This window comes from Malania oleifera, chromosome 1 (genome assembly GCF_029873635.1).
Source record: "Malania oleifera isolate guangnan ecotype guangnan chromosome 1, ASM2987363v1, whole genome shotgun sequence".
Lineage (NCBI taxonomy): Eukaryota > Viridiplantae > Streptophyta > Magnoliopsida > Santalales > Ximeniaceae > Malania > Malania oleifera.
The window spans coordinates 9254628-9398806 of record NC_080417.1 but is presented as its reverse complement, the minus strand read 5'-3'; the positions used below and the strand labels follow the sequence as shown (position 1 = coordinate 9398806).

Here is a 144179-nt window from a genome sequence, read left to right as displayed (position 1 = left end):
ATTTTTTTTTTTTTTGAAATCAATCCACTAATCTTTTATATCTCTTTTTGGGGTTTTTACAGAAGGAAACTCATTTTTTGTTATATTTTTCTTTTACATCAAACACTAGTGAAAATAAAAATTTATTATAATATAATTAAAAGTTAAAAATAAATAAATAAATTTTAGTGGTGTGTAAAATCAAGTTTCTGTTCATTGATTTGATGTATTTTATATTTCCTTTTTCACTTTTCTTGATAATCAAACATGAGAAATTGAATCACTTATGTTTCCCTCTCCTTTCTCTCATATTTTTCAAGTTCCAAACAGGACTTGAGAAAATTGGAATCTAAAATGTAAGTTATTTATGGTTAGACCATTTACTAGCTTTGACACCTAAAAGTATTTGTCCAAATACTCTCGACCATGGTTGAGTAATTTGCGAATGAAGTGTATGATCGAACTCTGGGTCAAAGTAGTGCAAGAAATATGTTATGCGCATGAGAAGATTTTAGGGCAAATAGATAGCAAGAAACCCTAGAGATTAACGAAACTTAGGCCTAGCATAGGATCATTAAAGACCATTGATATTGGCGAGGCTATTATCGATCAATCAATTTGGGCCAACTCATTGACTGATATAAGACTTTTTAGTTGGATAAATTTATTGGAAGTTGTTGTACTTGAATATCAAAATAGAATATTAATTTGATTTTCTCTTGTGACAAGGTAGCATCATATATCTTGCATGCCCTTAATTCTACTTTCCTATTTATATATGCTTTGTCAAATAAAGAAATTAATTTTTTCTCTGCAACTCTCCAACCCTTTTTCTTGTTTTCATTTGCTCTCTTGTAGTCAAACAAAACATAAATAATGATGAATCGATCCCTCACAATTTTTCTAAAAATATTTTAAAATTTAAAGAAGAGTTAGTACGCTTTATGACTTGCATTTGTCTCGATCTTCGTTTATAGATAATATCATAAAATACACGTTTAATAATTAGAATCCCTCAATTATTAACATAGACATTAATTATTAAAGTACCCAATAAGACACTTTGTACTTATTATAGATCCTCACCACATTAATTTTTTACCATTTAAAATACATTTTCAAGTACCATAATATCTTTTGTTTTGGTTAAGCAGTCTGCTTCAATAACTTACAAGTTAGAAGCATCACACTTTAAATGTTGCTTGGAAAAACAAAATCGAAAAGAGCTGGCAATGGCAATGGACCAGCGGCAGATGCATAGCCCACCATTTATTTGTATCTCCTAATTCATTATAGAACAAATCCAAAATATGGATAAGGATGCATCAATGCTATATGCTATGGCTGATCAAGAAAGATTTGATGTTCTTTAGATAAATAAAATTATGTTGAATTTCATTTAGTTATATATATATTAATTTATTATGTCATAAAATATTTAAATTTACAAAATAAATTTGAATGAAAAATCAATATGATTTTAAGTTTTATTTTTTGCTCAAATTTACATTATATTTTAAAATAAAAATAAGAACTCGGAATAGTAATCTTTCAAAAAATTTATTTAAAATAGTCTTACACCTGTTAACCCACCTTTTGTTTTTTCAGTACATAATACTCAAATTAGAATTTGAAACTTTTACGCAAAGAGTACGCAAAAGGGTATGAAATGAGAGACATATTACTTTCATTCTGTAACTCAACTCATTGAAACTCAACAATCAAAGGTAATCTATCTCATGAAAAACTTACGAATCGTTTAGTTCGGAGGAATACTTATTCCTTAAAATAAGATGACATATAGTTTAAATTGTGGAAATTAAGGAATAGTGATTCTTTCTATCTATCTAATTATTTCATTCATGTAATAAAAAAGGAATAGACATCCCATAATAAAATTTAGAAATAGTTATTTCTTATCTATTTCTTATAATTTTGGACTCATGTTTTACATTATTATTTGCTTTACAAAAAGGGCAACACGATGCACAAAGCTCCCGCATATGCGAAAGGGCAGACCACAATGGATCTATAGTACACAATCTTACCTTCCATTTTTGCAAGAGACTGTTTCTACGCCTTGAACCCGTGACCTCCAAGTTGGGAAAAAATTATATACGAACAATTCCCACAAATAAATCAATGGCGTAATGCAAATAAAAAATAAAATGAGACACAAAATTTAGCGTGGTTTCCTCAAATATTGAGGTACGTCCACGGGGCGCAGCGGTCCAAACTCACTATCACAAAAATTTGTACAAAGTAGGTACAAAAGACACAAGCCTTACAAATACACAAAAATATGTATAACAAATGTAGTAAGATGAAATAAGCCTCACCAAATATTGTGAACAAAACTCCAAATAACTAACCAAAATAGCACAACCAAAGAAATACCAATATGCTGTTAATAACACTTAGCCAAAGTCTAGGAGTGGCTGTAACTTGCTGGAGAAAAGCCACAATTGTTGGAGAAGAAGACAGGTAGCCTTGCGGGCATGAGGAGCTACTGCAAAAGACAATCGGTGCTGGCGTGGGCGTGAGGAGCTGGTGAGGTTCTACTGTGAGAGGAAAAAAAACATAATGGAGAAAAATAATGAAGGGCCGGCTTCTTGATGTACGTATGGAAAAACAAAGAGTGAGATCAAAAAAATTGGGGGCGGCCACTAGCTGCTATTCTGTGTGCATGATGTGTCGCTTGGGAGAAGCCCACTCAGAAAAATGGGCATCCTTCTTGAGAAGCCAAAACACACCTTGAAAAAATTTCTCATATTCAATGCATGTCCCCCACAAAAGGAGGGACACCCGACAAATCTCCCCTTCCCAACTTATGGGGACGACTCTACCAATTCGGCCAAAAATCGACATTTCACATGCTTACTCTAGACAATGCTTTTGTCATCATATCCGAACCATTATCGTCGGTGTGAATTTTGTCAAGCTGCAATAATTTTTTATCAGACACATCCCAAATCCAATGATTTCTAACATCAATATGTTTTGACTTTGAATAGAAGATAGAATTCTTACTTAAATGAATCGCACTTTGACTATCACAAAAAATAACATATCTTTCTTATTCCATGCCCAACTCTTTCAAGAATCTCTTCAACCAAAGCAATTCTTTGCAAGCTTCCTTAATGATAATAAACTCAGCTTCCGTAATAGATAGAGCAACACATTTCTATAATTTTGATTGCTAGCTCCCCCCCTGTAAAAGTCATCAAATAACCCAAAGTAGATTTTATAGAATCAACATCACCGGCTGTTGGGCTTTTGTGGAGCATAGTTGTGTTTTAATTTGGATGCCGACCCGACCCCTATTTAATTAGAGATTTCTATCCTAAAGCTTAGTCCATGGAGCGAAGGCTTGGGCCGTTCGGAACGGAACCCTAGGCGCAACATATAAAAAGAATTGCTTTCAGGTGATTAGGGTTCGTGTGGTTGTACTTTCGAGAGAGCGAGAGGGAGAGCATTGTATCGCCGCACTCTCTGTGTTTTCTTCCTGATAATATTGAAATCCCTGCAACTCCGTGGACGTAGGCAAAATTGCCGAACCACGTAAATATTGTCTTGTGCGTGTGATTGATTTTTATTTGGCGTTATTTTTCTCTATTTTGTTTCTTACAGGTTTCGGGAATTTGTTCTTTATTCCCAACACCGGCCACGTCGGCATTCGTGAATCCATAGAGCATAGATTTACCATTTTCAAAGTACAAACACACCTTTGAAGTGCCTCTAAGGTATCGAAGAATCTATTTTACTGTTGATTAATGTTCCTTTCCCGGATTAGAGAGAAACCGACTAACAACTCCAACGACATAAGTTAAATCCGGTCTTGTGTAAACCATTGTATACATTAAAGAACCAACGGTTGAAGCATAAGGAATTTTCTTCATCTCTTCCTTGTCTTTCTCACTTATAGGATTTTGTTTTGTACTAAACTTGAAGTGACTAGCAAGTGAACAATGAACGGGTTTTTCTTTATCCATATTGAACCTCTCAAATACTTTTTCAATGTACCTTTTTTAAGACAACCAAATTTGCCCTTTTTTTCACGATACCAGTGTTGGGTGGTCTTGACTCTCCCAAATGTTAGCTCATGGGGTGAGACTTTGGCTCACACTTAATAACTGACCACCAAACCCCTTCCACAATCGATGTGGGACAAACCCCTACAATCTCCCCCCTCACACATCAGACTCCAAACTCCTCACAAATTGGGATCGAGTTCCAAACTTCTCACGAATTGGGCTCACCAAATTGGCAGCACCACATGCTCAGCATCTCAGAGAGAAACCATAGACTTTGATACCTGTTTTTGGGAAAAATTATTTCCATTACGTCATAGATTTACTTGTGAGAATCGTTCATATATAATTTTTTTCCCAACACAAGTCACACAGCAATAATCTTACCGTTGCGACCAACCTCCCCTTCATTATTATTTACTTTACAGTGATAATATTATTTTTTCTATAACTAATTATAATTAATTTGTTAAAACTAATCTATTCTTATGAATGAACATTTTACAAACCAAACGTGTACTAACACTTTTTCATTGAATGAAATTGAAAACACAAATCTTGGATTCGTAAATATTTGTCTACTTACTTTTCATATTATACACTCTTAAAAGATCAAATTTATAACTTATAACAATAAAATGTTAAATTTTACAATGTAGTATATCTTAAAAACGCATTAATACATTACAAAAGCAGTGTACTGTAACCACATTTTCAACGAAAAGCTGTAGCATTGGTCGGTCCATTACATTGACTGGGACCCTTGGCATAAAGTTCCCATTAGTTTTCTCAAAAATGACAGGTGTCTGCTTGTGATTGGAACACTGCGTGACAAATTCAGGACAGGGATGTCCAGCTCACCCACACCCTATAACCACACACCACTTCTTATTTATCGGTGACCCACTTGGTCTCACTGGCCAACCGCATCGCGCCACGTACGCAGGAAGAGAATCTGGTACTTCTTTTGGGGCACGGAAATTGAAGGAAAACGTGGCAGGTTGGCCATTTTTTGCTTCAAGTGCCACGTGGCGCCATATGATTGGTATCTCGGAGTACGGTTACTTTCCAACCTCTTCCCTGTAACCCACATAAAAAGGGTTCTGTTTGGCTTTAGCTATCAGTTTCCCTACTGAGTAAGGGCCCGTTTGGTGGACCTCCCGCCCTTCCAAATCATTCATCTGTAAGCTACATTATTATTATTGACACAGTGGTCGCATCGCATTTCAGTGTTTGGCTGAAATTATTTTGAAGATTATCCTCTTTAATAATATTTGCTTTTTACTCTTCACAAAAAAAATATATTGTTAAAACTAAATTTAATATTATGACTAAATTTTTAATATTAAATATTATTTAATATATACTATTGAATTTTATTTATCGATTTATTATTGTTTTATTTTCTTTTCATTTTATCGATAACTGAAAACTATTTTTCTAATATATGTAATGTTATTTTTATTTCGGCTTTACTATTGTTTTGATAATCTTATTAAAATAACATGAAAATAATTATGTCAATCATCTAATATTTTGAAAATTTTAATAAGAAAATAAATAAAAAATATTCATCTGAGATGGTACCAATTTTTCCAGTACTACAAGATACTTAGGAAAATGAAATTTTTATACTGCGTTTGGGAGGGGTGTATAATTTCAATTTAGTGTTTTTTTCTTATGATTTCATTGATACCACTAAGTTTAATTCATGGGAAAAATATAATTATATGGATTAATTACTTGAATTGATAATTCGAATTTTGATTTTAATTTTTATGTATTTTATATCATAAAATATAAAATTATGTTGAAATTTATTTAAATTTACATAAATTTAAATTTAATACTTCAAATTTATCTCTCCAAACAAGCCTTAATAATATAAAATTTTAATTATGTTAATTAAAAGTATGAAAATAAAAGTATACACTTGATAATAATAGGAACTAATTTATGATTTTTTTGCCCTTTATGACTATAATTTTCTAACTTCTAAGTGAAATCGTGATTGGCCCTGATCTTGCCACGCGTCTGATGCGTAGGTCCGGACGACGCTCCTATCCAGAGCCAGAAGCGCAAAACCATGGGCCCACAGAGTCCAAGTCGGCCAAGAATTCAGAAATAGCATATTAATGGGCCCACTGTGGATGGCCCCACTTATCGTCGCAACTGGCTATGGGCAGGGCTGATATCAATTGCAGTCTGATGGGCTGGCCACAGGTAGAAGTAACAACGACAATTGCATATTGCGGTTCATACATCGCTTTTACTCTAAGCCAGCCGCTTGACCGGCACCGCTGCGATTAGCTCCTCCCCTGCTTTAAATTAATTGACCAAATCTATCATCGTTGACATCATCATAAGAAATAATTGAAGTTTGAAAATTTTATGTTATTAATTTTAGATTCGAATGTTAAGATTGATTGGTAAAAATGAGTAATGGGTGGAAGACGAGATACCCTTTTAATGCGGTCCAAATTCAATGGGTCTCAATAAAAAAAATTGTTAAAATATAATAAACATATTTTATTTTTGACAAGTTTAAGATTTAAGAATTTGGCTTTGATATGACATCTCTATTTATGTCTTAGATGATTTTTTTTTTTAATATAGACTGTTTGGAAGTTAGCAGATCGGTCAAATAACAACAAATTAATCAATATGACAAAAATTTTGAAGAATAGACAGCCAATATATGTGAATCAGTTTGAAACTAGAGGTATATTCGAATCGAGATAAGTCGACATAGTAAAATACTTGAATTCGAACTTGACGGGACTCAAAAATATCAATTTCAAAATTTAACTTGAATTCGATAAACTCAAATTTGACTTGATTACAAGTTCATAAAATTCAAACTTGACTCAATTATGAATTTGTATTTTATATATATATATAATGTACTTTTAGGATTAAATATATTTATATAATATATATTGTATAACATATATAATATAAAAATAACAAAATTAAAAAGTTTGATTGGCTTGAAACTTGATTCGAATATTATTATTGAGCTCAAATTCAACTCGTTAAAATATTCGACTCGAATTTAAGTAGTATTGAATTGAGTCGAGTTAGCGGATGAATCGAGTTTAAGTAGTTCACGAGTAAGTTTGACTCACTTACAGCTACTCGAGACAGAAAATAATATATTGCTTAAGAACATATGACAAGATGTCAGTGTGAATAAATTGTTGTTTAATCGCGAAACATAAAGAATCAAGGTTGCAATTCATTGTGGCCAATGATGAAGGCAACAACATTATTCAAAACACTTATCCTCTACTTGACATGATATGGTTGTTCATCGAGAATAAACTGCATATCTTTCAAGATCTAGTTGTTAATCGAATTTTACATAATCAAAGGCTAGAAAACCGAAGTAAGAGCCTTTTTAAAATATGTTGGGAGCAACCAAATATGGAGGCCTAATTATTGCCCGCAATAACTTTTCCTGATACGGATTTAGATTCAAAATTAATTTTAAACTATAAATTGACAAGTAATAACCATAATGGTCGGTGTTGCGAGGTTTACCCACGCTTATGACACTGATTTTCATTTGGTTAAGCCGATATCTAACAATTAAGTTCGATGATCTATTATCTTGCAAGTGTAGGAACAATCACATAAGCCAAATAGTTTACATGAGCAATACCTAGCGCTCCCAACCTTGAACTTTATTCAAGATGAGGAAAATACACTCAAATACATGTAGGAACACCATCCATGAGTTCTCTAGTGTTCCATGCATACAACATGTCAAATTATATAGTTGATACTCTTTAATTTTCAATAATCAAACCCTCATATTACACAAATTTCCCCACAATCTTACATATCCAACACATGAGCACTAATCACATGACATTTGAATGCTTGACATATGTTCAATTTAACCCTCAGACAACATAATATGAAACCAGATACTATAACAATGTTGTTAAAGATTATAACCAAACTTTGCCTATTTAAATTATGTGGAGTATCTTCATAAACATGTCAACTACTTTGTTCCCTCCTTCACAACATAGCATGTCAATCATCTACATGATGTAAAATAACCTATAACTGGTCATTCTTAGATATTGTCTTGGCCAATAACTTAATGGAAGCGCAAGCCTCGGCATTGTTGAGTGATAAAGGGGCTTACAGTAAGCCAAGGCTTGCAATATAAGTCAAAAATAATTAAAACTTTTGGTCTACTATGCAAGAACAGAATGGAATGAAGTTGATTCTTAACTTTTTATACCTTTACACTTTTTTTTTTAAAAGAAGGGCAGCACCTCCATTTATTTATTTATAAATCCTCACTTTTGGCGGAGGAATACCGTGATTACAAGACAATCAATGAGAGAAACAAAAGACAAAACATTAAAGACCTCTCAAAAAACAATATTAACATCCAGCCAAAAAACAGGGTTACAAGTCCAAGTAAAATAAAATAAAACAAAACAAAGACCTACAAAACAAATCTCACTCAACAAAATAAACAAAAGATAAACAACATAAAGTATAAACCAAAAACCAACAGGAAATTAATTAAACATACTTCATATAAGCCGTACACATCTTCTCCAATTTATACAACTCATTGATAACTCTAGGGAGTTGACTACTATTTATAAACAAACTATTCTTCCCCATAACACCTTGTCGAGTCAAAACATCTGTCACTTTGTTCCCTTCTCTATACCAATGCTTTATTGAAAAGTCTACTCCATCCAATAAACCAATAAGCTGCTCCAAAAAATCCCACAAATACCACAAGGAGCACCTACTAAATCTTATCCAATTTACTATAATATTCGAATCACATTCAATATCAATACTAATATGGTCCAAATGTTTGCAAATCTTTATTCCCTCCAACATAACTCTCAATTCAACTTCATTATTTGAACAAAAATCAAAATATTTTGAAAAATCAAAAACAAAAGAACATGTATGGTCTTTAAGGATGCCACCACCACCCGTCGGCCCTGAATTCCCCAAGCTGCTCCCGTCCAAATTTAGTTTTAACCTCCCTTACCTCGGTTTTAGCCATCTCACACATTCGCCACATAATTCATCATTCCCTTTCATTGTAGTGCACCAAATATTGTGCTAGAGCATTATTTTCCTTACAAACAAAATAATAACAATAGCAACACAAATGCATTAAAATGTGATATATCATATATCACTTAAATTATTAGAAAAAGTAATTTTATATTGAGAAATTACTTTTAATTACAAATTATTCCAAAGGGTACCTAATCAATTTTATAATACCTTAGGGTTATATATATATATATATATATATATATATATATATATTACAACATGAAAATAATGTGCACTTTGGCCTTATCTATCTATCTATGTAAGGCCTAAGCAATATCACGTCAACTAAAATCATTATGCATTTCCCACGACCTTCCCCATTTACCATTATCTTTTTAGGGATGCCATGCCCAAACCAAACCAAAACAAGGATGGATTTACATTTACATATTCAATTCCTCACACCCTCCAACTACACTTCATAGTTAAGGCACTTTCCCTTCATACCTAGTCATAAATATTGTACGCAGCAGTAAACACACACACACACACACTCCCTGAGAGAGAGACTAATTCACGCAAGAAAAACAAAAGTGAAGAGAGGGAAGGGAAGGGAGGGGAGGGGCCGAGACGACGGCTTGGCAATAGCTGTATGAAAGCGCAAGCAGTGGTGGCACTTTCCATTAATTTGGAATACAGAAGCAGCTAGCAGCAGTCGGCCCCCTCCCTTTCCCCACACCCCACTCTGTATATAAACCCCCTCTCACTCATTCGCATTCCCATTCCCCTAAATCATCCATTCTAATTCTCACATAAAAGTATTTAACACAAACTGCTTGGTAGCTAGCTCGATCTGCACACGCAGCCCCCATGGCCCTGCTTCCCCCTTTGAGGCCCAACATGGCTCTCTGTTTGTTTTATTGCTGTGTGTTCGCAGCAGGCTGTCTCTGCGTCTTGGGGCGACCAGCCACATTCCTTCAGGACTTCCGGGTCACCTGGTCCGACTCCCATATCAGGCAAATCGATGGCGGCAGGGCCATTCAACTCGTCCTCGACCAAAATTCAGGTCACCCCTCAACTCGTGGGGTCCTTTAATTCCATATAGACTTCTCTTTAAAAAAAAAAAAAAAATTGTGTTAAGAGTTTGACTACGTCTACATGTATATAAAAATATTTCAATCTACAGGATGCGGGTTTGCTTCCAAGAACCAGTACCTGTTTGGCCGTGTCAGCATGAAGATCAAGCTCATCCCCGGCGACTCCGCCGGCACAGTCACCGCATTCTATGTCCGTTCATCGTCATCATCATCATCATCTTTTCCAGTACTACTTAATCATCAACTCTATATATCTGGTTTTTCTTAATTTAACCGTTTAAATCATGTATGCACAGATGAATTCGAACACTGATGCGATACGGGACGAGCTGGACTTCGAGTTCTTGGGGAACCGGACCGGCCAGCCTTACACGGTGCAGACCAACGTCTACGCCCACGGCAAAGGCGACCGGGAGCAGAGGGTCAACCTCTGGTTCGACCCGGCCGCTGATTTCCACGTTTACTCTATCCTCTGGAACCATCACCATGTCGTGTAAGTCATTTAACAACAAAATTTATCACTTGATTTTTTTTTATGCTGTCTATTCATTTAAAATTGACCGGCATGATGTGTAACATTAATACAAGTATTGCACAGTTTTTATGTAGACGAAGTGCCCATCAGAGTTTACAAGAACAACGAGGCAAGGGGAGTCCCATACCCAAAGATGCAACCCATGGGAGTGTACTCCACCCTGTGGGAGGCCGACGACTGGGCGACACGAGGCGGGCTCGAGAAGATCGACTGGAGCAAGGCCCCTTTCCTTGCCTACTACAAGGACTTCGACATCGAGGGGTGCTCGGTCCCGGGACCCGCTGCCTGCTCCTCCAACTCCCGCAACTGGTGGGAGGGGGCGGCATTCCAGGCACTAAACGCCGTCGAGGCCCGACGGTACCGCTGGGTTCGCATGAACCACTTGACCTACGACTACTGTGTCGACAGATCACGGTACTCTGTTCTCCCTCCAGAGTGTGGGGCGGGCATCTAGCGTCGCATAGACAAACATACATGCATACACCTACACATCTATCGGTTGAATGGGCGGGCATGCACGTTGTGGAAATTTACATACTTAAAATCGAAGGTACGTAGCACTATGCATAGAGAAATGAAACTGGGAGAGAGGTAGGGAGGCCAATTAAGGAGAGTGTGGTGGTGGGTTGGGGTAATAAAGAGGTTGTGTGTTCGTATGTGGATGAAATGGAAGCTTGGGGGATGATCCTTTCAGAGCAACGTCAATGTCAATAAGTAGTCAATTTGTAGCAAATTAAACTACTGCAATATATGTGTGTGTGTGGATATATTAAACTCTGTATTGTATAATATGATGGTGCCAATAAATTAATCTCCTTGTAAAACCTATATTCCAATGATATGTGCGTGGGCTTAAATTACATTACGCGTTGATAGAAATTACCATATTCGTATTATTCATCATGCATCCTTTTTTCTTAATTTCTATTTGAGAAAAAAAAAATTTTAGAATATATCAATTATAAGAGGTATTGTTAATTAGCACTTCAACTCATAAAGGTGAATGGTATAACTTGATTTCGATCCCAATAATATAAATCTTAGTAGGCCCATTAATATGCACTCGGAACAAGTCTAAGGTGCTGAATTAGTTTTCCTAAATTGTTAAGTTTGTTTCGTTTTCATTTATTTGGATTTTAGCCTTCTACTTGGCCTGTTTTTGAAAAAGAAAAAAGAATGTTAGTTTTTGGCGACAAGACTTGCAAGATTTGAATCTCGTTCATCTAACAGTAAATATTTTTTTTTAAAAGATTCTGTGTGGATTGAATATTTAATTTGTAAAAAAGAAATACAAAAGAAATTTATAAAAATTCATTTTAATATAAATTAAAATTAATAATAACAGGAAAAATTCATATTTTTTCATTAGTTTACTATATATTTCACCTTCTTCCTCACTTTCACTTAGTAATGAAACATAAAAAAGCAAAGAATAACATAAAATTATATTTAATTTTATACAAATCTAGACTAATCTAAATTTAAACTCTATGTTCCGGCTCGATATAATATATCTACACGCCCAGTTTTATCTAAATTTATATAAATTTAAGTTTAAATTTTTGGCATAACACAAAATTAAAACAAAAATTAGTATAGCAACCAGTCCAAACTGTTTGGGCCAAACAGCAAGGAAGAAATTTGTAGCAGGGCAAATTAATGGAGTGGGACATGTGTCGGCAATAGCACAGAGGTCAACCATCTGTTTCTGTGATAAGGGCTACATTATTGTAGCTGTACTATGTACCTCATCACATTGCTTCCCACTTTGCAAGAAATAGAAATCTATTGGGACTAATCCTGGCTAAAGTGAATTTGATAAAATGAATTTACAATTTCTCAACTACCATGCTTACAAAGGTGATGACACTTCAAAAAAATAAATCAATTTTAGCTTTGCCAGAAGGATCTGTTGAAATAAAAATAAGACTAAAATAAGATATAATAATATTTATAATTAATATCAATTCTTATTTGTGAGGTTGGCCTTGGATTAACGGTAAGATTACTCCTTTGTGATTGATTGGATATTAGTTTGAGTCCAATGAAACAACCTCTTTACATAAAAGTAGGGGTAAGAGTGCGTATACCGTTACGACCCACCTATTATCCTCACAAAGCGGGGAGCCTTGTAACTTGAAGAGGCCCTTTATCAATTTTCAGTTGTATCTTTGGTAATATTGTCCTAGTGGAATTGACTTTTGGTCAAACTTTTTATTGTTTTTCAATGGTTTTATTGACAAATCAACACAAAATTTTTTTTTTTAAAGTTAACTTGATTATCTTAGTTATTGAGTAAATTGGGTTAATTCAACCTTCTTTTTCCTTTAAGCAATGTCTCTTGCTTATAAGCAATTGCTGGAAACTTTGTATATCAACGATGCACCCTACATCTTATTGTTTTTACAATTTAATAAAAAAAATAGTCATAAATTATTGCCACATCTTTATTTTTTGCATGCAAAGGGTGCACAAGTGACAATGCCTTTTAAAAAATCCAAGGTCCATTGATGGGCAACATCTCCTCCATGTTTTTTCAAGTTCTTCTTTTATTGTTTGTAGCTTTCTCAAAAATTCCCCCTTTTATCCATTCTCTCGTCATGTTTCTTTTTAATTTTGTTTACACAAATTGGTGCAGAACAAGATGGTACACCTTAGTTGTTTATGCTCAGATGATGTAGGGCGGGAGAGAGTGACCTAGTCCTACTTGTGTTCAACCCTAAATCAACACACACATGATAAATACTTTAAAATCAGAATTTAATCAACCAACATAAACAAAATAAATCATGTTTTATCATGCGGTCCAAGGATTTAAAAAAGATATATAATTAGATTCAAATTCAGTCTCAGGTGGTTCTTTCACAAGATAATCAAGTTATATGCCATGAACATGCTCTTCAATCATTCAAGAAAATAATTCTAAGCTACCACAATCATATTCCCATGGTAAACATTCAAATATATGTTTAAATTGAGAAATTTGGGGAATCCTGAGAGTAGCTAATAGATTTTCAGCCATAAATACCTTTCGGTATTTGGAGCATAATTTTCGCTACAGAACTTCGAATAATGTGATCTTGGTGTCAAAAGAAAGCTAAGCAAATTTTACATAACTTTTGTGTTTAAGGTTTTTGAAGATGGTAAGATTTTGATAGTGAAAATCGCACATCAAGTCGGAAGACGGACATTGTTAGGCGACTGTGCAGCGAAGGGTCAGCTTTAAAATGGGATTTTTATGGGGTTTTGCGAAACGAGGGCTTATGGGATCTTAAACAAAGATGGTAAAAAAAGTTATAGATGGGTTGGGATGAGTTTTACTGTCTGGATCCTCTGAATAACTTATCAATGATCACGAACGTGAATCAAACCAAGAAATCCGTCAAGATCACGATAAACCGGTGCAAAGGTTGTTGCTTCTTGTTCGTCATGTGCGAATGGTGTGAGATGATCTGAGATGGTGTAGATGTGATGGATGGATTGTGATAGATAGATGTTGGATAGGTTGTTGTTCTCACACCAACTGATTTCCGAGGAGAACGTCGTAGCCTCTCGTCACTCAATTGCAAGGATCAGAACAAAAGGTCAAAGCTTTCTCAAAAGAAGAACCTTTCTTTTCATTCAATAATCAAACTTGACTACTTCTTCCAGCGTTTACAATAGAATATATATATGGAAAAAAAAGACCTAATAATAAAATGACCTAAACGTCCCCATATAGGCATGGAGGATGACTCACTTTAATGTTCACAATTAAAACTTATTAATCACTCAATCCTCATAAAATAAATACCTAACAACTCATAATGCAATTAATTAAATAAAATAAAGTCAAAAGGGAGGCCCAAACTATGTGGGGCCTAGAGTAGCTGTGTGGGGCCCAATAGGTCTGTATGGGGCCCATAAAGGTCTTGAGCTTGAAATTACAAAAATCACAACTCGGGTTTCTTCATTCTAAAAAGTCTTCAAGTATCAGAATTCTTTATTTTGAAATTCTTCAAGTATCTCCATGAGTTCCTTCAATGGCTAGCAAGTATTGTGGACATCCGGGGGTTGTCCAAGTGTCACCATGTCGGCGAACGAAAGGTGGTCATCATGTTGATGAAGTACGTAGATATCTGGAGGTCGTCCACTTGTAAGAACATTTGCAAAAGGAATGGGTAACTCATGCCTATCCCCATCATCTCTTTCGGGCCTAAAAGAATTCTTCTCCGAAGAATTAAAGACGAAGTGTTGGGAGTAACATTCCAGGTTGAGACAAATTAAATCTTCCTTCAAAATCGAGTTGCGATCTAAAATTGGCTTATCTCTCCACTTGACCCATAATTTTTTATAGGATCCAGTTCGTGTGATCATGGTTTTGTCATCCAAGATTTCCTCAATGTCGTCATGGTTCTTGGATATTGGTGGTGATGGTGGTAAAGGCAATTTTTGTGGTTCGGGTGCATGATGAATAGAGAACGGAGTGAGATTACCTGCAGGGTTTGAAATAGAAGGCTCTATGAAAGTAGATGCTATAAGAAATGGGGTTAAGTTTTCAACATTAAATACATTACAAATGTCAGGTTCAATGGGAATATCAATCAGATAAGCATTAGAATTGATTTCCTTTAAACTCTTGAAAGGACCCATTTTCTTAACATATAACTTTCTTACCTTTCCTACCGGAATTTGTTTGGGACGAATACAGATCATGACCATATTACCCTCTGAAAATTCTTGTTACCTACAATGAATATCAGCAATAGATTTATAATGTTCATTGTTCAGATTGATCTTTATTCTACTTTCAGAGTGTAGCTCATGTATGTGTTTTGCAAAGGCATTGGTCGGCTCACTCACTCTAGACTTAAGTGGTAGTGGAATAAGATCTATAGGCTTCCTATTCACTACTTCAACTTGCCAATTGGTTTTTAGGTGATAAGCACTAGGACATTTAAGTTTGGTGCCCAAACACGGTCCTCCAGGATTTCAAGAAGTAACTTATGTGCTTCACATCTCTATCAGAAACAATGATTTTTGGAAACTTATTCTTGATGTCAATTTTTTTGGTCACCCTACGATTGATGTATGTGATCAAAGTTTTAGCTTTCTTGGGATTAGGGATAGTAGGGCAGGTAAGTGGAACTAAATTCTTATAAACAAAGTCAAGTTCCTTCAATTCTTTCACTTGTATATTCAACTCCTTATTTTCTATCCGGTTCACACTATGAGGTGATAAATGAGGCAAAGGTGAATAAGAAACAAGGTCTGTGACATACGAAATCTTTCCCACAGGAGGTAGCTCACTGGGTGGTTCATGAATGACATTATCAAACTCAAAAGGTATGTATGATACTTCTAAGGGTGTTTCTTTCTCAGGAAGGGGTATTTCAGTCTCCTTAGGAACATCCACCGATACTACCTTGGTATCTTGACTCTCCTGCTCACACAGCTTTTTATTTATGGTGTTCAAGGATTCACCACTAGCTTCTTTCTTCTCGTATTATCTTTCTCGCCATCTTCCCTTTCAAGCGCTAAGTTCATGGGTTCTTGTCCTTTGTCCATAGATTGTTGGACTGGGGAATTGCTTTCTCGAGCGGTGACAAGACTATTTTGCATTGGTCGGGAGTTATCATAACTCTGAATCTTGTGAGAGTATGATTCATTGGAAGATGTATCAAACCATTTTCCCATGGACCCTTTAGTCATTTGCTCAAATTCATAAGCTAAACTATAGGTCTCGTCAAGGGATTCAATGTGATGTGGGAATAGTTTTCTCCTCAATTTAGGCTTTAATCCTAGGTAGAATCAGGAGGTTTGTTGACTATTAGTCTCATAGACACCACATCTTACAGTCAGCTTATCGAATTGATTTATATATTCTGCAACAGTCATGCTACCTTGACGCAAGTTGTAAAATTGATCTATAAGGTGCTCTCTATATCTAAGGGGTGCATACTTCTCCCTTATTCTATCCTTCATTAGATCCCAATGCTCAATGGGTCTATGGTTTAACCTCGCTTCTTGCCTCTTAACATTTATCCAATGGAGTTTGACTTGCCCCATTAATTTCATTTTTGCAAACATAACCCGATGAGGGTCAGTCATCTTACACCAATCCAAATAGGCATTCATCCCACTCAACCAATCTTGGAAGACTTTAGGATCCATTTGCCCATCATAGGTGGGGGCTTCTATCCTCATTACATCCTTGTAAGGATCACAACAGTCCCTACGGTAAGGACTCCTAACATGAAGGTCATCAACGTCATAGTCCCCATTATCCCAATGTTGGACATAGGGCTCATGATGTGATGGTCTCCTAGCAAGATCATCTTGACGATTCACTCGCCTTTGTGGAAGGAGGGGAGGTCTTTCTCTAGGAGGCATAGGAAGTTCTCTTTCATAAAAAATCCTATGACCTAGGTAACAGTTACCAGCTCTAGTACCCATTAAATCATAACAACAAGGGCGACTTCTCACAACAGCAACTTGGGGAGGTCAATTCAACCAAAGGATGATGAGGTTTGAGGGTTCAGCCTATTCTAACCTAGGCTCTAACCTAGGCTTTAATACCAAGATGGTGCGGACGAGATGGTATACCCTAGTTGGTATGCTCAGATGATGTAGGGCAGGGTAGGGTGGCCTAGTCGTACTTGTGTTAAACCCTCAAATAACGCATACATGATAAACATTTTAAAATCAGAATTTAATCAACCAACATAAACAAACATGTAGTCCAAGGATTTTAAAAAGGTATATAATTAGATTCAAATTCAGTCATAGGTGGTTCTTTCACAAGATAATCAAGTTATATGCCATGAACATGCTCTTCAATCATTCAAGAAGATAATTCTAAGCTACCACAATCATATTGCCATGGTTGACATTCAAATATATGTTTAAACTGAGAAATTTGGGGAATCCCGAGAGTAGCTAATGAATTTTCAGCCGCGAACATCTTTCGGTATTTGAGACATAACTTTCTCTATGATCTTGGTGTCAAAAGAAAGCTAAGCCAGTTTCGCACAATTTTTTTGTTTAAGGCTTTTGAAGTTGGGAAGGTTTTGACAGTAAAAATTGCACATCAAGTCGGAAGACGGACACTGTTAGGCGACTGTGCAGCGAAGGGTCGGCTTAAAAATGAGATTTTTATGGGGTTTTGCGAAACGGGGGCTTATGAGATCTTAAACAAAGATGGTAAACAAAGTTATGGATGGGTAGGGATGAGTTTTACCTTGTGGATCTTATGAATAACTAACCAATGATCAACGAATATGAATCACACCAAGGAATCCGTCAAGATCACAGTGAACCAGTGTAAAGGTTGTTGCTCGTTGTTCGTCGTGTGCGGATGATGTGAGATGATCTGAGATGGTGTAGATGTGATGGATGGATTGTGATAGATAGAAGTTGGATAGGTTGTCGATCTCACACCAATTGATCTCTGAGGAGAACATCGTAGCCTCTCACCACTCAATCGCAAGGATCGGAACAAAGCTTCAAGTGCTTCACAAAGGAAGAACCTTTTTCATTCAATAATAATACTTGGCTGCTTCTTCCAGCGTTTACAATAGAATATATATATAGGGGAAATAACGACCTAATAATAAAATGACCTAAATGTTCCCACACAGGCATGGGGGATGACTCACTTTAATGTTCACAATTAAAACTTATTAATCTCTCAATCCTCTCATAAAATAAATACCTAACAACTCATAATGCAATTAATTAAATAAAATATAGGCAAAAGGGAGGCCCAAGCTATATGGGGCCTAGAGTAGCCGTGTGGGGCCCAATAGGTCAGTGAGGGGCCCACAAGGGTCTTGAGCTCGAAATTGCAAAAATCACAACTTGAGCTTCTTTATTCTGAAAAGTCTTCAAGTATCGGACTTCTTTATTCTGAAAATTCTTCAAGTATCTCCATGAGTTCCTTCAATGGCTAGCAAGCATTGTGGACATCCGGGGGTTGTCCACGTGTCACCATGTCGACGAACGAAAGGTGGTCATCATGTCGGAGAAGAATGTAATTATCTGGAGGTCGTCCACATGTCAGAACATCTGCAAAAGGAAGGGGTAGCACATGCCTATCCCCATAAAAAATGAACCATATACAATGGTTAAAAGAGTGAACTAGCATTTCATTCCAGTGGCCAACGAGATAATGAAAAAGATAGAGATGGAAATTCACCTACCAAAAGCTAGGTCATAATCCATGCCCGCTCCCCAAAAGTATATGGGGTTAGTGGATGATGTATTTGACCTATCAACTTAAAAGTGGGATGAAAACCTACTAAACCAAGGATAATTTTCTTCTTCTTTTTTTTGCCCCCCTCTTAACGATAGTTCCATACTTGGTTAGGCATCAATGGTCTTGCTCTAAGCATGTTTGAGAAGCTTATTCCACACAACCAAAAAGAGATCCCACTAACCATATGAATCAAATCTATCCATGAAGAACTTTAAGGGACCATAAAATATTATGTAGTAGTGTACAAGATTTGTTAGCTTTACTGTAATCCCAAAAAGGGGGGGGGGGGTGAATTGGTATTTTAAAAAATTTGTTCCCTAAGTCAATCCACTTACAACAGTATTACATAAGCCTAAGGTCAATTTAGTGCATATAAAACAAATCAATATAAATAATCAAGAAAAATTAAATTGTACAATTGATTTAACTAAGCATGCACAATAAAGCAGTAACTGGAGACGACACCAAAAATGTTATCAAGGTTCGGAAAATTGCCTACGTCCTCGCCTTGGCTAACAAGCACAAGGATTACACTATAGGCTCACTTAATGGGTGGAGCGACACCTAAAACAACCAGGTCAATTAGCACAGGGATGACCTCAACCTTTACAAACAATCTTTCCCGGACTGGATTACTGCCCCCTCAGGCCACGCCTGAAATACAACAAATTTCTCAATAAATTTACGTACAAACTATATGCTTCTCAATTAAACAAATTTTGTACCAATATAATCAGCACACTACCGAATGATAAGATATGATAAACTCAATGTAATTTTAATATCTACTCTTAATAAGATGCAAAAATAACAATCAATACGTGATAGTGCATATATGAGAATTTTTGTGTCAAGATAATGGAATCAATCACAATACAGCAACAAAGATTTCAAGCACACTTTAAATATTTTTAATAAATATTTTTCTCAAAATAAATCACAGTAGATATTTGAAATCGGTTTGCAAAATAATATTTCACAAACAAAACGCAGTACGAACTCTTTGAGTATTGCAATAAAGATGCAAAACTCACAAGTTCAAAGAAGTTTTCCTACGGAAGACTTACTAACAAAGTTTTCTAGAAAAACTTGAAGTTTGCTCTCTAATAAAATTTATCTCAATCAACAAGAACAAGAAAGAGCCCAAGCTTAATAAGAAAGTCACAATAACACTCTTACTAAATGATTTTTGGCAATAGAAATGAGTAAGAATGTGTATAGGGAGCTTGAAAATGAGTGTAGGGATTTTTGAAATTCAGAGAGTATTTTCTAATTAAGATTACTAATCAAGTTCTAATTTTTGCAAATAAGGGGGTATATATAGATTTCACCAAAATTATAACCGTTTAGGACATAGATGTCATTTTTGTAAAAGTTTAAGTGAGATTAATAATATTTAACAGTGTTTTAACTTTAGTAAATTTCGGACAACCCAAGAGGCCCAATTGACCATCTTGAGAGTTCGGTTGACCGAAGTACTAAGTTTGGTCGACCAGGGAAAATTTGAACTAAGTGTTCGTTTGGCCATTCATAAGGCGATTCTTGAACCTCCACAATTCGGTCGACCGTATTGGGTTCGGTTGACCACACTGTACGAGCTTCGGTCGACCAACATGAAAATGAACTATATTGGTCAGTCGACGGTGGCATTGAGATTTTCCACATGGGGGTTCGGTCGACCAGGGCATTGCCTTATATTTTTGGTTGGTCGACCAAAGGGTCAAAATGTTGACTTGGAGGAAGTTCGGTCGACCAAAGGTCCCTATGCATTATAGTTCGGTCGACCGAACATGCCCTTCAAGGGTATTTCGGTCCAATTTTATTTATAATATTGTCCCTATACATATGATGATTAATATTAAAATGATAGGGCATATTTTTATGCAAATATGAGGGTCCTAAGGTCAATCTAAGTCCTTTGAGCTTATCTACCCCATCATGCATGTAATGCATTGATTATTACAGTCCTTTGAGTTTTAATTATTACAGACCCGAATAAAAGCTGAATTAAAATACAACAAAAGAATATCTTCAGGGTCTTTAGACTTTACTTCATGTGCCATCAATTTGATCTGCTAATATATGCCTGCACATAAACTAGATAGCCATCAAATACTTAAGTATTTGTTATTATCAAAACCGATTATAATCTATGAGGTCAACAAAATTTCTAAGGGAATATTAGCTACATTCGAGGATCTTTGGAAGGAATAGAACATCTACACTATACCTCAATATTCAAGGGTAGAGCTCTCACCAAATCTCTCGCTCCTTACCATAATGAATATCTTTTGGGCAATGAGTGCTAATGTATTCCTTATAAAATTCAATCCCATTACCCCCTTAGCCAATTCAACTTGGTTATATTATTTAGTTTTCAGTTACATGAGGCTATCTCATAGTAGCCAAGTTCCCTTCCTTTGACATAAGGAATTTGTCATACTTTGCCTTCACAAAAACGCACATGGGTGAGGCTAGTTTTATGGTTACTTAGGACATGCACAAAGCCTTCCTTCTAAACTATTCACGCAACTTTTTTTTAAGCACTCTATCTATTAAGTTGGCGAAGGCATATATGAAAGCTGCCACCTCTTTAGTCAAGCAAGCAAAGCTAGTGCGTGGTCCTAAGTTTTTGCACATTTGGGTAATAAGGCTTGGTGTGCCCTATTGATTTTTGATAGAATCTTTGAGAATATGCTTGATCTACTCTGAATGTTGAGAATATATTCTCTTCTACACTACCACCCCTCATCTATTGTACTCCCAAGTTCTCTACCATAAGGGACAATTAGTCAAAGTCATTCCCTTTAGAGCATCGAATTATAAACTTCATTTCCTTTTTCCTCCTAGCTTTAAACAACCCCAGGTCCTTGCATTATGAAGATTTGGATGTGTTGATGAACATAATGATCAAAACATTCATCCACAACCAAGGCATAATTCAGAGCAAAAGATGACATGTGGGGTTGAGGTTTACAATACTAATATTTGTGCATGCTAGTTCATATTTTTTCAATTAATGCCACTTCTTTATGTTTTAACCTTCAATAAATGTACGATTAAGCAAGCAACTTTCCTTGATGCATTTAAAATAGGACTGGTTGTAAAGATATTCAAAAAGTGGAATGCTAGCTTTTAATTTTTAAATAATTGGCTATTAATTAGGAGTACCCTTAATTTGTCGGCTTTTAGAATGTAATGTGCTTGTTGCGGCTCTCTTACTTCTATTCAACCATACCAATGTATAATGCGTGTGTGATCCCCACTCCCTCACCCAACTTAGCATAAAACAAGTATTCTTTTAAAATCGTAATAGAAGAGCTGCATCAAGAAGAATCTACCTAGCTCCTTTCATGAGTTATTCAATTGAGTTATATAAAGTGGAACCAACTAAAAGAGATTAAGTCGAAGATTTCTAGGAAACCCCACCCATAAACACACCATTTGCTCTAAAGCCATGCGCAATAGTTTTATTGATCTTACTCCTATAGATGGCAAACAAAAAATCATTGAAGGAGATACATTTCTATCACTCTTTCTATTCATCCTTCATCATCACATATGACCATTGATAAAGGAGTTATATGAAGGACATTAGGAAGAAGCCCTCAAGCAGCTAAAGGAGAAGCACGATGACAATCGTCAAAAGAAATTTACCTAATAACCCAATTTTCACTTAAACACCCAATTTACCTTATAATAGTACATTTTAAAACTGAGTTCCCTTTTACTCTTTTATGCTAGTTTTTGATTGCTCAAGAAATTAATACCAACATTAGAGCTAAAACCGACCATTTTGGATTGGGAATTGAGCATAAGATCTTGGTAGTTTTTAGGAAGCTATTTATATATTTGGTGAACCCCTCCCAATCTTGGAAGTAACTTTTGCTACTTATCACACTTAATTTCCTAGTTTATTAACTTCTTCCCTTAGCACTTATAAGGTGGTGGGATCACATAAAGAAAAAGGCTAAAAACAAAAAAAGAAGAAAGAACTATACAACCACTTGAACTCTACACCTTCAACTATCACTCTAGTATATGTAATAGTCTCAAAGCACACAATTGTTGTAATCCATCGTCTCGTCAACCATGCCATAAAGGCACCTATTATCCCTTTAGATGATATTGTACTAGTGTCTGCCCAAGTAGAACATGCTAGTGAGGAGCCATCAATCACTAATCATGACATCCTATTATTTAAAACAAGCCTACAAACAATGGCAATTGATTCTTCTTAGTATATAAGTCCCAAAGTGTAAAGAGGGTAGCAGTGAAACAACACACCAAATGCAAAACCATAATTGACTTGGACAAAGAATTTAATTCATTAAAAGTCATTAGGCATTTGGGCCACTTGGCTAGTCCTCCTCTGGCCACTTTTACCTATGTTGTCTAGGTCTCCACATTGCCAATTCTTATCAAAATAATGTTCGTTTCTCTGTCTCTTGTGCTTTCTATATTTTTTCCCCATAATTGCTAACCATATTAGTTCTTTTTAAAAGGTCAAGATTAATGAGATAGGTGCCTTTGCGACATTCTATTGTTAGAATCTTCTTCCTACCAAAGCTCCCTAGTTTTGTGGATGCACCAAAAGAATTCGATTCATTGGCACCCAAAGGTGTTAGTTTGTTACTTTTTTTTTTTATTATTATTTTAGCTCTTAGTGCATAATAGATGACTTGGTGCAAGGAAAGGGGTTGTATTACAAAATTAGATCATTTTTAATTGATTCTTTCATCACATTGTGATATTTTATCACAAAATTATCAAAGAATGGCATTTCTTATTGGCCGGCTCTAAATTCTTTTTTTCATTTTATACAAACTCAATATTCAAAATTCCTTTCAATTGATTAGTGCTCAAGCTCGAAAAACTCACTTTTGACAGAAAAAAAAACTCCTCTCTTTTCTTCTCTTTCATTCATATGATTCTTGCTTTTTATATCACAATATGGGCTTTTCTTTGCCTAAAAATTAGAACTTTGGATACTGCTAGAATAAACACTGACCCAACCACTCCACCCTCTTCCCGGTGGTGCTTATATGCAAATAATTTTTTTATTGTTTATTTTTATGAAAATTTACTATTTCGCAGCCACGGTCTATTTGGATCAAGAATTTTATATGGAAAAAGAAAAAGAAGGGAAAATGAGTTTCTTTCTCTATTAAATGTTATAAAAAATGAAAGTTTGTTTTAATATGACTAAAAATTTTAAAAAATATATTAATGATGTGTAAAATCAAATTTTTAGTTAAAAATTTGATATATATATATATATATATATATATATATATATTTCTTTCTCATTTCGTTTGATAACTAAATAAAAAAATGAGGATTCATTTATATTTTTCTTTCTTTTTCATAATATTTTTTGAGTTCCAAACAATACCTTTGGAAAGATGGTACAGGATTCTTGACATTTTTCTTATACAATCAGTCTTTCATAAATTTAAGCATTCTAGTTTTTCTAAATACTGAATTTAATCAATAATGTTGGAGGACAAAGTTGGCACTACAAATGGTATGCAACTAGACTTTATAGCTAAGCTTGTCATGAGCCGAGCTTGTTTAGGGCATTATGCTTGCTTGTGATCGCTTGTTTTGTGCGTTGGAGATGAGTTTCCATTATGTAAATACTAGTGTAGGTTTATTTTCTAGTAATAGTTTCTCCATATGCCAAATAAGACAGTATGATTCCTCGATCACTTTGATGTTTCCTAGTGGTAGGGTGAGAATTGCATGTAAAGAATTGATGTTCATCAATCTTGTAAAAGTCTCTAGCTATTGTCAACGTGTTTAGCCTACTTGCCTCCCTCACTAAACACATAATGTTAACGAAAGTGTTGCTAATGAATTATGTTACTTCAATGTTTATTGCTCGCTTGCCACTGCTTTCATAATTGCTTACTACTTACATTGATATTTGATTGAATGATAATGAAAGTGTTTCATGGATGAATTATGGTAAATGATATGCTATCTAGTTAAGCAAGAGTGCTCTAACTAGCGTCGCACGGTCCTTTCACAAAGGTGTGAAATAGTCGGCACGTGACACCTAATATCAGAGCTCGGTTAGTCATTATGTGAATTTCGTTGCCTTCGTTGTGGGATTAGGAAAGCTTTGGTAAATGACCATAGCACCAACCAATGATGAAAGAATCAGTGTGCTAGAAGCACAAACTGAGATAATAGCTAACAATGTGGCCATAGATGTGGCCCAACTAAGGGAACGTGTTGATGAAGTGATGAAATCAAAAAAGTATCAAGCAAGTTTGACAGGTGAAATGTCAGAGGACTTTCACCATACTGTGGAAACTTTACAATCTCAGATAGCTGATTTGGATGCAAAGATGAATCTGATGGTTCTTGCTATGGAAAATTCTAATACTTCGGTATTTAGCAAGACCAAGGAACCAGAACCCAAGACATATGGGGGTGCCCGTGATGCCAAGGAGTTAGAAAACTTCTTGTTTGATATTGAGTAGTACTTTCAAGCTATGAGGACGACCTTAGAACAAGTGAAAGTGGACACTACGACCATGTATTTGGTTGGTGACGCAAAACTGTGGTGGCATACCACATACAATGAAATTGAAAATGGACGATGTGTAGTGGATAGTTAAGCATACTTGAAAAGAGAGCTCAAGGCCCAATTATTTCCTGAGAATGTTAAGTATAATGCTAGAAAAAAGCTGAGAGATTTCAAACATACTGAGTCAATAAGGGAATAAGTGAAAATTAACAATTTTTTGCTTTGATGTTGGATATCAGGAACATGCTGGAAAAGGACGAGCTGTTCTATTTTCTTGAGGGGTTGAAACTATGGGCAAGAATAGAACTTCATAGGCAAAGAGTTCAAGACTTGTCTATTGCACAAGTTGTCGCATAATCCTTGACTGACTACGCTGGTGACACTACCACTTCGTCCAAAGAGTTTCGTGTAGGAGGGAACAATGGAAAGTCTTTCAAGAAGGGCAAACCCAAAAGTAGGGGAGCCGACTATAAGGCCTCAACTTCAAAAGAAGCTTCATCGGCTCGAGGGTTCAACATACCCAATGAAAAGGGTAAAATTTCATGCTACTTGTGTCAATGCCCTCACAGAGTTATTGAGTGACCACACAAGCGATCACTCAATGCCTTACAAGCTTCCACTTTGGGACAAGTGGCGCAAAGTGATAGGGAAGATGAGGATGCCTTGAGGATTAGTTCAATGCGGCTGGTGAGCACATTGGAAAAGTAGGTGAAAGCTCCAAAAGTTACATAAGCAAAAGGACAGATGTTTGTGGACTTGAGGATCAATGGAAAGAGTACCCATGCTATGGTGGATATCAGGGCTACTCATAATTTTATTTCACAGCTAGAAGCATGGAGACTCAACTTATCCTTGGAGAAGGATACATGATGCATGAAAGTAGTGAATTCTATAACCCAGCCTACTTTAGCAGTAGCCAAGCAAGTGATGGTGAAGTTTGGACAGTGGGAAGGTCATGTGAATTTCACAACGGTGCCACTGGATGACTTTCTAGTCCTTTTAGGATGGAATTTCTAAGGGGGACGAAGGTAGTGTTGATGCCTTTTGCTGGTTCATTGTGTCTGATGGGAGATCACCCGCGCATGGTGCAAGTCATTGCAACGAAAGGAGACAATGGGAAGTTCCTTTCAGCCATGCAACCCAAGAAGGGGTTAAGAAAAGGGTGAACAAACATATATAACCACGGTAGTGGTAGATGAAGAAGTAGGCCAAGAGTTGGTACCTATGACCATCCAAGTGATGTTGGATGAGTACAAGGAGGTGATGCCGAATAAGCTTCCTCACAACTTGCCTTCACGACGGAGTGTGGAACATGAGATCAAGTTGTCGTCAGGAGTGAAACCACCTACTAAGGGGCCATATCAGATGGCGCCTTTAGAGCTAGTAGAGTTGAGGAAACAACTTGATGAATTGTTGGAAGCGGGATATGTTCACCCTTCCAAAGCACCGTTTGGAGCACCGGTGTTGTTTCAAAAGAAACATGATGGGAGCATGCGGATGTGTGTAGATTACCATGTGCTCAGCAAGGTGACAGTGCACAAAAAGTATCCTATTTCGTTGATTGCTAATTTGTTGGATTAGTTGATTCATGGCAAGTACTTCACTAAACTTGAATTAAGGTTAGGCTACTATCAGGTAAGGATTGCTGGTGGGAATGAGCCAAAGGCTACTTGGGTGAGGCGGTATGAGGCATATGAATTCTTGGTGATGTCATTCGAGTTGACGAATGCGCATACAACATTCTGTACTTTGATGAACCAGGTATTTCGTGAATACCTCGACAAGTTTGTCGTGGTTTACCTGGATGATATTGTTATCTATAGTTCCACTCTAGAGGAACATGAAAAGCATCCATGGAAGGTGTTTGACATGCTGAGGGGAACAGTCTGTATGTGAAGAAAGAGAAGTGCTTTTTCGCTCAACAGAGCATCAAATTCCTTTGTCATGTGATTGAAAAAGGTCATATCTGGATGGATATGGAGAAGGTAAGGGCGATTCAAGAATGGAAGATCCTAACTACAATAAAGGAGTTGCATTCCTTTTTTGGCCTTGCCAACTATTATAGGAAGTTCGTAGAGGGGTATTCGCAAAGAATGACTCTAATGACAAAACTACTAAAGAAGGGTCATTGGTGGAATTGGACTGAGAAGTGCTAGGGAGCCTTTGATGACTTGAAGGATGCCATGATGAGAAATCTGATACTTGCTCTTCCGGATGTCATGAAACCCTTTGAGGTACAAACATATGCATCAGACTTTGCCATTGGAGGAGTCTTGTTATAGCAGGGACATCCTGTTGCGTACGAGAGTCGTAAGCTTAGTGAAGCAGAGTGGAAGTAAATAGCTCAAGAGATGGAGATGCTAGCGGCGATACTTTGTCTCAGCGTATGGAGGCATTACTTACTTGGGTCAAGGTTTGTGGTGAAAATAGATAACTGGGGAGTTAGCCACTTCTTCACACAGCCAAAGTAGACACCCAAGTAGGGCCGATGGCAAGAATTCTAGACAGAATTTGATTTCTCCTTTGAGCACAACACGGGGCACTTGAAACAAGTCACGGATGCACCAAGTAAGAAGGCTGAGCTGGCGGCTTTGCAGATTGTAGCACACTTTACTGTGAGTATTGTTACCACGACGATGCGGGAGCGTATCAAAGAGAACATAGCCAAAGATTCAATTGCGCAAAACCTAATTAAGCTTACCGAAGAGAGGAAAGCACATTAGTTCTAGAAGGAAGACGGATCTATGATGACCCATGGTAGCCAACTCTTTGTGCCATAAGCTGGTGAACTGAGGAAAACACTTTTGAGAGAGTGTCATGATACCATGTGGGTCAAACATTCAGGATGGCAGCGCACTTTGGCGTTAATGAAGTAGACATATTATTGGCTGCACATGCATGATGATGTGGTTGACTATACCCAAACTTGTCTCACTTGCCAACAAGACAAGATGGACCGAAGGAAGATTGCAGGGCTGCTGGAGCCCCTATCAGTACCATCCAAATAAAGGGAAAGTGTCTCACCGGACTTCATAACCAACCTACTAAGAGTGGGAGATGTAGGGTCTATACTTGTGGTTATAGACAGGTTTTCAAAGTATGGTACGTTTATTCCTGCACCAAAGTATTGTTTGGCAAAGGAGACGACACAATTATTCTTTAAAAATATTGTGAAATATTGGGGTATTCCCCAAGAAATTGTTGATGACCGAGACTCAAGATTCACCAGCAACTTTTGGACAGAACTTTTAAGAATCCTTGGTTCACAACCTAAAATCTCTTCAAGTTATCATCCACAGACAGACGAATAGATGGAGAGATTTAATGGGCTACTGGAATAGTATTTGCGCATTTCATCAACGCCACCAAGAAGAATTGGGTACAACTATTTGATGTGGTTCAATTATGTTTCAATGCCCAAAAGAGCTTAACAACCAACAAGAGCCCTTTTGAGCTTGTTACAGGTCAGCAGCCGCAATTACCTCACATAGTGGATGAGTTATACAGAGGAAAGAGTTCCAGGGCATACATCTTCACTAGCAAATGGAGACAAAATGCAGAGATTGCCCGAGCCTACTTGGAGAAAGTTGCGGATGAAGAAGTGGGCAAATCAAGGGAGAAGACCGCAGTACTTCAACGTAGGTGACTTGGTGTTTATTAAGCTCAATCCTGAATAGATCAGGTCACTATAAGGATGAGATAAGAGACTACTTCGCAAATATGAAGGACTAGTCCCCATCTTGGCCAAAGTCAGGAAGGCCACATACGGAATCGACCCTCCGAATTGGATGAAAGTGCATCTTGTGTTTCACGTCAACTGCCTCAAGCTTTTCAACACCAAAACTGACGATCCGAGCAGAGTTGAAGATAGTGCAACCTAACAAACATGAAGTTGAAGATATCCTTGCAGACAAAGAGTTCATATCCTTAAGGAAGAAGCAGCGGGATTTCTTAGTGAAGTGGAGAGGCCTTAGTGATGAAGAAATCAACTAGATTTCTACGGAAAATATGCAATCGTTCGTGGACAAAGTAGAAGTGTACCTAGCGTTAAAGTCTACGAGGACGTCTACCACATAAGTGGGGGAGCATCACGAGTCGAGCTTGTTCAGGCCATTATGCTTGCCTGTGACTGCTTGTATCGTGCGTTGGGGATGAGTTTCCATCATATAAATACTAGTGTAGGTTTATTTTCTAGTAGTAGTTTCTCCCTATGCCAAATAAGACAACATGACTCCTTGATCACTTTGATGTTTCCTAATGGTAGGGTGAGAATTGCATATAAAGCTCTTTAGGGGAGCGTGAGTGTTCATCAATCTTGTAAACTCACTAGCTATTGTCAACGTTTTTAGCCTACTTGCCTCCCTCACTAAACACACAATGTTAACGGAGGTGGTGTTAATGAATTATGTTGCTTCAATATTTACTGCTTACTTGCCACTGTTTTCATAATTGCTTGCTGCTTCTACTGATATTTGATTAAATGATAATGAAAGTGTTTCGTGAATGAATTATGGTAAACGAATAGACTGGTTTTTTAAGCAACAATGCTTTAGCTAGCATTGCACGATCCTTTCACGAAAGTGTGAAATAGTTAGCCCGTGACACTTTTACCCTACACAACTCTCTCTGTTTAATAGTTTCTATAAAATAAAATTTTAATCAGCTTTGTAATTATATCAAATTTTACATATTCAATTTAACCATGTAACTATTAGTAATTTTCATGGAACATTGTAGTTTTATGGTAGTTTGGTGAAGTAGAACAAATAAAATCACTTATAATTACACTATTTTGGATCAATTTTCTAAAATTTTGACATCTTTAGGCCAATGACAAGGGTTTGCTTTGGGCCAAAGATTTCTATAGAAAAAAGAAAAGGAAAATAAAAAAGAAACTCATTTTTAATTGTATTTTTCTATGTATCAAATACTATTAAAAATAAAAGTTTATTATAATAGAATTTAAAATTAATAAAAATTAAATATTAAGTGTATAAAATTAAAATTTTGATTCATTGATTTGATTTTTAAAATTTTTTTTTTTTTCACTTTTCTTGATAACAAAAATTGGATTCCCTTGTCTTTTCCTTTCTCTTATATTTGCCAAGGCCTAATAGTTTCTTAAACGGAAAAAAAAAAAAGAAAAAAAAGAATTGTATATAAAATTATCTACATGAATTTGGTTGCAAGCTTTTTCTAGATTGACACATTCCACAGCAGCATATTTCACCATTTTTATTCAACCTAAGCACATAATCGGGATATCCAGTTCAGCATCTTATATTCATTCACATCCCCATCCCAAACTTTTTTGCCTAAAACTTTTCAACTTTGATGGTTCACCCAGGGAGCAGTGAACTTCAAATTTAGAGGTCACCCAGAAGAAGTTCCAAACTGAAATAAATTCTTATTCATCGGCAGAGAGAACTAGAGTAGCATGGCCACTGACAACTGCGTATGTGCGCCAGCGCGCGAGCGGAGAGAGAGAATAGACTAAAAATGCTCTGTATGTTACAGAGCCCATTAAGCATGGGGCCTCCATTGCACCAAATTTACTAAGCCACTGCAATTCTCATGTTGTCTAAGTGTGCAAGTGCACATCCCCCTATTGTTGAGAAATTAATACAATCGGTTCCAGACAAGTAATAAAGTCATGGACTCGTGAGTAATTTCAACACAAAGTATGGGTGACTTGCTTGAAATGGATAATCACCAAGATAAGTAGATACAATCAATTAGACAAAAAATGGGTGAGGAATGGCATGTTATCAGATCAGAGGTAAGTTGGTGAGTGAGAGCTTACATAGGATGGCTTCCAAAAATCCATGTCATCCTCATGATTGTATCAGCCAAAAAAGGCTTTGAACAGGCAAAAATGCCAGTGGAAAACAATGAACAGTTTAAGGGGGCTAGGTAATCTCATCTCCAGTAACAAATTCATAATCCAAGACATTATTTGTATGGTGTGCTTGTGTTTTGTGCAGAGCATTCACTGCAGCCTGCTTCTGCGACTATGCCACATGAAATGAGTGCAACAAGGATTCACCTGTGAGTGCTGATTTTGACAGCAACTGGCTCTGAACAATATGGACAATTCCCAAACAGAACATTAAATGACCTGCAACACAAGCATGCACGGGAATCAGAAACCAAGTAACAGGGCAAACAGAAAATGCAAGCGTGCACATATTTTTCACTCCAGTCCAAATAATCTCACAATTATATTGTTCCAATGAACTGATGGACTAATCGCAACAATTTTTGGAATGTTGAAGCAACTTTTTTTAGGAGAAAAAGAACCAATGATCAATTCAAAATAGTCTTGCTAAGAGTGGGAATAAAACAGCAAAAATGTTGCACTTCTAGTAACTAGTGCCACCAACTCACAGCATTAGAAATTGAATTTCTCTACGTAGTGTTCATATAAGCACTACCAAGTAAAAAATCCATCAAGTATGGGGTCATTATATCATCACAAATGATAAGATAAAAATGCAAAAATAATAGCAGACTATAAAAATGGTTTTAATTCAGATTTCTGACACTGACCCAACATCAATTATGGTTAGGGTCCATGTTTTTTAATCTACACACTTATACCTTAAGAGTTTCATTTGGTTCCACAGGCTAAGCTACGCTAAGAAATCTTAGCCCATGTTTGGTGCAACTCAAGAGTTGGGGGATAGGACTGGCCAAGGAAGGGGCCTTATCCATTTTATGTGAGATAGGGCTGGCTGATTTCCCTCCATAGCCAAAAAAAAATGGATGAAGAATGTGCCTCCCCAAACACCCCGCACCACCCGATTGCCTATCACTTGTGTGTTGATTCTAAGCAGCAAACCAAACAAGAAAGGACAAGGCACTGGCAGCTACCTATGCAACTACGTCTATGGTGAAGCTGCATGAAGGCACTCTAGGTGCCATAACATGTAGAATAAAATCTATAGGGAGTTTTTACTTTTTACTAAATACCTGAGAACAGATCTTACTCATAGCAACATTTGCAAGGTTTTTGGCCATGGTGGAGGCTGGAGGGTTGCCACATGTGCAGTCCTTCATGGGATATGAAAAAAAAAAAAAAAAAAATTCAAAGATAAGGTTGCATTAAGCAACTAAGCTTGAGCATGTCCACGAAGCTCAGGTTTTATCACAAAGTCTTGAACCCTAACCCTTCCAGCTGTATGTGCAACATATTCTAAGATAAGACACACAGATAAAGACAATGCTTCAATCTTTACTAGCCAGAATCTTGTTAGAATGTGGTTAAAAAAAAATCAATCGGTACTAATTAATAATGCAAATACGAATCCATAAAGACCCAAAAGATCAACATACTGCCTTGTCGTTGTGATAGAACGCAACCAATCCCCTAGACAAATGCTGTGGAAATTCCTTCTGCAATTGATATTATCACATGTGTAGTCTGTTCCACTTCCACTCTTGGCTCCTAGCTCATCATCTGGCATTAGCACAACAAAGTCAGCAAATGAATTAAAAGTTTGGAGTCTTCTAAGCAAGCAAATGCATAATTACCAAATGGGAGATGTTGAGCATAACAAATTCCACATTCAACTTGCAGATGATTATTATTCTGGACATGTTGAGGTCGTGGCAGTTGGATCTCCAATACATTCACAAGATTTTCTGAAGGTAGTTTTTCATTTATCCTAAGTGATTAAGACAAGTGCTTAAAATAAATGTTACTGATGGGAAAACATCAAAATAACAACAACAATATAGAAATGCATTTATAAATAAGCATCTCTTGTAAAATATAAGCAATGCCAAATCCTTCTAGAGACCAAATCTCCATTTCTCCTACCTGTTGCCCCCTTGCTTAGCCCTTCCTCCAAGGGGACCAATTGAGACATCTGAATAATGCAGTATAACTGATTTTGGATGGCTATAGTGATGATGACGAGGTTGGAAGTCTGATGCTGGTGGAATCACTAAAATCTTTTCAAATAGCTACATATGTTGGTTTATTTATTTATTTAGGGTGGAGAGAGGGGAACACTTCTAAAAGGATGGATTCTTATGTTCGAGGGAGTGAAAAAGATGGTTGAAATGAGCAAATAGCCAGTCTTTAAATTATTAGAGGATTTGAAGGGCTTCTTTTTCAAGAAAAGGAAACAAAAAAATGAAAAACTTGAAACAGTGCTAAAATAATCTTGAAGTAAGCAGTTAGCATGCGTATGCATGTGCATGTGTGGTTAGTGGTGTTACAAGTATTCGTTTGAAGTCAATAATCTAGCTAGACCTGTTAGTTGTTACCAGATAAGATGTTAAAATGATGATACAATTGAAGACATGAATACCATCGTTTGCTATTTCTCCTCCACATCTTCCGCAATGAGTTTACCATGAAATCTGAACCCATAAAACGACACCTGCCACAACTTAAAATCCCATTACAGGATTATAAATGATACAATAAGTAGAAGAAAAGTCCAACAATATAACACCAATAAATAACTGAATGAATTCTTACTCTGGTAAAGATCTTGGATCTTTTGTATTTATAGATAATGTGATAAAGCAATCATTTCCTAGAAAAATGAACTTAAAAAGGATTAAAACCAATGGAAAGATAAGAAACAAAGAACCCTTGGCACTTGGGCAATCAACAGAGGAGCTCACCAATATTGATTAGTCGATGCGATGCTGCATGAGATGGCTGTGTTTGATCAACAACCCAAAGAGACTTGTCTATATCATCCAAGGTAGACCAAAATTCCTGAAGCTTATCCAGATGCTGGATGCAGTAATACAAAGTCAATAAAAATTACCCCACTTAACACAAACCACTGACGAGATAGAATATGTCTACTAGTGACTGAAAGGAACCAATTGAAAGATTCATATGATTGCTTAAGAAACTCGCAGCAGTTACCTCTTGGAACAGTTGCACTACATCCTTCAATCTTGAGTTCACTGACCATTTTAAATTAAAAAGATAAGGCAGGTCCTGAGGAAGAAATTCATATATTACTGAGAGCTTAAGGGAAAAATTTTAAATCAAAGAGATAAGAATGATACGAACCGCCGAAATTGAAGGTGGACATTTGGGATAGGTCTCATCCAAATGAATTTCCAAAACATGCACTCGTCCCTCCTTATCTCTAGCACTCAAAATTAATTTGAAAAAAAAAAAACTCAAATTCCTAATTAAAAGAGAAATTACACTTGAATGATGGAATAAAATATAACATGAGACATTAACTGAAAAATGTCAACTAAAACTAATTAACAGACAATTTATGAAAACTTATAAAAGTATGTGCTTTTTGTTAGTAACAAATTATCTGGAAATGAGTAACCAACTAATAAGTGTGTACTTAACCAACTAATAAGGCTTGTTCAATTACTTCGTAGTAAAATATTTATACAAGAACCAAATCCTTCATTTAAAATTTGATAGTTGACAACTGTGTGGCAAACTTTGGGGTTGAGGTCTTGGGAACTTTATCAAGCCATATTTGTGACTGATTGAAGGGCAGATGAATTAGCAGGAGGCATAGAGGAAGAAAACAAACAAAATCAATAACTAACAAGAAGAAACAGGTTAAGCGGTACTTATAAGGAGGGATAGCAGCAAGCCAAACCAGAACACTACAACCCAAGCCACCCCTCTCCTCTTCTTCATCCTCAACTCCTCCTCTCATTATGATACACAACAATTTTATTGCCAGTGAGACGGAGCCAGTAGCCATCACTCTTCATAGCACTGTGTCCAGTAGCCATGGCCACCTGAATCCACCTTCTCCCCCCCCCCCCCCCCCCCTTTTTTTCAACCAGGATTTGAGGAGAGAAAAGAATATTTATGCGTAAGTTGTTTGAAGAGATACATAATGTGATCAGTAGAATGATTTCAGCTTCCCCACATTCAGTCTCCACATGCTCAGTATCTCTTCAAGCTCCCTTCTTGTCTCTCCCTTCCCAATCTTTTGTCTGCCTCATTTATTATTATTAATGCAACAAAAGGGGCTGGGCCATGAAGAAGGAGCTATCTCCTTTGTTTGCGTATTGTCCCCTTCTTCACTGGGGCCCTTTTTGTTGCATATGTGTGCATTTTTTTTTTCTTTTTGATTATTAAAAAAGTATATTAGATAGGGAAAAAGGATGGCACAACGTGAGGACAAGGAGTTCGCCAAAACAAAAAAAAAAACAAAAAAGAAAGAAAAAAAAAAACAAAGGTTACACCATGAAACTAGATAAAACTAACAAAGAAAACCCCTTCCAAAGCATTTCCATCATAATTTACTAAACTCTTCAAATTCATTAATTCTCATTGACCCTTCAATTACGACTTTTGCCACCATCCATGGGAACCTCATTTCCTCCCATATCACTCAACTTTTAAGCCAACTTAACCAAAAGATTTTGAGCTTCTAAATCCTCCTTGGGAATTTCCTCCATGGGAGTAGGCAATATTCTATCCCTATGCTATAAATTGTTGACCAAACCATCATTTCAAAAAATACACTCCCTCCAAATTGAAGCATTGAAGCATACTGACTTGTTCTGGGTTGTGCTTCCAAGTGCAGAAGTGTCAAATTGTATCAAGGATGAGTCCAGGATCGTATTCCACAGGGACCACTGAGTATCAAAGTATTTATGAAAGTTTAGTGAAATCCTGTTGCTGAAAAATGGGGTTTGAAACTCTTTTTGATCTTTTTATGATTTTGAAAACAGTAAACAAAGTGGGAGATGCTCAAGTAAACTATCAAAATGAGACTAAAGTTTTATCAATTTTCCAAAAATGTAAACCTACTAACGCAAACAAACTATACAGATTAACTAAAGCAATTTACCAAACACTCGGATTACGGGTTTAATGTCTGTTTGCTTCCACCGTTTACTAATTCCCTAGGCCTTACTCCTCTTCTTGTTAATCCAATCAAGGCATTAATAAGATGAAATTTTATTACTAAGCTCAAGTAAATTTGCCACATCCAAACGGAAGAAAATATAAACTCTCATTAAGCATCAACCTAATGTCATGTAAATTAGTTGATGAAAATCCTAGATTAAATCAAGGTTTTGATGTGCCTAACGTCAACAACAAAACAAGAGATAAGAGCCAGCGATTTATCAGCGATGCCTTAAATTTTCAGTTTCAACCAAATAAAAGTTTATCAATAATTTCTTAGGAGAACTAATAAACCATGGAAAGCAAACGACATCGACCCATAACCCGAGTTACCGAACTTAGCCACTCATGCTTGCAATAGCAGAGAAAACGGAAACCCTACGTCTAATCAGGCAAGCATCCAAACACGCGTTAACAAAAGACGGTAATTTTAAACACATAACTAAAACAAGCACGAACGAAAAATCAATCAAACACATACGTAGATAATAAAAAACGGACCTTTAAAATAATTAAATACCACAAATAAAATTCACTGCTAAACTACTTGAGAATTCAAATAATTAATTGAAATATAATAATGCTAAAACAAATTAAATAATCACTCAAAATCCAATTTTTTTCGATTAGCTTCAATCAGTAAAACAATAATAATAATAACCAACTTAATAAAGAAAGAAAAAGAAAAGAAAGAAGAGGGAGAGAGAGAACAGAGGGAAGAAGAGGGAGTGGCAGCCGGCTGTGAAGCAGCAACAGCAGGTAATTGGGTCTCCTCGGCTGTGGATGGCTGTGGCCGTGGGCTTCTGTAAACCGTGGCTGGAGAGCTGGAGCGTGGAGACTCCTCGGCTGTGCAGCAGTGAGAGTGAGAGAGAGCCTATGGGAGACACTCGGCTGCAGCTGTGGAGAGCTACTGGAGGAGGAGTTGCAGGATACTCCGGCTGGCAGCCGAGCAGCGGCAGAGCTGGGGTGCAGCAGCTGGTGGCAGAGGACTCCAGCAGTGGCTTCTGGCAGAGGTAGCTTCTGCTGGAAAGGTGGAGCCTCGGGTGATCTATGTGGCTGGAACAGACTGCACTGCAGAGGGGAGTCGTGGCCGCTGGCTCACGGCCGGTTGGCTGGGAAAAAAATAAAACAGAAGGGAAAGGTAGGGGAGAAAAGGGGAAGAGCAGAGGGTGCGCAGAGGCACACCGAAAAGGAGGAGGAAAAGAAAGTTAAATAGAGAGTGGGGGGGTTGCTGCCCTACACGAGACCCAGGTGGAGAAGGACCCGACCCAGTCATGCATGGCTGGGTCAAATCAAGTGTTTTAATATATATATATATATATATATATATATATATTTCATTTTCTTTCATTTTTAATCTCTGCAAACACGGTTTGTTTTGACCCTCTTGGAGCCCATTTCTCACGAAACTCAAAACACGAAAGTTGTAGATAATCCTTTCCTCTTTCTCCAAAAATTTGAATCGTCTCAATCGGAGCTTGGACAGAAAAGTTATAAACAAATTACGAAAAGGTTCCGGTTTTGATTCCTGAGAATTTTTTTGCAATAAAAAATTGCCAAAAATTCATAAATTGTGCAATAAAACTCAAGAATGATAAATTTGGCACTTTATTAAAATATTGGATGTAATTGGGCATTTAATTAGAAATATAAGCCGTAAAGCTCGGATTAGAACGCCTAATTACGCAGTTTTAGCGCGTAATCACATACCCAAATTATTTTCAAATTTCATCTAACAATAACCCCCCACCACAGTCAAACTCACTCAGATCATCACTTTTTGAATCCAAAAATCTCATTTCTTAACCTCCTTGTCTTTCCTTTCCCCATTGCTACACCCAACCTCCTCCTCTGCAAGAGAGTCTTCCACTATGGTAAGTTCTCTGCTTGAGTCTCTCCTTAAAAGCTTTGTCCTTGTTGCACCAGAATTTTCTCTCATCAAACACCTTCCTCATATCGGTGTCCATACAAACTAACGTGAAGTCCAACTTCCTCCTTCCTAGTGCTCGTTTCCTGTGGTTTAAGGACTGAAATCTAGTCCTTCTATTCTTGAAATCCGACTCTGACTAATCTGATTCCCTGTTTCCCCGTCCAACATCTTAACTTCTGCCATTTACCTTCTGAATAGAACCCATGGAATGAGGATCATCCTTAGATTCCTCACTAGAGCCCAACTTAGATAAATCAAAGTCTTGGGCTTGCTCAAGTAAATGGCCCAGTTTATATAGAAAAAAAAAAAAAACCCTCTTATCAATTAGCTAGGTCAGGGCCAAAACTAGAAACAAACCTCCTGACCCATGTCTCTTCGCAACCTCCCCCTAGAGTGCAGCCCTAGCAACATTTGAGATGAGCAACTCCATTGGAACCCTAACTACCTTATTAGGCAAATACGACTGGTTGGCGAAGATTACAACCTTTGAAAGCTACTGACTACTTGGGAACTAGTTGACGATGGTTGGTTTCAGCTAATTAACAGCAACTGCTACTATCTTCGGAAGCTTAGCCTTGTTCATCTGAACCACACTGCCACACCTACAACACCTATCTTCCCAATCGGCCACCATAACTTGATCTCCAAAGAGGGCTTGATGATCACAACTAATGTTTTAAAAGGCTCAATCGAGGCTCACCTTAAGGCTTGCCTCAAGGCACAACATGCCTAAAATGCCTTGAGGCTCAATTTAAAATACCAAATTCCAAAAAGGCTAACGCATTTTTACAAAAGGCATTGCACCTTTTTGGTTGAGGCTTACGCATTTTGGGTATATGATTCTTAGGTAAAAAATTGGTTAAAAAATTTTAACTTCATGTTTGTGTAAAAGGAATCGCATAATAAGAGTTGATTTCTAGAACTCTTGAACCTCAATCTTTCCAAAATAATAGAGTTGTATCTTAGATCATGAAAATAGTTTGGACTATGTCAGAGTATAGCCATCTCTTGTCATGATTTATGTCATGTGTTCAAGTTAGCAATTTTTGAACAGCCGACAAGTAGTTTGCAAAGTATTTACAATTTTTCTTTCTTACATTATATTTATGATTTTCTTAATTTTTCTTTATCTTAAAAATATATAAAATTTGTTTACATTTTTTTAATCTTGAAAATAAATTCTTAAAAGGCTTACGCCTCGCCTTACACCTTCACTTTTTAAAACATTGATCGCAACCCTCACCTACATCTTTATTACCTTTTAGCACGACCTGCCCCCACGATCTGAAACATGGATGACCATCTGCAACTATATCACCCAAGTATTTTGGCAACTTCTTTGCCAAGTCACAAAAAACACACAAAACTTTGCCATCCCTCACCTTTTGCGCCACCAAAAATGAATATAGAAAACCTTCTACATTTCCAACCTAACCCTAACTCCAAGAACTTTCCCACCTTTGTCCACCTAATCAACAGCCAATAGTTTGTAATACCCTTGCGAAAACTCTGAAAAGCCCTCTCTATCTGACCAAAAATTGACAACCCTTCATTGAACCACGAAACAACCTCTTCTGATAACCTAACCCATCTATTACAAACGACATTCTTCTAGACCACAAGCAAAGATGAACTTCCCTCTCTTGTCCAAATGTAGAGCAAAGGATTTTCCTTCGATCTAAATAGCTCGGTCATCATAACCTAAACCAATCTTCATTGCAATGAACGCAAAAGAAGAAGAGATGAATTTTAATCCGACGGTGAGAGAGAACAAGACTGAGAGAGATGGATAGGGCCATCTGCTATCCTTGTTTTATTTTTTTGATCCTTTGTAATTACAGATTTTAGCATCTCTGTTATATGTGTATATATATAGTGCATTTTTCAAACTTTCTATTACACTGCTTACCTTTTAGTGAATCATGATTGTATTTTAGTTGCCCTCCCCATAGATGCTACTCAAGGTCTATATGACAGAGTTAAAAGGCCTAAATATAGCAAGCCAACTACAAAGTCAAGTACATAGTTCAAGTAATCTGATGTGCTTGAATCATGATTGTATTTTAGTTGCCCTCCCCATAGATGCTACTCAAGGTCTATATGACGGAGTTAAAAGGCCTAAATATAGCAAGCCAACTACAAAGTCAAGTACATAGTTCAAGTAATCTGATGTGCTTGAGCTTCTCCAACTAGCTCACTATAATGCAGTGGTTTAGAAGGCGTTTCCAAGGCGCTTCTCAAGGATGTTTAAGGGCCAAAGCGCATCAAGGCACTTTTCTGAAGGCGCATGCCTAAGAGAAAAAAAACGTTTTTGACGACTTGCCAAAGAAGGCGTACACATAATGGGAACACAAATTTATATATTTTCTTATCAAAAATAAAGAAGCAAAAGAATGGATTAGGGCTCGAAGGAACCTCATTCAATCATTGCAAAGTAGGAATTCATATCACTCTGCACCTTTGATCCACATTTTTTTTTAGCCCAACCTCTTCACTCTTTGGTTGATGGTCGCAAAATAGGAAGCTTCTTCGACAACCTCCCTAGACCTTCCTATCTCTCTGAAGAATTTCTATGATCAGCTATTGACCATCTCTCAACTGTATCGGCACTCGAAAATTTCTTTTTGTGCTCGATTCTTTCTAGGATGATGTGTGTGAGAAGCACAAAGGGCTTAACTATTAGATTTTAGGTTGCGAAATGTCACTGGATCTCTTTGGCGCTCTCAAGCAATGTGCTTTATCCTTATTGGCTGGGAGAGAACCCAATAGGAATGTTTTTCCTTGGAAAGGCACGTGGTTGTATGGCAAAGCCATAACCAGTAGGAATTATATGAAACTGAAGTCTTAAAATTTTATATAATTGATTTTATAATTTATTTAATAAAAATTTATTATTTACAATATATAAAATTATTTCTATAAATTTTTTAAAAAAAAATTAAAATCCCAAAAGGCTTATGCCACACCTCATCCGCGGTAAGACGCATCCCTTATGCCTTTGCCTTTTCACTTGCATAATGTGTTCCACACAAAGTTCCAAATGAGTCTCATTAGAGCATTCATAACAAGTTTGACAAAGGTGAAGATCTCCTCACTCAACTTTGAATGTCGATACTGAACTCACTAGTATGGAAACTATGGAATCAACCTTGGGTTTTGGAACATAAACTTAAGAGAAATAAATGGGACTTTGGAGCTTAGATCTTTCGTGCGCTTTACCTATTCCCAAAATGAATCCTCATTAAGGGTGCAAGATATGACCTATAGCAAGGGCCCTTGCCCATTCAATATGGGAGCCCATGGTTTCCCCAAGAAGTAAAGGAGGCATAACTAACCCCATGGGTATCAAGAAAGGGGTAAAGACCCCTCATAAGGGATAACCATAAACTTCCTACTAAGCTGGTGGATTAAGCTTACAGAAACGGAGAACTTAGGAGAGGTAAGGCACAATCACTTTCTATTGTTGTTGCAAACTTCCACATTTTTACTTTGCCATTTCTAACACTCAAACTAATTGAATTTGACTGCATATTGGCACACAAGTAGGATGAGGAAGAGAGAGATTCACTTGATATTTGGAAGGAGTATAATGGATTATGGTAAGTTTCCAAGATTACCTAATGTAATGGGAGGAGTTCAACACTTTTTTCCATGAAAGGATTGTGAGATTTCTGGTGGGTGAAATTTGGAGGTATGTTTCTCTTGTGTAATATTTCACGCATTGTTCATGATTTTCGCATATTTTTGAGAATTATTTGGATGCTCTTTGAATGATCTTCGCTCTCATAACCTCATAGCTATTTGGTTCAATTTTACCCAAGCCAAATATTTGTTTCTTTGTGTAACTCCTTTAATTTTCTTGCCTTTATTTTGGTTTATAATCTTGTGGATCTTCAAAACAAAGTTTCCATCCAATAAGAGTCTCATGCCACCTTTGTGAGTGTTGAGGTAGACGTGCCTCCAAGGAGCCTTTCTTAGGGCTATGCTTTCCCTTTCACCTTTTTTTTTTCCCTGTAATGTATTCAAGTTCTTTAAAATCTATGTAGGTAAAATAACCCTAAATTCATGACTAATTTTAGTTTGAGTTTGCTTCACTACTTTTGATGTGGCCACCAACCTATGCACAAGTTATCAAGGCTTGCTTTTAGCTAAGGAATCATCCCAGCTGGGTGGTGGTACTTCACCTACCATCCTAAATGCAAGCTATTTTCCACAGGACCTTCTTCCATTCAAGGATGACAAAGTAGATAATTCTTCACTTCTAGGCAGCTAGGTCCGAGTGGGCCTCTGGCCCTCTGGGATGGTCTGCCCCTCTTCAAGGTGACATACCTTTCTAATCTCTTCAGAGTCCTTTTTTTACTAGTAATCTTCGCTCTAATCCTTTTTCATCTCCACAACCTAATACAGGAACCTCTTAAGCAAAAGTTATCGAGCTTAAGAACCTAGCAGTTCGCCAAGGGTCTTGCATCTTGAGGAGCTCATCTGTGAATCCAACCTTATCAACTGTGGGCTTTGCCCCGTCATCAAAAGTTTGCCCCCATTTCTTCTTCTTTTTTTGTTTTATTGCATATGTACTTCATACATACACTATTACCTTTGAACTTCTTATGTCAACATGTATGTCAAGCAAGGTGGATTTTGATGGTATTTGTGAAGCAGGCTCAGCATCAAGGATATGCAGTCATTAAAGAGATTAGAAGAAATTGAAGAGAGCAAGGAAGGCAGAGAGAGGAGATACAAGGGGAAAACTTGTGTTCACTTCAATTCAAATTCAACAATTGCTTACAACATGGTTTTCACACACTATTTACAAGAAAGCCTCTAAACACATGAAACTACTCACATAACTCGAAATACACATAATACTATACTAAATAAACTAAACACATAATAAACTACTAACTAAACCCAACAATCCTCGATCCTATTCTTCTTAAGTATTCTCAAACAAGGATCTTCCCAAGGCCTTACTTCTTCTCTTACATGACTTCGCCTTCTTCCCCAACAAAAGAAGAGTGGCAAAAAGTCTTAAAAAAAGAGGGGAAGCTAACTCATCCTCTTGCTCTGGATGCTCACTTGCCCCACTCTAAGGAATTGGTGGTAAGGACGCGAGCATTCCTCCACCTTCCTAGGCCTCCTTATTTGCGTTGCATGATTCCACATTCCTCTAACGTGCTACGTTGATATGTACACCTAGAGGACCTAGGAAAAGCTAAACATGATTGTACTAGAAGTCTAGTAGTTCGAAGCTCTTCCCTCAAGCATTAGGCATATTGGGTCAAACCTAGTTGCACTATACTTCCCTTTCCCTCATCAATGCAACTCTTTGCTTATATCTTTTCACTTTTTCCACTTCGCACTATGAATCAAGGTCGTGAGATGTTCTAAGTATGAGATGCAAAGGAAAAGCATAGAAGATGTTACTAGGATCAATGCAAGATGAAAACTCTTATGTAAAGTATCATATTGGATCAATGGCGACCAAACTTTTGAAAGTAACACAACTTTGGGATGAGAATTCAAGGCCACCTAGAAACACAGAAGGCATTGAACAAGTATGCCCAATTCAAGCATAGGTATCCTAACATCTATAGTTCTAGGATTAGGTCAATGGGTATGGTGGAAAAAAGACAATGAAGAGGAAAAGGAGGAGGTCACTGGTGAGGACTTGGATGTTAAAGAGTAGATGTTTTTAGCTCACCCTTTTTTCTTTTCATTTTTTATTTTATTTTCCCTTTTTATTTTGGCCAAGGGATTCGTTTTGTACTGTCTTCCTTATGGACCTCTAGTTGATCTTGACTTTTCAATTCTATGATTCATATAACTAGTTGATAACCCCCCCCCCCCCTTTTTTTTTTTGAAATGACGGTGCCCAAAACCCTTTGGACACTTGACTAATCGACCAAGATAATGAGTCCACCCCTCAACTCTTCCCCATTTAAATACCAAGATATTATCTCAAATGGAAAGTCGCAGCCCCCAATACTCGAACCCTACCATTTTAACTAAGAGAGCCTCAAGTTTACCACTTGAGCCACCCTTGGAGGTTGCTAGTTGATATTCACTTTTAAGGGTGCAATAGTGTATTTCTTGAAAAAGTGCAGTGTACTTGGCCCATTTTACCTTTAACTCAATTTGACGCATACATGATATGAAAAAAATGATAAACAACTCTTTTATTTAGTCTATTTAGGATAGAAGAGCATCCTTAACGGATCTCGAAACATTTTCTATTGATAGTTACATAGTACTTCTTTAAAACTCCTATTAGTCTCTTTGGTTATTTGATAAGATCCCTCCTAGTTGGAAGAGACTTTCTTGACCCCTAGCTCACTGAGTAGCTGACCCACCTTCTTTAGCACTAGCTCCCCAAGTTTAAAGGTTTTGGTTTTCACCCTTGCATTGTAATACTTGGCAACCTTTGTTGATATGTAGTCAAGCTGATCCCTGCTAATTCCTTGAGCTCTTCCAGGAGCTCTAACTCCATTTTGAGTTTCTCCTTATCACTATTCTTGCCATAATGTCGAATCCTCAAGGCTTCCCCCTAAGCATATAATGGCCTCCACCCCAAAGGCGAGCTTGAAGGGTGTCTAGCCAATGGGCTATGGCTGCCCCACTAGTAGCACGGTATATCACAAGACAATTGGTAGCTCTTCCATCCATCGTCCTTGAGCAATCTCTAGGCAAGCCCCTAAGCCTATGATAGTTTGATTCATATTCTCCACTTACCCATTGCTTTGGGGATATCATATTGAAAAGAGAACCTAAAGTCAACCTCAAGTTCTGCACAAAGCCTTTTGAAAACCAAGTGTTATCAAATTGTTTCCCATGATGTGGAACCACACATGCGGGCTCCATAAGTAGAGAAGTCCAAAAAAGGTAGATGTCTACTTCTCTATTATTCAACATAAAGCTTAAATTTCAGTTTGCTTTGTGAAATAGTCGATGGCTACCGCAAGATACTATTCAACTGCCTTTGCCATTGACCCTAATATATTAGGGAAAGCATATGAGCTCAAGGATTAAATTATGCAGCTAATAGGTGCAGGATGTTGGCACACCTGTGGCATTTATAGAATTTTGTAACCAACTCCTTAGCATCTTGTTGTAGGCCACTAATACCCCAATTGTGTAGCTTTCTATGCCAATGCAATGCCGCCAAAATTATTATCAAGACTAAGCCCAACAAGGATGGCCTCATATTCTGCATCATTGTTGGCAACTAGAAACACTAATCTCAAAGCATACCGTGACTTCTACGGCATCAAATGGCTTTAGAATCATCCTATTCCTCCACTTGCAGCATTGGATGAAGCATCCATATCTAGTGTCCAAGGGTTTATTGGTTCTTTCATCATATTAGGTAACATATGCTCAACCATGAAGCCCACTAATACTTGGGCCTTGATAGTCCATTAAGGTTGATAGCATATGTTAAACTCCTCCAACTCAATCAACCAGTTGATTAATCTCCTGGACACCTCCAGTCTCTACAAGGCTAAATTATCAAGACTATGATTCAGTGGTCTTAGAAGTAAGGCCTTAGCCTTCTATGCTAATGAGGCCGTATGCTACTTTTTCTGCCAGAGGTTAATTTAAAGCCACACCCCTCAAAAATCCTGCTCATTATATTATATAGGATTGTGAATTTTCCCTTCTTCTCGAACCTGTACGAAGCTTACCACTATTCCATATAGGAAAAAATCCTTCCTAGCTTTAGTAAATAACAAGAGTGAACCAAGATATCTCTTCAACTCTACAAACACTTTCTCTTCCTATTCTTCCTACCTAAATTCCATTTGTGAAGAATTTCGAAGAAAGGCAAACATTTGTCAGCAGAGCAAGAAACAAAACTGCTTAATGCTGACATTCTCCATGTCAAGACCTGGACCTCTTTCTGGCTCTAGAATCTCATGACCACCAATGCGCTACTTTATCTAGATTGGCCTTAATTCCTTTCTATGTCACCATGAAGCCCAAATACTTACCCAAACTCTAAAGGCACACTTCATCGGGTTCAATTTTTTAGCAAATTATTTGGATCTCAAATGCATCTCTCAAGCCAGCTGGGCAATCCGTGGCATTCTTCTTCTCATTGACGAAGGCAAAGGTTCAAAGAAATGAACAATGACATGGATTAGGATGGGAGGCGAAGGCTCAGACAGACTCTGACCATGGCTGGATCTGCAGCATGAAGGAAGAAGATCAAGTTTTGGTCTTCATCTTCTCTGCTGTTTGCTTAGCACCAACAATTTCTTTTTTCCTTTCTTTTCAAGATCCTTCTCCAGTTGCTTCCAATTATACTCAACAGAGATAAACCTCTTTTTTTTTTTCCCTTCTTGGCATCTTATATTTTCGCCCACAAGGCAGGCTTCTGAAGTTGTTGGGGATTAGGCATTCTACGTAGTTCTTTGGAGAAGAAGGATTAGGGTTTTGATGTGTTAAATCATCGACAAAGATAGGGCTGTGTTCAGAAGGTTGTCAGTGGAAATCTAGTTGATTGGTAAAGGGCCAAGTAGGGGAAGGGCATGACAGCAGTGGCAATGAGGATTTCAATTGAGGCTTTGATACCAATTGATGCAAGATTGATTGGATAAACGGAGATAGAAGGAAAACAATAGAAAGTAGGAGAAGATAAAAGAAAGCAACAAATAAAGAAAAAAATACAAAAAACAGGGAAATCAGAGTGAAACTCAATTAGTGTTCAATTCCCAATTCCCAATAACGCAAGTTGCACGCACTTCTATGCAAGCAGCCTCTGTAGGCTTTTATCCTAAAATTAAAAAAGGAAACACACTTTTGGAAATAATGTCAAACTACCCTTTTATATACTAAAAAAAAAAAATTATTAAAAAAAAAAAAAACACTTGAAAGATAAAAATACCACTTACGCACATCGTTATAAAATAACTAATCTTGTCTAACACTCCCCCTTAAGCTAGAGGTGCATAAATATCACCTAACCCCAACTTGTTACAACCACTAGACAAGATAGGCTTAAATAAAGTCTTTGTGGAAATATCACCTAACTTATGCACAAATTTCACAATTGGAGTCCTTAAAACCTTCTTCAACATAACGTCCATCAAAAATTGGGTCAACTTCAATGTGCTTTGTCCTCTCATGAAACATGGGTTCGTTAGCTATATAAATGGCAACTTGATTATCACAAAACATATCTATGGGCTTCTTAACCAAGAATCCCATCTCTAACATAAGAGGCTTCAACCACATAAGCTCACTCACAATATGAGTCATAGCTCAGTATTCTACTTCAGACACTAGATCTTGCTGCAATAGCTCGTTTCTTGCTATGCCAAGCAATAAGATTACCTCCCATGAATGTACAATATCCAGTAGTAGACCAATCTGCACCAGAGTATCCCGTTATCCCCAGTTTCTATTACATTTATAAATCAAACCTCTAAAACAAGAGCCTATGAGATACTGTAGAATAGAATCCCATAAACAACATCCCAGTGTGATTGTTTTGATTTTTCATAAACTAACTCACCACCCCCACAACAAAATATATGTCAGGTCTAGACTAATCTAGTGAGAGTCAAGTAGATTAACTCGCCATTAACTGCCAACAAGATCAATACATGATCAAAATTTAGTCCATAAATAGGAGAGAATGCCATACCTTTGAATATACCTATTGGCAACCAATCAAGCCTTAAGCCTGTCAATGTAGTCATTAAGAAGATAGTTAACAATGTCAGCCCAACAACCCTTCACTAGGAGGAAGATCCAACAAATCTCATGTCCCCAGACTAGTCAAGGCAACCATTCTACAGCCATTGCTTGATTCCACCCAGAGTTAGCAAGTCCTTCCACATGAGGAAAGGATAGAGACAGAGCCACAGAGGTTATTAACAAGGAAAAAGAATGTGTAGGACTAGGAAGGTGTTGAACTAAAACAAAATGTGCAATAGGATAAGCAACTAATGACTGCTAAGTACATGTACAAGTACCTTTCCTGTGTGCAATTGGCAAATCCAAGTCATGCTAGAATGGATCTTTAGAACTAGAAGTTGAAACAGTGAAGGGAAGAAAAGGCGGCTGCATGGTGGTAGCAATGTCTGTGCTTGCTTTCCGTCTTTCATAAACCCTAAATTGTTTCTTTAGATCAATAACTAATGAATTTGGAGGAGCACAAGTTTTTTCCAGAAGGGTAAGGGAGGGGAGTAGGGGACAAGAGGATCAATGCACAATGGGAAGCCAAAAATCGATTATGGGTTGAAAATATATTCATCCAAAGAGGACCTGACACTACAAAAATAATAGTAATGAGTGTTATGGACCATTGCAATGGCTTAATAGGGGGGCAAATTCCCTTCTACATTGTGCTTCCAAAAATATCCATGTTCTCTGTTGTGCCTTGTGTCTTTGGGTGCACATCTTTTGTTCATGTTCCTCATATGGATCCGAACAAGTTTTCTTTGTTGTGTCTCATGTCTTTGGGTGCACATGTACTATTTTTATGGAATGTACCAAGACATCCTTCTCTATCCCTCCACCAATCCTCTTCTTTGTCTAGAGATCCTGAATGACACAATAAGAAGGAAAGAAGGTCACAAAACAATTATGAGATTTAGTTAATTGACAAGCTAATAACAAGTTCAAGGGAAATTTAGGCACATATAACACAAAATAAAAAGGATAAAACATTTTACTTGAATGGGCCACAAAAGCACTACATCCAGCAGATTACGTTTTGGAGTTCTTGAATCATGCGGACAAGATTGTTACATTCCTCTCATGACACAGTAGATGATGTACTCAACTCCCACGAAATGGCCAGGTGCACTTCAAGTGTCATCAATACAATCACCCTCGGCAAGAGACTTATTGGCCCAAGTAGGTTTCACATGGAGATCTCAACATTGATCAATAGTATGATTGTCCTTGCCACAATGTGCGCAAATGCAAAAATTGCCACTAGGAACTCCTTGTCTACCTTTTCCACAACCGCCATCCAAACCTCATCCTCGTCCACCAACACTTCCTAGACCATAGTTAAACATAGTGTTAACCATGGCTAAACTATCACAAAACGATGCATGAGACAAAACTAAGTGCCATCTTTGGTGATTTATTGGATTTTAGTATCTACTTCATTCATATATGGCATGGATTCACTAACAAAAAATCAGATTTTAGATGGGCAGGTTGAATCTCTGGAAGCAACCCAGCCGAAAACTTGGCAGCCAAGAACTCTGCCCTTGAGTTCCTCCCACATACCCTTCAAAGCGCTGCAATACTCACTGATGGACCTATATTCTTTGTCATATTTGAACAACATCCCATATAGGTCAAAAACACAAGTTTGAGCAGACCATTACAAGCACCACAGGCACTTGATAAATAACCTGGCAGCATAGCAGCTACAGGTACAATGGCTGGCAGCAACTAGAAGTGAGTGCCAGCAAGAAAAGAAAATAGTCATTAACACCCATCAAAACCACCTGCAACTCATACAAGATTGCAAGCAATCAATCACACACACACAGCATTATCATGCCACAACCAATCAGCGAACAGCAGAACAACTATACTATAAACAGAACACAAATAACTCACTTCACATCAGCACAGCCAAACTGAGATGAAAAGTGTCCCTAAACAACTCTAAAACCAACCAGAGTATCATATTCGTAGCTGATTAGGAGAACATACGAGGGGAAAAAAAAAAAAATGGAGCGCGTAAAGAAGCACTTAGGGAAATCAGATTTAGAGGAGAATAATGCTCTGATACCTTGTTAAGTTAGAGATGGAGGAGAGGAGAAAAGAACAAGCAAGAGAAATAGGAGGCGGCAGTTTCCTGAAGCATTACGATCAGTTCCAAGTACAAAAATACCCTCACTTAACACCACTCAGTCACTAACATAGCCTATCTATTCTAACAAGTAGAAAATCCATAAAATCTGAGGATTTTGTAATTAAATACAATAAATAAAATCCTCAATTATGCCACACAAAAATCCCATCAAATGTGATCCCCCCAAAAGGACTTATTCAAGTGTACCTAAAGGTGTTCTTACTCTCTTTCTACCTTTTCTTGTTTTGTGAGAAAAGGGTTGAAAACATGAGACTAATAAGCACTGATACAGACTTGTGACATAGGTACAACAGGATATCAAAATGGTGATATGGCAATATAAAAAATAAAATAAAATAAAGGATACAACACGGTCAGAGTATGTTAACTAATTGATGTAAAGAATTAATATTTAGGCATGTTTTTCCTTTTACATGACAAATATTGAGGTAAAAAAAATTCAAAATTCATGCACATTCTACAAATAAATTTCATCTATAATCCAACATTCATTAGCTACATTCATATTAGAAAATAATGAATGTTAAAAAAATCAGTCTAACAATAAAAAAAAAAAAAAAAAGAAAAAAGAAAACAGAGTGAGATTATATCACTATATTTTCACTTCATTCATATTAGAGAGCTCAGAGGCAGACAAGCAGTAAGCCATCAGCAATAGGCCACTGCTCAAAAAATTCTATAAAAAGCAGAATAAAAAACAAAAGAAAAATTCACTTCATCAACTATTAGTTATCACCAAAAATAGGGACTGAGGGATAAAGCCCAAAAGGCAGTGATGCAGTGAGCCATCAAGAAATTTAAAATAATAATAATAATTAAAAAGAAAGAAAAAGACAGATAGTGACTGCCTAACTGTTAGGAGGCTGGTCAGGAAGAGGAGGGCAGGAGGGGGAGGAGAAAGTGTACAACTGAGAAGCCAATGACGCACCTGTACCAGAGAACTTTCAGAAACACTCTGTGGCAGTCAATGGTTGCTGGTCCAGCACAGAAAAGGGGATGTGAAGGAGTGTGGCAGGCAGAGGCCAAAGAGTTAGGGCTGAAAGCCAAATAGATGTGTGAAAAAGGAGCCAATTTTTTTTTTTGTTTTGGGGGTTTGGTTTTATTCAAGGACAAAACACAGCATTTTGGTCCCAGAAGTGCCCAGCCATATCCCCGCTGTGTCTAACCATGTCCAGCTGTGCCGGAAAAGAATCAGAAAATAAAAATTAATTTATTAATTTCAGAAAACTGTCTGACATGTTTTGGGTGCATGTTGGATACTGACACTCGGCTTCCTAGACATTAGACAATAATATATTGTGCTTGCATTGAAAGTATACCGGATGCAGACAGTGCATGGTTGTATGATTCTGAGTGGCAGTGAATTCCCTTGATGTGCTCTTCGAGAGCAGAGTAATAGACGGAGGCCCTGGTATTTTTTTATTGTATGCTTTTGTGTGTGGACTGCTAGATTAATTAGCTCGTCAAATTAGTCGTTTTATGTAATATACAACTCCCATGCTGGACAACGTCAGACTCCTAGAAATCAATGTTTTTCCAGGCAGAACAGCTCCAACCTCCTGGAAAATTGTAACTCTTTCCTTCATGTTTTTTGAGAAAAAGCATAGGGAACACCAACATTGCATCAAAAGTAACTTTACCTTTGTCCCAAAAGGAAAAATGCTACACTCAAGAAAGTGATTTTTTTTTCCTCTTTTCTTTTTAGAACAAAAGAATTTCATTGACAGAATAGGAATGTACAAGAAAGAGAGAGTAAAGCATCTCCTCTCAAAATTCTGGGTAACCCCAACCAAATATAAATTTAGTATGGGGAATAAAGAGGGAATAAATCTGAGAGATGGCTTTCCACAGACTGTCTGAAGAACATCTAAGACCTGCTTTGGTATCCCACCCGCTCCCATCAATTCCAAATTTACTATTTATAACCACTCAAGAAAGTGTTGATCAGAAATGTCTTTTCAAAGCGGCTGAATTCCATTTAAACTTTCATTTTTTAGAATACCTAACTTATCCAACGTAATCTTTTATGTTTTTCACTTACTCGCCTTTCTTAACACCAAATATTATAGGAAGTCAAAAAGATATCTTCCACTCAATGGAAGGCATATTAGTGAAATCTATAATAAGAAAAGATTATCTGGCTGCTATAGCTTGTAAAAATTACATACGAAAAAGAGAATAAAGAAATCATAGGTTATAGTGCATATCAACAAACAAAAAGGAGTGAAAAGAAATCCTAAATGTAGTCAATGATGAATAGTGAGCAAGAGCATCTTACAAGAACTTAAAGGTAAGAAATGTTAAACCTTCACCCAATGTCAGCAGATGCTCCCACCCAACCTCTTCAATCTGCATTCAAAGTATGTGACAAAAATACTGATTATTTCTCAGAATAAAATCTCAATGTGCTAACCTGAAATTTTTTTCATCAAAACAATCTAGGCACTTGATCCAACACAAGCTACATCCAATATAAAATCACAAGTCAGAACCTTTTGTACACACTTGTATTTGGAAAGCACAACTTACTGAGATATACTTCTTCATTGTCAATAAATTTAAGACAATAAGAACTACCAACTACCAAGCAAACTTAAGTCTACCACTGAGACACAAGATATCTAGAGCTTTCACATCCAAATACATGTATAATAACATAACTTACAACCTCAAAAAAAAATTAATTTAAATAAAATTAAATCATATTGGGAAAAAAATTCTTTTTTTATTGGGAAAATTATCAGTTCCCACATAATCGATTGCTTTAATTTTAGGCTGGAACCAAATTTCTACATCAATATGTGCAGAAGAACAAAAGGGAATTTCTGGGCCACACCACATACAGAAGAATGGTTTAGTAAATTTAAAAGTTCACTAAAATTCAAAAAGTAATCAATGTGTATGAAACTGAGGAATGGTTAAAAACCACATCACGACTTCAAAGCCACATCAGGCAGGCACATCACTTCACTATCACATAAGCTAATTTGTAAGAAATGGATGGAGTAGTTATTAACAAGAGTTGTCGTGCAATTGACTGATGTGCATATATAATGAGCTTCAACTAGCTAAGAATATAATAATAAACTTAATAAGTAGCGAAACAGGAAGGCAGAGAATCAAGGGAAAATTCGTATCAACTAGCTGATCAAACGGTCATAATTGCTGGGCCAGCAAAAAAGGAAAAAATTAAAAATTAAAACCACGGAATCCCAATTAAAGGGATTAATGTGTGTCAGTTGTTCTTTCATTGGATAAACCTACAGAACAAATGCCTCTGAGTAAATCTGAAAGCTATCACGCAACCATGAGAATTTCATGTGCATTCCTTATTCATGCCTCTACACTGTACTACTTCATTCGTTGGGGGAGAACAATGCAGGAAAGAAGCTGTTAGAATATTACTTTACCAAAAAGTTTAAGCTGTTAGGTTGTGGGCCAAAAATGCATATCAAGCCTTGACACTCCCCACAGGTGCAACCCAACTGCACATGGAGAGATAAACAAATGCTAAATAACACCCATTACAGGGAATAAGATAAACAATAAATGCAAGAAACAAGACTAGAATCCAGGACCTCTAGACTCTAGCCAACCTGGCTCCAATACCATGTTAGAATCATTATCTAAAAGCTTAAGTTGTTACACTGTGGGCCAACAATGTATATCAAGCCTTAACAGGAGCATATGAATGCTGCTATTAGGTTTTTTTTTTTTTTTTTGAACCATCTGTGGACTCAATGTGTGTGTTCTGCAGTTCTAAACTTATTATTATTTATTTTATAGAAAAAGAAATTCATTGATAAATTAAGAATGTACAATCAAAAGAAGAGACATCTCCTTATCAAACTCCGGAAGCCCCAGAGAAAAAAAAAAACAAACAAAAAGGAACAAAAACAATACAGGAAAATCAGCAACCATAATAAGTCAATAAAGAATGCCAATCACACTCAATATCCAAGATGCACATTCCCTTGAAGTTTCCATAATCCACACACCAAAGAGAAGCCAAATAATGAATCTCCTCCCACACCAACAAAAATGATATCTTCTTCCCTGAGAGTATATTTGTATTTTACATTCCTTGCAAAGACCCCAAAATACAACAAATACAGCACAGTTCCATAACACTGTTCCTTTTTCCTACCAAAACCAACAAAATAGAGCCAAAAACTGCGGCACTGTCTCTGGGCAAACCTAACTTTCCTCAAAATAACTGAATAACTTGTTCCAAACTTTCCATGCAAAATCGGAATGCAAGAAAAGATGCGGAGCAAATTCTGAGCAATTAAAACAAAGTGCACACATATGTAGAGAGAGAGAGAGTTTTCAAAGGCCTCCACTGCAGCAAATTATTAGCGTTGATCCTATTAAGCACAAACAACCAGAGAAAAGATTTGATTTTAAGCAAAACTTTGGCCTTCCAAAGTTTTGAAGAGGAAAGAAAAAATCAGAGCTAGTCAAGAACTCACAATAAGATTTGCAAGAATAAAACCCCAGGGGATCCAAAGACCAAGATCGACTATCAGCTTCCAAAGTTACCTAGAAATTATTTAACAAGACTAACAAGGAGGATAATTCTTCCGTTTCCCTATAATTCAAGGATCTCCTAAGTGAAAATCTCAAGAAGATAAAGGACCACCTGGTCACCAATAACAGAAAAAAGTGGATTCATTCTGCATTGAGATCAGGTGAAAGAGGCAAAGAAAAGAGGTGGACAAAACAACATTCCCCGACCAAAGGTCTTACCAAAAATGAATATTACAACCCCTACCCAAGAAAATTTTAGTATGGGGAATAAAGAGAGGATAAATCTGCAAAATAGCTTTCCACAGACTTTCCGAAGAATATTTAGAACCCAAATTAGTATCCCAACCACTCTCGTCAAGTCCAACCATGGTCTTAAATTTCCACAAAACTGTCGAAATTTCCGTCGAAATTTCCGATTTCCATCACCCTCGAAATCGAAATGGCAGTCAATTTCCGTCTTGCATAATTTCCGTTGAAATCTCAACGAATCATCCGAAATTTATCGAAACCTCTAAATTTTAGCGAAATTTGTCGAAATTTATCAAAACCTCGAGAGTGAAGTGAAAATTTTCTTTTAATTTATTTTATTGAAACAAAAGGTTATCACAAGTGCTTTGAAATTATATGAAAAAAAATAAACTTATAGTAATATTTTATTTAACCATTCATGTCTAAATTATCAATATTTATATAATAAATAATATTTAAATGATTTATGAATTTCATTTGCATTAATTGAATATGTTTAATGTACATTATCTTACAAACATGTTTGATACACGTACTATTTTACAACTTTTCCACCTCATACAAAACATAGATGCGTTTAATTTGTAATATACTAATCTTAAAACTTATATTTTTATGTTTGTTAACCATTTCTAAAGTTTTACAAAGAGTTTCATGCTTTACTACTAGTTTCCATTATTTTTTCAAATTGAAATCGAAATCGACATCGAAATCGAAATTTCTGTACTTTTGGAGCTTCGAAATTTGAGTCGAAATCGAAATTTAAGACCTTGAGTCCAACTTTGTCTTAAACAACTTTATGCCACAAGGAAGAATCCTCTAGAAGGAACTGCCAAAGCCATTTGGCCAAGAGAGCCATGCTTTTAGACACCAAATTTCCAAGACCCAAAACTCCCTCTCATTTAGACCTACAAACCACCTCCACAAGATGATCCCTACAGCCCCCTACCCCTAACTAGAGAAAATCTCTCACGATCCTCTCAATCTTGCAGCAACTCCCACAGAAATTTTGAAAATAGAAAGAAAAACACAACAGAATTCTAGAAAGACAAGCCAGAATTAGAGTGATCCTGCCTCCCAAACAAAAAAGAGCACCCTTCCACCCATCTAAACGCTTAGACACCCTCTTGACAACTAGATCCCAAAAGCTAATACATCTAGGGTTACCCCCCAAAGGAAATCCTAAATAGAACAAAAGTCACTATATCTAAACGCACCCTACCCCCAATGATAACTCCCTTACATGCTCAACAAGCATATCAATAGTCACAATACCACTCTTCCCTCCATTAATCTTCAGCCCTAAAGTCCCAAAATATTCAAAATAGAAGGCTACAAGGAAAAAATAGTATCATCAGCAAACTGTAGGTGTGAAACCATTACCTCCTGCTCCCCACTCCCAAACCTTTAACTAAACCTCCATCCGCAGCCCTATCAACCATCCTACTCAAAACATCAGTCACTAAGACGAACAAAAAACAGGGAAAGAGGATACCCTTGTCTAATCCTAAAATTAGGATAGCTTCCCAAGAGGGGGGTGAATTGGGAATTTAAAAACTTTCTTTTTAATTCCTTTTAAGAATACTTAACTTCTTTTATTGTTTAACCACTTCTTTTACTTGTTTGTTTAATTTGTCAAACACACAATAACTTGGTTTCTTTTATACAATCAACAACACAAGCATTTAAACAACTAAATCACCAAATAACCTATCAATCAACCACACTATCCAAACTAATCAAACACAATTTGAAAGCAAACAACCAAACCAAAATTAAGATATACAATAATAAAAAATTTGGACAATTGTTTGTTTATGTATGCCTTATAAATATGAATCAAGCCCTGTAGTTGAATGATATGCTTGTTAAAATAAATTTGCTTCTTTTATATGATTTACAACCACACATCCACACTCTTCCCAAAATTCAGAATTCAAGTAAACTATTAGTTAATTTTCTTTGGGTGTTTTAACCAAGCAACATACTCCCGTATGGTTTCCGCAAAGTATAGTTTAACCAACGTACTCCCTTTCGGTTTCCGCAACCCAAATCAAAATTAAACTTTAAGTTTGTTTGATTTCCAAATATACGTAGTGTATATGATTTCAAATTTAAACCATCCACGCAATATAAATATGCTGAAAATAAAGAGTAAAGGAAAGAGAGAGTGAGACACAGGATTTTATGAGGTTCGGCTTCAACACAGCCTACGTCCTCGCCTTTGGAAAAACTACCAAAGGATTCACTAAACCTATTCCTTTACCGGGCGGAACAATACATTTACATACTCCTTCAGAAGGCTAGAGCAGCACCTCTCTAAGCGATAATCCCTCGCCTAGACAATGATCCAGAAAACCTGGAATCGTCACAATCTACAAGAATATAATATAAATTCTGCGTACAAAAAATACTCTCAAAATTTAGAGTAGGTTGTACAAATTGAGATGTAAATTGTACTTCAAAAAAACAAAGCAAATTAGAATATATGAAGTTCTAAAGTTTTTAGAAGTCACCAATGGTTCGTTTAAAAGAGAAATGGAATTGCAAACTGGAACCGAGCTTTGAACCAAAATTGTAGAATTCCTCTCCAGCAAAAGATGTGAGCAAAGAACTTCAGGAGAATTTCAGCATAAGATGAATTTCAAATTTTGTCTGATTTCTCTCTATTCTTGTGTTTTTTCTTTCTTATTTTTTCATTACCCAAAGAGGTATTTATAGGCTTTTTCAAAAAATAATGTCCTCATTAAATTAGGTAGCATTAAATTATTAAATTAATTTTGAAATTCAAAATTTTTTAAAAACAATTTTCTCATTTAATTAGGTAGCATTAAATTATTGAATTAATTTTGAAATTCAATTTTTTTACAAAAAAATAATTTTCTCATTTAATTAGGTAGCATTAAATTATTGAATTAATTTTGAAATTCAAATTTTTTCCAAAGAACAATTTCCTCATTTAATTAAATTATTAAATTAATTTTGAAATTCAAAATTTTTCCAAAGAACAATTTCCTCATTTAATTAAATTATTAAATTAATTTTGAAATTCAAAATTTTTCCAAAGAACAATTTCCTCATTTAATTAAATTATTGAACTAATTTTAAAATTCAAAATTTTTCCAAAGAACAATTTCCTCATTTAATTAAATTGTTGAATTAAACTCTTCTTTGCTTAATTAATCGTGGAATATTAACTTGTTTAACCTTGAAAAATGTGTTCCAAGACTTAAACTAAAGTCTCTAAGTCTCTTTGCCTAATGAGCTTCAAAATGAAAAAGAGAAAAAAAAACATATTTTAAGCTCTTTTAACAAGGTGTTTCTTAGTTTCTTTTGACTTATGAGAACTTCACATATCTAACTAGCATTTGGCTTTGAAGTATTTACAACAGTTCTTCTAATTATGGTCTTCTTAAATTCTTCAACCTCCTTCAACCTTTTGAGATTCACTTTTGACTCTGGGTTTGCTTGCCTTTAAACTTCTTCATTTGTCATTCATTGCCTTCAACATTCTGAGAAGCATTCACTAGATTAACATTGAGCTTCAACCTATCAACCTTGAGAGTTCTTTTACCTAAAACACATCACTTAATATCATATGTTAAAGCATCCTTCATTTTGTTATCATCAAAACAGGATTGAAAAGCCTAGTTAGGTCAACAAATCCCCATCGTATCCCTAAACCAAGTTTTAGGCTCACCATTTACAAACACCAAATAATTCACATTAGACATGCAACCTTTAAATTTATTATTTTTAGAAAGACAATGGGAGAATAATGGAGATAACATGAGAGTTATGAGGAAATAAGGAGACATGGAGGAGTTAACAGGATGCTAAAAGATAATAGGGATTTACAGGTAGTTCTTTACGAAAGATTAATTTACTAATATACCCATTAAATGCAAATTATGTTATAATTTTAAGCTTGTAGTTGAAGGGTGTGGAGAGGGTTCTTGAGAGGGGAGGAAAGCTTTGTTGCACACACGTAATGGGTGTACTGGAGAGGGCCTTAAAGTAGAGAAATAAGCAATTCCCAGGAAGCTCAAGCATGGATTGTGGCAAGTGAAAGTATTCTAATGGCTCAAGGTATTCCTTGAACTAGTGCAATCCAAAGTGAAAGGGGATGGGAGAGAGATACAGAGAGGACATAATTTTTCAAGAATCAAAAAGATTACCCTTCAATAATAATCAGGGGTATTCACAGAAAAGAGGCAAAATGGTGCAAGATGTCATCCTCCAATAATATACTAACATGTCACATGTCAACTCAGGAAAAAGATGGATTTTTTGGCAAATCCAGCCATGACACTTGGTTAGGATAAGAGGGAATAAAAGGAAAATCTGTCACGAGTGACATGCAAATGCTTGAGCAACTTAAGAAAAGGCTAAGGGGTCGGGACTCTAGACCCCAATTAATGAATGCTAATTCAAAGCCAGTACTCACTAAAACATTTCAAGACCAGGATTGGTAGAGACCCCACCACTTGTCTCTATATCCAATGTCTCTATGTCCAATCTTTTTGCACATTGCCAATCTTGACCTCCTATGAGAATGCAAACCTAATATAATTAATAATTAATTTAATTATTATGCACATGTGAATTGGACATTGATCAATTCCACATTCTAGGGGAAAGGGGTAATATTAGGTATTTGCATTTAGCCCACTATACAAGAAAGTTATTAAGGTGTTGTTAAGAAACTCCCATGTATCAAAATTTGTTAAAGCAACAGTATAAACCATGAATGGTAGAAATTTTTAGTAAAAGTGGCGTAAATTTTAACTTACCAAAAAGAGAACGTATAGTAAAAGATATAGAGAAACAAGTATATAAAAGATGTGTCAATGGTCATTTTAGTCTTTTAGTATTATTAGTGTGTTAGTGTTTATGTTAATTAGTTAGAGTTAGTAAAGATATTATGGTCATTAGAATGTATTTGATATGCATTATAAATAGAGAGAGAGACCTATCTTGGTGTTAGGCAATTCATTTAATCAAGAAAACTCAACATGGTATTAGAGCAAGATCCAACCTAAACCCTATCACCAAACCGAACCAGCCACCACCAAAAACCACTCTCCTGTCGCTGCCCTTCTCAGAACTACTACAACCCTTCAATATTTCACAAAACCAACCATATAACCAGAAACAAAACCCTCTGAACTATAACCCTGCAAAATCACATCACCCATGCACCCCCATGCGCCAGCTGACTATTAAAAGTCCTAACTCCATGTGCTAGTGCGTGACAGTGCTTCCAACCATCTTTTTCTCATTTTTTTCCTCCAGCATGATTTGATTCCTTACCTAGATCATATTATCAAGCTATTGGGCATGTGTTTTGCTCAAAGATCCAAAATTTTACGATCATGCACTCATGGTAATTTATCAGTTGTTTTTTGGTGCTAGTAAAGTCTATTTGTGAGTCTTTTGGAGCATTGTCAATGTTCATAAGTTCATTTGTGAGGTAGTGACAGAGTAATATATGTTTGTTGGTGGTCCAACTCGTCCATGGTTGTTTCGGTGGTTCACCTTGTTCGTTATAGTGCCAGTTAATTTTGATTGTTCCTCTTGTTTGACAGAGGTCTGGCTTGTGAGTGTTGGGATGAAGTCTATGATTCCAAAAACATGCTTCCTTCATCGCTGCCACAAATAACAACTGAAAAGATGGACGAAAAGAATTATTCAATGGTCTAAGGATGTAAGGGTTTCTTAAGCAGGATTTGGAAAATTTGACCACTTGTTCTAATCTGGTTCTTCTAATTCAGGAAGATGCTTTGATTGTTCCCTTTTGTTGAGTTCAATGGAACCCAGATTTCAGCGATGTGCATGCATCTAGATAAATGTGACAAGATTTGGGATTATGCCTAGCTTTTGTTTTCTAGTAACATTACACGTATGTATGATTTATCCCAAGAGTACTGTCAGTTACATCTGGCAAGATTTACCTTCTTTCACTAGCTTAAGGTTTTGGGCAACTGGAACTTTGACAAGGTTCTCCTTAATGTGCTCCCACATTGTCATGGTAAGCCCATTTATCATCAAGTGTGTTACCAGCTGTAAGGCTGCAAGCTCAGTCTTCCTATCACCACATCTACAATTTAATTTGTTCGCCCTGTATTGCGCTCGAAAGAGAATCAAACTTCACCAGGAATTCTTGCAATGGGCTTGCATAGGGGAATAATTTAGGTTGTGTAAAGAAATGAGTGATAGTCAAGTTATCTATCTTCATCACGAACTTCGATCCACAAACTTGCAATAGCATTTGGCATGTACAAAAAAGGAACACAACTCCTTGACTGGCGTTGGGGTCTTCCAATCTTGAATTGCTATCACAGACTATATATCCATCCAAATACAACCTTGTTCAACCACATAACCAAGGAATTTGATGTTCCTCTAACTTCTCTTTTTTCACATAAAGGTTGGCAACCTTCAACTTGTCAAACATTTCTGTAGATGCTCTTCCTGCTCGTCCAGAGTGAAACCGCAGACAACTATGTCATTAAGGTGCACCACGACAAACTTGTCGATGTAGTCATGAAACAACTTCTTCATCAGCGTGCTAAAAATCATTGGCACATTTGTTAACTCAAAGGGCATCACCAAGAATTCATTACGCCACGTACTGGGTCACACAAGTACATTTTGGTTCATCACCATCTGCTATCCTTACCTAATAGTAGCATGATTGCAAGTCAAGTTTGGTGAACTTCTTGGCATGAATTAATTGATCAATTAGCAAAATGGGATACTTGTTGCTCATAATCATTTTGTTAAGCATGTAGAAGTCCACAAACATACACACGCTCCCATCATGTTTCCTCTAAAACAACATTGGTACTATGAATGGTGCTTTGGAAGGACGTGTGTAGCCCACTTCCAACAATTCAACAAGTTGCTTCCCCAACTTTGCTAACCCTAGAAGCGCCATACTGTATGGCCCTTTAATAGGAGGCTTCACCCTTGGTAACAACTTGATCTCAATGCCCCAAACCTTGTCAGTGTGTAGGGGGTGCTGATACCTTCCCCTCGCATAACCAAACTCCCGATCCCGATTCTAGTTAAGCAAAGTGATACTACTAGTTTCTTGGCCTAGGAATAGCCTAGAGACTAATTAATGAGTAGAAAATAGGTTTTCTAACCACACCAGGGTAAATATCAAGTTAGTGGTGACTCAATTTCAAATTTTAATATCTATTCTCCCTCGCCATTCTAGACCCTTCTCCGGGACATTGCGATAGCTTTGCGAATCTGCTGGGGACAAAGAGTCAAGCCATCAATTAATTATGAATTATCCCGAATATGAATTTAATGGTCTTTTGATTACTCCATGATGTTTTGTCCGTAAAGATGAATGGTTCTATACTTGTGAATATTCTGCTTGTGTATAATTCTTATATGTTTAGCTGTGTATATTTAGAGTGGATGTATGAACATGTGCAGGGTCTAATGATATGTGGGGGATAAAAGGATAGGCTTTTAAAATTTATGTGAGTACACACATTTTCATGAGCCTTCTACCCGGGCTTTACCTTTTAGGAATAGAAAAGAGCATAATACCATTAGTTCTCATGAGACAAGGTTTTTGGGGGCGCATGAACCACTCCGCTCAGTTTGAACTTTGTCCAAACCCATTGGGTAAGGATAGGAGGCATGCTGGGAACCTATTATTGATAAGGAATAGAACTTGAACCACACATCTTAAACTTTAGTTTCCCCCCTTAGGATAGACCTTGGTGAAAACTTGTAAGTGATAAACCCACCTAATGCATAGAAAACTCATCCTGTCTTCTATGTTGGATCTAACTAAGTTTTTTTGTGTGGTATCCTACATGTTGCATCCATTTTAGGCATACATGTTACTTAGTCAAAATTCTGGAAAAGCCCAAATAACCTTACAGACAACCAAGTAGTGGTATTCGATGAGGAAGAAATAGAGGTTCAATAGTATTTTGGAGTCCAACAGAATCATTAGAAAGGTATTTGAACTAAAAGAATTTAGGTGATTGAGGAAGGAATTGAGGGGCAATATGGTCAAGTTGGTGCATTAATCCTCCCAAGTCTCCAACCGTTGTGCCTTTAAGAAGTTCCCACTCTTCAGATGAGATTTGTTGCCAAGTCTTACCTTAATAGGAATGGTATGGTTGTAGGGAAAGGTAGGACTGCATGAAAGAATTCTTAGCTGAAGAAAGATTTGTCAGAAGTGGAATGTTCAGTAGATAAGGCAATTCTTAGGAGACAGTAAAGGAAAATAAAATTGCCTACAAGTTGGGGAAGACAGCCCGATTCTTAAGTTGAGGATTGTATATCAAGAACTGGGTTGATTTAGGAGTTTTCATTAGGTGATGAGGTTTTTCTAAGAATTATGGCAAAGTTGTTGTTTAGGTTGCATCACATTCATGCATTTCATGCATAGGCATGCATATATGGTTATAGTCAATAGGTCCTTGCTCATGTTCCAATTGCTTCCAAAAAAAAAAAAAAAAAGTGTTTCAGGGTGGTTGAACTAAGATCCAAGGTTCCAACATTGAGAAGACAAGACAATCTCTCCAAGTGAAAGGTTAGAATCATGGGTGGGCATTTGGAAACCTGCCTGTGGGGACTTAAACAAAGTCATGAGGAGATCAGTCAAGATGTTTGGAAAATTAAAGGTCAGGTAAATAAGTTAATGGAGATACTCATCACTATGAACAAGGGGAAAGTTGCGCAAGTTTCAGAGCCTGTAATGGAAGAGGAGACCGTGTTTCCACTGGGGTTTACACCTGTTGATAATCGCCCTCCAGCTCAACCAATGAATGCAGCAATCGGTCCTAGCCCAAGCGCACCACCATTCATCCCAACGGTACCAGTGTCAAGATTCCCGTCAATGGGGACACCACCAATTTTGATTCCAAATGTTGGTGAGAAAATAGCAACTAAGGTAACAGCCAAGGAGCAAACTCCAAGCTTGGAGTTCAACCGTAAATACGAAGTGCTGGAGGAATGCCTGAGGGCAATGGAGGGAACAAATATGTTTGGATTAGTTAATGCATTTGATCTATGCTTGGTGCCTAATGTGGTTTTACCCCCAAAGTTTAAGGTCCAGGATTTCGAGAAGTTTAGTGGGTTCAAATGTCCATTAACTCATTTGAGGATGTATTGTCATAGGATGGTTGTGCATTCTGATAATGATAAGTTGCTTATCCATTGTTTCCAAGATAGTCTGACTGGGGCAACTATGAGATGGTACATTCAGCTGGACAGGACAAAGATTCGCACCTGGAAGGATTTAGCCCATACTTTTGTTACCCAGTATAGGCATGTGATAGATATAGCTCCAGACAAGTTGACTTTGCAGAATATGGAGAAAAAGATGAATGAATCATTTTAAGAACATGCTTACCAATGGAGAGAAATGGTAGCACAGGTCCATTCTCCGATGGAGGATAGGGAAGTAATTTCTTTATTTGTCAACATCCTCAAAGATCTATATTTTCGTCATATTATCAGAAGCACTCCCCAAAATTTTGCAGATTGGTAATCACCGGAGAGCAAATTGAAGGGGCATTTAAGATAGGAAGAATGAGCAATTCCAGTACTAGGCAGGGAGTCGTGAAGGAAGAAATGAACAGAAACAAAGATAAAGAGGTGCAAGGAGAACAAGATCATCCTTATGGAGGAGGAAATGTCAGAAAGAAAAGGATGCTCATCTAATAGAGTTCTATGCTAGGTTGGAGGATTGGCTAGTCGTCAACTTCAGAGGTGAATCAACATGACGCAGAAGTGATGGTGGAAAATTGGACATGTGCTTGAGTACCCAATGGTGATAGAATCAGCGAAACCTTCATTCTTGTCAATAAAAGGGCAACTCCCATAAATTCTTTCTATTTCAATTTGGTTTGAATATAATGAAATAAAATGCAGTTCAGTCTCATCTCATCACATCCTCCTTTGACTATCACCTTTTGTCAAATTTTGTCTAGTTTTGCTTGTATTTCATGCAGTGATTGATTAGGACTATACACGGTTCGGTGCAGTTCGGTTTTGGCCAGAACAGAAAACCGAACCGAAATTTTTGGTTTTGGGATTTCCGAACCGAAATTATGCTTTAATTGAAAACCGAAAATGTGGCGGTTCGGTTGTGGTTTTTCAGTTTATAACCATTTTTTTTTACAAAAAAAATAACCTTTATTTTTCATAAAGTTGTTGATAATTTATTGAGCATTTTAATTTTTTTATAGGGACTCATAATTTTAACAAAATAAAATTTGTTAGCCACTTTTAACAAAAATAACCTTTATTTTTCATAAAGTTCTTAAAAATTTATTGAGCATTTTTATTTTCTATAGTAGCTATATGGTTATATTGCATGCTATATTTTTACTAGCCATATCATATATATCTTATATAAATCAGTTTTTCGGTTTTTTTGGGTTCGATTTCAACATAACACCAAAACCGAAACCAAACTTTTTTATTTTTGGAAACCGCAACTGAAACCGAAAATCGAAAAACAGAACCGTTTATGGTTTCTGTTCAGTTTCAGTCCGGTTTTCGGTTTTTCAGTAATTTTTGTACACCCCTATGATTGATACAAGGAATGGCTTTGCCAGTACAAAAGACATGGAACTGATAATTGGTTTTGAGAATCCATTCAATAGGGTAATGAAAAAACTAAACAAAACAAAAACGAAACAAAGCAAAAAAAAAAATGAAAGTAAAAAAAATGAAAAAAAAAAAGAAAGAAAAATAGAAATAAAGATGAAAAAAACCTCCAGACTGGTACATAGTATGAACCCTACTTGAACAATGCATTCTCAATAGTTTTAAAAGGATGAATTACTCCAGAGGATGATTTTGACAATCCATAAAAGTCCCTGTGGGAAATGGATTTCAAATTATGAGGGGTTTTGTCAGGAGAAATATTCCTACTAGTTGATATGGGTAGGAAATGATCTACCACACCCTATCAAAGAGTATTTTTCTTGATGTACTCTTGAGGATATTAATGAAAAAAAAGGTTTCTCCTTTCTATTTTAAAATATGGTTGGTGTCGCATGGGTATAATGATTATATTCTGATCAAATGATGGATGGCCATCGTTAGCTGACTAGTGTACCCAAAAAACCAAGTAATGTATTGTTTTCCCATTTGGCAACCCATTTGAGCCTAAATTTTAAACCAACTTTTTCTTAAAGTCATTTTACCAAAATTAAACCTAGGTTTGGGTTCCTTAGCATTTGGCAATTCATTTGAGGTAATGACTACTGCGAAAAGGATGGAAGGTCATTTTTCTACTATGCAAAAGAAAGTCAAAGAAGAAATCCATTGCTACCCATTTTGAGCCTGAAAAATCTATTTCTTGAATAACCCGTCAAAGGATCACACCCTACATTGGGACAGTCTCAAAAAGATTAATCACAAATGGATCCCAAATAAAAAGGGAGCTAAGATTCCTTCACAAAGGAAAAGCAAAAAGATGTAGTAAAAAATAATGAAGAAAGAAAAACAAAGAAAAATCAGGGGCAATCCTTCATGGGTGATCCTTGACTATTGATTACCCTAGTAAAATTCATGACTTTGAGTCTTTTTAAATTTTTTCTTCTTTAGCCAATACCCTCAACTTACATTACGGTCCAAATGAAAGTATTGACCAGATTGGTATGTACCACATACTTCAAATGAATTTTCAAGCTCATTAAGAGTTTGAACTACGTTATAACCTAATTCTAGTAGGCTGCTTGTTCAAAAAACAAGTTTGGTCAACCTTTGTCACCACTTGGAGCATAAATGTCATTGATGGAGAGGGGTTTTTGAGCCTTAGTTTCCCTATTCTTGCTGAAACCTAAATCCTTAGCCTGCATTTCATCCCGTGTCTTAAAGTTCACCCTAAGATTGGAATATTGATCAGAATACCTAATGAGTCACTAATTATAATTCAAGATAGAAAGTTCCAAAGGAGGCTGATTAAAAGAAAAAAGAAGGATAAAGCAGTTGTGCTTGCCCATTGATGTGATTCTCTAAGTAAGCAACAAAGTTACACCAGCGTCGAAGTACTGGTAAAGTTGTTTCCTATTAAACAAGCAAAGAAAATCAAGTAAGAGCAAACAAGTTTGAGCATTCCATTCATATCCTTAATGAGAATGTGTTATTTGATTGCATATTTATTCATTTAAATTTCAAATTGATTTTAAAACATTAAGAATACAATCTCTAGAAAGTCCTTGTTGAGAAAATTCTGTGAAACATTTCAAAACTCAAGGTGAACAAAACCAATCACAAGTAACCTGGGGCAAATATCATGCTAAGTTTCAGGGAAACAAAATACAAGGGGCATTCACATCAGATTAGAATTTGGGAATATGGCAAAGATCGATTGCAGATCTTAGTTTGTCACTTTGTTGATTAAAAAACGTATTGGGGGAGAAAGTTCATGCATCTTCATGCATTTCATGCATTGCATCAAGTATGATAGGAAGTCATTCACCTACATTTTGTAAAAAAATCATGGCATGATTAGAGTTAGGAGGGGTCCTCATAGCATGCATCATTATGTTCATATCATATAAATTTTCGACTCTCATCCATTCAAATCATTTGTCTTTCGTGAATTGAAAAAAATTGCGTTCTACCTAGGGAATAAGGCACCCCAAATCTAGGTAGTTACTTCCAAGTTATTTTGTCCACGTCAAATATTTGGGGCATTAGTCCCCAAGTTCAGGTGAGTCATCTTCAAGTTGTTTTGACTATTTCAAATGTTTGCAGCAATTACAATTCCCAAAGTTTGAATGGTCCCATACAAAAAGCTCTGGCTATCTTGGAGGTTTGCGGCAATTAGGGTTCCCAAATCCAAGTAGTCATCTTCAAATTGTTTTGACCATTTCATATGTTTGCGGTAATTACAGTTCTCCAAGTCTAAATGGTCCCATCCCAAATGGTTTGGCTATTTCAAAGGTTTGCGGCGATTAGAGTTTCCAAATCCGAGTAGTTATCTTCTAGTTGTTTTGACCATTTCAGATGTTTGCGGCGATTACAGTTCCCAAATCTGAGTAGTCATCTTCAAGTTGTTTTGACCATTTCAGACGTTTGCGGCAATTATAGTTCCCAAAGTCTGAATGGTCCCATCCAAAATACTTTGGCTATCTCAGAGGTTTGCGGCAATTAGAGTTCCCAAATCCGAATAGTCATCTTCAAGTTGTTTTGACCATTTCAGATGTTTGCGGCGATTACAGTTCCCAAAGTCTGAATGATTCCATCCAAAATGTTTTGGCTATCTCGGAGGTTTGCATTAGAGTTTCCAAATCCGAGTAGTCATCTTCAAGTTGTTCTGACCATTTCATATTTTTTCGGCAATTACAGTTCCCAAAGTTTGAATGGTCCCATCCAAAATGCTCTAGCTATCTCGGAGGTTTGCAGCGATTAGAGTTCCCAAATCTGAGTAGTCATCTTCAAGTTGTTTTGACCATTTCAGATGTTTGCGGCGATTACGGTTCCCAAAGTTTGAATGGTCCCATTCAAAATGCTCTGGCTATCTCGGAGGTTTGCGGCAATTAGAGTTCCCGAAATCCGAATAGTCATCTTCAAGTTGTACTCACTACTAACATTCAAAATGCTCTGGCTATCTCGGAGGTTTGCAGTGATTAGAGTTCCCAAAATCCGAGTAGTCATCTTCAAGTTGTCCTGACTACTAACATTCAAAATGCTTTGGCTATCTCGGAGGTTTGTGGCGATTACAATTCCCAAAATCCGAGTAGGCGTCTTCAAGTTGTATTGACTACTAACATTCAAAATGCTCTGGCTATCTCGGAGGTTTGTGGAGATTAGAGTTCTCAAATCCGAGCAGTCATCTTCAAGTTGTACTGACCACTGACCATTCAAAATGCTCTGGCATTCTTGGAGGTTTTCGGCGATTAGAGTTCCCAAATCCGAGTAGTCATCTTCAAAGTTGTATTAAGCATTAACACTCCAAAGTTGCTTTGACCATCTTAAAGGTTTTGGTGTTTATAGTTCTTGAATCTGAGAGGTCTCATCCAAGTTGACCATTTTTTGTCCCATCCAAGTTGTACTAACCACTAACACTCCAAGTTACTCTGACCATCTTAGAGGGTTTTGGCATTTATAGATCCCGAATCTGAGAGGTCCTATCCAAGTTGACCATTTTTGGTCCCATCAAAGTTGTACTAACCACTAACACTCCAAGTTGTTTTGATCATCTCAGAGGGTTTTGGCGTTTATAGGTCCCGAATCTGAGAGGTATCATCCAAGTTGTTTTGATTGTTTTAAAGGTATGTGGCATTAGTTCCCTAAATCTAAGCAGTCGTTTTCAATTGAAAGTTACTCACGAGTTGCATGGCATGATTTCCAAACCCATTGTAGTAATCTTTTCCATCAACTAGGACATTTTACATCTTACTCTGTAAGTTTGTGAGTTGGCCTGGGTTTCCATACATCTTTGTAAATTCATATACTTTCTTTTGTAGGGGTGTTTTTTTTTGTTATATAAAACCCATTCCAAAACTTGTGTCCTTGCCTTTATAGATTTGTTACTAAAAGACGACAAAAGACATGCCTTTTGTCATCTTCAGTAGCAAACCTATAAAGAGGGACAGTTGTAGACACCCCAAATTGTCCAAAGTCCTAGATAACAAAAAACAAAACAAAAAAATAGAATTTTTTTTTATTTCATAAAAAATACAAAATCAAAATACAAAGAAAGGAAAAAATACATTTTACAATGGAAAATAAAAAAAAATTCAATAAAAAAGAAAAAATGTGGGTCAACATCTTCAAGCTTCCAATTAAACCTACAAGGAAAAATCAACAAAATAAACATGCGTAAAATGTGTAAAAATCAAAAATAAAATTGATTGGCATGATTGGTCAAATTATCAATTTGCATTAAGTTGGATTAATCAATTAGAAATTGATTGATCAAATCAAATTGAAAGTTGATTGAATCTCCAGGCCTATAAATAGAGGCTATTGAAGAGAGTGAAAGGGACAACACAAGAAGAAAGGAGGAGAAAAAAAAGAGAGCTTTGTGCTAAGAAAGAGTGAGGGAGAAAAAAATTTGTTTTTTTGCTGAAAATTTAGGATTGGAGGTGCCTACGCATTTCAACTTGATCTAGACGATCGGATGATAACTTCTCAGCCGATTGAACTGAAATTCTTAGAGGTTGTTCATGACTCATTCTTTTTCATTGTGGACAAATGGATTGTCATTTGGAGCTTTGCAACATCAATTTCATGCCTTAAACAGCAGCTCCATTGTAGCAGCAGCTCCATTGCAGCAGCAGCTTCAAGTATTGGAATCCACAAAGAAGCCTATACAGTTCTATGGTCAAATTGAAGAAAACCCAACTGATAAGTAAACCATTTCTCTTTCATTTTTTTTTTTTTTTTTTCTATTGTGTTTGATGAGATTTTTTTTATTTAATTTTTAATTTTTGTTTTTTTAATTTGGAGAAAAATAATGAAAAATCATTAAAAAAATCAGCAAGAATTTAGAAAAAAATATTTAAGTCAAAAAAATATTTGAGTTATTTTGACTTGAAATTTAAAAAAAAAATGGAAAATAAAATACCAAAAGAATGAGAAAAAAATATTTTCTAAAAAATCCCAGATATTTTAGAAAAATGTGGGAAATTTTCAAAAAAAATTTACAAAGAGATTTTGAAAAATCTGGGAACGTTTTTAAAAATACCTTTTGATAATTTTACTTGTTTTTGAGTGAGTGCGTCATAATGATTTCAAAAAGGGTAAAGAGGTATTTCACACCTCACCTATATTAGCTCTAAGGAGGGTTTAACTAACAAGAACCCCTTATTTGGAGGTCTTATTAGACATTCCTAATCGCACAGTGATTTTTATTTTCTTATTAAATCTCCCTTATTTATTTATTCCTTTTTTTATTTATTTGTTTGCTTATTTATTTCTTTATTTCAAAGGGATTAATTAAAGATCATTATCTTCAATTTAGGGATAATTCATGACTAATTAGGTACCATTCGTAGAACAGGTGTGTAGAAGGTGATGATACCTTTCCCTCGTATAATCGAACTCCCGATCCTGATTTTGGTAAATAAATAAGGAAGATTTAAAAAGAAAATAAAAATTACTGTGCGATTAGGAATGTCTAATAAGACCTCCAAATGAGGGAATCCTGTAAGATAAACCTCCCTCAGAACTAATACAGGTGAGGTTTGAAATACCTCTTTAACATTCTTAGATTTTTCAAAATCTTTTTGTAAAAATTTTATGAAATTTTCCCACATTTTTCTAAAATTTCTGGGATTTTTTTTTAAGAATTTTTCTCATTTTTTTGGTACTTTATTTTCATTTTTTTTAAAACTCAGAGTCAAAATAACTCAAATATTTTTCCTGACTTAAAAAAAATATACTTTTTTCCAAATTCTACCTAAATTTTTTTTTATTTTTCTTATGATTTTTCATTATTTTTCTCCAATTAAAAAAATAAATTAAAAATTAAATAAAGAAAATCTCATCAAACACAATAGAAAAAAAAAAAAAAAACCAAAGAGAAATGGTGTACTTATCAGTTGGGTTTTCTTCAATTTGACCATAAAACTGTAGGCTTCTTTGTGGATTCCAATACATGAAGTTGCTGCTGCAATGGAACTGTTGTCTAAGGGACAAAACTGACGTTGAAAACTCCAAAAGAAAATCCAACCGTCTAGAATTAACAAGGATGAGTCCTACATAGCATGTCAAAATTTCAACTCAATCAGACTAGAAATCATCATCCGATCGTCTAGATCAAATTGACTGCATAAGCACCTCCAATCCTAAAGATGCAGTTGTAATGGGGTTGCTGTCCAAGCCATGAAACCAACGTTGCAAAGGTCCAAATGATAATCCGATTCTCCATAATAAAGAATGATAAGTCATGAACCTGTTCTAATTTCAGTTCAATCGGACGAGAAATTACCATCCGATCGTCTAGATCAAGCTGACATGCGCAGGCACCTCCAATCTTGAAGCTGCTGCTGCAATGGGCTTGTTGTCCAAGTCATGAAACGGACGTTGCATAGCCCCAAATGACAATCCGACCATCCACAATGAAGAAGAATGAGTCATGAAAACCTGTAAAAATTTGAGTTCAATCGAACGAGAAATTACCATCCGATCATCTAGATCAATTTGACATGCACAGGCACCTCCAATCCTAGATTTTCAACAACAACAAAAAAAAAAATCTCCCTCACTCTTTCTTAGCACGAAGCTCTCTTTTTTTTTCCTCCTTCTCTTTTCTTGTGTTGTCCCTTTTACTCTCTTCAAAAGCCTCTATTTATAGGCATGGAGATTCAATCAACTTTAAATTTGATTTTGTTGGCCTCACAAGGTTTAAAATCTTGTTTTGATGATAACAAATCAAAGGAACTTAACATATTTGGTTAAGTGAAGATTCAAGACTCAAGTTTGTTAGATCAAGATCAAGTGATTCAAGTGTTTTAGATCAAGATCAAATGATTCAAGTGTTTTAGATCAAGATCAAGTGCCTGACAAGTCTTTTGAAAGCTAGAACTCAAAGATAAAAGACATGGTGAAGCTAAAGACTATTGAAGCCTGAAGTTAAGATAAACATGAAGAATGAAAGCAATGCAAGAAGACTTAGTGATTAAAAAAGTTAGTCATTAAGAAGTTTTATGTAAGTACTTCGCAAATTTCAATATAAATGTTTTGAAGCTCTTAGGAATCATTATTGACTATAGAGACCTGTTTTTGAAAACTCCAGAAAACATTTTAAAGTATCATTTATGTTTTTCAAGATTAAAGTGTTGAAAATCAAAGTTTTTGGAAAGTTGTAAAATTAAGCGACTGACCTGATTCGATCAGTTGACTGACATATTTATGCTAAATAAAATTAATACACAGAACAAAATCAAGCGACTAATGAAACACCATCAGGTGAATGACATTTTTACGTTGTTAAAATCTGAACTGACAGAATAGAGACAGGCGACTGATCCCATTCTGTGTTTGAATAAAACGCTGAATTAAAAGGCACAGACGATTGACCCCGATATCTCAGTTGACTGACCTTCGTATTTTTAAATTTAAAATAGTGAGGGAAAGTTTCCAAATATGATTACTTGGTCCCCAAATTTTGAGAAAATTTGGGAAACACTGCAAGTAACTTGGGGAATACGAAAATTTGCTTTTTCTATCTATAAATACATGTTAAACCTAAGGATTAAATATACCAACAAGCCAATCAATCAAATTCTCATACATTCTAAGCTATCTTGCTGAATACTTTTGCTGAAAGTTCTTGCTGAGTTCTTGCTGATTAAAAGCTCACAGTTCTTGCTCTTTCATTGAGATTTTCAAATCTAAGATAGAACCCTGGTGATATCTTCTTGAGCTTCATTCTTTATATTGTTATTTTGCTGAAGTATTTTGATCTTTAACTTGTACAAATCTGCTCTAACTGAGAGTGTCTATTGTACAGCACAAAGTTTGCTTCTTTGTATTGTTGTTTTTGACGATTCAGGGTTGTTGGATTGTTGCCTAGCAAAAAGGGGTATTCTTGTTAAAGAGGGATCTCCAACTGAGAAAGAGAGAGGTTGTAACTTTGCCTAAGTAAGAAAGTTGGAATCCTCACAGCGGTCGCTTGGGGCAAGGACGTAGGCTGCAGGCCAAACCTTGTAAAAAATCTGGTTCTTAGCTCTTCTCCTTACTCTCTTTAATTTTTTGCAAAACTATTATATGCGTGTATGATCTTTATATCTTGCTGAATTTTGGGGATTGTTGGAATCTTGTTTTTTATCAATATTTAAAATCAGCATACTATAAATTATTTGGCTTGATATTTTCAATAAAAACTGATTTTTGAAAATAAACAACTGAAAGATAATTTGAACTAAAAGTTTTACAAAATCAAATCTCTGAAAATTGTATTTCATTGATTGAAGTAAAAAAATAAATTTTGAGCTCAAGTTTAAAAGCTGAAGTTTGTTTCTAAACCATCTTAACTTGATTCTTGAAGTTTACCAGCTAGATTTCAATATTAAAAATTGAATTTGAATTGAATATAAATTTATTATCAATAGAATAAGAATTGTAAAGGCTGATTAATTGCTAAAAGCAAATATTGCTGAAATTAAAAAGAAATTTGTAACACAAAACAAGCAAAAAAATTTTAAAATCCCAATTCAACCCCCCTCATACCTAGACTCTCAGATCTGATCAATCAATTTTTAATTGATCAATCAAACTTAACACAAATTAATAATTCGACCAATCATGCCAATCAATTTTAATTTTGATTTTTACATATTTCACACATGTTTATTTTGTTGATTTTTCCTTGTAAGCCTAAATTGGAAGCTTGAAGATGTTGACCCCCATTTTTTCTTTTTATTGTATTTTTTTTATTTTCCAATGTAAAATGTACTTTTCCTTTTTCTGTATTTCCTTTTTTTTTTTTTGTATTTTTGTATGAAATGAAAAAAAATTCTATTTTTTTGTTTTGTTTTTTGTAATATAGGACCCCGGACAATACAAAGCCATGTGGTAAGTCTCAAATAGAGTAGTGAGATATTTTTGAATTTGCATAATCATAAACCTTTTGATTTCATCCCTCAACTCTTTCTTGAACAAGATTACCATTCTAGGTTCCTTACTAAGAGCACAACGATAAATGAGGTCTCTAAATTTAAGGTAATGGTCGGTGACACTAGAAGAAAGTTGTCAAAGACTACACAGTTGATCTAGTAATTGTTGAGAATTGCCAACTATGTAGGAACCACATGCAGAATTTTTTTAAAAAAAAAATTCTTTTTAGCCAAAGAGTAAAAAACTAAATATGGACCGATGCAAACTCGAACAAGTACCAAATAGATAAGCAACATTTAATCAATTTATATGTAGTCCAAGTAGTGTAAGTCCATACAATGTTACCAAAATCTCCTTGCTCTCACTTTGTACTTTTGAGACTTCAAATATTTTAGGGCAACTTCTCATAGAAGCTTCAAGAACTATGATAGCACACTGATTTTACCCTCCAAAAATATGTACTAAGCAATCCAAGATTAATTTCTTCAAATAAACAGAAAAATTTCAAGGAGGAAAACCAATTTGTTGCAGTAAAATCTCAAAACACAGCAACTAGGCCTCAATTTGGATGCTGGCAGACCTTCAAAACTCTGAAATTTGCTCAACAGCCCAAGATTAGGCGGTATTTCACCTTAGGGATGCAAACCAAGCTAGATACTTCAATATTCACTCAGAAAGCTTCAAAATATCAAGTAAAATTCAAACTCTTGAAGCTGGAAGCAATTTCTCACGAATCTAAGCAAAACGGGGAAAATCTAGCAACTTCCCCACGCGCGTGGCCGGCGCATGTGGCAAATGAGCCTTCTTTAGGGCTTTTCAGTTTTTAATGTATAGGATTTGATGCCTTACCGAGGCATTTTTGAGCCTCTTGGTTTGACATTTGATGCCCATGCAGGTTTAGCAGCTCCTCAGCCTCCCTTTATTTCTCAACCATAGGAAACAGTGGAGTCTATTTTGGATAACGAGTTTGTGGCGTCTCCTCATGGTGGTTTTCATCGCTACTTGGTTCAGTGGAGAGGTCGATGTGAGTCAAATGCTACATGGCTTGCCTAGGATGTTCGTGACAGTGCTCCTGACTTGGTGGAGTCATATTTGTAGTCCAACTCTATGGAGCAGAGTTCCTTTCAGTCGAGGGAGAATGATGGATTTGTAATTATGTGTTTAGTTGGGTTAGTTGTATTAGTGTTATAAGTGTTGGACATGTAAGTTTTTTGTATAGTTATTGTTTTGAATAAGATCGCAGTTTCCGTCTCCGGCAACTTCCCTACGCGCGTGGCCGATGCATGTGGCATGTGAACCGTCTTCAAGGCTTTTTCGATTTTTAATGTAGAGGATTTGATGCCTTACTGAGGCACTTTTGAGCCTCTTGGTTTGCCATTTGATGCCCATGCAAGTTCAGCGGCTCCTCAGCCTCCCTCTATTTCTCAACCATTGCAAACAGTGGAGCCTATTTTGGATGACGACTTTGTGACATCACCTCATGGCAGTTTTCATCGCTACTTGGTTTATTGGAGGGGTCAACCCGAGTCAAATGCTACATGGCGAGGATGTTCGTGACAGTGCTCCTAACTTGGTGGAGTCATATTTGTAGTCCCACTCTATGGAGCAGAGTTCCTTTCAGCCGGGGGAGAATGATGGATTTGTAATTATGTGTTTAGTTGGGTAAGTTGTACAGTTATTGTTTTGAATCCCACTCTACATGGTTTGCCGAGGATGTTTGTGACAGTTCTTCTTCTTCTTCTTCTTCTATTCAGCTAATGCTTTTCTTCTTATCTTCTTCTTCTTTTCCTTCTTCTTCTTCTAATCCTCTCAATTCTTATCTATATATATATAAATTCTAATATATTTCTATTCAGTTGCTGCTTTTCTTCTTATCTTCTTCTTCTTCTTCTCCTGCTTCTTCTTCTAATTCTCTCAATTCTTATCTATATATATATATATATATATATATATATATATATATATAAATTCTAATATATGTCCTAGATCACACAATCAACCGACATACAACATTAATCTTACAGTTGCAGAAAATTAGCAAATCAGCAACCAAATCATCAACCACTGAATTCCCAATCCTAGGATCTTGTTTCACAAAAAAAAGTCCATAAATGCCAAACAAATCAACGACGAGAAACTACACACAAACAAATACACCAATTACTCTATACACAAACCCTCAACCAACAATTCACCAATTAGTAAAACAAGAAAGAATACAAGAGCTCCAACCAAAAAAAATTCCATGATGAAATATAAGTATGATTGCAACAATAGAAATTTTCTATAATGAAAGCTGAGTATGATTGCAATAATAGAAATAATAGTATGATAGGCTATTTAGCATTATCTCCCAGGTTGGTGACTAAGAACGAGGATATTACGGTCATTGTGATTTACTTGACATATATTACAAACAAAGGGGAGACCTATGTCTCTTATTACGCCTTCCAATTTATGCAACAATTTAACATAGTATCAAAGCATACTCTAGAGACCTAAACACTAAGCACCTCAGGCACTGCCAAACCGAGCACTAAAACCCAACAACTGCTAGCATCATTGTAGGCTTGAACATAACCCAACAACTGTCGAAAGGAACATCAGTTTCCGTAAACTTCTTGGGCGACATTGAATGTTCGAGAACAGAAAAACCTCTTAGATCTTGCAAAACTAACACCACAATCAACCACAAAAACTATCAATCAGCTTGTCAATAAAACCCCATTGTTGGAGCTACCCTCACGCCTCCTCATGTGCCAGTTGAAGGCTAGTGTCACCAACTCCACGCACTAGTGCGTGAGGCTTCATATGGCCATGTTTTTGGCCTGAATTTGTCCTACATTATTATCCCACTATAACCACATTATTGCTTTTGGTGATGGATCTTTTTTCCAAAGATTCCACCTTGGTTTTCATGAGAGGCAATCTGAGAATGATACTATTGAGGGCTATTTGTCAATGGTAGCTTAGTCAGTTAGGACATGAAACAATGTTATAATACTGCATTTGTGATCCTTTTAGGTTGTTTATCTTGTTTGTAGGTGGCCCCAAATTCCCAGTTTTATGTGTTGGGATGGAGTCCATAAATTCCAAAGCATGTCTCCTTCTCCATTGCCACAAATTACAATTGAGAAGTTGGATAGAAAGAATTGTGTATAGTGGTACAAGACTGTCAACATATATTTTACATGCTTAAGAAAATTTGAACACTTCCCCATTCTTTAGTATTGAAGCATATATTAGTTTTAGTTAAGGGGGTTCCAAAGAATCATCCGAACATTCTGAGATACGGTTGCTACCCACCTCGGGGCACCATAGCATGTCGGGAATTAGGGGGGACATACTAGACGTATAAGTTACAATAGGGTAATAGGAGTGTCACAAATTGCTTTCCAGAAATGAAATGCATCTATGAGGAACTCAACATCGTCCAACCCATAACATTGATGTCCATGATATGCAAAAGTAACGGAAGCAGATGATAGTTCTTTGAGTCCCTGGAGAATAAAACCTAAGTTCAAGGCAATCCCAAGATCTTTGGTAGCACAGAGTTGTTATCATTGCTAATGTTTATTCTCACATCCTTCTTTCTTCCTCTAGCAATCATTTCTCAACCTTTAGTTCTCATGTTTCAAAGTCTAGATCCAAGAATGCAACTTTTGTTACGCATGATGATTTTGGTTTTGAACCAAGTAGTCGCAAAAGTTCCCAAGGTGGTTCAAGTGGTCGTGGAAAAAGGGATAGATGTGGTAAAGCCCCTCGTGCAAGTATATTCATTATGGATGTGGAGATCATACGACTAATCAATGTTGAGATCTTCACAATAAACACCCCAGGCATCGCCAGCATCTATCACATATTTCATTCTCCCCAACTCAACTATGCATGTTTAAAAGGAAGAGTACTCAAAGTTCCAAAAGTAATAGGCATTCTAACAAGATTCTATTCCCATTGCATCTCTTGATCATTGTTTTTTGCTAGTATTTCTCCCACTAGTCCTTGGGTTATAGATTCAGCTCCTAATGACCATATGATAGGTATGACCAATTTATTTTTCTAAAAGCTAACCTCATGTTACCACCCAATATTACTACTATTAAGAGAATAGGGACACTGCATCCTGATTCCTATGTTTCTCTTTCTTCCACTTCATACATTCCTAAGTTTCCATTTATTCTTATGTTAGCTAGCAAGATTAAATTATCCATGAATTGATCTATAACATTCTTTACTCATTCTAGCATCATTCAAAACTTAAAGACGAGGGAGACAATTGGCAGAGAACATGAGGCTGGTCAACTTGACTACTTTGAGTGGTCATCTGCCTATGCTATTGCTCCTATACCACTTTAAATCCATTGTCGTCACGGCCACCCTTCTTTGCATGAGTTAAAATAGTTGGTTCCTACTTTGAGTTCCATATCTGGTCTTGCGTGTGAGTCTCGTCAATTGGGAATAAATGAATGATCATCATGTTCCATTTGCTTCCCCAGTCAATAAATAGGAAATTAACCTTTTACGTTAGTCCATTATGATGCTTAGGGTCCCATTCGATTTGTGTCAAATTTAGGTTTCCAATATTTTGTCACTTTTGTAGATGACTACTCAAGGATGACCTGGTATTCTTTAATAAATGATCATTCGGAATTATTTCATATTTTTGTGCCTTTCAGTATGAGATAAATACTCAACTAATTAACGTGTACAGATACTTTATAATGATAATGTTAAAAGTACTTCAATACCCAACTAACTAACTATATCACTAAGCTTGGAAATGATACATAAATCATCTTGTGTCCACACTCCACAATAGAACAGAGTTGCATAAAGGAAAGATAGATATCTCTCGAACTCATACCCTACCATATCAAATGAATGTCCATGAAATGCTTAAGACTGATATTGTGTTCACTACTTGCTCTTTTATCAAAAAAATGTAATCGTCCACTCTGGAGGCAACAACAACAACAACATAACCAAGCCTTAGTCCCACTAGGTGGGGTCGGCTATATGAATCCTTTTCCTCCAATTTATGCGACCATGGACCATTTCTTTTGATAGATTCAAGGATATTAAATTCTTATTCACTATCTCCTCCCAAGTTATTTTAGGTATACCCCTACCCCTTCTACTGCCCCCCACGGAAATTAAGTCACTCTTCCTCACAGGTGCACTATGTGGCCTACGTTCCAAGTGTCCATATCATCTGAGTCGTCCCTCCCTTATCTTATCTTCTACAAGAACTACACCTAACTTACCACGAATATGTTCATTTCTTAATTTATCTTTCAATGTTATACCACTCATCCATCTAAGCATTCTCATTTCTGCAACTTTTACTTTTTGGATAATATGTTTCTTCATCGCCCAACATTTCGATCCATATAGCATAGCTGGTCTTATAGCTGTCCTATAAAACTTCCCTTTCAATTTTAAGGGTATTCTACGATCACAGAGCACACTTTAAGCACTTCTCCATTTTACCCAACCTGCTTTAACTCTATGCATTACATCATCTTCAATTTCTCCTTCAGCTTGCATAATAGATCCAAGGTATCGAAATCTACAAGTGCTATTTATTTCTTCATCATCAAGTTTAACTGTCTCCAATATTCCTCCTATCATTACTAAAATTATATTTCATATATTCTATCTTATTTCTACTTATCCTAAAGCCTCAAGATTCCAAAGCTTCTCTCCATAATTCTAACTCAGTCTCTACTCCGTCCCTAGTTTCGTCAATTAATACAATATCATTTGCAAACAATATACACCATGGAATCTTCTTTTGAATACTCTTAGTCAATTGATCCATCACTAAAGCAAAAAGATAAGGACTCAAAGCAGATCCTTGATGTACACCTATGGTGATTGGAAATTCTCTAGTTTCTCCATCTATAGTCCTTACACTAGTTATTACTCCATCGTACATATCCTTAATGACATTGGTATACCAACTACATCCACCCTTTTTTTATAAAACCCACCATAGAACATCCCTAGGTATCCTATCATATGTTTTCTCAAGGTCAATAAATATCATATGCAAGTCCCCTCTTCTTTTCCCTAAACTTTTCCATTAATCTTCTTAAAAGATAAATAGTTTCTGTGGTAGATCTCCTAGGCATAAAACAAAATTGATTTTCTGAGACCTTCATTTCTAACCTTAATCTTTGTTCAACTACCCTTTCCCATAGTTTCATCGTATGACTCATAAGTTTAATTCCATGATAGTTATTACAATTTTGAATATCTCCTTTATTTTTGTATATAGGTATTAAAGTGTTTTTCTTCCATTCATCTAGCATTTTCTTAGTTTTGGGGGTAGAGTACCCCTAATATGTTCTCTTCCCAAATGCTCCTTAATGCTCTCTAGTCCTCAATCCTCATATATTAAGGTATGTGTCCTCTGTCCATCACTTAACTCCAAAGGTGGATAAGTTGGATCTTCATGCTATCAAAAGTATTTTTCTTGGTTACTCTTGTACTCAAAAAGGATATCTATGTTATAGCCCTACTTTATGTCGCTTCTTTGTTTGTGCCTTCTTCGAGTCTATACCATATTATATAATACCCTAATTCTTAAGACAAGCCTTGATGAGACCCTTCCCTTTTCAAATTTATTATCTATGCCCAATCATCCTCCTGCATCTTCATCTCATTAGAGTCCTTCTAGTCACACGGATCATCCTAATTTGCACATGTATACACACAGTGACTAAAAGGAAAAGGACCTTCTCCAACTTCTACTGCTATACCTTTAGCTTCCTTTCCCAATGATACCATGTCCTAAGATGTTGATCTTCGTATTAATGTCTGAAAAGGTAAATGCAATTGTACCCAATATTCAATCTGTAATTTTGCTTGCTAAGATTTCTTGTTGCCCTCGTAATAGTGTTTTGTTGCTCTTCCCAAATCTGTCTTTGAATCTCGATCCAATTTTGGGTGGAAGATTGCAATGGATAATGAGATACATGATTATAGGATAATGGCACAATGCAAACTGGTTTATACCAAGAAGATCGATTCTCATGGTTTTGTGGTTCATTTGAAGGCTCATTTTGTTGCTAAAGGATATACTCAAGTGTATGGTTTGTATTATCTGATACATTTTCCCTAATCATCAAACTTGCTTCGATTCGTCCATTCATTGCCTTGCTACCACTTGTTGTTGACCTTTTTTTTTAATATTAAATAAGCTATATTAGATAGAAAGAAGAGAGGGTACAACATGTGGGGACAAGGAGTCCACCAAATAACAACAAAATACCAACAAAGAAAAAAGAGTTGCAGCCGGGGGGGGGAGGAGCCAAAAAAAAAAAAAAACACAATATTACAAAATAAAATTACACACATTAACCAAGGAAACCCCTTTTCAAATCCCTTCCGTCATAATTTACCGAGCTCTTCAAGTTCGCTAATTCCCTTTGGCTGTTCATTTTTCAAATTTTGCCACCATCCATCGCACCTCATTTCCTCCAAAATCAGTCAACTTTAACTCCATTTTATCCAAAAGATCATAAGCTTCAAACTCCTTAGGAATCTCCTCCACGGGTGGAGGCAAAATTCCATCCCTATGCTGTAAATTTTAAAACAGCCCATCATTTTCAAAAAACAAACAATCCCTCCAAGCCTTCTAGCAGGGGAGGATGAACATAGATAAATCCTCTAATTCGTAACAAGAATAAAAAACTTACCTATATTGTTCTTGAATCTCATCCAACAATAACCCCCTGCTACAGTCAAACATATGGTTAATCACTGAATCTAGAAAATCCCCCAATTTCTTAATCTCCGTTTCCTTACTTGTCCCATTGCTACCCCCAATCTCCTTATTTGCAAGAGAGCCTTCCACTAAGCTAAATTCTCCTTTAGAATCTCTCCTAAATATCCTGGCCACTAAATCACTAGATTTTTCTCTCTTATCATCAAACACCTTCTTCATCTCCATACACATACGAGCCAACTTCGAACAAGCATAAACCTTGTTTCTCTCATATTCGTTAGAATTTAGACAAAAAACATCAACTCTAATTTTTAATGCTTTCCATCCCACCATTTAATCCCTCTTCAACACTTGTCTCATCTTTAACACCGCAATCTTGTTTCAAATCTAACCTGCTAATATTCTGGTCTTGTTTTGAAGCTCGTTTAGTTCAATTTGTAACTTGGACAGCTGGAGCTTAAGAAAGGAGTCCGTTATCACAAGGGATAGAGTCCTCCTTCCCATTATTTGTCTCCTATATACTAGGAATGGTAGTTTGGGTCAGCTCATTATTAATGTCTAGCAAGGAAGTATCTGAATCACCTTGTTCCTTCAATGTGGAGACCAAAAGACGAGGCCATCCCTAAACATTGGGCCTACTCAAGTTAGTGCCCAAGTTTAGACAAGAGAGGCATACCTCCATTTTCAATTATTTGGGTTAGGTCCAACATAAAAATAAAAATAAAAATAAAAAACCACCAAGCCCACTCCTCTTCACGATCTCCTCACTAAAAGAAACGCTAGCTGCCTCAAAGAGAAGCACAGCTCCTGCTAGAACCGTAGCTTCCTACGCATTCTAGTCAGTCAATTCCAATCGATTACCACGGGAAGCTATCTTTGATATCCCATAATCCTTCTATTGTGCATCTTCACACCTACAGCACCACTTTTCTCTTCCGACCTCCATACCCTGATTTCTAGAAAGATCTTGATTTTTGTGACCCTTGCCTTCTCTTTTTTTACCTTCCAGCACCACCTAACTCCATAATCTCGGATGTAAAGAACCATCTTTAGTTGCACCTCCAAAATCCTTCCGAATTTCCTTAGCCAACTCACAAAATCACAAGCAAAGTCTCGCCACCAGTCACCATTTTAGCCGCAAGGAATAGACACAGAAAATTCTTACCTTTACATCCCAACCTTTACTCCAAAAATTTTCCCACCTTCATCCACGTAATTGACAGCCAATACTGCGTGATACCCTTGCGCATACATCAAAATCCCCTTTCCATTCGACTTAAAACCGACAATCCATTAACGAACTAGCCTCTCACAAAAACCTAACCCACTTGTTTCGAACAACATTTTTCTCGATCACAAGCAAAAACAAAACCACCCCCCTGACCTTGTCCAAGCACAATTCATCCTATAACGTTCAATTCAACATATCCTATAGAAGTAGGCTTCATAGCAATGTACACAGATTGTTTCGAGAGAAGGGAAGAAAGAGAACGAGAGAGAAAGCGAGACATTTATTTCAATACTAGGATGGGCAACCTCCTAGGAAGTCCTCATGTTGCACCTTTTTAAAATTTTTCTTTTCCAATTTGTTGATCAATTCATTTGCCTTTTACAACAATTAGATGAAAAAAATTCCTCCACTATGGTGATTTTCAAGAGGAGGTATACATCGAGCAACCACGTAGGTTGTTGCTCACAAGAGTCAAAAATCCTTACATGGTCTGAAGCAATCTCCCAGGGCATGGTCTAATAGGTCCACTGCAGTTGTGCTCGAGTTTAGCCTTCAGCAATGTGTGGTATATTACCATCTATATTCAATTACCATACTGTTGTTAGCATGTGGGATTTTGCCAATTGTGTATGCATATGACATCGTGATTACTGTAATGATGATCATGATACCTGGAGCTTGAAATGGTTACTCTAGACAAAGTTTGAGACTAAAGATATTGGTTTGTTGAAATACTTCTTGGAACAAGAATATCCAAATCTCATATGGGACCGTATCACAAAGGAAGTATGTTCAAGATCTTTTAGATAAGACTGGAAATTAGGATCCAAACCTGCTCATACACCTACAAATCTTTGATTTGATAGCTGACATCGAAGACTTGTTGGGAAGTTAAACTACCCCATAATCATACAACAACAGATATCTTTCCTAACAAGCGTTGTGAGCCTATTCCTTGATTCTCCATTAACAAGCAAATGGGATGTTAATGTTTGTATCTTGCTATACCTTAAAGGAGCATCTAGAATAGGCCTCTTGTATCGAGGTCACACTCATATTCAAGGTTATACGGATGCAAGTTCTATCACCTTCTGACACAAGATCCACAACTAGTTACTATGTGTTCGTTGGTGGTAGCCTAGTATCCTGGAAGAGTAAAACAAACTACTGTGGCTCAATCGAGTTCAAAGTCATATAGAGCCATTGCACATGCTACATGTGAATTGGTTTGGACAAAGAATACGTTGGAACTTGGAAGAAATGTGTTTACTACAATCTCAACCTATGGAGTTGACGTGTAATAATCAAGCTATTATTCACATTCCATCTAATCCAGTCTTCCATCAGAGAACAAAGCATATCAAAGTTTATTGTCATTTTTCGTGAGGGATACTTATGCAAAAATCAATCATGTAAAGCTCGAAGACCAACTTGCTAAAATGTTCATAGACGGTGCTCAAGCTAAATTGGCTTGTGATAAGCTATGATCATATGATATCTATGCTCAAGCTGGAGGGAGAGTGTCGTTGGTTATTTAGCATCATTACTATGTTAGTAACCAAGAGTATTAAGGTTGTTGTGATGTACTTAAAACATATATTATAGATAGAGGGGAGAACAATGGCTGTGATTACATCTTCCAATTTACACAAAATTTTAACAACAATAATATGCATATGAACAAATTCACAAGCCACAAACATAATAATTTTACATATTTATGCAATTCTATTCACCTCTGAATACACTGAGCGATAAAATGAAGATGGTCGGTTCAGCTCTGTGCATTGAGTTTGTTGAAGATGCTCCTACAAGTTCCCAAAAAAAAAAAAGAATAAAGATATCTTATCGAAATGCAATAGACCTCACACACACAATAACACTAGCTCTAGAAAGGGAAGTTTATCAAAGGCCCCACATGTTATCTAATGGCTGCAAAATAAAAGAAAATATTTATTAAATTGAAAAAGAAGAAGACGACGACGACTGCATAATGATGCTAGACATGATTTTTTTGGCATATATGAAAATGATATTTTCATTGTTTGATTCATAAAAGTCTAAGTAGCTGAATTCTTGGCAAAATTCTCGGTCGATCCTCTCAAATGAATAGGATTCTAAATAGAAAATTGCACCCAACAGGAATGCACAATTCAACTAAGTTGATGTAGGCACCCTCCAAGACTTGCAGGGGTCAACGAATGAGCATCATTCAAAAATGAATACCATAGCAGTACGGTTGAACTTTTAAATTGATTCCATTTCAGGTGGCTAAAAATTATCCAAGTTGCTGTTTGAACTCCTGTCATTCAAACAAAAACAACATCAGCATATCTAATTGTTGATGTATGATTCCACGAATTAATGGTTTTCTAGAATGATTGTCAGGTTACTCCTTAGTATTTAATAATGTGATACATAATATCAAAATCTCAACAAAATGACTAGGAAGCCAGAAGAATCAAACAAAATTAAAAATTTTTCTTTAATAACAAATAAAATTGATTCATTAGATTAGGAACTATGTACAAAAAGGAGAATAAGAACTACACCTAAAAGAGAAAAAATACAAGCAATAAACAAAAGGATAAATCAACAATTAAACAAACCAAGCTAGCCATATATTGGATGTCAGAGAATCCCACTCCTTTAAAGCAACCAACACCAACACAACAAAGTGAAGCTAAATAATGAATCTTGTCCTTTAACAAAGAGACTCGACTTTTTCATCGTAAATACACGCGCACAGCGTTCCAACCTTAATCCCCATGAAACTGCGAAAAATGCACACCTCCATAAAGCAACTGCATATTTGCTTTTACCCAAACCGAAAAAAGAAATGACCAAAAAATCCTCCACTGATTACTAACAAACCCAACTTTCTACTAATAGATTAAAAAGCTTATTCCACATCTTCCAAGAAAAATCACAGTGCAAAAGCAAATGAGAAGCTGTTTCTGAACTCCTCAAACATAATGAGCAACATCAGGAGAAAGTGCCTTATGACTCCTACGCTATAGCAAATTGTTGGTGTTAACTCTGTTAAGAACCAACCCGATAAAACCTTAATTTTTTAGGGAATTTTGGACTTCTAAATAATTTTAAGGAGCAGAAAAGAGAAATTAGCACTAGTCAAAAGATCGAAGAAAGATCTAGATTCTAGAAGAATAACCACCACCACGCCACTACACACACACAGACACACAGAAGAATCTAAGGACCAAATGAATATCCGTTTCAAATGAAGGACGATAATTCTCCAACATCATCGACAAAGAAGAAAACTCCACCTCCCTATCATTTCGAGATCTATGAAAATGGAAGTCCCAAGAAGGTTTATGGAAATCTGAAACCCAAAAAAATAAATAACATAATTATGCCCAGAAATCAAGCAGTAAAGATGAGGAAAAGAAACAGACAAAGCAGTATTACCCACTGAGATATCTTACCAAAAACGAATTCGAGAACCAATACCCAAACACAAGATTAGAATGAGGAATGATAAGGGGATAAATCTGAGAGATAGACCTCCATGAATATCTAGATCCCAAATTAGCATCCCACCCATACATGCAATCCAAATTTACTCTTAATGACTCTATGCCAAAGTGAGGAATCCTCTAAGGGGCACCACCAAAGGCATTTAGCCATAAGGGCAGTGATTTTAGACATCAACTTCCCAAGACCCAAACCCCTGTCCAGTTTAGACCTACTCACAACCTCCCAACTAACCAAATGATCCCTCTTCTCTCCAACCCAAACCAAAGGAAGTCTCAAAAAAAATTTAAACTTACTAGATATAATGACCAAAATCCTAAAAATAAACAAATAATATACAGGGATGCCAACAAGAAAAGCCTTTTTAAGGAAAATAATGCACCTTTCCACCCATCCAAACCTTTAGACAACCTCCACCAGTGGATCCCCAAAGCCAGCCAACCTAGGATTACCACCCAAAGGGATCCCAAAATAAGTCAAAGCCAATCCATAATACCACAACCAGCTAACAAAGACAACTCCCCATATCTACTAGACTCAAATAATCAGATTAATTTCAATAGCATTGGCAGCAAACCACTCTTATCGAAGTTGATTTTAAGCCCAAAAACCGACTCAAAGATTTGAATAAGACTCAAAATATTATTAATAATTTTTTTTTAAAAAAAAAAGAGCTATGATCGCTAACAAGAACATAGCATCATTGGGGCAAACTAAAGATGGGCTATAACAACCCCCTATCTACCCACCCAACCCTTTCACAAGATCCTTATCCACCATCCTATCCACCATTCTACTCAAGACATCTGCCAGTGACACAAACAAGAAAGGGGGTAATGGATCCCATTGTCTTACACACCTGATGCACTAAACAAAGATTTAGGTCCAGCATTCACTATAGAGAAAAGCAACCCCTCATCCAAGATCACCATCCTCTCCAAAAATCCTTCTTAACAAAACCTTATTGAAAAACTTCCATCTAACTCTAAAGCTTTTTCAAAGACCAATTTTAAAATATTAACGGTTTTTTTGAGTTTTTGACCTATTCCAACTCTTTTTTTCCTCTATTCTCATATATTTGGAAAGCCAAAGGAACCACACCCCCCCCCCCCCCTAATTAGGGCTTTCCTTTGGCTAAGTGTGCTTAATAGAATCAATACTAACAATCTGTTACAAATCAAGAGTGACTGTAAGAAAGAGTGACTTAGTTACTATGGGGGGCAGTAGAAGGGGTAGGGATAGACCAAAAATAACTTGGGAGGAGATAGTGAGTAAGGATTTAATATTCTTGAATCTATCAAAAGAAATGGTCCATGATCGCATAAATTGGCAGAAAAGGATTCATATAGCCGACCCCACTTAGTGGGACTAAGGTTTGGTTTTGTTGTTGTTGTTGTTGTTGCAAATCAAGAAACCTTTGTGTAGACACCCCAATTTTACCCAGACCATTTTGAGAAGACCCGGCATGCTAAAAGTTGACCTTGTATTCCCGGGAATGGAAGGATCCGATTGAGTCTCAGTTTTATTTCAAAATTGAGACCCGTTTTATTTCAAAATTGGTGTCTCGGTTATTTCTAATTGATTCTTTTTCAAAATTGAATCCTAGTTTATTTTTATTGAGTCCCAGTTATTTTATTTTAAATTGAGTATCATGTTGATTTTAAATTGAGTCCGAATATTTTAGGTTGAATCTTTCATTTTTAGAAATTTTGATCGAGTCCCTGAATTTATTTTTTTTAGATCAAGTATCTATTTTTATTTTTATTTTTGGGTTCATGCTGACAATAAAATAAAAAGAAAATAAATAAAAATAAAATAAGAAAAGAAAAGAAAAAGAAAAAGGGCGGCACATGCTTTAGGGTTTTGAAATTTTTTTTATAAAAGGAGAGGCTCGCACACAAGTGGGGGCGGAGGCCTAAAAAAAAAAAAAAAACCATCTTTTCCCTCATCTCTCCCTATCTGCCTCCCTCTCTCAGTTCCTTACTCCACCCTTGCCGGACAGCCCCTCAAGGTCTCACCTTTAACCACGATCACGACTAGCTCCACTCGTCGCTCTCTTTCACGCACCCAACCATCACCCCACTCTCTCCCATTCTTCCCTATTTCCGTTTTCGCAGCCTCCATGCTCAGAACTGCGACCTTGCAGCTCTTCCCCGCCGCCGCACCACATCCTCTCTCCTTCTGCCGTAGCTGCTGCAACCTTCATCATCTCTACTGTAGTCGTCGCGGCCTCCATCTTCTTTGGCACAGCTTTGTATCCGTCCTCACCCTCACCAGCACCCGAGGCCGTGATCAATCAGCTTCATGGCCATAGACAGCAACCGCAGCACCCACGAAGACAGCTCATAGCCTCAGCTCCGGCCACGAGCAGCAAAACAACGCCTCCGGCAACGGCTTTGGCAACCCATCATTCACGCACGGAGCAGCAACACCACACCAGTCCCGGACCCTCCTCTACTTGCTAAGGCATACCTCACCATCTCTCAAGGAACCGAGCCTCGCCGTCACCAACGCCGTCTGTTCAAGCCTCTGCAACTCCGATGGCCACCCACTGTAAGCCTCCTTGCATGCATGTCACACACACAACCGTAGCCTTCTTCTCACAATCTCCGGCAACACCCATGGTAAGTTCCATGCACACACATGCGTGTACATATATGTGTATATATATATTTGGTTTTGTTTGGGTTTTAACATTTAAAGTTTAAGTTTTTATGGTATATGTATATTATTTTTATTATTTCATATTTATTGTTTATTTACTTAGGTTTGTGTTGTATTAATTTTCAATTTCTTTTTTTTAAAGTCTACATATTATTATTGTAGGTGCATTATTTAAACCATGTTTATTTAGAATTTTTTATTACCATGTTTATTGTTTACATGTTATTTAAGGTTTTTGATTTATTTAGTATGCTTGTCATGTTTATTGTCTATACAGTATTTAAATTATTTATTTATTTATTTATTATTGTTTATTATTTAGGGGTGTAATCATTTCATGCTTATATTTATGTGTATTATATTTAGGTTTTGATTGCTTTGCATGTTTGAGCTTTAATTACATCCATATTTGTTTTTAGGGTTTCCATCTGATGGCATATCTATTTGTTATTATATGTGTATATTTCATAGTAGATTCATAATTTGAATGGTTTCCAAAATTTCATTCTTTTTCTTTCCATGTGTATATTATAGGATTCTCGTGGGGCTTAATTATTTCCATAATTGGTATGATTGTATTTATAGGACATTGGATGTGTGTAACATTATGATGATGATTATTAGTACTTTTTATTATTACTATTATAATGTGTGTTAGGTGTTATTGTTATTATTATTATTATTATTATTATCATTATGGAAGGATGCGTTATTATAGTATTATTATTATTATTATTCTTATCATTATTAATATTATTATTACTATTTTTAGTATTTTTGTTATTTGGCCTTATATGTACTATGGTATTTATTTTTATAAAAATATTTTCTTAATTTAATCCCTATGATTTTAACGAGAGGGTATGAGCTTGCAGGCTTCACGTACCCCCGTTCTGAGCGAATATATATTATATATATTTTTGTGTGTATTTCAAAAATTCACAAAAGGGGAGTAAAATAAAAGATTTTTCAAATTTATTTTGGGATAATTTCATAATTAATTAGATACCGTTCACAGGAACGGGTGCGTAGGGGGTGCTCGTACCTTCTCCTCGCGTAACCGAACTTCCGATCCCGATTTTGGTAATGCAGACCGAATCTACCCTTAATTGGGTAGTAATCAAATGTTCTAACCACACTAAAAGGTTAGTGGCGACTTCATTCCTATTTTTTTCCGAAAATTTAAACCACAATTTTTATTTCGCCAACCCCAGGGCACCCACACTCCAGGACGTCACGACAACTTGGCGACTCTATTGGGGAGCAAAGAGAGTCGAGCCAGTAATTAATTAGAAATTATCCCGAATTCAAATTTAATAAATCTTTTAATTGCTCCTTATTTTGTGAATATTAATTGTAAATGTTTTATTTCCAAATTTTTTAAAATAAGCATAGTAATTGCAAATGTTTTATTTCCAAATTTTTTAGATAAGCATATTAATTGCAAATATTTTCATTCCAAAATTTTTTTAGATAAGAATATTAATTGTAAATATTTTATTTCCAAATTTTTAAATAAGCATAGTAATTGCAAACATTTTATTTCCAAAATTTTTAAATAAGCATATATTTTATTTCCAAATTTTTTAGATAAGCATATTAATTGTAAATATTTTCTTTTAAAATTTTTTAGATAAGCATAGTAATTGCAAATATTTTATTTCCAAATTTTTTAGATAAGCATAGTAATTGCTAATATTTTATTCCCAAATTATTTAGATAAGCAAATTTTAATTGCAAATATTTTGTTTCCAAATTTTTTTTAAAATAAAGCATTTTATTTGTACATATTTTGTTTCCAAACTACAAATATTTTGTTTCCAAGTCTTTTTTATAAATTGCAAATATTTTGTTTCCAAATTCTTAGAATAAGCGTGTTAATTGTAAATATCTTGTTTCCACATTTTAAATAAGCATGTAATTGATTGTAAACATTTTGTTTCCTTTGTTGTTTGAATAAACATGTGATTAATTATGAATATTTTGTTTCCTTTGTTATTGAGTAAGCATGTGATTACTTGTGAATATTTTGTTTGAATAAGCATGTTATATAGGTGGGGGTAGAGAGTATAGGCTAAAATGGATGAATTCACACACCTGCTAACGCCCTATACCCAGGTTTTCCTAATAAGAATAGATAGGGGCGTAATAGCGTTTGTTCCTTCGTAACTTAAGCTTGATGGGACCCGCGAACCACTCCGCTCAGTTCAAGTTTTGTCCGAACCCCTATGGGAGAAGATGCAATTTCAAACTGGGGACCTATATTTATAGGGAAAAGAGCTTACCCACACATACTCGTCTATAGTTTTCCCTAACTAGGCTAGAGCCATGAAGAAACCCTGTAAATTAGGTGTATCTACCGTGGGTTGGGATAGAAGCCACATCCTTCTTCACATTATGTAATCGAGTCTTTTGTATATATGTTTTTGGATACTTTGTAGTATGTCTTGCATTTTGCATCCATTCTAGGCATCCATACCACTTAGCCAATATTCTAGAAAAACCCGACAATGAGACCATGGCCCATCCTTTCAAAAAAATAAAACACTTGGCCTAAACATTTTAAAAGATTGGTCAGTCGAATCCTTTTCAAATAACTCGAACCCAACTCTTTTTAAAACAAAAATCTAGGCCCGACCTTTTTTTAAACAAAAAACACAGCCCAGGCTTGATTTTCAAAAAGGGCCAAACTCATATTTCAAAAGGGGGCTTCAGCCCTATTACTTAAAAATCCAGACCAACATTTTTAAAGCAATCCAAGCCCAACTCTCTTTAAACTCGAACCTCGACCCATCAGAAAATAGAATTAAGCTTATATTTTGAAACACCCGAGGTCCAAGTGCACTTCAAAGTCCACAAGCCTACGTTGAACCAACCCAATGGGTTGACTCGCCCAAGTTAATCCCAAACCCAAATCATAACTTGATCCTTCGTAGGATCTAAGGTACATGGACCATCATCAAGGAAAGGAATGGTTAAGGGAGGAATTGAATTGAATCAGTAGTCCATCAATGGTCGGCTTAATCATGAAACCTTTCATTAGTCGATAGGAATTTTTCCAGAATTTAGGAAAAGTAATTATTTAGGTTACATTGCATTCATGCACTTCACGCATAGCCATGCATGATAGGTTGCATGCATGTTCATACCCCTATTTGCACGTATTTTTGCACTAGTTACACCCATTGCATAACATAATCATGCATTCCATGCTCAGTTTCATAACCATGCATGCATAATTATCTCCAATAGGTCGGTGATCACATCCCTATTTTCTGTAAAACCAGTTCACTAAGGCAGTAGAATCAAGATCCAGAATCCCAACATTGAGAAGAATAAGACCATTTCGCTGCATCCTTATAATACCAAGCAAAGGCAAGAGAAATGAGCGAACAACTAGAAAATAGGGCCCTGGGCATAGAACAAGGACAGGAAGAATTGACTGAGAAAATGAGCAAAATCCTGGAATTGTTGATGAACAAAGGAAAAGCGGTACAGAATGATCCTAAGACAGATACGGACCCCATTCATCCTCCAGGGTTCACCCCGGTTCATGGACAAACGTCAGCTCCACCACCTGTCATCATGGAGGGTCCAATGTCAAATATCTCTCCATTCATCTCTACTGTGCCAGCACACGGGTTCCCAAAGGCAAGAACACCCTCGATAGTAGCTTCTGATATGAGGATAAACAGATCTAAGGCCGAACGTCATTATGACATGCTGGAGGAGCGCTTGAAAGCCATTGAGGGATCTAATACATTCGACTCCGTTGATCCTAATGACCTGTGCCTCGTACCAAAGGTGATCCTGCCACCGAAATTTAAAGTTCCGAACTTCGAAAAATTCGATGGAACCCATTGTCCTCGAACCCATTGTCCTTGAACCGAAATTTAAATTTCCGAACTTGCAATAGAGGCACAAGTGGGTCATTAGGATCAACTTAGTCAATTGGTCCATCACTAAAGCAAAAAGATAAGGACTCAAAGCATATCCTTGATATACACCTATGGTGATTGGAAATTCTCTAGTTTCTCCATCTATAGTCCTTACACTAGTTATTACTCCATCGTACATATCCTTAATGACATTGGTATAACAACTACATATACCCTTTTTTTATAAAACCCACCATAGAACTTCCCTAGGTATCCTATCATATGCTTTCTCAAGGTCAATAAATATCATACGCAAGTCCCCTCTTCTTTTCCCTAAACTTTTCCATTAATCTTCTTAAAAGATAAATAGCTTCTGTGGTAGATCTCCCAAGCATAAAACAAAATTGATTTTCTGAGACATTCGTTTCTAACCTTATACTTTGTTCAACTACCCTTTCTCATAGTTTCATCATATGACTCATAAGTTTAATTCCACGATAGTTATTACAATTTTGAATATCTCCTTTATTTTTGAATATAGGTATTAAAGTGATTTTCCTCCATTCATCTAGCATTTTCTTAGTTTTGGGGGCAGAGTACCCCTAATATGTTCTCTTCCCAAATGCTCCTTAATGCTCTCTAGTCCTCAATCCTCATATATTAAGGTATGTGTCCTCTGTCCATCACTTAACTCCAAGGGTGGATAAGTTGGATCTTCATGCTATCAAAAGTATTTTTCTTGGTTACTCTTGTACTCAAAAAGGATATCTATGTTATAGTCCTACTTTATGTCACTTCTTTGTTTGTGCCTTCTTCGAGTTTATACTGTAATAACCCAAAAAAAAAAGTATAATAATAATAATACTAAATAATTTTATTAATCAATTAATTAATTAAATATTATTAAATTAATTAAAGAAATAAACAAATAAAAGGAATAGTATGAAAAAAAAAAAAAAACTAATTGGAATAAAGATATATGTATATATATATATAAGATTAATATAATATAAGTTTTATATATATATATATATATATATATATGTAAGTTTATTATATTATATATAAGCTTGTGGATATATATATATAACATATTACCTTAAGATATATATAACATATTACCTTAAAGCTTCCTGAAGAAGCTGGATCCAATTTTAAAATTTGACGTGCAGAAGCAGAAGCCTCACGCTCTCTCCTTCTTTCAGTCCGTCTCACTCTCCGTCGCCTCCGTCCTCCTCCTCTCTCTCCTCAATTTCGTCAGCCTAACGAGCGCCTAACGAGCGCCAATCGGAAAACGGAAAGTACCGTTAGACTCCTAACTCCGCCACCGATATTTCTACTAGAGCAGATTTGTCGTGGGAGCGGAGTAGGCATCATTCCTAGGGTAAGATAGTTTTTCTCTAATTTCTCAATTTCTTGTTAAATTCACTGTTAAATCGACGATCAGACACCACCATGGGGTCCTAGTCGTGATCGTCATCATTTTGGCGTAGGTAATTTTTCAATTGGGGTTTTCTAGGCCACACTCCAAAGCGATAGTAAGATTCGAAAATTTTGATAATTTGGCTATATTTAAGGGTATATTTATTTATTTAGAATTTATAGATTTAGGAAATATTAACATAATATTTTATTCAGGTTTAATTACATGAAACTAGGATTTTTTATTCAGGATCCGGGTGAGCACCGCAGGTATTTTTTCGGGGTTCCTGTTGGTGTAGTTAAAGAAACCAAGTAAAAGGAAAAATATATCTTAAATCAGAATTTTTATGAATTTAATGGAAAATTAAATTGTGTTATATATACGTGTATATGTTTCGGTATGGATAAAATGTCAACTGTTTAAATTATATTTTTTCGAGTTTAAGGTTGTTTATTAGATATGTATATACGAAAATGAGCTGATGAAAGTAAGAAATATTTTCAAGATAATGATGTAAGAAATGAAAGGTATTTTCAGTATATAAACATTAAATGTTGGTTGGCTTATTTTACAGGCAATGTATGAATTTTACTGTTAAATTGTGTGGTATGAGATTCTGTGCAAATATATATATTAAATGTATGAGATGCAGGTTAAGTAAGCAAGACATTATGAATAAAATGTGATATGGACAATGTTGTCTGTATATGTTAAATGCAACCATGTAAACGTAAGACAACTGAAAGACAGCCATGTTAGCAGATTCTAGCGCATTTCTATGTGGACTAACTGTAGCAAATTCTAGCGCATTTCTATGTGGACTAACAAATGATGGCTAAAGAGTAGCTGTAGTACGAAGGAATGAAATGAAAATGTTATGCAATAAAATGACAATGGAATGACAATGCAATGAAATGAAATATGAAACGTTAATGATACAAATGGGAAAAAGTCACTTAAAGTGAAACACAATGAAATGTTAAGTTATGAACATGAAAGGATGTGAATGATTGAATAATGAGAGAAAGAATGGTGTATTATGATATTAGAAATATGTATGTACGTAAAACATGTTATGATTGGGCGAGGCGTACCTTTCGCCAGGGCTTACTGAGTAAAGCGAGTGCACTAGTAGCTACAAATGTGGCAGTAGCCACATAACGTACTAGGGCATAGGGAATCTACTTATATGGGCGGGTAGATTTCCTTATCCTTAGGGCCTTTACCGATAAACTATTGTTGAACTGTGTGAGTACGAGATTAATCTTACACTTGAGGGCTTACTGAGTAAGGTGAGTGCTCCGGTATGTTTTAATTGTGACCTTAGGGTTACCTAAGTATCAGAGCAAAGGGGTGCTACTTGTATGGGCGGGTAGATTTCCCTATTCTTGGGAGCCTTCGCCGGTAAGCTATTGTTGAACGGTGTGAGTACGAGATCAATCTAACACTTGAGGGCTTACTGAGTAAGGTGAGTGCCCTAGTATGCTTTATTAGTGACCTTAGGGTTGCTTAAATATCAGAGCAAAGAAATGCTACTTGTATGGGCAAGTAATCACCCCCTATCCTCAGGTAATCTCGTGGGTTAAATCGTTTGCATTTGATTGAGTAGGTTCAGAGAATGATTTCAGAAATTATGTTGATGATTTTCAAATGTTAAATCTTTTGTTGTTATATAGACTTATGTTGGCCACACACTGTTTTAATATATGGTTTCTTCCCTTACTGAAATGTGTCTCACCCGAATATGAATTTATCTTTTTTAGGATTTCCTTTAGATCAAGCTTTGAGAGCTCGAGGTTTTTATAGCATTATTGGGAAATAGAAAAAGAAAATGGTATATTTCCATGTTAATTTTGGGGAATGTAAATATTTATGTTTTATGTCTTTATGTTTAAGGCTGTTGAGAAGGAATGATTGTGAAAATACTGAAACGTTTTGGGAGTTATGTAAATTTATGGAAATGCAGGTGATGGATGATTTATTATGGATTATAGTTAGAATTAGTAAACTCTAGTATTATCTTATATGGAGATTATGTTTATGTTTTCCACTGCATATGTATTGATTGATGGATTATCAGGATTTTATCAGGTATAACGCGCCGGACCCGGGTTTAAGGGTTCAGGTCGTTACATATACCATATTATATAATACCCTAATTCTTAAGACAAGCCTTGATGAGACCCTTTCCTTTTCAAATTTATTATCTATGCCCAATCATCCTCCTGCATCTTCATCTCATTAGAGTCCTTCTAGTCACACGGATCATCCTAATTTGCACATGTATACACACAGTGACTAAAAGGAAGAGGACCTCCTCCAACTTCTACTGCTATACCTTTAGCTTCCTTTCCCGATGATACCATGTCCTAAGATGTTGATCTTCGTATTAATGTCTGAAAAGGTAAATGCAATTGTACCCAATATTCAATCTGTAATTTTACTTGCTAAGATTTCTTGTTGCCCTCGTAATAGTGTTTTGTTAGTAGTCTACTAAATGTTGTACTCTAATCAACCATTGCTCTTCCTAAATCTGTCTTTGAATCTCGATCCAATTTTGGGTGGAAGATTGCAATGGATAATGAGATACATGACTATAGGATAATGGCACAATGCAAACTAGTTTATACCATGAAGATCGATTCTCATGGTTTTGTGGCTCATTTGAAGGCTCATTTTGTTGCTAAAGGATATACTCAAGTGTACGGTTTGTATTATCTGATACATTCTCCTAATCATCAAACTTGCTTCGATTCGTCCATTCATTGCCTTGCTACCACTTGTTGTTGACCTTTTTTTTTTAATATTAAAGAAGATATATTAGATAGAAAGAAGAGAAGGTACAACATGTGGGGACAAGGAGTCCACCAAATATCAACAAAATACCAACAAAGAAAAAAGAGTTGCGGGCGGGGAGGGGGGGGAGCCAAAAAAAAAACACAATATTACAAAATAAAATTACACAAATTAACCAAGGAAACCCCTTTTCAAATCCCTTTCGTCATAATTTACCGAGCTCTTCAAGTTCACTAATTCCCTTTGGCTGTTCATTTTTCAACTTTTGCCACCATCCATCACACTTCATTTCCTCCAAAATCAGTCAACTTTAACTCCATTTTATCCAAAAGATAATAAGCTTCTAAATCCTTAGGAATCTCCTCCACGAGTGGAGGCAAAATTCCATCCCTATGCTGTAAATTTTAAACCAGCCCATCATTTTCAAAAAACAAACAATCCCTCCGAGGCTTCTAGCAGGGGAGGATGAACATAGATAAATCCTCTAATTCGTAACAAGAATAAAAAACTTACCTATATTGTTCTTGAATCTCATCCGACAATAACCCCCTGCTACAATCAAAGTCGATGGAGGCCGCGACGACTACGGTAGAGATGATGGAGGTTGCAGCAGCTACGGCAGAAGGAGAGAGGATGTGGTGCGGCAGTGGGGAAGAGCTGCAAGGTCACGGTTCCGAGCATGGAGGCTGCGAAAACAGAAATAGGGAAGAATGGGAGAGAGTGGGGTGACTGCTGGGTGCGTGAAAGAGAGCAACGGGTGGAGCTGGTCGTGATCATGGTTAAAGGTGAGACCGTGAGGGGCTGTCTGGTGATGGTGGAGTAAGGAACTGAGAGAGGGAGAGAGATGAGAGGGAGGCAGATAGGGAGAGATGAAGGAAAATATGTTTTTTTTTTTTTTTAGGCCTCCGTCCCACTTGTATGCGGAGTTTTTTCCCGGATTATCTTTTTTTAAAAAAAATATATAAAATAATAACTCTTTCTGAGAAATATTTCCCAGAATGACTCTGACGTAATCTCGCTACTTGGAGTAGCAAGATTTACTTAATCAATTTGTAATTTAGTTAAAAATTATATAACAGTCATACACTATATATAGTAATTATCTTTAATTAAATAGGAAAATCTTTATATATTTTCATTATTAAGTAAGAAATATTTAAATGTTAACATGTTCCATTTATTACCGCTATCTGTAGCACAAAGAGAGTCGATGATCCATCAATTTATCATACTATTTTTTTGATCGAAAAGTAAAAATATTGATCAAAATGAGTATTTACATGGAACACTGGGCAGATATAGGAGGGAGCTAGAATGATCGAGGTTATAGCAAATGGAAGAGCTAGAATGATCGAGGTCCAATTCCTCAAAAAGCTGAAGCACTGCATCCAGGTGGTTGGCACATCTTGACATAATCTGGTTCTTAATTCCAATGAGCTTTTTGTATAGTGGGGATTCATCATTTTTTATCGTGGCCTCCCACGGACTTGAACCTTTCAGGTAGATTTGATTGACCCATTTGGACCAGAGAGAGTCTTTGTTAGAGGGGATATTCCAGAGTGTTTTTGTGAGCAAGGAAAGATTCCAGACCATCTATCATTTCACAGTCCCTCTCCTTTCATTTAGTAGTAGTTGCAGGTCACCATCCAAGGGATTCTTGTGCAGTTTCTGTTGTGAGCTCGATCATATCATTCCCAACCTTCTCTGCTCTAGCCGAAATGTGGGAGAAATGGGATGCATTAAGAGCCTTTAGAGGTCTTTTCAGGCCCTGAAGTCTCCTCACCAATTTGAATTGCTCAAAGCCCTGGACCTGCGCATCCCAACCTTGTTTGATAATGTGCAGGAAATTATGGTTTGGAGTCCACATGTTGAAAATTTTTAAATATCGTCTTCCCAGACACCCCTCTTGAAACAGGGAAATGAGGCACACCAAGTGATCAGAGAGAATTCCAGGGAAAAGGAATTCAACCTTAGCCCTCAGATCCTCCAGAATCCATCTCTGATTAGCAATCACCCTGTCCAATTTGCTCCAAACTGTACCATTTGTCCAAGTAAGGAAACACCCCGATGATCACAGATCAGATAGACTAGAGTTGAAGAAGCAATCACCCATCTCTCTAGTATCACAATCAGAGACAGGCCGACCATTGTCCTTCTCAGCAGCTGAAAGGACACAGTTGAAATCCCCTAGTAGAAGCAAATAGCTTATAATTACTAAATTTATAACTTGCGTACGATTGAAATCATGTGATCTGTGACATTTATTTTGAATTTTGATCGTCACCTTCAAATCTTAACATTTTCTTCATTACTCCAATGACTACTACAATTATACTTATCGAGTCTTCTGCTCATTTCAAAACTTATTATTCTTGATGTTGGGAATTAACATGAAATTCCCCAAGTGCCAGCGAGGAAGAGAGTATCAAGGGCTGCAGCACAGAAAAAGTCGTTAACTGTTACAAAGATATTTGATGGGGAAGATGAAAAACGATGATTTTTGCGATGAAGATTTTAAGGTGGAGGTGGAAGTGGGAAAGAATGGCGGTAGAAGAAAACAAGTAGCAACAAATGCCAAATCGGCAGCGGCAGCTGCATGAAAGATATTAAAGATCTCTAATCAACATAATTAACATTCATATAGTATGCAAATACAGCTACTCCACACATATAATGTTGGTCCCGGCAGGCATTTGTCATTCGAGAATGGAAACAATGGCAGCTCACATTTTACAATGGAAACAATCGTAATAAAATTCACTTATAACAGTAGGAAGTTTTAATCACTTATGTTTTGATAGCCAAAACTCCGTCGTCTAAAAAGGCAGCATTTTGTAGGCTACACTGAGCTGGTCTAATGTTTTGAGTGGCTGTGGTGGTTGGGAGGGAGAGGAAGCAGAGCAAGGAGCAGAGGATGAATTTGAAGCTTGAGGGACTAACTTTTTCATTTTTTCATTTCTTTTTGGAAACCCCCAGTTTGTAATTTTTTTCTTTTTGAGTACCCCTGCCCCTTTTTTCCCCAAAACAAGCTAATTGTGTGCATCACAATACAGTAAGTGTAAACGTGCTGTTCACCCAAAAAAAATATATTGGATCTTCCTCCAAGGACCAATGTGGTTCTCCTATTCCTTGTTCAATAGAATCACATCTAGTGTGGTATCTAACTATTGTGAACTTTATCTGATTACTCGTATAATTTTATCGTACTAACGAGACTAGGACAATCCTTTGGAAAAGACCTAATTTTTTCTTCTTTCTACCTTGCATGTGCAATATGCTTAAATTCGTAATAAAATTCAATGCATTTTACAATGGAAACAACAATCCCAAAAACAAAATTAAATATTAAACAACAGGGAAAAAATTACATATTCTCGGCAAAAAATCAAATTCAAATACAAAAAAAAGAAATACTAACCTTAAGATAAGGGCTTATCCACGAATCTTTGAACACTCTAAACTTACAATCTCCGATTAACAAAGGCTTTGGATGAAATAATTAATTTAAAAAATTATGCACCAAACATTGAAAATATAACTTACCCCATCTCGACTTTATATAGCTCTCGGTTTGAAGCCCGCAACGGTCCTGCGCTCCGGAGTCTCCTTCAACGGTAACCTGCACTCGTCAGGAGTCTCCTTCAACGGTAACCTGCGCTCGGCTCTGCAAACATACTAGCTGTCTGTTCGTGCAAGGAAGGAGGAAGAACGGGCGAGGTTAGTGTGAAGCAAATCTCGCTACTCTAAGTAGCGAGATTTGCCACGCGTCGAAAGCCGGGTGGATGGTCCTTTCAAATCCGAAGAAAATCTCGCTACTTGTAGTAGCGAGATTTACCACGCGTCAAACGGCGATTGGCAGAGCATTAAGTGTCCGAAGAAAATCTCGCTACTTAGAGTAGCGAGATTACGTCAGAGTCATTCTGGGAAATATTTCCCTGAAAGAGGTATTATTTTATATATTTTTTAAAAAAAAAGATAATCCAGGAAAAAACTCCTTGTATGCGAGCCCCCCCTCCCCTTTTATAAAAAATATTTCAAAACCCTAAAGCATGTGCCGCCCCTTTTCTTTTTCTTTTCTATTTTTTATTTATTTTATTTTTATTTTATTGCCAACATGAAGCCAAAAATAAAAATAAAAATAGATACTCGATCTAAAAAAAAAATTCAGGGACTCAATCAAAATTTCTAAAAATGAAAGATTCAACCTAAAATTTGCGGACTCAATTTAAAATCAACCTGATACTCAATTTAAAATAAAATAACTGGGACTTAATAAAAATAAACCAGGACTCAATTTTGAAAATGACTCAATAAGAAATAATTGGGACACCAACTTTGAAATAAAACGGAACTCAATTTTGAAATAAAACTGAGACTCAATCGAATCCTTCCATTCTTGGGAATACAAGGTCAACTTTTAGCATGCCGGGTTTTCTCAAAATGGCCTGGGTAAAATTGGGGTGTCTACACTTTGAAGGCTTTATCTCCAAATGTTTGTGTGCTTTGTCATTTGAATTCTTAATCGGAACCTCACTCATTCTAACACACAGGTTTTTCTCGGAGCACCTGGAATAAGTTATTTGGTATCTTAGCAGAAGCTTGGGTCTGTCCTGCGTCTGTGGAAGGAATGTTGGCTATTTCTTTTGAGGGCTTTGAAAGAAGGAAGGATAGGGCTGTTCTTTGGAAATGTGGTATATTTGCAATGCTGTGGGGTTTATGGACGGAGCACAACGCACAAAGTTTTTCAGGGAAAAAAATTGAATAGGCAGCTGGTTTGGGAAAAGGTTCATTACCTGGCCAGTTGGCCTCTTTGTGGTGTTTTGGCTTTGAATGCTTCAAAGGAGCAAGCTTTTCAGAAATTCAGCAAGATTGGAGGAATTTTTTCGCTTTAATATTCATATTATTTATTTGTGTTCTTAGTTCTTTTTTTTTCTGATTTTTCCAAAATTTTGATAGAAGATGTCTTATTCTTCTCTTTGCAAATTCTTCTCTTTTGATGAAATCACTTCTTTTGCTATCAAAAAAGAAGTCCAATTTAAACATAATCCCCCTTCATTCCTCCTACAAATCTCTCCACAACCTCATTAGCAACCAAAATGGCATCCACTATGCCTGCACCCCACAAAAGCACTTTGAGCCTTAGAAATAATGTTATCAAGCACAACATTAAACCAATTAATTAGCAATTTAGCAATAACCTTTACACACTAGACACTAAGCCAATAGGTCTAAAGTCAGCAATCTTAATAGATCTACTCTTCTTAGGCTCCAAAGTGATGAAAGTGGAGTTGATGCTCTTATTCAGAATCCCATTCCAACAGAATACAAACCTTACACAAATCCCCCTTAATCACATCCAACAAATCTATATTTAACCTATCCAGACCCAGAGCCTTATCTCTCTCCACCTCAAACACAATTATCCTCGCTTCCTCCTCCTCAAAAGGTCATTCCAACCAAGATATCTGATCCCCAGAAATGAGATTCCAATGTAACCCCTCAACCATAGGCCTACAATCATCCTACTTAATGTAAAGATTTGAAACCCCAAAAAAAAAAAAAAAATCAATGATTCTCTAATCAAATCTTTTCTCATCTTCCCATTAGCTAACCTATGGAAAAATAAGAGAATTACAATCTTCATCTTTTCCCATTTAAATTAAGTCTTTTGCCTCCAACTCCTCACTTCCTTAAAAATCAAATCCTCCAACTCATTCTTCAGCAAAACACATTTAACCTCCTCACCCTTCCAAAAGGCTAATATCTTCCTCTTTTCTATCTAGATAATCTAACTCACCCAAAATGCTAGCCATTAGGGATGAACTTGGTTTTATTGGGTTCAGTTCAGCTCAAACCAAACCAAAGTGCTCGTTTTAAAAAAATATAAAATCAAAATCAAACTGCAACTGTCGATTTAAAAAAACCGCAATCCATCGATTAAACAGTTTGGTTCGGTTATTTTCACATTTTTAAATTTTAAAACTAAACAGGCCATTAAGGCCAACACTTGCTACATTTTAGTAGCTCAGATCTCAACCCAAATAATTCAAAGCCCAACTAAATTGGAAGTCTGACCAGAGGATGCCAGCAGTGGAGAGCATTGTGGGAGATTTATATAAGTGAAAGGAGTTCCCAAATTCTATTCAACCGATGTGGGACAAGAATAAAAGAAGAGTGTGCTCTGGGCTACAGCCACAGCATCAGCAACACATCAATGGCCCCAGACATATTTGGGCTGGGAGTTCCCACATTGAAAACTCACAAAAGAGTGAGGATTCTCTCTATCTATATAATTACCTTCAAACTTTCCTTCTCTTTCAATTTTGATTGAAATATAAACACAACTTTTAATATTATTATTAAAATTAAAATTAAAATACTAATAAATTGGAAAATTTATTGATGAATAAAAGTTAATTTTAATTAATATGTATTTAAGTATGAATATACCATCTGCAAATATACAAAATTATCATATTTTATTAAATATTTCAATATTTGGTTTTTTGGTACAGCCTTTGGTTAGAAATTCAAACCGAAACCGAAGCCGAAATCGAAATTGAAAATTTATATTTTCAAGAACCAAAACGGAAACCGAAGACCGAAAAACCAAACCAAAATTGATTTCGGTCTGGTTTCGGTTCGGATTTTTGATAATTTTTGTACACCCCTACTAGCTGTCCTAATCCTATATCTCCAAAGACATCCCTATTCCGCCTCTCAAGCTCTCTCTAAGATATTTAAGCTTCCTCATGAACTTATACCCTTCCCAACCCCTTTCAAAATCCTAACTCCATATATTCCTAACCAAATAATGAAATGAATCATGATCCAGCCCATAGTTACCAAAACGCACTAACACCCTAGCCAACCACGTATTGGTATCAAAATGCAGTACATTTTCGCTCCCAAAAATTAAATCTAATGATCCAAAGTTTTATTTCAATAATTTTCACATAAATTTAGTTAAAAGTTGGGAATCATGACATTTTAATGTTATTTCTGTCATTATTAATTTATTCACAACTGAAAATATCTTCTAGATTTCGAAACACCTCAACATTTTCTCCAAAATATAGAAGTGCCATTTCACTTTTTTCACCAATTTATCTATTTAAGAATACCCCTAACGTTCCACATTTTAGAACATGTGCCATATCAAGATTGCTTCCATTCCACAAACTGAAATGTTTCACGTTCTTGGTAACATTGATCCAACCACATATTTTAAAAACGTAAAGTGAAGGGCCCCAATTATCCTTGCTAAATTCCAATAAGATAGGAAAATTATCAAACACGGGTCTAGACAAAACAGTTTGAGAAAGAACAGAAAACACATTCTCCCATTCATTACAAACAAAAACCTATCTAAACAACTAACAACAGCCCTCTCATCAACCATAAACCAAGATAAAATAACATTACCCAAAGGGAGGTCCCTCAAACCACAATCTCTAATTTACCTATCAAAATTCTGCATTTTCGAAGCACCCCTCCCACCCCTTTTTTCTCTCCAAAAAACCTTACTACATTAAAATCACCACCAATGATCCACCTAGGGGAACCAAAGCCAAAAAGAGCATAAAATTCCTTGCAGAAAGAAGATCTAGAAGCTGGTCTAAGGAAAATTTTAAAAATATCAAAACAACTTATTAACTGACATAAGAAGCAAAAGCTAAAGAAGCAATAATCAATAGAGGAAAGTCAGGAAACCAAACCAAGAAAAACATATTGCAAATAAAAAGGAAATATACTGATAGAACAAAAGATGGCTCATACATTAAAATAATAAGACCCGGAAAATTGTCCATAAAGAGTTGCGGCCAAGAAATTTTACAAAAGGAATAACCAAAAAGGAGGTGGATAGAGAAGGCTAGCGTAAGCCCCACCATTCAGCCACATCTTATGTCAAGGAACTATGGATCAGCATGCTTCATTTTGGAGTCGCCAACTAGTTTCATTCTCCTTTGCAAACTAGATATGACACTAAAAGTCTAAGACAAGCATGCATGAAAAAGGTAGAGAGAGGGAGAGGGAAAACATTCCTATCCATTCTTGCAAATAAACTTCAAAATGTCAAACCTTGCCAAGCTAATGTTCATATTGCAATGAATGCTAGTACATCCAACTTTGCAATCTTCTGCATAAATATTCCAACAGAAAAAATAAGAGAATTAGGATAAAAACATAAAGGAAAAGTAAGAATGGTTTGGCAATCAAAATTGCATTAATATGTCAATTGCATGGGTTAAATCATAGGTATAACTCATAGTCATGCACTGCCAAACAAGGGAAATTTTTAGATATTGAGGAGGCTTACACCACAAACTCCTCTCCTCCCTGTACACCAAATTATCAACATTGTGTTTAAGTATTAAAATTATAAAAATAATGAAATCCTTTCCCAATGGTTTTCAACTGAGTTGAAATATCCCTGTCAATGGTTTTTTTATTAGAAGAGAAGGGTAAAATAATTATGCCTTCTGTGCCACAAAAACAACCTACATAGCATGGACACAAACACACTTCAAAGTTCAAACACCAATACCCAAACACTCTCCCAAAACTCCTATATAAATGATTTTTTAACACATTTTTCTACAAGAAAGAAAGATTTTTATCAATAAAAAGTGAGAATACACAATGCAGAGGACAAGACAACCACTCACAAAAAATTAAATACACTCAATGAAACAAAAACCCAAAAAAATGCAGTAGATCAAAGCTCTCCAATCGCTTTGGATGTGAGTGAGAAGAACTCCTGCAAAAGCACCAAACTGAAGCAAATAAACAACACTATCCAGAAGCAAACAAAGAGGAAGAGTAGCATTCCTAAAAAATCTTGAACTCTTCTCTAACAAAATGCACCATGACGTAGCAACTAAGGCAGAATCCCGCAAAATCTGGCAATCTTTCCTTCAACCAAAGAGTACAATCAACACTCCAGCCACAACATAAGGAAAACTGCAGAAAAAGATGAGCAATACTCTCATAACTCTTGTTACACAGAACACACACATTAGGTGAAAGCCTTATTAAGCCTCATCCACTGCAACCAATCATTGATATTTATCCAATTCAATATATACACCAAACACAAGCATGAACTTTAACATGAACCCTTAGCCTTCCAAATAAACTTATCCAAAATGAACAGACTATGACAGACTATATGTCAAGGTCCAAACAAGGTAATAATAAGAAAGATTTTCTTCGAAAAAAATACCAAAGCTATCAATTTGGCAATCAAATCTTCACGAAGAATCTATTGCAGAACATCATTTGCAAAAATAGTTGAATTGATGTAAGAGCCTGTTTATCCAAATCTTTCTTGTCTAAAGTCATGGAATGAGGCATTTTCTCAATTCTCAATTATTATGCTCAAAATTCAAATCAATGCAACAGTAAGGGAAAACAAACAAGCAAAACAAAAAACAACACAAAGCAAACACCAAGATTTATGTGGTCCAGGTTTGCAAGCCTACGTCGATGAGCGAGGGAAGCAAAATTTTTTATGTGAATCAGACATCGATACAATGAAGATCAAAATCGCTCAAACACAAACTCTAACCTCGAGATGCGCTCAACCGCGCACAAGAGAAAGCAGTCCAAGCTGTATGATCATAACAAAAAAAATTTACATGGCCTGCAATACAAAACACAGATCGTCAAGTCGGGTCAAGACCATACTGCAGCTACTCCAGCCTCACAAAAAACTCTGCATAGTAACGAACATTACTAGTGAAACACAATGGGCTCTACTTTCAACTCCACCACTTATGGAAGGCCTAATGGGCCTAAAAATGGAATTCAAAAACTCTGCATAACAGCAATCATAATTCGTGAAACACAATGGGCTCCAGTTTCAAGTCCACCCATACGGAAGGCCCAATGGGCCTTAAAAAGGAACTCGAAACATACATAACAAATCTATCCCTTGGCTTCAATTCTATCAAAGTACTAAGCCACCAAACAGCATAGCAAAACTTCCCTCCACCTTCTCCACAAGCCCCTCGAGGGCACAAGTCATTTAAAAGTAGTATCAATCAAGTCCAAGCATTGTTTGAGCCCGGTAGCAAAAACCAACTCTATCATCATAAGTGCATGCCAGGGTCTTTGATTCCCAGAACATTGTTGAAATTTTCATTTTCCATCACCCTCAAAACGAAATGGCATTCAATTTCCATCTTACATAATTTCTGCCAAAGTTTTAACGAATCATCTAAAATTTTTCAAAATCTTGAATTTGAGCAAAACTTGTCAAAATTTTAATTATAGAATGAAATTTCCTTGAAATTCGCATGTGAGATTTATATGCAAAGTGAAAATTTTCTCTTCATTTATAATTTTTTTAATTGAAACAAAAGATTATTTTAAGGATTTTTAAAATTATATGTGTAGACACCTTAATTCTTACTAGGTCTCCCTAATTATTGAATCACACGAGGTCAATGGAATTTTAAGGCACCAATTTAGAACAATCATTTGAATCCTAAGTCTAAAAACAAGATCCCGTCTACAGAATGTGAAAGTCCCTGACATTTGGATTCAATCCATAGTCCAAGTCTGTAATTGTCTTGTTCAGTTGAGATCTATATATCCTTACACCAGGATCTAAGTCAGTAATCATCTTGTTGTATCAAGTCAAATCATCTTGTGATTTTTTCCATAGGTCCTTTTGTTATATTTGAATACTTAGCCTTCTTTTCAAAATTTTAGAGTCAAGTCCTTGTGTTCTTGAGCCTGTATTGTTAACCCCTTAACCAAATTATTGGAATTTAATTTTTGTTAAGGTGTTCATAAAGTCCTTTTTCACATGTTTGAAATTAGGTCTTATGATATGCTCAGGTGACCTCCTTTGTTTTAAAATTAAGTCTTTGGTCTGTTTTATGTGAATCCTTTTAGAAAACAGTCATTGTACTTAATTGAAATTACTAGAGAGTACCATTTTTGAGTCCAGAAATTAAAAGCCCATGTGACTGCCCAAAAGAAATTTTACATTTTTTAGGGGGACGCGTGCCCAATAGGATATAATAAAGGGGCAAGAGATACAAGAGAATACATTGTTAAAATACAATGAGAAATATAGGGAAACTACACTGCAAAATACAAGGAAATACAAAGGGAATACACTGAGAAATACAGAGAAACTACACTACAAAATACAAGGAAAATACAAAAAAGGAAATTTGCAGAGGAGCCGAGTTGCGCCCATTTGCCAAAAAATATTCTGAGGCATCTCCAGGATCCTTGTTCACCAATTCAGAAACAAATTTGAATGAATCAAAGCTATTAAATGAAAAATCAAAAATCTAAAGAAACATGCGCAAAGATACATTGACTTCAAATCAATTTGGAAACAATCCTCAAAAGAATATTACAAAAATCAATCGAAATTTGGACTGTCTCCCCTCAAACTCTAAACCAAACTCTCTATTGAATGGAGAATTGGCCACATCGCAAGAATTGGGGATTGTTTTGATAAAGGAAGGAAAGCCAGTGATAAGATTGCTGCTTAGAAGAAAAGAAGGAAGAAAGGAAAGATCAGACCTTGCCTATATTGACCTAATACTGACTTTATAAATAAAGGAGTCTCGCACAAAGCAAAACACATCAAGAAGAGAGAGAGGGCAGACACAGGCAGAGAGAAAGGAGCATACTAACAGAAGAAGGAAGACACACTAGAAGAATACAAAAGTAATACGAGGAGATTCTGAAGAAATTGCAAAGTAGCAACAATCCCAAATACTCTAGAAGGTTGGAGTCGTCTCCTTAAAAGGCACATCCACTGGTGCCTAACTACCCACATTTGGAAGAATAGCCACACAAGTGCATCCGTCTATTCCACGAGAAGATCCCCCAGCAGGTTGCTCTAAACTGGCACAAAACAGAATCAAAGCAAAATAAGAAGACCGAAGGAAATAGAAACTGCATGTAAATTTGGCTTCCCTTCCCTATTTTAATCTCCTAAATGAACTGTTAGTGCATATTTTGAAAGCAGGGGTTGAACCTAAAACCTAAACCTTGAATCGAGACAAACTCAACCAGCAACCTGAACTTGAACCTGTAACCAAAGCTCCCCACCTAAACCTCAACCTGTAACCAAAACACCCCAGAACTAAACTTGCACCTTTAACCAATCCCCCGTGAACCAAACCCAAATAGAACCAGATAGAACCAAGCCTCAGAACCCAAAAAAAACTAGACAAAAGCAAAACTAAGAACCCCCAAACCCAACTTCGTTTTAACCCAAGCCCACAAACCAAAGACCCCAGACCCAACCTTATTTTTTAAAACAACCAGGCCAAACCTTTTTTTTTTTTTTTTTTTTTTTTACAAACAAACAGGCCCAACCTTATTTTTTAAAACAACCGAGCCCAACTTGTTGTAACCCGAACCAAGAAAATGGGATAAATAAATAAAAGAGAAAAGAAAGAAAAAGAAAAAGAAGAAAACGGTTTGGGAAAGGACCAAACCATCGATGGTTTGGGAAAGGACCAAACCGTCGACGGTTTGAGGAGTCCACGAAAAACAGTCGACGATTTTCCTGCAGGTCCAAACTATCGAGAGCAGTACACAGGGGATTTGGATTTGGCACAGGCCAAACTATCGACAATTTTAGGGAAACCGTCGATGGTTTCGTGTAGGACAACAATTCTATAAATAGAGGTGAGCTCATTTTTTTTTTAGATAAATAGATTTCCTCTCTCTCTCTCTAAAAAGCTAGGGTTTCGGATTTTTGGCTCTCTTCTTCATGTCTCACTCTCCTAAGCCTCTCGGATCACTTTCACGTACTCTCCGATCCTCTCTCCCTCCTCCCGGTGCAAAGGTTCCCGTTCCTCATCGAGTTTAGGAAAGCTAGGGTTTTGCTTTCCCATTCATTTTAGGTCATTTTCAGGAAAACAGGTAAGGGGAATAAACTATGTCGGTTCTTTTGTAAATTCTACCAGTTAAAATGGAGCATATAAGTTTATGTATATAAATATCGCTTTTGTTTCGAAACCTATCCATTTTAAAAGGAGTATTTGAGCTTATGATTATGTAAACGACTATTATTTCCAAAACTAGTCGATTAAACTAAAGTATATGAACACAGGGTTATAGTAATGGATTTTCTAAACTTTTTAATCGGAATAAATTATTGGTTTTGAATCGTTATACGTATTTTATAAAGGATCAAAGTGAGTAGGGTTGACCATCTTAGTTGATTAAAATATGGTTTAATGCTTAAATCGTGTAGCATGAGATTAACTCTTTATAATAAACTGGTTGTGATTGTTGTGGTGTGTTTAACTGATTTGATATAATGTTATTCATGTAAATTGCAATATAACGTTGGCAGTAGTGAGGAGTTCGTTATATTGTAGTTGTTATAAATCGCAATATAACGTTGGCAGGACTTAAGGAGGTTATTATATTGTCACTTATATAGGGGTAAGATGTTGGCAGGCATGAGGAGGTCGTTTTACTGTTATACTATGAATAGAGTCTCGTGTGCTATAATTGTGGAAGTGAAGTATGTACTGAGAAAGATGGGGAAGGATGCTCAGTAAGTAGTGGGAACGATGAGGAGGGATGCCTGGGAAGTAAGAAAGTGTTGGGAAGTGAAGTAAAAGCGCATTTTCATTTGTGGGAGTGAGTACATGTTTTTGAATTGAATGTTTCATGATTTTGGATATGCTGTGGTATTATATAAAATACGTGTATGTGGCTTCTAGGGTATGATTGATGTTGAATGTGTGTGAGTACATTTTTGTGAATTTAAATGCATAAAAGATTATGGCGAAGTAGACTCTCTGCCCGAGTGCTTACTTAGTAAGGTGAGTGCCCTAATAAGTATCAGTTATAGCCACAACAAAATTAAAATGGCAAAGTTACAAATGGTATCAGAGCAAGGGGGCATTACATCTTATGGGCTTGTAATCTTCTCAATCCTCGGGAACACTTGCTAATGAATGATTATGTATGTATGAGTACGGTCTGCATGTGTCTTCTCAGTTGTTGTTGATTAACAAACAGTTATATTTTGTATACACTAAAACTCATGATAGCCGCACACTAATAATAGTTTATTTGTCCTTACTGAGAAGTGTCTCACCCTAATATACAACTCATGTTTTAGGACCTTCTGATGATCGAACTTAGAGAACTCCAGGGTTGGGTGATAGTATAGTATAGCGTGAGTGTGTGTAAGATGGTGGAACATTTAAGTTTATGTTTTAAATTCCTGGATGTGTAATATGGTTGAATGGATACACTTTTTTGGGTTGTATATTATACTACTCTGGTATTTTAATGGAGAATGTTTAATTAGATTCACTACGTGCATGATGAATGTGGTATCAGAGACGTATGGATGGTCTCATAACACCCCGAGCCCCACTCTTGGGTTCAGGGACAAGTGGTATCAGAGCCTAGTGGTTCTACAAACTTTAGCAAATGATTTTACCAGAGTATAGGGTCGAGTTAGGATGAGGATAGGAATGGGAAGATTAGGATACTGATAGGAATTTTAAGTTTTGTTTTGTAGCTTGGAGGCAGAAATCCCTTGACGGACTTCTGTGATTTTTTGAATCAGTTGATGGGTTCAGAAAACCATGGTAAATCCATTGACGGTGATGTTTCCAAGCAGAGAGACTAGAATTTGAAATTGAAACTCGAAGGTTAGGTTGGTTGATTTATAGGGATAAGCCTCTAAAAGAAAATTTTGGTAATTTAGGTGCTGTGATTTGACGGTTGAGGTCAAGTTGGATGTTTGATGTTTAAATTGAGGATTTGAATGTTAAATTGGTTTCTTTACTTTATAATTGTACCAATTATGTTAAGATATGGAAATTATAAACTCGCCTCTGTCTTATCTTTAGGATGGATCCTAGAGGTAAGGTCGTGGACACTGGAGGGGATAATGATTTAGGGGCTTCCAGTGGGTTGAGATTGAAACCTCCATATTGCTGCGAGGTTTAGCCTAACATATTACTTCAGAGATTAGGTGGGACCCCGAGGGACAGAACTGCCCACCTATGAACCATGGCTACTTTATCAAGTAATTTACTCGCCTAAAACCCTATACTTTTGCAGGTGGCGCTGACCCAATCATGGTTGAGAATTGGGTGAAGGAGATGGAGAAGATATTGACAGTGCTGAGTTGCATTAAGGAACAAAAGGTTCTCTTCGCCACCTTTAAGCTGACAGGAGAGGCCAAATGGTGGTGGCTAGCGGTGAAGCCATTGGAGGAGCAACGGGTAGTACCTGCAGTTAAGACCTGAAATCATTTCAAGGAGGCCTTCTACGACCGGTACTTCCCCGCCACCGCCAGGGATGCGAAGGCGGAGGAATTTCTTAACCTGACCTAGGGGCACCTCACTATTCAGCAGTACGCTGCTAGGTTCGTAGAGCTGTCTCACTTCACTCCCTACATGGTCCCAAATGAATATAGAAAGGCGCAAAGGTTTGAGAGGGGCCTAAAATAGAGGATCCACGAGCAGGTAGTAGTCTTGCAGATACAAAATTTCTCAAAGTTGGTGGATAAAGCCACCATACCAGAGATGAGCCTGCAGAGAGGTGCAGAGATGTCAGATCAGAGGAAGAGACCCATGCCTCCCAACTTCCATACGAATGCCAGACAGGGTTCATGGAGGGGAGACAGTGATACTATGGGCCAGAGGCCAGATAGGGATGATTGAAGCCACCTGGGTGATTCATCACGCCCTCACTATGCCAGATGTAATTAGAGGCATTGGGGAGAATGTTGCGTTAGGATTCCTATGTGCTATCGATGCGGCAGGTATGACCATATAGCCTGAGATTTTCGTGGACTGTAGAACAACGCACCCACTCCTAATCAAAATCGGGGGAACAATCAGGTGTCTCATGATGGCCAAGCGTGTAATGACCCAAAAATATATATACGATTAAAGTATAATAATAATAATAATAATAATAATAATAATAATAATAATAATAATAATAATGGTCATTAAGTTAATATCAATACAGAAGTGCTTTCTGTAGGATGCTTGATTCCATATTTGATGTCTAAGAAAGACCTTGTCTTAGCGAGTGCTCAGAGACCATTGCGGCTCAGTCGTTCCCTAGAGGTCGGCTTGGTCAAAATGGAATTTCATAAAATAAAACAGGGTAGACACTGTTTATATACGTAAATAAGTACATAAAATAATATTTTAACTAATATAATCTGTAGAAATATATGATAAAATAATAATAATTTAAGTATCCTATGCGGGGCCCATAAGACTGTGTGGGGCCCACATGAGTCCTAAAGCCATGTAGAGGTTTACACGAGTCTCAAAGCTATGTAGGACGAATAAAATCGTATGAAAATTATTCGAGTTACGTAGGATCCATTTGGGTCTCGAAGTTGTGTAGGACCCATAAGACCATGTGGGGCCCACATGAGTTTTTAAAATTTAAATTTAATTCTTATTCAAAAAGAAATAATAAAATAAATAAATACTAAAAATAGTTTAAAAGTAATAACAATGATAATAATAATGATAATAATGATTAATAAAAATAATAAAATAATAAATAATTAATTAACTAATTGATTAATTAATTAGGTAAGTAATTAATTAAAAATTTATTTAATGGGAATGGTGGCAAGTACTCACACATGACCTTCATACCCATTTCATACTCAACCCATACCTTGCCCATCCCTTCCCCACTCTTTAATTTTAAAAAAATTATAATTTCACCCCTCTCCTCACACTTTTACAAATTTCATTTCTTTCTCAAAATTTTCCTATAAATAGGGAGCTCTCAATCTTCATTTTTCACAACAATTTTTCCAAGGAAGAGAAGGATTAGTGAGTGAAAGAATTTGTGGTGGAGAGACTTTTTGAGTAAGTTCTCACTCACCCACTTTTTCCGATCTCATTTCTTAGAGATAGTTATTGTATTCGTAGCACAAGATAAAAGATTAAGGTAAGTAAATTTAATTATGTTAATTTTTTTATTTTTAAAATTCATACTCGAATTTATTTCGTAAATAAATTTCAATTATGTTAGTTAGTTCTATAAAATTTTCATGAGTTTATTTTTACATATATTTAATTGTATCAGTTCTATCTTTAATATATTTGCATTTATTTTTGGGTTAAGAAATGTTCTAATCCTCTCGGGTAAATTTTCAGCATTTCTTTTATTCAAAAAAAAAATTATTATATATATTTTTAACACAAAAATTGTGTAGCATGAGTTTAATTGTACGTTGCATTTTTTATGAAAATATGAGTAAAGATGAGATTTTTACGATATTATTTTAAATTGCATAAATTATAATAAGATGATTTTAAAACCCCTTATAGCAACGAAAGTTCAAAGTTACAGATGCTCGATTCCGCAGCTCAAAATTTAAACGGATCAGAGTGCACCCATACTGTTTACAGAGTGGTTATTTATGTTAGTGGATTTCTCGTGAGTGCACACTTGGTTCCGGATCAGGACTTAATAAGGAAAATCTCACTTAATGTTTACGTACATTAATTTAGTTTGGTCGGCCAACCAGTTAAGTCCAGTCTTTGGACCGCACAACCCAGTCATGGGGGTAAACATGACTTACGGCAAACAGACCTAAGGGTGATGTTTACAATATATGTTTATACATATTTAATTACATGTACAAAGTTACTGATGATTTGAAGGAAAAGTGTAAGTTTACATGAAAAAGATCATTCTGGTGCTTAAATGACGATCTAAGGAAAACGTATAAAGAAAAGTATATGCATGTTTATCATTAAATATTTTTACAGTTTTAAAGTTAAAAGTTTAATTTAACAGTTATAATATATGATTATAAAATTTTACTGTTGTAATTGATGGTAAAAGTTTTATGTAGAAATTTTTAAATTTATATTTATTCTAAAAGCAATTTTGAAGTTATAGTATTAAATATTGTTTTTACGAAATTTTTAAAAGCTCATTTTGGTCACACACTAATAATAATCTTATTTACCACTCCAATCATATTTTTATTTCAGATAACTTTGAAGGGCATGTCGGAAATTAGGCTTAGCAAGCATGCGGGTGGGGATAAAAAAAAATAAAGATTTATTATAAATATTAATATGATGTCAGATATTTATGCTTGTGTAATTTTTCTTCTTGTTAATGAATTTAACACAAGATGTAAATCATGAATCATGACATGAGATAAAGTAAAATGAGGAAAATATACTTTTTCAATTAACTTGGTTTTATTTGACAATGCTCTTAGAAAATAGGAGACATGTTCTCCTAATTTGCCACTAATGGGAAGGTATTCCTCAAACATATGATATCACAAATAAATGCTTCATTTTAGAATGCCACTTATTGTTATGATTATTTTTACTAAAACTCAATTCATGAATGCTATGTTTAGATATTCTACTATGTATTCAAACAAGAGTATATATCATCAAAACGAATTATGTGACTAAGAAATACATATCTTTTTCATAAGCGATGGATTTACCTATCATAGCATGTCTTTGAACTTAAATTCAAAATCTTAGAAACTTATATAAGAAAAACAAGGTATTTCCATTTAATAAACTTAGAGCAAATGCTATTTATCCCATAAATAATAGCCAACATTTTCAAATAGGAACCAATTGATAATGACATATACAATTAAAACATCACATTGGTTTTATAATTTGAACTCATTAATATTGACATGTTTTTCAAAAGTTCCCAACAAAATAATTTAAACAATTCAAAATTTAGGATTTTTCACTTATTAAATACTTTTACCTAGGTGGAGTTTAAATCTACCTAAACCTAATTTATAATCCAAGGTTCTAAGGAAACAATTCAAAGAGCTCATGTGTTTCCTTTTGGTACCCATTCCTCCTTGGGTCCCAATGGATTTTTCTTCACAACCCATTCTATTTTTCTTTCTTTGCCTCTAATTTCTCTAAATGGGCAAAAATATTTAACATGACCATTTCTTTCACAATATAGACAAATCTTGTTTTCACGTGAGGGTCTTGACTTATTTACATTATCTTTACTTGTTGAGGCATAATCTTGTGATTTATAAGAGAACTTTGAATTCTTTTTAGAAACATTATTTTTCTTAACTTCCAAAGATTTATTTATATTTTCTTTTCCTCTTATGATTTTACCATGATTTTCAACTTTGTTTTTCAAGAGAGTATTTTCTTTCAAAATATTTTCAATTTTATTTTTCAAAATTCCTACTTCCCCTTGAAGAATTTCATGGTCCTTTTTTAACTTTTTCCATAAGCTCCTCATTTCCCCTTTTTAAAGAACAATTTTCTTCTTTCAAGATGGAACAAAGACAAGGTTCCTTGCCTTTGGATTTTGACAATTTTCCTTCAAAATTTTTTATCTTTTCTTTCAAAATTTCATGCTCTTTTTGAGAATTTAAAACAAACTCTTCAATTTTCCTTTTAAGGGATCCGTTTTCTTCTTTTAAAGAAAATTCTATTTGTTTTGACAAAGCAAGCTCTTTCTCAACATTTTTATTTTTCCTTTTTACTAAAAGTAATTCATCAAACAATTTAACATAACTATTCACAATTTCATCATATGACGGTGCATAATCCTCCTCATCCGAACTTACTTCATCTTCTTGTTCGTTAGCCATGAAGCAAGGATATGCTTCTTTCTCATTTTCATCATCGGTGGCTAATCCATCGATTTAATCCCAAGTAGCACCATTTATGGTATTATGATCCCTATTTAGAAAATTTTCTTCATTTTGATTTAGGGGGCAATTTATCATGTCATGCCTAGAGTTAATACAATCGCAACATTCAATGCATGACTCTTCTTTTTCTTTTTGTTGCATTCTTTTACTTAAAAGTTTCGTAACTTCTCTTGTGAAGAATGCAATATCATTATCTTCAATTATTTCTTGTTGATTAGTACAAGATGATTCTAAGACAAAACCATTTTCTATCTTAGGTTTTTCTAGATTTCTTACTTCTTCAATGGTCATAGATGACTTAGGTAAAGATTGGAGAATTTTTTGAATATAATTTTCTAATGAATAAATTCTACCAAATGCTTTCAAGTTGTTTATGAGGCGTGTGAACCGAGTGAGCAATGGAAGAAATTTCTTCATCATCATTTAATTTAAATATTTCATATTCTCTAACTAGCATGCATATTTTTGATTGTTCATTTTGTGATGTGTTTCCATAGATGTTTTCAAGTACATCCCACATTTCTTTTGCGGTTTGACATTCACAAATAAGACTATGTACATCATCATTTAAACCACAAAAAATAATATGCTTTGCTTTAAAATTTAGCCCAACTAACCTTGTTTCACTTGGTGATTGTTCGAATAAAGTCTTCGGAATATCCTCACTTTTCTTTTTGATTGAGAAGTCTCCTTTGGAGATGATCTCCCACAAATCCAAGTCATATGCTTGAATGAATATGAATATTTTATTTTTCCACGCGTAGTAGTTTGAACCGTTGAACATTGGTGATTGATAAATGGATCGTCCATATGAAGAGGTGCTCACCGAATACTCCATTTGATCTTTTACACTCTAGATTTTACTCCGAAAATACAAGCGCCTCGCTCTGATACCACTTGTTGGGAGTCCCAGCCCGAAGTATATAGTCTAGAGGGGAGGTGAATAGACTCTTTTTGCAGAATACGTATTTTTCTACAAAATAAAAACTCTTGGCCAGATACAAGAAATTATATCGCAATATAAATATAAATCATGCACAAGATATAAAATAAATAGTGTAAGGGAGAGAAAGAACAACACCGGTATTTTTACGTGGTTCGGCACTAAGCCTACGTCCACGCCTTAGCACCAAGCCAAGGATTCCACAATCCACTAAAGATACTCCTTCACCGGTGGAGAAGCCTTACAACTCAAGAACAAATCCCTACACTTGGGAACAAACCCCTACCACGCTCACTAAGATCCTTTGCTTCGGTTCACAAAGAACCTTACAACAATGGTTCACAAAGAACCTTACAAGAGATTAGAAATACAATTTAATGCTCCTTAAATGAGCCAATATGAAACACAACCAAATCCTCACTCTATTCTCTCAAGGAATGAATCTTACAACATAAGTGAGCAAGAGAGGATTGAGCACTTGTGAAGAATAACTAAAATGCAAAGTGTAAAGTGCTTAGGTTTTGGATAAAATGATATTTTTCACAAATATGATAAAAAAGCTCAAAACCATGTTAATACAAGTCTAATAGCTTGTATTTATAGCCCAAGAACCTTAAGAGCTGTTAACTAGCCGTTGGGGGGAAGAAAAAATATTTTATTTGGCAAACTAGCCATTTTCCGCGCGTTGGAGCGCTTCTACCCGTTGAATTGGTCGACGAAATTCTCTGAATTTCGTCGACGAGGTCCCTAAATAAGAAAAAGTCATCAAAATAAAAGTTGTGGAATTTTGTCTTAACTTTCCAGGAACACCAATATCGTCCCATGTGGACTTTTTTAGAAAAAGTTATGCCCAAAATACCGCAAAATGTTCAGGACTCAAGACTGCACTACGGTAGTGACGATTACTTTGTTTTTCCTTGTCAAAAAGTGTTTTAATGGCTCAAAACATTCTTGGAAAAAAATATATGAAATATATTAAGTCTAATGAAGATTAAAACTTGTCCAAATGAGTTTAATTTTGAATATAAATATTTTAATTAATAAAACACGTTTGAAAACCCATTTTGATATCTTATATGCTTAGCATGTCCTTTTGTAGATATACTTGACTTTCTTTGAACTTTTAGGACATTAAACTTGTTTTAACATAATCGGGACTAAGTATAAAAATGTTCTTAAAATTAGGATGTTAAAAACTTGTCCCTTTGAAAGCATATTTGAGTTTTAGGATTCATTTGACAAACTCTTATTTTAATTTAGAAAGCCATAAAAAGTGTGTTTGTGTTTATGTCTTTAGTGCAATCCTATAAACTCATGTGTCCTAGTATGCTTATGTAATGGCTTAACTCTTACTCAAAAATCATGCAAAACACACACCGCAAGAGTTATAATACGCACTCACTCACACAACCTTTATTACAATTAATTTATACACAATAAAAACTTCAGGATGTGCTTTGGTGCTTCTGAGTCAGTGTCCTTCCGATCTTTTCTATTTGATGTCTACTAGATCCGATCTTTGCTTCTGATTTGGTCTGTGTATCTAACACTTTGTACCTATACTAGATAAGATCTGCAAGGATGGAAAATACTAGAAACAACAAATAGATTAATATCATCAAAACATATAAACCAAGATAGTGTAGCCGACAGGGCTAACAATAATAATATCTGAGATTTATTTATTTTCACTATTATTATTTTCACTAAATATATAAGAAATAACACATTAGACCCTACTGAGTTTAGAAGTGCTACACATACAAATAGATATGAACAAACGGTCTATTATGAAATCTGATTTTATCCAAAATTTCTTTGTATGTATAAGTTGGATATGAATATGTATTTTTACATTACATATTCAGTTATCAACAGAACATTTAAGCTTAATTTAGGAATATATATTTTGAAAAAATCTTTAATTTTAATTTTGTATTAGTTTATAAGGAATTAAATATAATTTAAATATTACTTATTATATTTAAATTCAAAATATATATATTCCCTTAGCATGTGCAAGTTAAATATGTATATCTATTTTTTTTTCCATTGCATATTCAATTTCTATCAAGTATCCAACTTTGATTTAGGAGTACAAATTTTGATGAAATCTTTAATTTTGTATAAATTTATAAAAGTTAATACAACTTAAAATTTTCTATATTAAAAAAAAAACTTTATATAGTAAAAATTCCATTAATGAAAGCAATATAAAAATTAACTAATTTCCTTCAAATAACTAACCAATGTCAAATCATCAATCGGCCAAACATGCCCAACATATATTTGATCTAATAATAATAATAATAATAATAATATATATACATATATATATATATATATATATATATATATATATAAAAGGGGTACTCTTGTAGTTAAAAAAAAGCCTTATGGGTGGAAATCATCGGCTATAGCTCACTTACCCCCGAAACAAGGTCAGGGCATGAGACCACTTGGTATAGTGGGGACTCGAACCCGCGATCACATGGATGCACGACCGGTTCCTTACCACTAGGCCACCCACCCAAGTAGTGACATAAGGATGAAATTAATTATAGTTAAAACATTAATAAAGATGTAGAAACATAAAAAGAACCTTGAGTCCACAAATTTTGCAATACGTGTCGCTCGCTCGATTTTCCCGACACATATCACTCTCTCTCTCTCTCTCTCTCTCAATTTAAAAGAAAATGCGTCACTCGAGGCACATGTCACTCTCTCTCGATTTTTGCAAAATGAATCGCTCGATATCCGTGACACCCGTCGTTCTCTCTTGATTTTCGTGACACACATCATTCTCCCTCGATTTGCACAAAATGCGTGCTCTATATCTGTGACACGCGTCGCTCTCTCTCAATTCTCGTGGCACATGTTGCTTTCCCTCGATTTGTGCAAAATGCATGCTTGATGTCCGTGACATGCGTCGCTCTCTCTCGATTCTCGTGACACACGTCGTTCTCCCTCAATTTGTGCAAAACGGGTTGCTCGATATCCGTGACACGCGTCGCTCTCCCTCGATTCTCGCAGCACATGTCGCTCTCTCTCGATTTCCACAACATGCAACCATTCCCTTATAAAAAGGGTTTGCCCTTCTCAAACTCTAAGCATCACCGCTTTCTATCATCTTGAACAATCACATTTCGATTTGCAGTTATTAGCTCTTCCCAACTTGTCTCTTAGTTGTCTCATTACTCGAAAATGTTTCCAAATCACCCAATTCCCCAAGTTTCTGAGAGCAGCACTAGATCGTCGATCCAAAGATGGAAACCTAGTAAGGCACAGTTGAAGATTTTAGAGGAGGCCTTCCACAGCAATCAAGGGGAACTCCCTTTTGTGGAGCGGACTATCTTGCTTGTAGTACAACTCCGACGGTATGGTCCAATCGAGCCGAGAAATATACGCTTTTGATTTGAGAACCGTAGGCGTAGGCGGGGATCAGTATGAGAAGCCACTATCTCAACTACTGCCCCGTCAATTCTCCATCTTACCTCCTTCGCCACTACCGCCCCGAGCAGTGCCCTTGCCATTCTTCCAACCCTCATCCCTATCGAGAATACTTCGTCTAATAAACTTACAACTAATATCACACCAATGAGCCATACCCCTTACAATGGCAATATCGCAGTCACCACACTAAGGGTTTCGGATAATGCTGGCCTACTCCACCATTGTAAGGAGATCCAATGCGCATTGAGAATCATATACGGGCCACCAATGACTCGTTATGATCATCCCCACCAAATGCCACAAAGGGAAGAGGGCGGCTCTTCCTCCCTCGCCAAACAAACGGGCATTCTCTCCCTTTTTCCAACTCAAGCCGACGACATTACAAGAGGTCAACTCTATCAAGAAAGAACCCAAGCGGTTAGCAGTGACACCGCTATACTTCAATAGATGTTGACGTTGATCTAAGGCTCTAAAGGCCAGATTTCATTTCATTTTTATACATATATTATAAATTTATAAAACATGTATAATATAAATATATATATATATATATAAAATTATCCTTTTCCACATCTTCTAAATTTCTTTTCCATTTCATCCCCTATTAGACCGACGATTCACACTTTAGTTCCCAAAATAAAATATTTCTCCAAATTAACCATCAATCTATTCTAAGATTTAGTCAAATCGTTCATCAATTTGCTCTTTCAAAATAACGCAACCAATTATACAGTACTCATTTTAAATTAGCAAATTTCAAGGACGAAATTTTATAAGGAGGGGAGAATGTAATGACCAAAAAATATATATACGATTAAAGCATAATAATAATAATAATAATAATAAAATAATAAAAATGGTCATTAAGTTAATATCAATACAGAAGTGCTTTCTGTAGGATCCTTGATTCCATATTTGATACATAAATAAGTACATAAAATAATGTTTTGACTAAAATAATCTATAGAAGTATATGATAAAATAATAATAATTTAAGTATCCTATGCGGGGCCCACATGAGTCCCGAAGTCATGTAGAGGTTTACACGAGTCTCAAAACTATGTAAGACGCATAAAATCGTAAAGGATCAAAGTGAGTAGGGTTGACCATCTCAATTTATTAAATTATGGTTTAATGCTTAAATCATACGACATGAGATTAACTCTTTATAATAAACTGGTTGTGATTGCTGTGGTGTGTTTAACTAATTTGATATGATGTCATTCATGTAAATTGCAATATAACGTTAGCAAGAGTGAGGAATTCGTTATATTGTAGTTGTTATAAATCGCAATATAACATTGGCAAGACTTAAGGAGGTCGTTATATTATCATTTATATACGGGTAAGACGTTGGCAGGCATGAGGAGGTCATTTTACTATTTTACTACGAATAGGATCTTATGTGCAGTAATTGTGGAAGTGAAGTACGTACTAAGAACGATGGGGAAGGATGCTCAGTACGTAGTGGGAACGATGGGAGGGATACCCGGGAAGTAATAAAGTGTTGGGAAGTAAAGTAAATGTGCATTTTCATTTGTGGGAGTGAGTACATGTTTGTGAATTGAATGTTTCGTGATTTTGGATATGCTGTGGTATTATGTAAAATACGTATATGCGGATTCTGGGGTATGATTGATGTTGAATGTGTGTGAGTTCATGTATGTGAATTAAAATGCATGAATGATTATGACGAAATAGACTCTCCACTCGAGGGCTTGCTGAGTAAAGTGAGTGTTTTGATAAGTATCAGTTGTAGCCACACCCAAATTAAAATGGCAAAGTTACAAATGGTATTGGAGCAAAGGGGCGCTACATGTTATGGGGGTGTAATCTCCCCAATCCTCGAGAACTCTCACTTATGAATGATTATATATGTGTGAGTACAGTCTGAATGTGCCTTCTCAGTTGTTGTTGATTAACAAACGGTCATATTTTGTATACCCTAAAACTCATGATAGCTACATACTTATAATAGTTTATTCATCCTTACTGAGAAGTGCGTCATCCCAATCTATAACTCATTTTTCAGGACCTTCTGGTGATCGAACTTAGAGAGCTCTAGGGTAAGGTGATAGTATAGTATAGCGTGAGTGCCTGTAAGATACTAGAACATTTAAGTTTATGTTTTAAATTCCTGGATGTGTAATATGGTCGAATGGATACACCTTTTTGGGTTGTATAGCATAGTACTCTGGTATTTTAATGGAGAATGTTTAATTATTTCTGCTGCGTGCCCCACTCTCAGGTTTGGGGCATTACACAACTTATTTTTTAAAACAAATAGGCCCAACTCATTTTCAAAACAACCAGGCTCAACTCATTTTTAAAGCAAATAGGCCCAACTATTTTTTTTAAAACAACCCTAGCCCGGTCCACTTTTAAACGGAGCCAAACCCAAGGAACAACCCAACCCTGAAACACATTTGAGTCCACATCGGTTCATGGGTTGACTCGATGAGTCAACCCAGGAAAGACTCGGTGGGGATTCGGACGAGTTAACTCGTCCCTGAACCCCGTGATCTCTCAGTCGAGTTACTAAGGACACCAAAACCCTAGAATCAACAACATTCAAATCACAACATCACGAAACAATAGCACTTGAATCACAGCGTCACAAAACAATAGCACTCAAATCACATGCACACAACCACACGAAGCAAAAGGAAAGAAAAAAAAGGGGGGGGGGGATACTTATCTTCTGTGAGCTTCACGCTTAAACCCCAAGGAAGGGTAATCACCATTACAGGACCTTCGATCGAGTCCCTCTTGGATCTTAGATCAAGCCATTAGCATAGAAATTAGAAGGCCTTAAGAGCCTTCACAAAGAAAAAGAGAGAGAGAGAGAGAGAGAGAGAGAGAGAGAGAGAGAGGGAGAGAGAGAGAGAGTGAGAGAGAGAGGAGAGAGAGAGAGAGAGAGAGAGAGAGAGAGAGAGAGAGAGAGAATAGAGATTGGAAGAGTTTGGGCTTGCTGGATTAGAGAGAGATTGAGAGGAGAGTTAGGGTTTTTTAGGTCCGGAGAAAGAAAAAGAGTGAGGCATAGGGTTTTAGAAGCCTTCGTAGGATAGGAGATAGAATATAGGATTAGGGTGAGAGGAAGAACGGAGTTTAAAAGAGAGTTAGGGTTTTTAGGTTGAATAAAGAGAGGGAGGTTAGGGTTTTAGAGGGAGAGTGAAAGAGTTAGCAGGAAGGGTTAGAGAGAGAGAGAGAGGGGGAGAAAGGAGAGATTGTTCAGGAGAAGAGAGAGATAAGGAATGGAAAAATGAAGCAAAAATGGAAATTTTGGTTTTTATATGAATCGCCCTAAATGCCGCATGTCATCATCGATTGTTGACATGTGGCGAAACCCCAGCCGCGCATACAACAAAAAACGTGGTCAATCCTTAGTCGTACGATTTGTGTTTCCTTAGAATGGTGTGGATCATGCCACGTCAGCGATCCACGCACACTGATCCTCAACCATCCAATTTATGTTTCCTTAGAACAACGTAGATTACGCCATGTCACCGATCCGTGCCCATACATTCCCATCCATCCGGTTGCCATCTTGTGGCCATATGATGACACAGTGAGGTCACCACCTCAGCCCCCTTTTTAAATACAGATGCATATATTTGCCAAGCCACGTGTCTTTACCCGATGACGATACGTGGTTCAGTTCATTGACCCGCCCTTGTTTCTCCTAAACCGATTCAAACTGGTTTCTTTATTTTCTTAATTTTTTTATCATTATATTATTTATTTATTTTAAAAATTGGGAAATATGGTAGAAAAATTAGAAAAAAAATCAAAAAAATTTTGGAAAAATATTTTTGAGGTTAGGAAAATATTTTAAATCTTTTTTCGCTTGGGAAAATAAAAAAGGAGCTCCAAAATCTCTCAAAAATTTTGAAAATATTGTAAAATACTTAGAAAAATCTTTACAAAATTTTGAAATAAATTTGAGAGCTATTTTCTTAAAATATTTTTTTGATTTTTAAAGAGGGTGTATTCCTATGATTTTTAGAAAGGGCAATGAGCTTTTCAATCCTCACCCGTGTTAGCTCTGAGGGGGGGGGGGGGGTTTAACGAGATCCCCACTTTCGCAGGTCTTATTAGATAATTCCTAAATCACACCCTGTTTTAAATATACTCTATAAATATATTTATAATAAAATTATTATTGAGCTTCATATAATCCCCACTTTACTCTACTGAGCATATATTTCATATCATACTAGAGTATTTGTATTGAGCTTTAATGGTATACATCCATGCTTGTATTTAGAAGTTTTTTCATATGTGCAAAACTATTTTTCTTGTATTGGTCGGGTTTAGCCTGGAATTGAACTGGGGAGTCTCAGTCCTGTAAATGAGACTGATTCGGTTCAACCTAGAAATTGAATTGGGAGTCTCAGCCCCGTAAGTGAGACCGACTCGATTCATCCCGAAAATTGAATTGGGGTTTTCCTCGCCTCGTAAGGAGAGGATGTAAAAGGCTTCTGCTCCTTCCGTTTAAGTGAGTAGGGTTAGTGTAATCCTTGGGGGGTTATGCCCAAGGCGAGGACCTAGGCTAGTTTGGCCGAACCTCGATAACAAATATTGGGTGTCGCTCTCTCTCTCTCTCTCTCTCTCTCTCTCTCTCTCTCTCTCTCTCTCACACACACACACACACATTTAATTACTGCACTTTAATTTCCATATGTGTATGCTTGCTTATTCATGGCTATAATTATTCGTCTGCATACATTTAATTTGAATGAAATATGTTGCACACGTGTATGTCTGTGCTGATAACTTAATCATTATATATATACGTTTGCATTATGAATAAGATATAAACTGTGGTGAATCAGTATAAATGTTTAAATTAGTCGAAATGTTGTAAAACTCAATTTACCCCACTCTTGGAACCACACCGAAGTTATCAATAACTTTGGCAATTATATATATCCTAGGCGTGAATACTATATTATGTTCAAATAACTATCGTTCATTCAATGTGATGTATCATTCTTAATGACACATTAATAAATTAGATATATGTCTTTGAATTATATATTGAAAGATTATATATCCGTTAGTCATTCAAGAGACACGACTTTGACAATCATATATATATATGTATGTATGTATGTATGTATTGTACATCCAATAGTATACTACTTTAATTTGGTTAATATACCTTAGCCTAAAATAATAATTTAATTAAGATAAAAATTCGCAAACACAACGGTAACGTTTGGCCGTGTGACTTGGAGGTAATGAATTTGAGGCGTGAAAATAGTCTCTTGTAAAAATGTAAGATAAGTCTGCGTACCATAGACTCATTGTGATTTGTCCCTTCCCCGGATCCTGCATACACGGGAGTTTTGTGCATCATACTATCTTTTTTTTTTTTTTTTAAATTTTTTATTCACAAACACAAAAACCCGCACATACTAGTAAATACGTCTCGTACATTGCATATGATTGCATGCAATAGTCTTGGATAAATTATATATTTTTTAATTTTAAATATATTTTAGATATGTTTTTTAAAACAAACTAATAATATACTACTATAATTAAATTTACTAATATCTTAATATGAATAATATTCAAAGTTATTTATAAAAGATTTATATATTTGGAAACTATAGAATATAAACATAAATATGAGAAACTATTATGGCATAGAATAGGAAAAATCTTTGAAATATAGGATACTATATGACAAAAATGCTCTAATTAATGACATTATACAGTATATTAAAATTTAATATTTATATAACATTGTAGAGAAAAACTTTATTAGTCTTTTAAAAAATGTTTTGTTTCACTTTTGAAATATAATAACATTTTTCTCTACAAAATAGTTTACGATATTTGTATTTTTATATATTTTACAACTTTATTTTGTTTTTAACTAACAAAAAATTTCCTCTTAAGTTCAAACATTAACTTCTTGAAAATAAACATTTTAAATGTAATTTTATCTAATTGATTAAATTTATTTTTTAGGTATTTTTGAGGGATGCACCAGTGAAATGCAAAAAAATATTATTGACGCTTCATAATTTTGGCGAATTGAACGATAATTTAATCACTTTTAAAAAAATAAAATTATTTTTGTTTGCAAAGCTATTTACACGATTCAAAACCTTTACATAACGATTTTTACTTTTTTTTTTTATTTCTTATTATTTTCCGTCTAACTTATGTCCTATAACACACTTATAATATTAATGATTAGGCATCATAGACCTCATTTTAGACTCTTTGAGCAATATTAAAATGCACATAGTGATTAATATTAGACTAGGGCAAAGGTAGCCCAATGTTTAATTAGAATTTAGTCCTGCCCATAAGCCAGCTTGCATGTTTAAATTAGGCCATTTGAATTCTAGTATGTGCCTATTTATGCTAATAAATGAAAGGATGAGGCCCAACCCCAATCACACACTAGCCCACCCTAATCACATTTACTTTACGCCTACCTTTATACATATCACCAAAAAGTAATAAGAATAATTGTTAAATCATCCCAAGTTTGAATAATGAATTTATCTACCCAATCATAATCTCTGATATTATAATATTAATTTTAATAAATTTTAAAAAAATTATGTTACTGTCATAAAATAAATGATTATCTTAAATTTTTTAAAAGTCATTGCTCTAAACAAATAAAAAAAATAACTACTATCAAATTATATCTTATAAATATATATATTTTTTTATCATATTTCATGTTTTGTAAAATAACACATGTATGCTTATTTTTATTTATTTTTCTCTTAAACAAAAACTCCAAATTGAACGAGTGCTAGACCCTTGATTAGTTTTAACATTGCTAAGGTACACAACATGTGCGACTCATTTGCCAAGGCAGGAGTTTAAGATGGTCTGTCATGAGTTATCTTGACTTTTAGTGGTTGGACAGTTTGTGCTGCCCAAGAAGGAGCACATAGATGTTAAGTTGTTTACTTGATATGGTAAGGAATAGACATTATTGGGGTCATGGTGTTTGACAAGGTTACTTATGGTGATTATTCTTTCGCCAAAAGTGAGGGTTTATTAATATTCTCTCACTTAACATCTATGTGCTCCTTCTTGGGTAACACCAAATGAAAACAAGTACAAGGACATGGTGTTGCAGGTTTGGTTGAAGGATGAATTTGTGGGTTCACATTTGACCATATTTCGAACCATATAATTGTAAACATAACTTGTTTGGCCTTGTTGGTAAATGCTTTTTGTATCCAACACAACTTAGGCAATGGTGATTGTCAATTATAGATCCTAAGTAGTTGGAGGGTGTCAATTCTGTATTAATATGACACGTTAGTGGCATGGGACACTAGAGGGAATTCATGCATACTGTTCCTACACTTTTTTATTTTTTGGAAAGAGCTGGAAGCCACCCACATAGCGGTTCCATCCCAAGTTTATTAATAACCCTCACTTATGATAGAGGAATACCGTGGAAACAAAATGACACTAGAGGGAATTCGTGCATACTTTTCCTACACTTGTAATATAGGGGTGTATAACCCTTGTCTTTGAATAAGAAAATGTTGGGAGGTATTGCTACTGTAAACACTCTTACCTTGTGAATGTTATTCCATTATTACATGCTTACAAGACTTAACTTGTCGATCTGTATATGTGTTAGTGGCTTAACCAAGCGTGACTTGATGCCATCATAGTGTCAAGAAGCGTAGTGCGACAAATTGATAAAGGACCTAACCTGTCCATCTATCCCACAACTCCTTCGTGATAAACAATACATTGACTATCGTGCAAAAAGGAACCCAATGCCCTCTATTACTATGAAAGCTTTACAGCCTGTTTATGCGTATTTTTGTTCTACTCTATACCATTTTTATTATATTCTTATCGTGTTCCAAACTATTCATAAAATTATATTTTGAAACCAACTATAATTAGAGACTCTTATTTTGTACTAGTAATACAAACTATTTTCATAACTTGAAATTTTAATGTAAACGATCCATTCGAATCTTTAAGCAACACCAATCGAGAGACAGCACTATTGATTCCACAACTCTTTTCTAATAAATCATTAACAAATTACATTGTGTATAAATCATTATATATATATATATATATATATATATAAAATGTGGGATGAATAATTAATTAACTTGGATCAAAGTCATACATCTAAAGCCTAGGTAGGTTTCATGGCATTAATAATAATGGTCTTAAGTTGCTTTCAACGATGAAATAATATATAATAATTATACCAAAATAAGAAAGCAAAGCTACCAATATGCATGTGTAGATGGTCCATGTATTTAACATGAAATAATTATTCATTTCGTGTAGATACCGAGACAGGCCGACAGTGTAACCAGTAGACGACACGTGTCCCAAGTTTTAGTGTAATAAAATAACTATTAAATACTTACGCACACACACGGTCGTGTGAATCTACAACGTTAATTTACCAGAGCAATCCTTAACAAAGGGCGGAGATTACGCATTCGCATGTATAATAACTTTATTATATAATTAAAATACACACAAACGTGAATAGAATAACATTTGGCAGTCCAACTCTCCCCATGTGTTTTGTTTTGCCTTGCGTCCCGTGATTGGAGTGGGAGTTTTTAATATTATATATGTATATGTATATCCACTGATGTATCAAAATTGGAAATGCAAGATAAGGTTGTATATTATAATTTAATGAAAATTATAATTTTTTTTTTTTTAAAAATTTATGATTTTTTTATTCAAGTTCTAAATTTTAATGAAAATTTTATTTATTTTTTACTACATTTTATCAGCAATTTACAATAATTCATAGTAATTTAGAGAAAAAATAAAAACTTAATGAAAAATTAATTTTATAAAGAGTTAAATTAAGATTTATTGTGCACATTTTTATGTGTGACCGATAACTTAATATAACTAATATTATCCATGAGAGATTAGTGTCTTTCTGCTAAATTACAAGGAAGGTCGGTGCCTTTTATTCTTTAAGTATTTAATTATAATTTTTCATTAATTTATATTTCTAAAATTCTAAAATATTTGTAAATGAAGAAAATTTACTATTAATTGGAATTTGTCCATTAATTTGTAATAATTTGTAGGGACGTATAGAGCCAATGTCAAAGATAGAAGATTTTAATTAAATCATAAATTATGACAACGATAAACATGTAAAAGGATTACTTAATTGTATAAAAATAGGTAGATGGGTACAAGTATTGTGTGGGTCCAATGAATAGTGCTTATTGAAAGAATGTTTTTTTTTTCCTTATACTTTTAACTAAACTCTTTTTGAAACTCGAAAAATTCTTAGAAAAGGAAAGAAAAATATTTAAAAATTTTTGTTATCAAAGACTATTCATTTTCATGAATAGTGCTTATTGGAAGAATGATTTTTTTTTCTTTTTTTCTTTGACTAAGCTCTTTTTAAGTCGGTTGGCTTAAAAATTGACTCACAAAACATCGATAAATAAAAATAGCTAGCTGACACTGCTAGCCGTTGAGGACGCTATGAGTCTATCGCGTATCGCGAAAATACTGAAGAGCATATGAATAATAATAATAATTAAAAAAAAATGACCTAAGTAATTATTAAAACAATAATTAAAATTAAAAGGCATTGAAAATGGGTGGAGGTGGGAGTAATGATGGCGGTGGTGATGAAGAGATTTTGTAGATAGGAAAAGGGCAGAAGGAAGCATGCAGCTTCCGGGAAAGTCTGGCATCATCATTTTTATGGGGCCATCCCATAATTTATGGCAACAATGATGATATATGGGAAAGACTGTTGTGTCGCTCCATCTATATTTCAATTCAAATTATTCATGAATATTGTCTGGACCAATCATCAAAAACGTGTGCGAAAAGCTTACCCATTCCCATTAAATAATCTGGACCGTCCATGTAGGAGTTAGATGATAGCTGGGTAGCCGCTGCCCCCTAAGGTATTGTAAATGCATAATTACGCTTAAAGAATGAGGGAGGGTAGGCGGGTGGGGCCCATTAAGGGCCAGGGGTCCCATAATGAGATTGCGAGGAGAATGGGAGGGAGGGGGTGGACTATGGGACATCACGTGGGGCATGGCCCCACAGGTACCCTAAAAGGGCAAGCATCTCACGAGCCCATAAAGGCCCATTGCCCCTCTTTTCCTTCCGGTGAATCCTCCATTCCTCTCTCTCTCTCTCTAAAGTAGTATTGGGCGGACAGATGGCACGCGACCCAACTTCTCTCTCATAATCTTAACCACCAACTGCTTTATCGAGTATTATTAAATATCACAGACATCCTTTTAAAAAATTTCTTCTCCATTAAGGATACTATTATGTTATGTGTATCCCGGAGCATCCTGCCTTGAGTTAGCCCTACCCAGTTAACAGATTTTTTAAAATAATTTTTTAAAACCATGTGCTGTGATTTTAGGCATAATTAAATTTTAAAATTTTCTTTATGATCTGCTAAAAGATGCAAACTTATGTGTATATATATGTTTATAGTTTGCGGAAAATATGAGTTCTTTAAGGAAGAGTTTAGATTTTTCTTTTTTGTTTTGATAAATCTCAACAAGGAATTTTAAAATCTGCAAGAAAGTATTTTTTGGTTAACCAAAAAGGAGTGGTTACACAGAGGACATTGTGAGTTTCCTATTAGTAGTTGGAACAAAAAAAAGTGGTCCAAGTATGGAACATGCTGAAACATTAAAAATTGCGTGTACAATGATCAATACAATAACATTGGTCTTGTCCAAAGAGCCCAAAAAGTACAACGAGAAAAAGACCAGATGGTGATGAGAATGAACAATAAACAATTTACATGTTCCTACGTTCACAAATATATATATATATATATATATATATAGAAAATTTACAGGGGAGCTATCATATATATAATTAAGGAGAGAAAAGCATATGATTAATTATCAGTAATTTCTATGTTCTACAAATTAATTACACTAATTTTTCGACATTTCAAGCCCTTGACCAAAAAAGAAAGGGGGGGTACTCGTGGTTGTGGGGTTCTAATTCCGTCTCTCTTAATTTCTTCTTTCTTCTTCTTCTGCTTCTTCTTCTTCTGCTTCCTCTAATCCTAATAATTGATATAACGAGCTAGCGGCCTAGCCAGCTAACTGCAAGCAGCGGAGGGATTGGAGAAGGGGTTGAAGAAGTGAGGCTTGGGAGCCATGCCAAAAGGGGTCTTGGACGGGTTGTCGGCCACCGCGCCGCCGATCCTCTCGCAGGACGGGCACATGGTGAGGGTGGCCGCCGGCAGCTGCATGTAAAAGGGTTGCGCCAGCTTCAGCGCTTTCAGCTCCTGCAGCTCCTTCTGCAGCCTCCTGTTCTCGTCTGTCAGCGTTTCACAGCACTTCTTCAAGAACTCGCAGTCTACTTCCGTTTGCTTAAGCTTTGTCCTGCTCATGTATACACAAAAACAATTAGTCCTTGCTCAGCTAGCCTCAAATTAACTACATACGTACATACATAAAGAGTTTTGATTGAAGATATTCAATATCCACAAAGATTTTATCTTTGAATACATTAAAAATTAATTGGGCTTGTGCTGAAGTACTGTACCATGTGTTTTAGTGCTGTAAAAGACACAAGTCTTGTGTTTGTAAAATCTGTATTTTATGCTAGAATGATAATTTGGGATAGGGAAAGTACCCCCCCCCCCCTTCTCTTTTTTGTTGTTTCTGAAGGGGATTTGTCTTTGATCTTTTAGATTTTTTCGATCGAAAAGTTTCTACTACATGATGTAATTAATGGGATTGATGAGATTGAGATTGGACCTGGCTCTTCTGTTCTGGAACCACACTTCTACTTGTCGAGGCCGCAGGTTCAACTCCCTGGCCAAGGCTTGCTTTTGCTTCTGTTGAATTCATTAAAAATGAATCATGGGAGGCATGAGATTCACATATCATGACAGAGAGACAGAAAAACAGAGACGCACAGAGACAGAAACAGAGACAGAGACAGACAGAGACAGAAACAGAAACAGAAACAGGGGAAGCTAGGTAGGGAGAGGGAGAGGGAGAGGGTACCGGATTGAGAGTGCTGTGTTGTTTGAAGCTTTCCTCTAAAAGGGCAGATTGCTCCTTGGTGAGTCTAAGCTTCTTCCTTGCATTAGTACCATCCTCATCTTCATCACTGATCCTCGAAGAAACCTTCTCGACCTCCAGCTCTTCACTCCCAAGGTCTCTCTCCCTCTTCACGCTGGCGTTAGAGAAGGAGGAAACGGCACTGTGAGGAGAAGCCTGCCGATACAAATCGCCAGAATCCTCACAACCCTTGTTCACATCTATCTTTCTTGGCACCTGAAACCCATTATTCATCTCCCCAGAAAGACCCAAAGTCAGCAAAGGCTCAAAATTGCTAGTAGCTGCAGTTGCCATCCCTGACAGTGGCTCAAAATTCAGGCTACTATAATTACAGGGTTTCTTATTATGATCATTCTTATTACTGATCGCCGAGAGCGCCGGAGGCTGATCGGCCGGTGCCGGAGAAGATGATGGGAAGCCTAGCCCAAGAACAAGGCCGGGGTGGCAGATATCATCAAAACCCATTTGAGCAGAAGCAATCTAAATCTATGGAAACAGGGGAAGGGGGCAAGCAAAGGGGAAGGCGGTGCGTATGTATATGGAGAGATGGGGATACTGGTTGGAGAGTAATATATGGAGCAAAAAGGGTGTTTGAGAAATGAGGAAGTATTACGAAGACTTTGTGGGGGCGTTGGGTGGGTGAGTGGGTGGCTATGATTATTAATCAAAGGGAAGAATGAGTAGAGAAACGAATCTGAGAGAGAGAGAGAGAGAGAGAGGAATTATGAAGGTAGTCCCTCCCATCTCTCGCTACATAGGTTGACCATTTGAGCCCCACTACTATTATCTCCATTATGATAACAAACAAACATCGAAACTCCCTCCCTCCCCCCGCCATCTCTCTCTCTGTAGAAAAATAATAAGAAGGGGCAGTGTCAAGGTACAGGGATAAATGAATGAATACGTGGATTCACATGGGAGTGGGAAACACATCAAGATAGAATGATTCCTATGCTCTTGGCCACCCATTAACGCACCAATTTTAACTATGCCCACTTTCTCATCATCTTCGTCATACTTGCGGGAGTGTTTAGATTGCTTTACACGTATCAATTATTAGCCAACTTTTTGCTTTGTTTAACCTCTGTCCCTCCCTCCCTCCCTCCCTCCACCTATCTCTCTTTCTGATTTTTTTCCCCTTCCTCTGTTCCCTTTTCTCCTTTACACAACAGTAACATGTACACCCAATGTTTTTTTTTATCCCCCCTTGTGCAATATCGATCATCATATGTAAGACCCAATCCTGCCCGTTCCTTTCAATGGTGCACGGTGGTGATCAATTGAAAAAAAAATTAAAAAGGAAAAAAAGGAAACACACACACACACACTACTCACAGACAGACCTCTGTTTTTTTTTCTTTTTTAATTATTAAGATTGCAACCATATCAGAATACACAGGACCCATGATTGGTACTCCCCTGTTCACTTTAAGACAGACCACATGACGGCAGGGACCCTCCATTCCATATGCCTGGTGTTCAATTAGCTATAGCCAGAGATGGGTTCATGTTACCCTGCTCACCATTTTTCTGTCTTAATAAATTAATGAGAGAGGATGGTGGTTGTTTTTCCCCTTCTGCGAAAGAGATGTGCACTACCCTTGATTTGATATTATCTACAAGCTAATTCTAGCAAACCATGATACATCCACGGTGTTAATTTCAATATTGCTCATGTTTGGTGTTGTGGTGGGGAATTGAAAAGCAGAGTAGGTAGATGACTCCATTGGAGTTTCAAAGTGTTATAATGGTGCCAGAAATTGATTCATCAACAAGAACCCACCCAGCCAGATCTTTGCTTAACTAGAAAGTTGAAGCTCTCTCTCTCTCTCTCTCTCTCTGTTTGGGACCTACTACAGTGTACATGTATGATGATGAGCACATCCAATAATGGTTTGTCGGCTATGCTGAGGAGGAGTTAGGTCACCTATACAGCATGATCATCCAGAAACCCTAATTAATTTATTTTTGTTTCTTTGAATGGATAAACCCAATTAAACTATTAGTTAACAGCGAAAAAATAATAATAATAGCAATGGCATGCATCAGCTTCTAGTTCTGGTTAAAATCAATTGTTTGTATATATACAAATATATATAATAATTAAGCATGCAGTGTATAACCCATTTGGCAATGATGGTTCCCCTACCCCCGCCACTCATCAATCAAAAAAGTGTGATGCACCTGTTTGCACTAGTTATAATATTGACTATAATCATGTTCAGCTGTTTGTGTTTGAAGAAAGTTATGATTCTTTAATTAGTTGATAACAAATCAAACCCTTTCCTCACTTACACCAAGCTTAGCTTGGTTTGCAGAATAAAATGAAGTAGAAAATAACAAAATTTATATAAAATACATAATGAAGTCAAGTGATAACTTCAATTACATTTTTTCTTATTCATGCTGTTAGAAAAATCACAATAGTCAAGAGTATTAGAATGGAGGTTCTAATTTTGAGAATGTGTGAGTGCCTTTTAAAAGAAAGTGGAGAAGGAGCCTTGTACACAAGAAATATATATTAAAGGGGTTTAGAGAGAAAAATTAGGCCTCGAGAAATTTCAAGCGTGAGGGTTGGCCGGTGAAAGTATTGCTGTGACAAAAGGGAATTCTTGACCACAATTGTTGAATTGTCTGCCAAAAGAGCAAATTTCTACTAAATCATGTTTTATACACTGTAGCTTTATATAAAGCACTATTGTAACGACTTGAAAAATTTTAACTATTTAAAATAATAAGAAAGATAATAAAAAAAAAAAGGGAAAAAGAAGGAAGGGAAAAGAAATTTTAAAAGGGTGACAAACATGGCACTTGTCGACGAATTAGATTTTCTCGTCGATGAGCAATCATCTGAGCCTCGTTGCCAAGTATGCATGTCTCGTCGACGAGGGTTTACCGAGGGAGGTTCTCATATATCTGAATATCGTCGACGAGCTCCCGGTTTCGTCCATGAGTGGTGTTCTTGGGCTTGTCGACGAGTCCAGATGTCTCGTCGACGAGGCCACATGGCAAGTTGCCTATAAATAGGCAAAAATCAGAATTTCAGGGTAGGATTTCATTTTTCTTCAGTTTCTCTCTCTAAAAATGGCCCCTCTACCTACTCTATTTGAATCTGACCCGGATTTAACCCGGTTTGACGATTGGAAGCCACCACGAGACTCTTGGGAAGATTCTCTGCAATATAGGCGGAACAAAATTTTGATTTAAGAACTTTGATAAACATCCCAAAATCAGGGTAAGTGAGTTATTTTGAAAATTTCTTAATAAATATAGTTATTTGGAGCTTAAGAAGTATTAAATAGGTATTTTTATAAGATTTGAGAAAGTTGAGATTTTTGGAATATTGAGTCTCGTTTTGCTCGTTTTAGGCAGGAAACCCGAGGAGTAGGTAAGGGGAAATATTTTATAACAACATTTTTATTAATTTTAAATTGACTAATTTTGGGTATAAATTCTACATATTTAGGTATAATTTTTTGAATTGTGCAGGTATTGAAAACACTGTTTTTGAATATATAATATACTGGGAAATTGTGGGGCATAAAAATAGCTTTGAAAATTAAATGGTTACGAGTACTGTGGGATGATGATTTATTGTGATTGTGAATACTCTTTTGGACTGCGATCTCTGTTTGGTTGGGATTAGAAATACTGGTTGATTGTGGATACTATTTGATTGTGTATACTGTGGTAGATGTGTGGATGTGTTGAATGGTTGGATTTGCTTTTGATTTGTGTTGTGGTTCATGTAAATTACTATATAACGTTGGTAGTGGTATGAGGAGGTTGTTATATCGTACCTGATATAACCGTCATATAACGCTGGTAGTGGTATGAGGAGGTTGTTATATGAGCGTTTATATTGGGAGGTAAACATTGGTTGTAGAGACCGGAACCATAAATAAGGAAAATAAATAAGAAAAAGGTAAAAAGGGAATTACAGCAAGGTTTGTCGACGAAGGCAGTATGTTCGTTGATGAAGTCCCTTTAGTTCTTTGTCGCCGAAATTCAGAGCGCCATCGACGAAGAAATACCGAACGAGCCAAAGGAAATATTCGGATGGGGTTCGTTGACGAAAGTAGAGCTTCGTCCACGAATTGAGTGGCTAGTTTGTCGACGAAGGCACCGCCTTGTCGATGAATTTGACTCGGTCAAAGGCTCTATAAATATCATTTTTGGTTGCTTAAGGGTTAAGAAAACCCAAAAGCTCTCTCTCTCTTTCTCTAGAGTCAGTGAGTTCTCTCTCTCTCTTTCTGAGATCCTTCGCCGTTCGTCATTTGTTTCTACGATCAGAAGTTTTTGCGTGGATTAGGGGAGGAAACTGTAGTGACCCGAAGAATAATAGTATTTAAATAATAAAGAGAGAGAGAAATGGAAACAGTAATAGAAGGAGGCATTCAGAGCGTTCGTCGACGACATTGGATTTTGAATATAATAACCCAAAGGATTTTCTTATGGCCTTGTCCACGAACACAGGGGATTCATCGATGAGGGTACAAGAGGGTCTCGTCGACGAGGGCAAGTTTTATCGACGAGAAGATGCTGAGAGAAGATTTTTGAAAGTTTGAAATTCGTTGACGAGGGTGCAGGTTCGTCGATGAACTTTCTATAATACTTGTTGATGAGGTGATGTGGCTCGTCGACGAATCCCGCAGTATAAATAGCCCTAAACTGATTTTAATCGCAAAAATTCGGCCGCAGTCTCTCTCTCCTTTCCCCCATGGTTTGTTCCTCTACTTTCTTTGATTTCGGCTCCGTCAGTTGCCGGAACGACGATCTGAGGCCACCATGACGCTCCTACTGGAGTTCTCTACAAGTCTGCCAGAGCGGATTGTCGGTGGGACGAAGTTAGAATTTATCCTAAATCTAGTGTAAGGTCTTTTATTTGGAATTTGACTTTCCAGCAGTTGTAGGAAATGTTGTAGACGTAGAAATAGTGACATTTTGTTTTGAGATATATGATTTTCAGAGTGTTGAATGAAGAACCCTGCGGGTGTAGGACCCGTCTCAGTAGGGGGATTTTAGCAGAAATCAGGTAAGGGAAATATGCTATGTTAGGTAGTTCTAAAATGATTTCCAGTATGAAATGTATATTTTTACTAGGTTATTATTCACAGCAGGACTTTATACAGTTTATTAATTATGAATGTTATGTATTAAATTACTGTGTGGCTTGAGAATATAAATTTAGTTTAGAAGTATGTTTTATAGTATTTTCAGGGTATGTTTTACATAATATACAACCGGTGGATATGTTTTACAGTAATTACAGAATACCATGATTATATAGTTTTCAGTACCATGACTTACAAATTACAGTTCAGTTTAGAAATACAATTGACACAGTTACAAATTATTTTAGTGTCATGGTTAATACAATTATTCCAAAATCATGGTAAATCAGATAGTTGTATATAGAAATATATTATATAGAATCAGACCCTATTGGACCATATAGTAGAGCACGGTACCGTAGCTACAGATATTCACTTCAGAGTGCAACCACCTATTCAAATAATACGTGATAGTAGGTCGATCGTACCCAGACATGGACAGGCTCCCCATCAGATATGGGTTGAGGAGTGGCCGATCTGATTGAGGGAATATAGTGATTTACCCTGGTCCGCCAGCCAGGGTTTATCCCACCTATGAGCCGCACAACCTTGTCATGATTCATGAGGGGTTAAATCATGACATTCAGTTAGCCACAGGGAATTTTCAGTTATTATTATGTATATATAGATTTATAAAGACAGAGAATATACTTATGTATATTAGAAGTATTTTGAGTAGAAACCTAAAGTATATGATATGTTAAGCAACCTGGAAAGGATGGTGATTCATATTACTTGTATTGTAATTACAGATTCAGTTATGCTTGATTATATAGCAACAGATTTTCATAGTATTGTAACTCATTTTCCACACACTAGCAATAACATATTTTGCCCTACTGAGCGTTGGCTCATCCCATTACTTTAACATTTTTCAGGTGATCCAGGTAGGTGAGTAGACCAGGCTCGCAAATAAAGGGGCCTCAGTATTGCCCTGACAGTAGAGTGAGTATTTTGGGAGTATTTTTGTATAGCCAGTTGAGGGTTTTTTTGGAAAGCAGTCATATATGTTTATTTTGGAAAACATTTTAGCACTCTGGTATTGTATATAGTTATATATGGTTGTATTCATCTGATTTTCGCTTCTCGCTGCTTAGGTTGATGGCTGGGTTAATTCAGTTTGGTATAAGAGTATTACAAATGTTATAATGTTATAAAAAAAAAATACCTCAGTTAAATATCAAGTTGTTACAGAAACTCTACAAATATAGCGGATCAAATCGTCGTTTCGAAGATTTTTGTGATTGACCCTAAAATCGAGGTAAGGATCTGATTTCGTTTTTGATTTGGTAGTTACGTAATAGTCGAGATTATAGTAAAGTATCATTCTTTGGTTTTTAGGTTTCGAGGATCCCTAGTTGTTCTTTTGGACCGATCTGTTTGTGTAACGCCCCAACCCAGGTTTGTTAGGGAGCACTGCGTCTCTCCTCCTCCACCTGGACCAGACAACAGGGTGCGGGCCTTATCGGACTAATGACTGGCCCCACAGACCAACACGTGTCATTTTCAGTGTGTTTTGTCCTTACTCACACACTTCCTGAGAAAACTTCCTAGAAGGTCACCCATCCCAAGATTACTCTAAGTCAAGCATGCTTAACTATGAAGTTTTTATAGGAAGGCTCTCGAAAAGAAAGATGCACCTTATTGATATGGGTAGTAACATCCAATCTTTTTAAGCATTTCTTCCACAGGGTATCACTTTCTCCCCCACTTATAGAACGCAACGTCCTCATTACGAACCCACATTTCAAAACCCAGGCGATGTGAATCTCATCACACTTCCGGCTAGGTAATTGCTCTGATACCATTTTGTAACGCCCCACCCTGGGTATGCCAGGGAGCACTGCGTCTTTCCTCTACCACCTGGACCAGACAATAGGGGGACGAGTCTTATAGGACTAATAACTGGCCCCACAGACCAATACATGTCCTTTTCAGTGTGTTTTGTCATCACTCACACACTTCCAGAGTAAACTTCCCAGAAGGTCACCCATTCCAAGATTACTCCAAGTCAAGCACACTTAATGGGAAGGCTCCTAAAAAGAAAAGTGCACTTTGTTGATATGGATAGTAACATCTAATCCTTTTAAACATTTCTTCCACCAGGTATCACAGTTCGTGTTTTGAAATTCGAAATTAGGTAAGGGAATTTGATTACATCAGTCATTTTTAGAAAACTAAACCACTAAAAAGTTAGCTTATGTATATGCATGTATTGACTACTTATTTGCAAAGTTTCACCAAGTAAAAATGCCGATTTTACGATTTTATGATTTTGGTAAAAATAAGAGTTTTGGCGTATGATCTCCAAACTTTTCAAAACTTCTTTATTTGCATAAATCTTAACATAGGAGATGCTTTGTAACAACCTGCTTATAAAATCATATAGTAAAATACATTTATTAATATAGTCAACCCGAACCCGTGGGGAACGGGGACACATCTGACATTCATAGCGGAAATCTAAGCAGTAGTAAATGTAAATCACATTCTTATAACCATAAAATACATAATACCAGAGTCAACTAAATTCCTAAATACTGTGTTTATATACAATCTCCAAAAATATATACATATCTAGGAACCCACAACACAAATCTCCTATTCCTAGATCAAAACTTACCCTCCTAATGGGGTAGTATCACACTATCTCAACGGCGGCCTCGATCCACCGATCTTTCTAGGTTTCTTGAAAATGATTTAATGTTGGGGGTGAGACAACTCTCAGTAAGGGAAAGTAAACTAAATACAGCTGTGTGGCAATATGAATATTTGGTGCTATAATTCATATACAATACATTTCATATACTAGAAAACATGCACCATAACATAACTGAATAAGAATATACTTTCGTAATTTCTAATAAATCATACTATACATGAAAAGTCTAATATAACTGGTAATACTGTAATTTACCTAGGATGTATAGCTAGCTGATGTTATGTATTACCCCCTATAACGGGTTGTGCAGCCCGAAGGCGGGACCCGACAATGGTTGGCGGACCACTACAGAGTCAAAAATGTTTGTAAATACGATGGGCCCGCCACACCGTGGTCCGAACTGCCAAGTGGACGTCCACAACTCTACACTAAAAGCCACATTGACTATCCATGTCCCACCCCCTCTACTTGCAGGGGCGGTTAGTACAAGTTTGAACATAATAATTTGATTTGTATAACTACGGTACCGTGCTCCTGAAATTGAACTGAACTATCATCTAGGTTCTGATAACATATAATACATGATAATATACTTGTTTAACATAAATAGATTGATAGCATTTTCTGTAATAACATACATACATACATACGACCTTGTGCCTATTTCTTTCATATCTGCGGCCTTGCGCCGAACATTCATAAATACGACCTTACGCCGAAATCATACATTATACATGACCTTGCGCCGACTATCAATCACGGCCTTGTGCTGAACATTTCATACATATTATTTTGAATAAATAATATGTTTATCATGTATTTTGAAACCATAATGCACTATAATATTCCATCAAATTTGAAAACATACTTTATTCGTAAAATTGCCATAACATAATACTTTTCATGTAAAATAATATTTATGCCACTCAATGCTGAATAAAACCATACATTCTATTCTAAAATCATATTTTCTGGCATTTCTTACTAATGCATACATTTCAGTATAATAGTAGTATTTTCCCAAATATGCATTTTCTCAATAATATACAAATATAGTACATGCTTTCCTCAACATAATTCTTCTAATAATTTAATAATAATTTTCATGTAAAAATAACTATTTTAGTTTATCCCTTTACCTGATTTATGAAAGAAAACCCCCCTAAAATATACTCGTCCTACCCCTGTGGGGTTCTCCGTTCAACACCTTGAAAGCAAGAACTCTCAAAACTAAATTTATTTCTTCGTGAATAACATTTCCTATAACTATGGAAAGACCAAATTTTGAATAAATAGTCTTACCTTGAATCAAGGATGAATTTCAAAGTAGCTCCACCGACGATCCACTCCAGCAGATATGTAGAGAACTTCCCCAAGAGTGTCGTGGTGGTTTTAGTTCATTGAACCATCGTAAATCCAGCCAGAAACTTAAAAAGAAGAGAGGGGGAATGAAGGGAAGAGAGAGATAGGGTTTGGGGTGTCGAAATTCAGTCAGAAAATGAAGTTTGAGTTATTTATACACTGGCCTTCGTTGACGAGGTCAAGAAGGCAATTCGTCGACGAACTCTCCCCCTCGTCGACGAAATTCAGAATCGCCAAAACATCCTCTCGGTATCCTCTCATCGATGAGACACATCCCTATCGATGTGCCCCTCATGTGTTCTCATCGACGAATCCCCTGTGTTCGTCGATGAGGCCCTGTTTAAAATTCCATTATTTAAATATCATAATTCTCTAGGTCACTACATTCTCCCCTCCTTATAAAATTTCGTCCTCGAAATTTACTATTCATATAATTCATCATCCCGTAAAGATAAACGATCTACTTATTTTATTACTTGCTCTTACTTATGGCAGAGGAATACCGTGGTTACATCTCAAGTCCTGGGAGATTACATAAGGAAAATAAAAATTCCCCCAAAACTACAATATTACTTACTAACTAAATTATTACATGTACTTGTAAAAGAAACATTATATAATCACGTACATTTTCTTTAATCATGACTGAACCCTGAGGAACAACTGTGGATATTTCTGTCTTATCTGTTCCTCGAGCTCCCAAGAATTCTCTTCTATCGCATGATTTTTCCATAGAACCTTTATTAGAGGAATCTTCTTGTTATGCAATTCTTGTTCCCTTCTATCTAGTATCTGGACTAGTACCTCCTCATATACTAGTGAATCACTAAGTTCTAATTCACCATAACTGATAATGTGAGAAGGGTCTAGGACGTATTTCCTAAACATAGAAACATGGAATATGTCGTGTATCCTGGATAGCACAGGTGGTAAAGCTAACCTGCAGGCAATCGGTCTCACTTTCTTTAAAATTTCAAATGGACCGATGAACCTAGGGCTAAGTTTACCTTTCCTTCTAATCCTAATAACCCCTTTTAACAAAGTTATCTTCAAAAATACATGATCACCAATATCAAATTCCAAATTCCTGCGGCGATTGTCTGCATAACTCTTCTGTCGGCTCTGAGCTGCACTGATTCTATACCTGATAAGCCGAACCTTATCATATGCTTGTTGTACTAACTCTGGTCCCACGACTCACCGC

The 144179-nt window shown here is 36.1% G+C and overlaps 3 protein-coding genes across 19 annotated transcripts; 1 reads left to right on the top strand and 2 right to left on the bottom strand.

Moving 5' to 3' along the window:
• Positions 1–9519: 9519 nt before the first annotated feature.
• On the top strand, positions 9520–11554 carry LOC131161468 (probable xyloglucan endotransglucosylase/hydrolase protein 7). Its single transcript, XM_058117253.1, has 4 exons — positions 9520–10128; positions 10249–10349; positions 10456–10652; positions 10758–11554. Exons 1-4 carry the CDS (start codon positions 9933–9935, stop codon positions 11146–11148), a joined length of 885 nt encoding a protein of 294 aa, XP_057973236.1. The 5' UTR covers positions 9520–9932; the 3' UTR covers positions 11149–11554.
• A 19583-nt stretch (positions 11555–31137) lies between these two features.
• Positions 31138–107450, bottom strand: LOC131163418 (uncharacterized). Of its 17 annotated transcripts, XM_058120012.1 has the most exons (15): positions 107418–107450; positions 107255–107329; positions 105766–105823; positions 85651–85726; positions 85161–85232; positions 53527–53601; positions 52395–52465; positions 34512–34590; positions 34362–34436; positions 34109–34223; positions 33960–34017; positions 33787–33867; positions 33002–33135; positions 32804–32927; positions 31138–31586 (listed from the first exon to the last, which is right to left on the bottom strand). In XM_058120012.1, the coding sequence occupies exons 4-15, from the start codon at positions 85651–85653 to the stop codon at positions 31511–31513; spliced, it is 963 nt and encodes a 320-aa protein (XP_057975995.1). In that variant the 5' UTR covers positions 85654–85726; positions 105766–105823; positions 107255–107329; positions 107418–107450; the 3' UTR covers positions 31138–31510. The 17 variants fall into 17 exon arrangements, with proteins under 17 accessions (XP_057975995.1, XP_057975999.1, XP_057975991.1 ...); XM_058120016.1 differs by having other exon boundaries at positions 105766–106647; positions 107255–107433; XM_058120008.1 differs by having other exon boundaries at positions 107255–107433.
• A 25177-nt stretch (positions 107451–132627) lies between these two features.
• On the bottom strand, positions 132628–134772 carry LOC131163751 (homeobox-leucine zipper protein HAT22-like). The gene is made up of 3 exons (XM_058120465.1): positions 133781–134772; positions 133529–133608; positions 132628–133150 (listed from the first exon to the last, which is right to left on the bottom strand). The coding sequence occupies exons 1-3, from the start codon at positions 134300–134302 to the stop codon at positions 132865–132867; spliced, it is 888 nt and encodes a 295-aa protein (XP_057976448.1). The 5' UTR covers positions 134303–134772; the 3' UTR covers positions 132628–132864.
• Between the last annotated feature and the right edge of the window lie 9407 nt (positions 134773–144179).

What these genes read in the sequence shown, in the direction of transcription:
- LOC131161468 (XM_058117253.1), top strand. Translation starts at nt 9,933, where the DNA reads ATGGCCCTGCTTCCCCCTTTGAGGCCCAACATGGCTCTCTGTTTGTTT. An exon ending in GCACAGTCACCGCATTCTAT is followed by an intron (nt 10,350 to 10,455) that starts GTCCGTTCATCG and finishes ATGTATGCACAG; the next exon opens with ATGAATTCGAACACTGATGC. An exon ending in TGGAACCATCACCATGTCGT is followed by an intron (nt 10,653 to 10,757) that starts GTAAGTCATTTA and finishes AGTATTGCACAG; the next exon opens with TTTTTATGTAGACGAAGTGC.
- LOC131163418 (XM_058120012.1), bottom strand. An exon ending in ATCGCTCAGTGTATTCAGAG is followed by an intron (nt 53,602 to 85,160) that starts GTGAATAGAATT and finishes CTCCATGTGCAG; the next exon opens with TTGGGTTGCACCTGTGGGGA. An exon ending in TCTATCACAACGACAAGGCA is followed by an intron (nt 31,587 to 32,803) that starts GTATGTTGATCT and finishes CTTGTGTTGCAG; the next exon opens with GTCATTTAATGTTCTGTTTG.
- LOC131163751 (XM_058120465.1), bottom strand. Translation starts at nt 134,302, where the DNA reads ATGGGTTTTGATGATATCTGCCACCCCGGCCTTGTTCTTGGGCTAGGC. An exon ending in AACACAGCACTCTCAATCCG is followed by an intron (nt 133,609 to 133,780) that starts GTACCCTCTCCC and finishes TGAATTCAACAG; the next exon opens with AAGCAAAAGCAAGCCTTGGC. An exon ending in TTCCAGAACAGAAGAGCCAG is followed by an intron (nt 133,151 to 133,528) that starts GTCCAATCTCAA and finishes ATACATGAGCAG; the next exon opens with GACAAAGCTTAAGCAAACGG.